The sequence below is a fragment of the Orcinus orca genome, chromosome 6 (assembly GCF_937001465.1).
Source record: "Orcinus orca chromosome 6, mOrcOrc1.1, whole genome shotgun sequence".
NCBI lineage: Eukaryota > Metazoa > Chordata > Mammalia > Artiodactyla > Delphinidae > Orcinus > Orcinus orca.
Window position 1 is genome coordinate 86,515,784 of NC_064564.1, and position 110,906 is coordinate 86,626,689.

Here is a 110,906-nt window from a genome sequence, read left to right on the forward strand (position 1 = left end):
TTTAGTCCTGTGAGACTCAGATCACTGTCTTTGGAAACCTGCATCCTGCCGTCTTCCTTGTCCTCTTTCTCTTCTTCTTTGATTGCAACATGGCCTCACTGTGCCAGCAGCTCTCTGTGCCCTATGGACACAGGCGGCTCAGGCTCCTTCCTCCACTTCCTGAGCTTCTGCTGCTCCTACACAGTTTGAATGTTAGTGTTGCCTCAGTCTGAGTTTCCACGTGCTTTATCTCTTAACGACTCGATGAGGTAGGTATTGCCCGCATTTTACAGTTGTAGAAGCTCAAGTCCAGGAGGTCAAGGCAACCCACTCAAAGTGACACAGGCAATGCAGAACCTCAGCAGAGTTCGGGTTCCCCAGAAGTGGACAAGGACTCGGAGGCAAGTCGTTTGTTTTGGAGATGATTCCAAGAAGCACGAGTGAGGACATAGGGAAAGGGAGCCTGGAAGGAGAAAAGCCACTGAGGGGGCTTTGAGGAGTGGCCCCTGCTATGGGTGAGCAGGCTCCACCTCGCTGGAAAACAGCCTCCCACCTGACCTGACTCTGTCAGCGCAGGTAGAGAATTGCCCGGCATTAGTGCTGCCACACTGCCCCTTGTGCCAGTTTTTGGGACAGGAACCTCCCATGGTGCCAGACACGCCCTCAGGCAGGGGGTCTCAAGGGATGCTGGCTGGAGACCAGCTCCCCAGCTGCAGGTGAATCAGGTGGGCCAAGGGGATATGAGCGCAGCAGCAGCAGCGTCACTGCCGCAGATTTCCCAAACCTAAAGCCAGGCCCCTTTGCACCACTCTGCCACGGCACCCTCTCTCCCCAAAGCAGCACGTCGCGTCGGCATAGCCCCTTCCAGCTTGCGGCATGCTCTGCAGGTACATGATCTAATTCAGCCCTGCCAGGGACAGGTGGCAGTCACCACGTAACCCCTATTTTGTAAATAAAAAACTGAAACTCAGAGAAATGAAGATACCTCCGAAGTCACTCCGTGGGAGAGTGCTGCAGCCGGGGTTCCAGCCCAGCTCTGACTGCCCCTGAAACTCAGCCTGCGGTGAATGCATCCGGGTGCTTTGTACATAGGAAAGCTACCTCTCTCCTCTGCCAGCCTCAGAGTCTCTGCGCCTGCCACCCGCTCCTCCTGGACACTGGGCCGCATGCACGGAGAACAGGACGTAGACCTGGGCACAGGACAGCCTGTGGTCACTGAATCTCCTTCATCTGGGTGACGTCCCAGTGGGCAGGGAAGGCTGGAGGAAGCATGCCTGCTGTGGCAGGACAGCTGGGAGAGGGATGTAAGGACTGGGGCAGGTATTGGGGGCCCACCGCAGCCCAGACAGAGCCTACAAACAGTGGCAGTGCCAGGGAGCCGAAGGAGCGCAGAACTGGGAGGCCTGGGCCGATCCTTCAGTGCTGTGTGGCCCTCTGAGTCCAGTTCTGTCACCTGTCCAGTGGGGACACAAACTCCACTCTCCTGGCCCGCTGCACCCAGTGAGGCCCAGCTTGCTCAGCTGGGCCAGCCTTTGTGCACTGAGGCCACAAGGTTGAAGGGTCAAGGCAAAAGCAAGTTCCCATTCTTTTCTTATTTCCCCCTCAGTATGCTGCCTTTCATTGTTTTCCGTATTATTCCAAAAGGAATATTCATTGTAGACCAAAAAAAAGGACCAAATAAGCAAAACAAAGACTATAAAAATCCTGGCATCACGGCTTCCCTGGTGGCGCAGTGGTTGAGAGTCTGCCTACCGATGCAGGGGACGCGGGTTCGTGCCCCGGTCCGGGAAGATCCCACATGCCACGGAGCGGCTGGGCCCGTGAGCCGTGGCCGCTGAGCCTGCGCGTCCGGAGCCTGTGCTCCACAACGGGAGAGGCCGCAACAGTGAGAGGCCCGCGAACCGCAAAAAAAAAAAAAAATCCTGGCATCCAGAGACAGCCGTTCCCTACACCATTTTCCATGTGTGTGCATTATATTTGCAAAACGGAATCATAATGTGCATTCTGTTTTTAAATTTCAGCTGGGTATACCTCTCCATATCCTTAAATATCTACTTAACACCATCAGTCTTCATACTTTGCTGCCGCTGCCCACCGTGTGGAATGGACTTCACGTGCTGGCAGTGCCCTCACACATCCACAGCTGAGACCAAGTCACAAAACAACACTCACCCTTACGGGGAAGGCTGCTCTCTAATATTTTCCTTTTTTGGTTTGTTTGTGTTTTGTTTTGGTTTTGACCCTAACATAATCCACTAGCTCAGTTCATGGCCCACTAAGGGGTCTTGTCTGCAGTGTCCCACTGCCAGAGGAGCCGGATGCCCTCTGTCGGACAAGGGGTGTGTCCTGGGCAGGGCTCTTAGAAACAAGGTATCCCCCAACATGGACTCTGTGCACATCTCTAGTCGTCGCCTCTGGTTTCTAGAAGTAGATTCCTTGAGTCAAAGGAGAGGGCATCTGGGGACACGGCACAAGTCACCCTCCAGGAGAAGAGTCAATGAGGATTCAGTGCCCATTTCCCTCATCCACACCAAGTGTTCTAGTTTCAGGAGCTTTGGGGGAAATTTTTTTGCTGGTTCAGCAGATGAGGAATGACATCTAATCCGTTTTCTTATTTTTACTCTTCTAATGATGAGAGGGAGGCTACACTTTTCATCATTGAGTCATTTCCAAAATGTGGCCACTTTTCCCAGTCCTGGGGTGAGCCTGCTGAACACGCCTCCCGGGGCATCCCCAGGGGCACAACCCGTGTTCCACATCCAGCCAGGAAGCTCCACTCTCTGTGCAACTACTAAGTGGTTAGTGACTGGCTTGTGACCCACAGGATACAGCAAGAGTGACGGGAGGTCACTTCCAAGATGTAATGACAGACAGTCTGTCCCTCCCCTCTTACCTGCTGTCGCCTGTGTTCCCTCCCCCTCCCTTCCCTCCCTCCTGCTCACTGCCTCTTCCCAGCCCCACACCTCTCTACTGCGCTCTCTCTCTCTCTCTCTCTCTCTCTCTCTCTTTCTCGTTCTCTCTCTGTTATATCTCTGGATCTGGGAAAGCAAGCACCCATGTTATGAGCTGCGCTGAGTAGTCGTCCACCCAAGAGCGAACTGAGGGAGTGCCCAGGCCAACAGACAGAAAGGAACTCAGACTCTCGGTCCGAACAGAATCCTGCAGCCTGTGAATGAACTTGGGAGCAAGTCCTCCCCAAGTTGAGCCCAGATGAAGCCACAGCACCTGCCTGTGAGACACCTTGAAGCAGAGCAACCCAGCTAAGCCGTGAACAGATTCCCAGTCCACACAAATGGTGAGATATTACATATTTGTAGTTTTAAGGTGCTAAATTTTGGAGCAATGTTGTCAGAGAGGAATACACAGCTAACATAGGCTGCGGGCCCCATGACCCAGTCCCTCCCTCCTCCCCTTGCCCTGCTCCCCGCTCCAGCCCCGCAGCCGCCTCCCTACACCCTCTGGCCAAACTCACTTCTGCCTGCCAGTCTCTGCCCCAGTGGTGCCTTCTCCCTCTTGTCATCCGGTCCCAGAAAATGTCACCCCAGGGAGGCCTTTCAGGGTCTCCTACCCAGTGACTCCCTCGTCCTCCCTCATGGCACCCTGCTTCATTTCAGGCAGCGCACTTGCTCTCTCCTTTCACATGTCCCTGGTGTCATGCTTTTGTCCATCTCCCCTCCAGACTATGAGTTCCTTGTGGGCAGAGACCACTCAGTCATCTTCTGCACTGCACCTGGCCTCCCAGGGCACCTGGAACAGGCTGAGTGCTTGGCTGCTCAGTGATTAAAGGGGAGAATTTGGGAGCACCTCCCTTCTTGATTTTTACCAGCTCAGTCTGTGGAGATGAACACTAGTAACAGGAGGTCGAGTTGCCTCTGAGGCCGGGGGACAGCCAGAATGACCTCTGTGTAACTCTTTCTGCTCCAGTTGCTCCCCCGAAGCTTGGTGGACACCATAGACCCAGGAGGCTGCCTGCCCCCTGGCGTCCAGCACTAGAACTGCAGCCCCAGGCCGGGATACGGCAAAACCAAACAGGCACCTTTATTTGTGTGACCTTTCAAGGCAGTTGCTCTCCAGAGTCCCAGATGAGCAAAGAAGCAGGACCTGCAGGCTTCAAGGGCAGTGCCAAGGACCTCGGAAGCCTCCCTTGCCCCCTCTCTCTGTCCACCCCAGGTGTCCTCTTCATGCGTGAGGCATCCTCATCTCGGCCAAGACAGTGATTCTACCCCCTGCTTCCAAATGAGAACCCTGAGGGTCCAACAAGAGCTAGTCCTGTCCCTGGACATTGGACTTGGTTTGTGGTGCCTCTGCCACTATGACAAGGAGATACATGCCAGAGGAGAGACCTGTCTTGTCCAAGGTCACATAGTGATTCAATGGCAAAGCTCATACTTTGGTTAGGATTAGATTCGGCTGCATATATCAAGAAATCCCAAATAGTGGTGGTATAAACAGGGGAGAGAGATTTATATCTTTCTCATATTAAAGAACCCTAGAGGCAGGCAGTCCATACTAATCCTGGGCTGTCCATCATGGAAGATGATAGATCATCTGTCCTGCTCCAGCATCTTAGTATATAATTTCCATCATCAAAATGGTCCAAAATGCCTGCTGGGGCTCCAGCCTGGACCAGCCATCATGGCTGCCTTTCAGATGGCAGGAATGAGAAAAGAATGAGGGCACAGGGGACCCCCTCGGCTCTGTCAGTTCCATCTGACCATCTGACCTCCTCAAAATCTCACACCATACCTCTGGTCACATGGTATTGGCCTGAACTTCGTCTGGTCACTCTTATAGCTGCAGGAGAGATTAGGAACTCTAGTCTTTTAGTTTGGTGAATTGCTGCCTATATTCAAACTGTCTCTGTTTCTAAGCAAAGGGAGAATGAAAACTGCGAAAAATACCAGTGCTCTCTCCCTACATAGAACTCCACGATGAAGAGAAGGAGATGGTGTTATTTTCAGAGGCATAGGGCATTTGTTCACCTACCACAGCCTCTCTTTTCTTGGTGTTTATTCATTCACAGACAGAACAAAAAGTCTTGGCTCCAAACCAGGATATATGAGTGGGACCCTTGCTTTTTGTTCTCAGCAAAATTATCAAAATCACTCTGTTGGCTTTTGTCTGCTTGTCCCTTGTAAGTAGATCTGGGAAAATCCTTTCCTATTTCATAAATGGAGTGGGGTGGGGTGGAGTGGGGATTGCGGGGACTTTTAAGCAAGCAGCGTGTTCCTTAAAAAGATGTATCAAAATTATTTCTCTATAAGTCAAAGAATAGAATGCATTGACCCCACCATTTTTGACCCTCATGGTGAATATAGTAGGAAAAATAATCCACAAAAAATAAAACTGATAGTGGTTAAAACTGCTCATGGTAAACTTTATCATTAACTAAAAATTAGTGGAAGAAAAATATATTTGAAAACATTTTGATACGTATAATTTGACCCTGGAAAACTGACTTGGTAGAAAGAATGATCCCTAAAATTTACAATAACAGAATCTATAGTCAGTAAATTATGATGTTGACCCCAAATAAAGTAATTTACATTTAAAAATTGATCCTGATAAAAATAATTTCAGTGAATTGAGAATAAAAGTGGATAACCTAGAATTGATGTTCTATGTTTTATCTAATATTATCTCATTTACTTTTCTAAATTTATTTTTTATTGAAGCATAGTTGAATTACAGTGTTGTGTTAATTGCTACCCCACAGCAAAGTGACTCAGTTATACATATATATACATTCTTTTTCAGATTCTTTTCCATTATGGTTTATCACAGGATGTTGAGTATAGTTCCATGTGCTATACCGTAGGACCTTGCTGTTTATCCATTCTCTATATACCAGTTTGCATCTGCTAACCCCAAACTCACACTCCATCCCTCTCCCACCTCCTCCCCCTTGGCAACCACCAGTCTATTCTCTATGTCCCTGATTCTATTCCTGTTTCATAGATAGGTTCATTTGTGTCATATTTTAGATTCCACATTCATTTACTTTTTTAATACTTAATAAACTTCATATTTTAGAGCAGTTTTAAGTATATAGATAAAGTGAGGAAATAGCACAGAGTTCCCATATATTCCTTCTCATTGTCCCTCCCCCACAATTTACTCCATTTTTTAACCTTGCAATAATGTGGTTCATTTGTTAACATTTATGGACCAATATTGGTACATTAACAACTAAAGTCCATAGTTTGCATTAGGGTTCACCGTTTTTGTTATACAGTTCTGTGAGTTTTGACAACTTCGTAATGTCATGTATCCACCATTACAGTATGGCCCAGAATAGTTTTACCACCTTAAAATCCCCTGTGCTCCACCTATTCTTTCCTCTCTCCCTCCCCTCAAACCACTGACTACTGATCTTTTCACTCCCTCTATAGTTTTGCTCTTTCCAGAATGTCAGATAGGTGGAATCATACATTATGTGGTCTTTTCAGATTGGCTCCTTTCACTAAGCAATATGTATTTCAAGTTCCTCCACGTTTTTTGGTGGCTGGATAACTCATTCCTTTTTACTTCTGAATAATATTCCGTTGTGTGGATGTACATAGCACTGTTTGTTTATTCAGCCACCTATTGAAGGGCACCTTGATAGCCTCCAGTTTAGGGCAATTATGAATAAAGCTGTTAAATATTTGTGTGCAGGTTTTTGTGTAGACATAAGTTTTCAACTCTTGTTGGGTAGATACCTAGGAACATGGTTGCTGTATCATATTGCTGGTGAGACTAGGTTAAGCTTTGTAAGAAACTGCCAAGCTGTCTCCCAAGGTGACTGTACCATTTTTGCCTTCCCACCAGCGATGTTGTTCCACACCATCACCAGCATGTGATGCTGTCGGTTTTCGCATTCAGCCCTTCTGATAGGTGTTTGGTGGTATTTCGCTGTTGTTTTAATTTGCAGTTCCCTAATGATATATGATGTTGAGCACCTTTTCATATGCTTTCTGCCATGTGCTTATCTTCTTTGACGAGATACCTGTTCAGATCTATTGCCCATTTTTAAATTGTTTGAGTTTTGTTTCTTGAGTTTGTGAGAGTTTGTTTTCTCTGTGAGACCTTGTTTGTCAAGATGCTGTTGAATTTTAGGAGTTCTTTGTGCATTTTGGATATGCTTGCTTGCCATCTTTATATCTTCTTTGCTGAGGTGTCTATTCAGATCTTATAACCATTTTTAAATTGGATAGCTGTTTTCTTATTGTTGAGTTTGAAGAGTTCTTTGTATATTTTGGACAATAATCCGTTATTAGATAGGTGTTTTACAAATATTTTCTCTCAGTCTGTAGTTTGTCTTTTCATTTTCTTAACAGTGCTTTTTGCAGAGCAGAAGTTTTTAATACCAATGAAGTTCAACTTACCAACTTTTTCTTTTGTGGATCAAGTTTTTGGTGTTTTATCTAAAGAGATTTTGACAAACCTAAGGTCACCTAGATGTTTTCCTATGTTATCTTCTAGGAGTTTATAATTTTCCATTTTCCATTTAGGTCTGTGCACCATCTTGAGTTAATTTTTGTGAAAGGTCTACGTCAAGGTTCATTTTCCTTTGTTTGCATGTGGATGTCCAGTTGTTCCAAAATCCTTTGTTAAGTACTGTCATTTCTCCATTAAATTACCTTTGCTACTTTGTTAAGAATCAGTTGACCACACACATATGGTCACCTTATTTTTGATAAAGGAGGCAAGAATATACAATGGAGAAAAGACAGCCTCTTCAATAAGTGGTGCTGGGAAAACTGGACAGCTACATGTAAAAGAATGAAATTAGAACACTCCCTAACACCATACACAAAAATAAACTCAAAATGGATTAAAGACCTAAATGTAAGGCCAGACACTATCAAACTCTTAGAGGAAAACATAGGCAGAACAGTCTATGACATAGATCACAGCAAGATGCTTTTTGACCCAACTCCTAGAAAAATGGAAATAAAAACAAAAATAAACAAATGGGACCTAATGAAACTTAAAAGCTTTTGTACAGCAAAGGAAAACATAAACAAGACAAAAAGACAACCCTCAGAATGGGAGAGAATATTTGCAAATGAAGCAACTGACAAAGGATTAATCTCCAAAATTTACAAGCAGCTCATGCAGCTCAATATCAAAAAGCAAACAACCCAATCCAAAAATGGACAGAAGACCTAAATAGACATTTCTCCAAAGAATATATACAGATTGCCAACAAACACATGAAAGGATGCTCAACATCACTAATCATTAGAGAAATGCAAATCAAAACAGCAATGAGGTATCACATCACACCGGGCAGAATGACCATCATCAAAAAATCTAGAAACAATAAATGCTGGAGAGGGTGTGGAGAAAAGGGAACCCTCTTGCACTGCCGGTGGGAATGTGAATTGGTACAGCCACTATGGAGAACAGTATGGAGGTTCCTTAAAAAACTAAAAATAGAACTACCATACGACCCAGAAATCCCACTACTGGGCATATACCCTGAGAAAACCATAATTCAGAAAGAGACATGTACCACAATGTTCATTGCAGCTCTATTTACAATAGCCAGGACATAGAAGCAACCTAATTGTCCATGACAGATGAATGGATAAAGCTCATGGGGTTTAAAACAATGGCTGCCAACCTCAGTCAGCCTTTCAGCAATCAAAAGCAGCAATGAGGCAGTTAGCACTCAGAATACACAACCCAATATTTGGAAGACAAGGTCCTTATCTCTCATCCTGGCTCCAGCAAGTGCATCAGGAACATGGCTCTAAGGCTGCTTGTCACAAGAATGGAGGTTGGGGGATTGTAGCTATACCATGCAAAATTTGCTGAAGTTCACCCAGATTTACCAGCCTCTTCATGAAGCTCTCCTCTGAATGCTGTAAGTATAGTTGGACTAGACTCCAGAGTTCCAAAATAATTTTTCAGACAGTGGTGGCCAATTCAGCAGTTGTTTAGGTAGAGTGATGGACTCCTGGAGCTTCCTATCCCACTATCTTACATGATGTTACTCTCAATACCTTTTGTGGCTGATAATATTCCACTGTATGCATGTACCATATTTTGTTTATCCATTCATCATAGGGAGGATTCTACTGTTTCTCTTCAGCCAATAGGTGGAACTAGGGCCCATGGGTAGACATTCTAGAGAGGGAGCTTTGAGATCAAAATGGCATTTTGACCTTCACAGCTGCCTGCCCCAAAAAAGAACAGGGCTCACACACAAAGGGAAGTTCCCCACTGATGCAGAGGTGGTCCACGCAGAGGTGTGACATATTGGAACTAGCCAAGAAGGGCTCCCTGTCTAGTTGATTGGCCTGTTGATGCCAACAGTAATCTGGAGAAAAATTAAATCACACTCCTCCATTGTTCTCCACTGTACCATCCAGGACCCACCAGCCCTGGAGGTGAACAGAGAGCCTGTCCAACTTCCCCAGGAAGGAAAGGGTACAGAGAAGGAAATAGGAGGAACTGATTGGAAACTTTTGGAGCTCTATCTGAAAAGAGAAATTCTAGGGATATAGAGTGACAAAGTAAAGCTCAAGGCTCTTTCTGAACAATTGTCAGCCCAGAAATTGGTTTCTGGACTTGGGGCAAGCTATTTGCTCACCTATGTTATGTAGGGTCTGTGGCTCCTCACAGAGGTTTTGATAGGGGAAATGTTTTTTACTCGCTTTTCTTTTTTAGTGTAAGATTATAACACATTTCTCTTTATAGTAAAAGCAAACAGAAAATCAGTTAGGATACAGTGGAATAACAGGAAGAGTAAACTTGACCTAATTAACATACATAAAATAATACACACAAAAACTGAATAATACACACTCTTTTTAAGTACACCTGGAACATTTCAAAAATTTACCATATTATGGACCACAAAGTAAGGTTCTACAAATTTCAAGCAACTAAAATCATACAAAGTATATTCTGGGTCACAGTGCAATTAATTTAGAAACCAGTATCAAATATTCTACTGGAATATCCCTGTTGATTTAGAAATTAAGAAAATATATGCTTAAGTAAATCAGGGCTCAATGAAGAGAATATATTGAAGATTATAAAATAGTTTTAACTGAAGGATAATAAAATTATCAAGTATCAAAATATGTACGTTATAGTTAGAGTCATGCTTAGAGAAAATTTAGAGCTTTAAAAAGTACATATTCAAAAAGAAGAAAAGCTAAAACTCAATGACTTATGCATCTATCTCAAAAAGTTTAAAAACAACAAAAGAAAATCCAAAGAAAGTAGAGGGAAGGAAGAAATAAAGTTAGCATAAATTATATAGAAAATAAATAATAGAGAAGATCAATAAAATTCAGATATTGTTTCTTTTAGGACATTAGTAAAATTTTTAAAACCTCATATTGATACTAATGAGAAAAAAAGAAAAAGGCATGAAAAAATCATTATCAGAAAGAAAAAGGGGACATGGACATAGATTACATAGACCTGGAAAAGTTTACAATAGGGTAATATGGACAACTTTTTGCCAGTTTGAAAATGTTGAAGTAATGGAAATTTCTAACAGTATACTTTTTAAAAAAAATCTTCATTGGAGTATAATTGCTTTACAATGGTGTGTTAGTTTCTGCTTTATAACAAAGTGAATCAGTTATACATATACATATATCCCCATATCTCTTCCCTCTTGTGTCTCCCTCCCTCCCACCCTCCCTATCCCACCCCTCTAGGTGGTCACAAAGCACTGAGCTGATCTCCCTGTGCTATGTGGCTGCTTCCCACTAGCTATCTATTTTACATTTGGTAGTATATATATGTCCATGCCTCTTTCTCGCTTTGTCACAGCTTACCCTTCCCCCTCCCCATATCCTCAATTCCATTCTCTAGTAGGTCTGCGTCTTTATTCCCATCTTGCCCCTAGGTTCTTTATGACCATTTTTTTTTTTTAGATTCCATATATATGTGTTAACATATGGTGTTTGTTTTTCTCTTTCTGACTTACTTCACTCTGTATGACAGACTCTAGGTCCGTCCACCTCACTACAAATAACTCAATTTCGTTCCTTTTTATGGCTGAGTAATATTCCATTGTATACATGTACCACATCTTCTTTATCCATTTGTCTGTCGATGGGCATTTAGGTTGCTTCCATGAACTGCCTATTGTAAATAGTGCTGCAATGAACATTGCAGTGCATGTGTCTTTTTGAATTATGGTTTTCTCTGGGTATATGCCCAGTAGTGGGATTGCTGGATCATATGGTAATTCTATTTTTAGTTCTTTAAGGAACCTCCATACTGTTCTCCATAGTGGCTGTATCAATTTACATTCCCACCAACAGTGCAAGAGGGTTCTCTTTTCTCCACACCCTCTCCAGCGTTTGTTGTTTGTAGATTTTCTTATGATGGCCATTCTAACTGGTGTGAGGTGACACCTCATTGTAGTTTTGATTTGCATTTCTCTAATAATTAGTGATGTTGAGCAGTTTTTCATGTGGCCTTTATTCTTTTTATACATTTTCCTTCATTTGTTTCTTAAGTCCCTTATTTCATTCATCAGGTATACAAAGAGGTGGCATGGCATTGCAGGAAGAGGATGGACTTGACATCTCTTAAATAAATATTTATTGTTAGCCTGCCTATGTGTGCCAAGCACTGGAACATTGCAGTCACCATGATTAGAGCTATATATAAATATATATGCTTTGTAAATAAAGTTCCCATAATTACAGTGATATTAACAAGTGGTTTATAGTTCAACCTTCAAACACATTTTCAGCCACATGTACTGCACAGAGGGAGGGAAATTCTGTGTTAGTGCTGACATACTGTACTGCTCTCAGATTAAGAACCACTTGCTAGAGAAAATCTCCTATAGTGGCTTACCCTGGCCAGCAGCTAGCTAGCTCCTTTCTTAGACAATAGCTAGTCCCCAGGTGTTATAAATTTCTAATTGCAAATATAAAACATCCTGTTTTAAGGAAGTTGCTGCTGAGAACCAGGGATCCAGTTTTAAATGAAAAAGACTAAGTGTGAGGGCATGAGAAGACAATTGGGAGGAAGACCAGCTTCTTTACATGTCGTGGGGAGATGTGACTTAGTGTGAAGTGAACTCCAGGAAGAACCCCCAAAAGAGTGGTTTTATCTTCCTCAACTGGTGGTGAGTGCTGGGGAATATCAGGTAATGTGGTAGTGGTGGGATGCAGAACTCTAAGAAGCACATGTATCCAACCCTATGTCTGCTGGAGTAAATAAGAATGTCTTGTTCAGCTTCTCTTTGGGTGGGATTGGCTGCCGGGGGGTTTCTAGAAGCAGCACCCAACTCTATATGACTCTTTTATAACAAATATTTTGTAATCCCCTCTTCTACTCCCCTGAAATGAAATTCACAGATAAAGTAGCCTAGAAAATTGACTGTATAGTAAAACTGTGAAAAAGTTATTTGTGTTTATATGTAAAGCAGAGTTTTTTCCTCTACATGAGTGACTGGCAAGACAGTCACATGTGAATTAGGACAAAGACAAGGTTAGAGAAACTTCTCCAAAATGGGGGACTGTTCTGTACACAGCAGGACAGTAAGCGTCCAGCTGGCCCACTAAATGCCAGGAGGTGCCCCTGATCATTGTGACAACCAAAAATAACCTTGTGAAAGTCCAAAGTGCCCCTGGGGGCTTCCCTGGTGGCGCAGTGTTTGAGAGTCCACCTGCCGATGCTGGGGACACGGGTTCGTGCCCCGGTCCGGCTGTGCCCAGTGAGCCATGGCCGCTGAGCCTGCGCGTCCGGAGCCTGTTGCTCCACAACGGGAGAGGCCACAACAGTGAGAGGCCCGCGTACCGCAAAAAAACAAAAACAAAGTGCCCCTGGGGGGAGATGTTGATCCCACAGAGAACCACTGATGAATGGAAATTGACCAAACAGCCCCAAGAGAATGCTCTTTTGCTATTTATTGGGTTAACTTTGCCACTTAAGGGAATCTGAGGCTAGAACAAGACCAAAGGGCTCCCAATTTAACAAAAGACCAAGCCCCAAATGATTTACCCAAAGTCAAACAGCACAGGGGCAAAGGTCCTCCCTGAATAGTACACTTTTAATCTGAACCCGCACTTTGTGAGCACTGTCTGCTTCTCTGATTTCAGGGTCAGCTAACCTGTACGGAGCACCTGCTGTATGCTATGTTGTTTCTTCTCCCTGCCTCCTTCCTTCCTCACCCCTAACATCTAGTAGAGTATAATTTTTGTACCAACTGGTTTATTGACTGTTACAGAATCATTAATACTGTAGTTGGTTGCCTTGCTTACAGTATTTGTTACGCCACCTCCGTGCCCTACCCCACAACTGGGCCTTTAACCAGATGATAACTCAATGTCTGCATCCTTGGAATCATCCTTATATCTGGTCCTTGTCCAAGGCTGAGCCGTGTGAATGACCCACAGCTCGAGAAGGGACCGAGATGTTCTCTTAGAGAGCCAAGACCCTCCCCTGTGGGTCTAGGACCTTTCTCTACACAGCATGGCTTTAAGCTTTCACTATCCCCTGTTTTCCAGTGTTCGGTGCCTGTGTGGCCTCAACAGCTTTAGCAATCAGTCCCTTCTGGGGATTAGCCTCTTTTAGCTGACTCATCTTGGAGGCCTTTGTGCGCAGATTAGGGAGTTTTGCTTGATCAGCACATCCTTAGCTTTACCAGGGCCTGGATTTTAGCAGGATTCCCAGAATCTCTGTCGTTTGTTTTTTGTTTTGTTTTATTTTGTTTTTCCTTACTCAGTTAAAACGAATGCAATTGTCTAGAAATTTCTCTCCATTTTGTTCATGAGGCAATAGCTGATGGGAGAGGGAGTGATCATGGTGTCAATGATTCACCAAAAGTAGATCTGTCCAAAGATTCCTTTTGTCATGGATCTATTTTTCCTGACCTTTTATGTAAGCAGAAATCCCCAGGAGGCTGGACTTCATCCACATACATACCTTTGAACATGTTGTCTAGCTTCAAGAAGGAGTTAAAATTGTTATTACTAAAATTATTTGCATTTAAATAACAGGGTAAAAAGACAAATAAAATCTTTTCAAGTTGTTCACAGGGAGATAAGACATAGAATCACTTCCTACATCCTCCTCCACTGCAAACAAGTTTGAGGGATAAATAAGGGGCTCCAGGAGCTTAGCCACAGACCCACTTTCAGGTGGGGACTTCAAGGAAGATTTCCCGGGAAAGGAATTACCTAAGACACTGAATAATACCACAGCCAAGTCCCGGGGGCTCATTTTGTTGTACATAAAGTGATAGAAATGAGAGTTTTGGGTTTGGTCTTCTTTTTGGAGGCATTATAGAGAAGATACAGGCAAAATCAGATGGGAAGTGAGATGAGGGCAACCAGAGGTGTCTAAAATTGCCTCTCTAAATTTTGGAGGGTGGGAGAGCTACCTATGGCAGCTGTGAAGTCAGAGAGGCTCTGAGAGGGAGGATGAGGTGTGTCTCTTTCTTGGGCTCTATTGCAAACACCAAAACACCCATCAGGTGAGATAAAAACAAAGTGAGCCACAGGTATATTCTTGGAACGTTGTTGCTATTTCCCCTTAATTCTAAATGGTGTTTGCTGAACTGAGAGAAGGAGGGGAGGGCGGGACAGAGATTCAACTCAACCAACGGCTCTGGCTCTGTCTGCTTTTTACAGGTGTTTTGGTGTTTGTGTCCAATGTGGTGGCTCTCTCCAAATGAACGGTCTCCCCAAGTGTGGATAAAAATACTTGAAGGGCTTTAGATGAAGGTTTCACACTTGAAATATTTCCTCCTTTCTCAGCCCAGGATAAACTGGCAACAAATCCATCTTCCTTTCTCATCCTTGGGCCTCACAGCTGGGCATGCCCTTTCTATGATAACCTCTCTTGGGAAGTATCTGGATGGGCACAGAATGCTTGCCAGGCTGCTGCCTACTGGCCAGCTGTTCTTGATCCCCCTACTATCCGCCTTGCCTACCCCTGAAAGCCACCTGAGCAGATCATTAAGGACCTCTTGACAGCCCTTGGGGATGGGAAGGGTGCCTGCCTTTCCTGAAAGAGTGACCCAGATGCTCCTGGCCCCCACTCCTGTCTTCCAGGGATGAGCTTGAGCTTTTGCTGAGAGAGAATGCCTTCCACCTGAGTCTTGTCCATTCTGAAAATTCTGCTTTACAGCCTCATGACATATGCCTTCATCTAAGGAAGTTTTTAACAGGGGTTCATAGTAGGACTTCAGTCTACTGAAACCTTCTCTGAAATCATGTGCCAAATTTTGTATCTCTCTGTTGCTTTCACATATTCTGACTCCCTTCCCCACAAAATGGTAAGAACCATTGTGTTTAAAGAGTAGCCAATTTGTGTCATCTCTGATGTCCCTTAATTCCCCTGAAATCCAATTATATCCAGGGCATGGGAATTAATTTTTGAGCTCCCTGGGTCTTGGACCATTCCCAAGGAAAATAAAAACAACTTCGTAGCCTGTCCTTGCTATGTCAGCTACCCAAGGACTTCTGAGAACCTCCTGATATGTGTCAGCCAAAAATCTACCTGCCAGAATGGACACTTCACCCAAGCACATATCTGAAGGGGCAATAAACACATGAAAAGATGCTCAATATCATTAGTTATGGGGAAATGCAAATTAAAATCTCAATGTGATATCTTTACAGATCCACTGGCATGGCTAAAATTAAAAAGTCTGACAATTCCAAGTATTGGACAGGATTTGGAACAACTGGAATTCTCATACATTGCAGGAAGGTAGAAGAAGGGGAGCCCAAAATGATGTAGTCACTTTAGAAAATAATTTGACAGTTTCTTGTAAAGTCAGACATACACTTTATCCTACAGCTAGCAATTCTATTCCTAAGTCTTTATGCAAGAAAAGCACATGACCACACAAAGACCTGCATGTGATTGGTATAGCAGTGTTATTCATAACAGCCCGAAACTGGAAACAACACAAAGGTATATCAAATGTGAATGGATAAACACATTGTGACATATCTATACAGCAATAAAAAGGAACAGACTACTGATATATGTTTACAACCTGGTGATTCTCAAAAGCATTATGCCAAGGGAAAGAAGCCAGACAAAAAAGACTACAAACTGTATGATTCCATTTATATGACATTCTAGAAAAGGCAAAGCTATAGTGACATAGATCAGTGGCTGCCAGGGGCTGGAGGTAGGAGGAGGAAATTAACTGTAAAGGGGCACAAGGAATTTTTTTGAAATGGTGAACTTGTTCAATATCTTGATTGTGGTGATGGTCACATGTCTGAATACACTTGTCAAAATTCATCAAACTGTACATTTAAAATATGTATTAGATGTAAATTATTCACCAATATAGCTGACTTGTTTTTAAAAACTAGCTGCAGAGCATCATTTTTCTTTATATATAGGACAGTCCAAACATGGAACTCTTTTTTGCAAGGATAAAGGATCTCAGACTTGGGGTCAACACAGATCATTTTATGATATATTTTACATATTGGACTCTGGAGTTTATCCTAATTTCCTACTCCAACTGGCACTCTTTCAATTGGGAGCTGCTTTTTACATCTTTCCCATCTTAAATGTGGAGCCAGGGGATGTTATGAGCACTGCAGAGTCCAAATTGTGTCTGGTTGTATTTTAGGTCTATTAAATCCACTGCAGTGTTTGGAGCAGACTGGAGGGGAGAGAAGGAAGAGATCTGAAATAGACTGAAATACAGCACTGGGGATGGAAAGAAGTGCCAGGGAGAGATATTTCAGCAGACTTTGTCAGGGACTAGATAAGGGGTATAAAAGAGAGCAAACAGTGTTCAGAGAAGACTTTGAACAGTTTCCCATTGCTTTTGAGAAAAAGCCCGAACTCCTGAGCATGGGCTATCAGGCCTTCCATAAGCTACTTCCAGTCTCCCTCTTCATTGCCCACTGCCTCTTTTCACTGAATCAGAAGCTCTGCAAGCACAGAATTCTGTTACTTAACAGCAGCTGTTCAGTACATACTGGTTGTATATACATATATACAAATGTCCATTCACCTACTGATGGACACTTGTGTTGTTTTCATATTTTGGCTATTACAAACAAAGCTGCTATGAATATTCTTGTCCAGGTCATTGTGTGGACATATGCTTTCATTTCCCTTAGGTAAACCGTGGCAATAGAATTGCTGGGTCATATGGTAGGTGTAGTACATCCATACAATGGAATACTACTCAGCAATAAAAAGACAAACTATTGGTGCACACAACAACATGGATGAATCTCAACGTGCTTCTGCTGAGTGAAAGAAGTTGCATACCCTCCCACCCCAGCAAAAAGACAGCCAGGATGTATGATTCCATTCATATAAAATTCTAGAAACAGCAAACTAATCTATAGCAACAGAAAGCAAACCAGCAGTTGGGAGGGCAAGGGACAGTGAGGCACATAGGGTGAGGATTATAAAGGTGCATGGGGAGGCTTTTTTGGGGTGATGGATATGTTCATTATTTTTATGGAAGTGATAGTTTCACAACTGTATACATATATCAAAACATCATACTGTACATTTTAAATATGTGCAGTTTATAGTATGTCAATTATACCTTAATAAAGCTGTGAAAAATACTGTTTGAATAAATAGCAGGCCCTCCGTAAATGCATATAGAATGAATGTAGAGAAATGTTCATTGTTGGTTTAAGGGATACAAACCAATATGCCCAATAAATATTGGTAGAATTAATGTACAGAAGAAATATGTGACTAAATAGTAGGTGTTCAATAATTTTATAAGGAATGAGTGAATGAATGAATGTATTTGACAAATGTTTATGTCAGCCTATCATGTGCCTGGGACTATCCTAGGCTCTGGGAATAGATTGGGGAACAAAACAAAGATCCCTGAGTTCACAGCTTTAATTTGAGGAGGACAGTAAACAATGAAAAGATAAGTAAAACACATATAGTGTGCTAGACAGGTGCCAAGGAGAGAGAAAGCTGAGAAGGGGGACAGGGAATGTCAGGGAAGGAGACTGACATTTTTGAGATTGTGGCCACCCTCCTCCCAAGGGTGACGCTTGAGAACAGACCTAAAGGAAATGAGCGGACCAGGTGGGTATCTAGGAGAATAAAAAATGACGGCCCCAGAATTGAAGAAAAGAATAAGCAAGAACTGAATGAAACTTCTGACGAGTGAAACGTAATAGCAAGAGCGCGTAAGCGCTAATGAAGACGGCTGCGGCCCGGACCCTCCCGGCCCGCCGATCCTTGCGTTGTCCACGAGGAGGCGCTCCTGCTCCCGCCCCGCAGTCGCCTTCCGCCAATGCGTGGGCACGCGCAGAAACCGCTAGGCGGCGTCGGTTTCCCTTCCCACGCGCGGACGCCAGCGTGGGCCGACGCAGCCGGGGTGCCCGCGCGTGCGCAGAGCCGAGGCCAGTCTGCCCTTGGGGCGGGGCGGAGCGGGGCGGAGCCAAGCAGGGCGGGGCGGGGGTTTGAGGTGATTCCTGAGGCGCGGCGGCTGTTTCAGCCGTGCGGGGAAACCGAAAGTGGGCGGCGGCCGCGGCTGTAGCGCTGGCGGAGACGGCGGTGGGAGCCGGGCCCAGAGGCGCGGGGACGGGCCGCGGGCCCGCAGAACAAGGTGAGAGCAGGTCCTGCTGGCTGCGGGAACGACAGGTGCCAGGCGAGGGCGGACGAGGTTTCGGGCGGGCGCGGCGCACCTGGGTGACTAAGAGGGACAGTGGCCCAAGCGGAACTCGAACGGACCCGGGGCCTCTTCCCAGCAGCCGCAGAGGATGCCCTGGTCCCCACCCCGGAAAGCGGGCTGGGCGCCAGGGGAGTTGGCGTTCCAGAGCGTTGTGTTTTAAATCTCTGATGGGACTGTCTGGGGTTCACCTGGGAGTCGGACGGACCCCTGCCGCCTGGGAAACTCAGTGCAGTGGGGGCAGTGCAGCAGGGGGAGGGCGGGTGTGTGGACCTGGGGTGGGAGGTGCTGACCAGGAAGTGGATCCCGGTACCGGCGGGCGGACGCCAGCTGCCCGCCCGGAGCAAGGGACATGCGAGCCCCCTGGCTGTTTGAACTCCCACACCGTGAGCTTTTAAGTTCCTCTCTTTACAGACCCGCCCCTGCGGGCCGCTGGAGCAGTGCAGGACACAAATACTATCCGTTTCTCTCAAACCGTGAGCACCTGAGCCCCGGGTGGGTACAGCGCTCCAAGTTAGGAGGGAAATATGAATCCATGAGTGAGTTATCTTAACTTTCACCGTGTTCCCCAATAGTGTCAGGTTCTCAGCCTCAATTTAATGGGAGGGGACTTGGAGCCGGCACAACTATTCTGCTCCGATCCCCTTGAGTGAGTAGGTACAATACATTTCCATACATAACCAAGGGCACCACTCACTCCCAAACAATTACAAAGAACCGGAAAGGGAAATAGCTATATTAGAAAAAGTCTTGGCCCAAAAGGATTATGAAAGCCATTCTACAAAACAAAAACATCACTGACCTGTGTCATCCCTCCATCCCTATCCTCCACCCCCCCATCCCTATCCTCCACCCCGCCCCCCCGCCCCTTTCGTGCAGGTGGAAAAACTGCAGAAAAGTGCCCTGCCTAGTGATATACAACTTAAAGCCAGAGGTGGAACTTAGACCCAAGTCCCGGCCGCTTTGATGTATAGGTGTTGCATACTGCAAATAGCGTGGGCTTTGCAGATTTGGGTTGGAATCTGGGCTTCTCCACTTGCTAATTGTGTGATCTTGAACAAATTACATACTTTCGTTGAGCCTGGTTTTCTCTTTATCAATTGGAAATATTTGACTTACTCTGCAAGGCTTTTGTGAGATAACTACTGTAATTCCTTTGGCTCATAATAATAGTCAAAAGTGTTAACTCTCTTCCTTCCACCAAACTTGCCGTATTTTACATAATTGGGTTTCAGTTTCTTGGATGCAGGGACACATCTTTAAGTGCTCTATGTAATATAAATTGGCACATGGTGGAGATTTTTGCAGTTCCATTCAACTGATATTCATGGAGCATCAGTTACATGCACAGGACCGTGCCGGGGGTAGGGAATTGCTCTGGGGCCAGCTGGTTTAGAACCCACGTCTCCTGTGCCCCAGTCCAGGGCCCTTTGCCAGCCCACAGCCCCCCTCTTTGCTAGTTAAACACAGTGAACTCTGAAGCAGCAGTTGGTGGTTCCTTCGGATTTCAGTCCCTGTAGATTGGAAATGAAATGTAATCTCTGCTAATGCCCTTTTAAGTGAACTGACTGAACATGGCTGAATGAACTATTGTATTTTGTACCAAGAGATTTAAACTCCTTGAAGAACCTCTCAGAAGTTCTCTGTGCAATATAATCTAGTTGGAGACCTAATATGAACGTAAAGGAAAAATACTTTATAATCCAACTCTAAGTGCCTACTCTGTGTTTGATCAAGTGCTATTTCTAAGAACTGAGATTTGATGTAGAGTGAGTACTTTGCCTCTGGGCACTTTCGGGGTCAACACATAAATACAGAAAGGACAGAAGTTCCTTGGTGCCTGGAGTGAAATCTAATTTCATATTTATGTGAATTGGTTTTTCTTTATGCAAAACTGACTTTCTCCTCCCTCTGTTCCCACCCTTATGCTTTTGAAAGCTTCATTCTTTTCAATATTTCCTCATTGGGCCAATTTTTTTAAAATGTTGTCTTTCAAACAAGCTAAAAGTATTGATAATTTGTCATTTTGAGCTGAAAATGTGTGTGAGGATATATGGCAGTTAGAGCTTCTGATCGGCACAAGATACTCAGTGTGACCCCAAAGCAAACTCGATATTTTAGCTATGCAGCTTTGTCAGGAGGAAGCAAACCCATGATTTCCGTTAGGTCTTTGGACCCCCGTTTCAGCACTTGAAGGACTCCAGGGAAAGTTGAGAACCATGGATCTTGCCCATCCTCCTTATCTTCCATATGAAAAAAGCGACCTGAAGTGACTTGCTCAAAGGGTCATAGCTAATGAGAAGAAGACTGGGATTAAGACCCAAACTCCTAACTAAGCCATTTAGGATCTCAGAGCTTTCTCCAGTATGTAGATTTATGGAAAGCCTATATTACTCATACTACATAATTAGTAATGCATGTATAATTTGGAGGTTGAAATTGAAATAATTAAAAAAAGAAAACTGCTCTCTAAAGATACCCTGAGGGAGTATATCACCACCTGAGGGCATTAATTACTATCTTTCTTTTTTTTTTTAAACAGGATTTTAAAAAATTAATAAATTTTATTTTTGGCTGTGTGTGGGCTTTCTCTAGTTGTGGTGAGCGGGAGCTACTCTTCGTTGTGTTACACGGGCTTCTCATTGCAGTGGCTTCCCTTGTTGTGGAGCACGGGCTCTAGGCATGCAGGCTTCAGTAGTTGTGGCACTTGGGCTCAGTAGTGGCTCACAGGCTCTAGACCACAGCTTCAGCAGTTGTGGCGCACGGGCTTAGTTACTCCGCAGCCTGTGAGATCTTCCCGGACCAGGGATCAAACCCGTGTCCCCTGCATTGGCAGGAAGATTCTTAACCACTGCGCCACCAGGGAAGTGCCAACTGTCTTTTTAAAAAGAGTTGGTAAGGGAGTAATTAAGGTGGTAATAAATAGACTATAATTGGAAATAAAAGATAGCATGTTAAACTGTTGCAAGATGAGAAATCACCTTGGAAGAGTCTTAGACAAAAACCTTCCCTCTCTTAGGCTCAGTTTATTGATTTGTAATAAGGGGTTTGGGATAGACTAGATGATGCCTAAAATCTTTTCAGCACAGACATTCTGAATTTTAAGGGCCTGGCTTGTTGCTAAAATAGTGTCTTCATGGAAGAAGGCAGCCATTTACCAGAAGTATGTGCCCTAAGGAAATACCAAAAATTGAGTAGCTGACTAAAGAAGGTAAGAGATTGCTTGGTGATTTCACTTTACCCTAATGATTCTTCAGATTTATTTGTGGGTTTAGTGCCACTCTTCAAGTCAAATTTATGACACACAAAAAAATGCAATGAGGAAAATGAGTCAAATGGTACAGTTGGAAATAGTTGAGAAAAGAGGAACTGAGAGGAGAGAGCATATACGGGAGTGAGACCAGCTTGGCTAAAGGTCTTTGGGCAGCAGGATTGAGGAAACTGCAGCTACAGGAAGCAGATCACATGCAAACGATGGTAATGGTAAAGGCAGGTATCCAGAGGACACCAAAACCTGCTTCTTCAGAATAAGACTCTCCCGGGACCATTTTTAGGTGTATTAGAGAGAAAAGTTGTGAATTTACAAATACAGTTTTGAAAGTGAGAATTATTTTAGGCTATTTACATTGTTTAAACCTTGCTTTCCTAAAGGTTGTCGTTACTTTCCCCTACTCCTTGCCCCACTTCTTGCACATTGTTAGCATTTCGGGATACTCAAGATTAATTGTATAGCAAAATAGAAAAGGAACAGTATAAAAGGAATGAATTTTTGCAGCAGTTGGCAAGTATTTTGGATTTGGGTGCCACACCCTTAAATCAGAATGTGGCAATCCCCATTTCATGCTACTTTAAGGGGTAATCACTAAATATGCCCCAGGGTTGCTCTCCGTATTCCCCAAGTCAGATTTACTTTCAGAAGCCAACTCCGTACATTTGGAGCAGCTGTCTGAAAGGATGCCCCATTTTTGGGAGCCAGAAGACCTGGGTTCTTGTTGTGGGTCTGGCCATAAAAATATGTGAGGCCTGGAATAGTTACCCTGGACCTCAGTTTCCTCATTTAAAAAAAATTTTTTTTACTTTTATTTATTTATTTAATTGTGCGGTACATGGGCCTCTTACTGTTGTGGCCTCTCCCGTTGCGGAGCACAGGCTCCGGATGCACAGGCTCAGCGGCCATGGCTCATGGGCCCAGCCGCTCCGTGGCATGTGGGATCTTCCCAGACTGGGGCATGAACCCGTGTCCCCTGCAGCGGCAGGTGGACTCTCAACCACTGCGCCACCAGGGAAGCCCTTTCCTCATTTTTAGACTAAACAGTTTGGAGGAGATGGTGTGAAGGTGCCTACTAGCATTCCGCGCTTCTCTCTCGGCTCCCTACTCTGAGGTCGGGCCCACTGTCCTGTCCTGTGCTGTTTTACAACGTCCAGGGACGTTGTGGGACATGGCAGTTAAGAGGCTTTTGCCTACTAGTTAAGTGCAAAATCTTGGAGGAGATCTGGTAGCTTTCTTACTAAGCTTGCCAGGTCAAGTATGTTAATGAGGCAAGTAAGAAAACCTGGGAAAACGCTAATATTTCAAATTTGATGCTATACTAAAAATTTCTCCAGTACACCAATGTCTGTATTATTGCACTCTTAGCTGTGTAATGCAGGTATTCATAGGTAGTTTGCCATCTATACCATGTTTCTAGGAAAATGTAACTACCGAATGTCAAGTATTGTGGTAAGCACATATAACTCTATTTTTGACACTTGTCATTCAGAAAGAGAGGCAAGGAAAGGAGGAGAAAAAGAGTGAGAGGAAGGACATGAAAGTCAAGTGCAATCTGTTGTGATCCTTGTGGCCAGTTTCTTCCTCCTTGACTGGGGTCTTTGCTTGCTGACCTTGGAAAGTTTTTGAGATTAAAATACTCTGATTAAATAATTCCCCAGACTCACCTCCACTTTACTCTGCTCAAGCAGAGGATTCTTATTCAGCTCAAGCTTCCTCTTTATTATCTAGGGAAACCCTTAAGAATTTTAACCTGAATTTAAAGAGATGACCAACTTTATTTCTCCAAACCTCACGTAACTTACGGTCACCAGGGCTTACATAACATTCTCAAAATAAAAGTACGAATTTGAATTCTCTTAAACTCTAAATTGTATTTATCACAACGCTTTTAGAGAGTAGAAATAAGTAGGAAAGTTGAAAGATCAAAATGGCAACTTAAGAAATTTGGGAGCCACACATCATCAAAAGATCTACAAACAATAAATGCTGGAGAGAATGTGGAGAAAAGGGAACCCTTCTGCACTGTTGGTGGGAATGTAAATTGATACAGCCACTATGGAGAACAGTATGGAGGTTCCTTAAAAAACTAAAAATAGAATTACCATATGACCCAGCAATCCCACTACTGGGCATATACCCCGAGAAAACTGTAATTCAAAAAGAGTCATGTACCACAAGGTTCATTGCAGCACTATTTACAATAGCCAGGACATGGAAGCAACCTAAGTGTCCATCGACAGACGAATGGATAAAGAAGATGCGGCACATATATACAATAGAATATTAATCAGCCATAAAAAGAAACGAAACTGAGCTATTTGTAATGAGGTGGATAGACCTAGAGTCTGGCATACCGAGTGAAGTAAGTCAGAAAGAGAGAGACAAATACCGTATGCTAACACATATATATGGAATTTAAGAAAAAAAAATGTCATGAAGAGCCTAGGGGTAAGACAGGAATAAAGACACAGACCTACTAGAGAATGGAATTGAGGATATGGGGAGGGGGAAGGGTAAGCTGGGACGAAGTGAGAGAGAGGCAGGGACATATATACACTACCAAACGTAAGATAGATAGCTAGTGGGAAGCAGCTGCATAGCACAGGGAGATCAGCTCCGTGCTGTGTGATTGCCTGGAGGGGTGGGATAAGGAGGGTGGGAGCGAGAGGATATAGGGATATACATATGCATATAGCTGATTCACTTTGTTATACAGCCAAAACTAACACAACACTGTAAAGCAATTATACTCCATTAATAAAGATGTTAAAAAAAAAAAAAGAATTTTGGAAGCCACTTTGGAGGAGTTGCCATTGAGGCACTTCACTAATAGTTGAAATTCCCATGATAAGCTTCCTTTTGTGCTTCTAGTGGATGACATCCAAGATAATAAACTTGATTTTTATAGTTAGAAGAAAGTATTCTTATATGCATACTGTTTCCAAAAGTTCTTGAGTATAATTGCCATCTTCAGAAAACCTCAAAAAATGCCATGATAACCAAGGAATTAACAAAATTTAGAGCATTCTATAGCAATATAGTAGATTAGAAAATAATAAGTTTTTTAAGCTTTAGTTGTAACATTCTTCTTGTTCAGTGCCTGAAGTGATATTGCTAATGTTGGAATTGCAAACTGGGCTGGAAGAAATTGACAAACATGAGAACAAGACGTACATCTAAACAAGATGTACAACCACATTTACCCTTCCAGGTTTTACTGCACTTACCTGTTTCTCACCATCTTTGAGATCCTCAGTCCTATAGTCCGGGGACTGCCCTTCCCTCCAAAAAGTTGTATACAAATAGAGAATTATAGTATTCCTTGAAAACAGCATACTTAAAAAAGGGGAGGGAGAGGGATGCCTAATTCAGAGTGTAGCCATGTGGTCAAGCGTTGCTTCCCAGTCTCCTCAAGTATCAGGTTCTTTTTTCTAATTTTTTTTTTTTTTTTTTTGCTGTATGTGGGCCTCTCACTGTGGTGGCCTCTCCCGTTGCGGAGCACAGGCTCCGGATGCGTAGGCTCAGAAGCCACGGCCCACAGGCCCAGCCGCTCCGCAGCACGTGGGATCCTCCCAGACCGGGGCACGAACCCGCGTCCCCTGCATCGGCAGGCAGACTCTCAATCACTGCGCCACCAGGGAAGCCCCCTTTTTTCTAATTTTTAAAAATACTTTGTGAAACTTCACACATGAGTAGTTGTACTTCTAATACCCGTTGGTTGATAAAATATATAACTACCAAAAGCTGTTGTAAATTCAATATCGTGTTTGTGACTCTCAACAGTATCTGCACACTCTGAAAAACAGGAATACATGTAAGTATGAGACACTTACCAGTGTTCAAGCAGTGCTTGCTTACACATCGGGATGTGTGGACTTTTTGCAGTAATGCTATGGCCCAGACCTGAGCCTGCTCAATGAGAACTCTGGCTCAGAGTGGAAAGGCCCAGAAATAAACTGTGTGGTGAATCTCAGTCACAGCTTGGTGACATAATTGGCTGTCTCAATCAGTTTACAACAGTCATTAAAATTTGCAAATAATTTTTAATAACTTAAATTTAAGATTATTCCTTTAACTGCTCACATGCACTACACTATTATTTTAGTGAGCAGGAGAGAAAAGGAGTGGTGTTAGTTATATGGAGAATTTCTCATTCATTCACTCAATATGTATTGAGCTCTTGTTGTGGGCTGGGCACTAGGGATTCAGCAGTGAACAAAACCCACCGAAATCCCTGCTTTCATGGAGCTTACATGCAAGTCATGGAGACAGACAGTAAAATAAAGAATATTGGATGGCATAAGTGCTACGGAGTAAAATAAGGCAGGGGAAGGGTAAAGGGAGTACTGGGCAGCCGGCATAACAGTTCTGGTTTTGAATAGGGTGACCAGGGAAGGCTGTACTGAGAAGGTGACATTTGAGCAAATACCTGAAGGAGGTGAGGCAATGAGTTGTGTCTACCCTGGGACAGAGGGACTGGCAAGTGCAGAAAGAAAAGCAGTGTGGAGTGGAGTGAGTGAGAGAAAAGGGGAGGAGGAGTTGAGGTCAGAGAAGTGGGCTGGGTGCAGATTGTGTAGGGCCCTTTTGGCCCCTCGGAAGACTTTGGCCTTTAGTCTGAGTAAGACAGGAAGCCCTTGGAGGGTTTTGAGCAGAGGAATGACGTGATGGGATTTATGATTTAAAAGGATCACTCTGGCTGTGATGTGAAGGATAGATTATCTGTGAAGTGGAAGCAGAGAGACCTGCACAGAGGCAGTTGCCTCAATCCAGGCAACAAATGTTGTTGGCGTGGACTAAGGTGATCACCATGCAGGTGGTGAGGAGTGGGGGAACCATGAACTGAGCCTGTCCATCTTCATGTGTCACTTAGTGGTGGGGGGATTCGGCGGTGGAGAACCACTAAGACCAAATCCCTTCATCTTACAGATAAGAAGAAGGCTGGGGAGAAGGGATTTGTCCCAGGAAAAGAAGTGCTCTTTGTGTAGTGGTATTGAACTTGGGGAACACAAGCAGGAAGAGGAGGTGTGTGCACAGCCTTCCGCAATCCCCCATCTCTCCCCCAAATAAAGTCAGAATCAAGGTATCATCTACTAGTTGTCAGTAGCTTTACTCTTGAAAGAAACATTAAACTTCCTTGGTCGTAACTGTGGATTTTAACTATGATAATATGTGCATTTAAGAGAGTGAAACTAGGAGGTTATGTGTGTGGCAGGAGCCTCTCTCAGGTCAGGTTGGGAAGTCTAACTTAGAAAAATTAGTCTAACAGTTGCCAAGAAATGAAGATAGGCAAACATGAGGTTAGGGAGGGTGAGAAAAGTGAAAAATAAGGATGAGCACTTGTGTGCCACACAGATTAGCTGTTTTTTTATTTATTTAACATTATCATCAGTTGCTCACTGTAAATACATACCTTTTATCTGCATGAAGCCTACCTGATAGTCTTGGGGTAGGAGGATAGGATAATCAGGATAGAGGCCATAAGACTACTGTATCTTGGCAGAGTCTAGGTCCCCAAAGAAGAAGACACATTCAAAGAGGGTGGGATTAAGGAAGCAAGCACTGGGCAAAGCCTTACAGCTTTTACTGTATTCTGTGGCAATTAGACAAGCTGTATATGTGGGTGTATGACCTTCTCCCTCCCCAAAATGTGTTAAGTGCTGTGTTTGGGAGATCCCTGATGACAGCTGTTTCAGAACAGAAATAAGGAAGATAGAGGGGAACATTTCAGAGAAAGTGGCCTGAAATTGCTCTCCTTAGGATGAAGGGACCAGGAGTCTTTCATACAGGGCGACCTGTAAAACAAGCCTCTGGTTAGCTTCTAAGATGGGGTTAGAACTGTCTTTTCAAGCCAGTATCATATTGGAGTTCTGTTATATTTTAATCATAGGATTTCCATTATTGAGTAGAATGCATTTATTAGAGATTTTTCCCCCATAAATTAGTGGTTGCTGTCTACCCCCTAAGTAGCTGGGGAAAAGTAGACCACAGTGGGAAGATAACAATGGAACAGATGCTCTTTCCAAAAAGAAGGGAAGGAGGAGGCAGTAGAGAAGGTGATGGGTATGTCCTTCATACTGAAACTGTGGCAGGGGAATTTAAAGTTGTTCTGACTAGGGAGGAGCCAGATATGCTAAATAGTCTAGTTTGATCCTGGTACACTGCTCACACCCAAGAAGGTATATTCCCACATGGGCACTGACCACCTGACTTCATACCTACAAATAATGTGTATATAATTCATAGTCAGGGCCCACTTAGATATGCAGATATACAAAGAGGTAAAGGCCAGTTTTACTCAGAGCAGCTCTAGATGAGTGGGTGGGAGGGATTGGGTTTGAAGGAAAGAAGACAGTAGATAGATAGGTAGGAAAGGTGGAGGTCAAAGAGAGAAAGTTGAGAAGGCTTGGCACTAGGAAGTTAGCAAGTGATCCTTTAGTTTCTCCTCTTGCAAATTAAAACTTGGCCAGCCCGCTCGCGTTGTGGTCTTTCTTACTTGAGGAAATAACTGTATACTAAAAGTTCAATGATCTTTGAATCATGAACCATTGTAAATCAAAGCATTTCTCTTGTAATCAGGAGTTTACTATTTAAGAGCCAAAGTTCATACTTCAGTTTTAACATCTGGCAACCTTGAGATATAGGTCCCGAAGCCAGCCTCTCTTTCCTTCTCACCAGCATACTCAAAATGTAGATGGACATCAGGAGTAATGCAGGTGCTCAGACTCTATAGCTGTTATCTTTCTCTGCCATGAATTTTTAGTCTTTAGAGTGCCTGTCTCCAGTTGTCTTGTTGACTTGGGATCCATACCATACCTTTGAGTAGGCTGAGTCTACTGTTCATTTCACAGGACTGTTTTTTTTCTTCTCTTCAGTTTGCTTTACTGTCTTTCTTGATTGTCTTGTCTCCTGTTGTTAATTCTTCAGGGTTTTGTCTTTTATTTTTTTCAGTACCAGTCAGGGTAATATGATAGAAAGAATGTGGGCTTTGGCATCAAACAGACCAGGACTAAAATCCTGGCTTCCATACATCCTGTGATATGTTGGTTATTTAACATCTCTGAGCTTTGGTTTTCTTATTTACAGAATGAGAATAATACTTTCCTTCCATAGTTATGGAAGTTAATCTTCAGATAGTCCCATTCTCAGAATTTACACGAGAAAGAAAAATATATATCTTTGCAGAGCAGCTTCATTTATTTTTTATTGAAGTATAGTTGATTTAGAATGTTGTACTAATTTCTACTGGACAGCAGAGTGACTCAGTTATACACATATATACATTCTTTTTTTTATATTCTTTTCCATTATGGTTTATCCCAGGAGACTGGATATGGTTCCCCGTGCTATACAGTAGGACCTTGTTGTTTATCCATTCTAAATGTAATAGTTTGCATCTACTAACCACAAACTCCCAGTCCATCCCTCTCTCTCCTTTCCTCCCCCTTGTCAACCACAAGTCTGTTCTCTATGTCTGTGAGTTTTTTTCTGTTTGGTAGCTAGGTTCATTTGAGCCGTATTTTAGATTCCACATGTAAGTGATATCGTATGGTATTTGTGTTTCTCTTTCTGACTGACTTCACCTAGTATGATCATCTCTAGTTGCATCCATGTTGCTGCAAATGGCATTATTTCATTCTTTTTTATGGCTGAGTAGTAGTCCATTTTATGTATGTACCACATCTTCTTTATCCATTCATCTGTCAGTGGACATTTAGGTTGTTTCCATGTCTTGACTATTGTGAATAGTGCTGGTATGAACATAGGGGTGCATGTATCTTTTTGAATTATAGTTTTGTCTTGTTATATGCCCAGGAGTGGGATTTCTGGATCATATGGTAGCTCTATTTTTAGTTTTCTGAGGAACCTCAATACTGTTTTCCATAGTGGAAAGCAGCTTTATTTTTAATACCCCAAAGCTGGAAGCACCCCACATGTCTATCAACATTTGAATGGATAAACAAATTGTGGTATATCCATACAGTGGAGTACTACTTATCAATAAAAGGGGATGAACTACTAGTGAGTATTGTTTATATATTCTAGTTACCAGTCCTTTACCAGGTATGCTATGAAAATATTTTCTCTTAGTCTGTGGCTTGTCTTTTCATTTTCTTAACAGCCTTTAGAAGAGCAGAAGTTTTAAATTTTGATGAGATCCAATTTGTCGGGTTTGTTCATCATGGCTCTAAAAGTTCTTTGCCTATCCCAAGGTCACAAAGATTTATTCCTGTTTTCTCTAGAAGTTTTACAGTATTAACTTTGTCATTTAGGACCTAAATGATTCATTTCAATTTAATTTTTGTGTCTGGTATGAGATTCATTTTTTGTGTATGGATGAATAGTGTTCCAGCACTGTTTGTTGAACTTTCTCCATTGAATTTCCTTGCTATCTTTGTCAAAAATCAGTTGACCATTTATGTGTGGGTCTATTTCTGGACTATATATTCTGTTCCATTGATGTGATTGTCCTTTTGTCAATGCCACACTATTTCGACTAATATACTGTTATGGTAAGTTTTGAAATCAGTCTGATTGCACCAGCTAGGACCTCTAGTGTGGTAATGAATAGGAGTGAAGAGAATGGACATTCTTGCCCTGTTCCCATTCTTAAGCAGAAAGCATTCATTCTTTCACTATTACATGTGATGTTAGCTGAGGGTTTTTCACAGATACTCTTTATCAGGTTAAGGAGGTTCACGTCTATTCTTATTTTCTGAGAGTTATTAAAATAAATGATTTTTAACTTTGTCAAATGTCTTTTCTTCACCTATTGATATCATGTGGTTTTTCAACTTTAGTCTGTTGATATAGTCAGTTACATTGATTGACTTATGAGTGTTGAACCAACCTTGCATTCCTAGAGTAAACCATAGTTAATCATAGTGTGTTATTTCTCTTACATATTGTTGGATTTGATTTACTAATATTTTGTTAGGATTTTTTGCACTTACATTCATGAGGGATATTGGTCTGTACTTTTCTTGTAATGTCCTTGGTTTTGGTATCAGCATAATGTTGGCCTCATAAAGTGAGTTCAGAAGTGTTCCCTTCCTCTCTACTTTCTGGAAGAGTTTGTGTAGAAGTGGTATTAATTCCTTCTGAAGTGTTTGGTAGAATTTGCCAATAAAGTCATCTGGGTTTGAATTTTCCTTGTGTGAAGGTTTCTAACTACAAATTTAATTTCTCTAATATTCTTAAGGATATTAAGGTTATCTGTTTCTTCTTGAGTGAGCTTTAGAAATTGTCTTTCAGTGAATTCGTCCATTTCATCCAAGTTACCAGATTTATTGGCATGAATTGTTCATAATATTCTCTTTTTAATGTCTATAGGATCTGTATTTATGGCCCCTTTTTCAATTGCATTATTAGTAATTTGTGTCTTCTGTTTTTTTCCCCTTGATTAATCTACCTGGAAGTTATCAATTTTATTGATGTTTTCAAGAGCTAGTTTTGGTTTCATGATTTTTTTCCTTTACTTTTTTTCTATTTAATTACTTATCTGTTTCACCATTCCAGTACTGATTTTGCTCTCATCTTTATTAATTCCTTTCTTCTACTTCCTTTTGGTATAATTTGCTCTCTTTTTTTCTTAAGGTAGCAGATTAGATCATTGATTTGGAATGTTTCTTTTTTTCTAATATAAGCATATGATGCTGTAAATTTCCCTCCAAATATTGCTTTAACTTCATCCAGCAATTTTTTATATACTGCGTTTTCATTTATTTAAATGTTTTCTGGTTATTTGGGGGAGCTTTCCTCTTTGACCCTTGGTTATTTAAAAGTATGTTATTACATTTGCAAATACACAGGGATTGTTCACATATTTTTCTGTTACTCATACCCAATTTAGTTTAGTTCTGGTCATAGAATACACTTTGTATAATTTCAATTATTCTAAATTGGTTGAGGATTGGTTTCAGCCTCAGAATATATTCTATCTTGGTCAATGTCCCATGAGCTCTTGAAAAGAATGTATATTTTGCTACTGTTGGGATGGAGTGTTCTGTAAATATCAATTAGACCAGTTTGGTTGATGGTGTTGTTCAGCTCCTCTACATCCTTACTGATTTTTTTGTTTACTGGATCTACCAATTACTGAGAAAAGAGTTTTGAAGTCTCCAGTCATAACTCTATTGTTTTCTCATTCATGTATTTTAAAACTCTAATGTTAGATGCAGTCACATTTAGGATTGTTATATCCTCCTGATTAATTAATTCCTTAATTATTATGTAATGTCCCTCTTTTTAAAAAATTTATTTATATTTTATTTATTTATTTTTGGCTGCTTTGGGTCTTCATTGCTGCGTGCGGGCTTTCTCTAGTTGCTGCGAGTGGGGCTACTATTTGTTGCAGTGCACGTGCTTCTCATTGTGGTGGCTTCTTTTGTTGCAGAGCGCGGGCTCTAGGCATGTGGGCTTCAGTAGTTGTGGCACATGGGCTCAGTAGTTGTGCCTCACGGGTGGGCTCTAGAGCACAGGCTCAGTAGTCGTGGTGCACGGACTTAGTTGCTCCATGGCATGTGGGATCTTCCCAGATCAGGGATCAAACCCATGTCCCCTACAATGGCAGGCGGATTCTTAACCACTGCGCCACCAGGGAAGTCCCTGTAATGTCCCTCTTTATCCTTGGTAATTACTTGTTCTGATATTAATATAGTCATGTATTTACATGCATATCTTTTTCTATATTTTTACTTTTAACCTATGTGTTTGTATTTGAAATAGGTTTCTTGTAGATAGTATATAGGAAAATCTTGCTTTTATATCCACTCTACCAATCTCTAACTTTTTAATCAGGATATATCAATCATTTACACTTAATGTAATTATTCGTATGGTTGACTTTATTTTATTTTATTATTTTTAAAAATTTATTTATTTGGCTGTGCAGCAGGATTGTGGGATCTTAGTTCCCTGACCAGGGAATGAACCTGGGCCCCCTGAACTGGAAGCACAGAGTCCGAACCACTGGACCTCAGGGAATTCCCCAGTATGTAGTCCTTTTTTTTTTTTTTAATTTTTTAATTTAATTTAATTTTTTTACACAGCAAGTTCTTATTAGTCATCAGTTTTATACACATCAGTGTATACATGTTAATCCCAATTGCCCAATTCATCACACCACCACTCCCACCCCACTGCGGCTTTCCCCCCTTGGTATCCATATGTTTGTTCTCTACATCTGTGTCTCAACTTCTGCCTGCAAACCAATTCATCTGTACCATTTTTCTAGGTTCCACATACATGCGTTAATGTACGATATTTGTTTCTCTTTCTGACAAACTTCACTCTGTATGACAGTCTCTAGATCCATCCACGTCTCAACAAATGACCCAATTTCGTTCCTTTTTATGGCTGAGTAATATTCCATTGTATACATGTACCACATCTTCTTTATCCATTAGTCTGTCAATGGGCATTTAGGTTGCTTCCATGACCTGGCTATTGTAAATAGTGTGGCAGTGAACATTGGGGTGCATGTGTCTTTTTGAATAATGGTTTTCTCTGGATATATGCCCAGTAGTGGGATGCTGGATCATATGGTAATTCTATTTTTAATTTTTTAAGGAACCTCCATAATGTTTTCCATAGTGGCTGTATCAATTTACATTCCCACCAACAGTGCAAGAGGGTTCCCTTTTCTCCACACCCTCTCCAGCATTTGTTGTTTGTAGATTTTCTGATGATGCCCATTCTAACTGGTGTGAAGTGATACCTCATTGTAGTTTTGATTTGCATTTCTCTAATAATTAGTGATGTTGAGCAGCTTTTCATGTGCTTCTTGGCCATCTGTATGTCTTCTTTGTAGAAATGTCTGTTTAGGTCTTCTGCCCATTTTTGGATTGGGTTGTTTGTTTTTTTAATATTGAGCTGTATGAGCTGTTTATATATTTTGGAGATTAATCCTTTGTCTGTTGATTCATTTGCAAATACTTTCTCCCATTCTGAGGGTTGTCATCTTGTTTATGGTTTCCTTTGCTGTGCAAAAGCTTTGAGGTTTCATTAGGTCCCATTTGTTTATTTTTGTTTTTATTTCCATTACCCTAGGAGGTGGATCAAAAAAGATCTTGCTGTGGTTTATGTCAAAGAGCATTCTTCCTGTGTTTTCCTCTAAGAGTTTTATAATGTCCGGTCTTGCATTTAGGTCTCTAATCCATTTTGAGTTTATTTTTGTGTATGGTGTTAGGGAGTGTTCTAATTTCATTCTTTTACATGTATCTATCCAGTTTTCCCAGCACCACTTATTGAAGAGATTGTCTTTTCTCCATTGTATATCCTTGCCTCCTTTGTCATAGATTAGTTGACCATAGGTGCGTGGGTTTATCTCTGGGCTTTCTGTCTTGTTCCATTGATCTATGTTTCTGTTTTTGTGCCAGTACCATATTGTCTTGCTTACTGTAGCTTTGTAGTATAGTCTGAAGTCAGGGAGTCTGATTCCTCCAGCTCCGTTTTTTTCCCTCAAAACTGCTTTGGTTATTTGGGGTCTTTTGTGTCTCCATACAAATTTTAAGATTTTTTGTTCTAGTTCTGTAAAAAATGCCATTGGTAATTTGATAGGGATTGCATTGAATCTGTAGATTGCTTTGAGTAGTATAGTCATTTTCACAATACTGATTCTTCGATCCAAGAACATGGTATATCTCTCCATCTGTTGGTATCATCTTTAATTTCTTTCATCAGTGTCTTACAGTTTTCTGCATATAGGTCTTTTGTCTCCCTAGGTAGTTTTATTCCTAGGTATTTTATTATTTTTGTTGCAGTGGTAAATGGGAGTGTTTCCTTAATTTCTCTTTCAGATTTTTCATCATTAGTGTATAGGAATGCAAGAGATTTCTGTGCATTAATTTTGTATCCTGCAACTTTACCAAATTCATTGATTAGCTCTAGTAGTTTTCTGGTGGCATCTTTGGGATTCTCCATGTATAGTATCATGTCATCTGCAAACAGTGACAGTTTTACTTCTTCTCTTCCAATTTGTATTCTTTTATTTCTTTTTCTTCTCTGATTGCCGTGGCTAGGACTTCCAAAACTATGTTGAATAATAGTGGTGAGGGTAGACATCCTTGTCTTCTTCCTAATCTTAGAGGAAATGCTTTCAGTGTTTCACCATTGAGAAGGATGTTTGCTGTGGGTTTGTTGTATATGGCCTTTATTATGTTGAGTTAGTTTCCCTGTATGCCCACTTTCTGGAGAGTTTTTATCATAAATGGGTGTTGAATTTTGTCAAAAGCTTTTTCTGCATCTATTGAGATGATCATATGGTTTTTCTCCTTCAATTTGTTAATATAGTGTATCACATTGATTGATTTGTGTATATTGAAGAATCCTTGCATCCCTGGGATAAATCCCACTTGATCATGGTGTATGATCCTTTTAATGTGTTGTTGGATTCTATTTGCTAGTATTTTGTTGAGGATTTTTGCATCTATATTCATCAGTGATATTGGTCTGTAATTTTTTTTTTTGTAGTATCTTTGTCTGGTTTCGGTATCAGGGTGATGGTGGCTTCATAGAATGAGTTTGGGTGTGTTCCTTCATCTGCAGTGTTTTGGAAGAGTTTGAGAAGGATGGGTGTTAGCTCTTCTCTAAATGTTTGATAGAATTCACCTGTGAAGCCATCTGGTCCTGGACTTTTGTGTGTTGGAAGATTTTTAATCACAGTTTCAATTTCATTACTTGTGATTGGTCTGTTCATATTTTCTATTTCTTCCTGGTCCGGTCTTGGAAGGTTATACCTTTCTAAGAATTTGTCCATTTCTTCCAGGTTGTCCATTTTATTGGCATAGAGTTGCTTATAGTAGTCTCTTAGGATGCTTTGTATTTCTGCGGTGTCTGTTGTAACTTCTTTTTCATTTCTAATTTTATTGATTTGAGTCCTCTCCCTCTTTTTCTTGATGAGTCTGGCTAATGGTTTATCAATTTTGTTTATCTTCTCAAAGAACCAGCTTTTAGTTTTATTGATCTTTGCTATAGTTTTCTTTGTTTCTATTTCATTTATTTCTGCTCTGATCTTTATGATTTCTTTCCTTCTTCTAACTTTGGGTTTTGTTTGTTCTTCTTTCTCTAGTTCCTTTAGGTGTAAGTTTAGATTGTTTATTTGAGGTGTTTCTTGTTTCTTTAGGTAGGCTTGTATAGCTATAAACTTCCCTTTTAGAACTGCTTTGGCTGCATCCCATAGGTTTTGGATCGTCGTGTTTTCATTGTCATTTGTCTCTAGGTATTTTTTGATTTCCTCTTTGATTTCTTCAGTGATCTCTTGGTTATTTAGTAATGTATTATTTAGCCTCCATGTGTTTGTGTTTTTTACGTTTTTTTCTCTGTAATTCATTTCTAATCTCATAGCGTTGTGATCAGAAAAGATGCTTGATGTGATTTCAGTTTTCTTAAATTTACTGAGATTTGATTTGTGACCCAAGATGTGATCTATCCTGGAGAATGTTCCGTGCACACTTGAGAAGAAAGTGTAATCTGCTATTTTTGGATGGAATGTCCTATAAATATCAATTAAATCTATCTGGTCTATTGTGTCATTTAAAGATTCTGTTTCTTTATTTATTTTCATTTTGGAAGATCTGTGCATTGGTGTAAGTGAGGTGTTAAAGTCCCCCACTATTATTGTGTTACCGTCGATTTCCTCTTTTGGAGCTGTTAGCAGTTGCCTTATGTACTGACGTGCTCCTATGTTGGGTGCCTATATATTTATAGTTGTTATATCTTTTTCTTGGATTGATCCCTTGATCATTATGTAGTGTCCTTCCTTGTCTCTTGTAACATTCTTTATTTTAAAGTCTATTTTATCTGATATGAGTATTGCTACTCCAGCTTTCTTTTGATTTCCATTTGCATGCAATATCTTTTTCCATCCCCTCACTTTCAGTCTGTATGTGTCCCTAGGTCTGAAGTGGGTCTCTTGTAGACAGCATATATATGGGTCTTGGTTTTGTATCCATTCAGCAAGCCTGTGTCTTTTGGTTGGAGCATTTAATCCATTCACATTTCAGGTAATTATCGGTATGTATGTTCCTATGACCATTTTCTTAATTGTTTTGGGTTTGTTTATGTAGGTCATTTTCTCCTCTTGTGTTTCCCACTTAGAGAAGTTCCTTTAGCATTTGTTGCAGAGCTGGTTTGGTGGTGCTGAATTCTCTTAGCTTTTGCTTGTCTGTAAAGCTTTTGATTTCTCCATCAAATCTGAATGAGATCCTTGACAGGTAGAGTAATCTTGGTTGTAGTTTCTTCCCTTTCATCACTTTAAGTATATCATGCCACTCCCTTCTGGCTTGTAGAGTTTCTGCTGAGAAATCAGCTGTTAACCTTATGGGAGTTCCCTTGTATGTTATTTGTCATTTTTCCCTTGCTGCTTTCAATAATTTTTCTTTGTCTTTAATTTTTGCCAGTTTGATTACTATGTGTCTCGACCTGTTTCTCCTTGGGTTTATCCTGTATGGGACTCACTGCGCTTCCTGGACTTTGGTAGCTATTTCCTTTCCCATGTTAGGGAAATTTTCAACTATAATCTCTTCAAATATTTTCTCGGGTCCTTTCTCTCTCTCTTCTCCTTCTGGGACCCCTATAATGCGAATTTTGTTGCGTTTAATGTTGTCCCAGAGGTCTCTTAGGCTGTCTTCATTTCTTTTCATTCTTTTCTCTTTATTCTGTTCTACAGCAGTGAATTCCACCATTCTGTCTTCCAGGTCACTTATCCGTTCTTCTGCCTCAGTTATTCTACTATTGATTCCTTCTAGTGTAGTTTTCATTTCAGTTATTGTGTTGTTCATCTCTGTTTGTTTGTTCTTTAATTTTTCTAGATCTTTGTTAAACATTTCTTGCATCTTCTCGATCTTTGCCTGCATTCTTTTTCCGAGGTCCTGGGTCATCTTCACTATCATCATTCTGAGTTCTTTTTCTGGAAGGTTTCCTATCTCCACTTCATTTAGTTGTTTTTCTGGGGTTTTATCTTGTTCCTTCATCTGGTACATAGCCCACTGCCTTTTCATCTTGTCTATCTTTCTGTGAATGTGGTTTTTGTTCCACAGGCTGCAGGATTGTAGTTCTTGCTTCTGCTGGTATGGTTGACTTTAAATCTATCATTTTGCTAGATGTTTTCTGTTTGCCTTTTCTGTTCTTTTTGTTTCTGTTTTCTCTTTTTTCCTACTTTTTTTTTTTTACTTCTACCTAGTTTTTTATTGAATTTCTATTTTGTTTTACCTGTACTACTACTGGCTTATTAGTTATGCCTCTTAAAAATTTTAGTGGCTGTCATAAGTTTTACAACATATCTCTTTATTTCATTCCTCTTTGAAATAATATTATATTACTGTATGTATAGTATAAGAACCTTCCAATAGTATACTTCCAGTTCCTTTCACTCATTCTTTGTGCTGTTGTGGTTGTACATTTTACTTTTACATATATAGTACACCCCACATTTTTGGTGATGTCTAGATCTTGATTGTGGTGATGATTACATAGTATATATGTGCTTTCAAAACTCAATAAACACTACACATAAGTATTTTATTTTATGTAAATTATACCTAAATGAAGATTTTAATATAAACATATTTTAATATAAATATATGTGTATATATACATATATGTGTGTGTATGTCTTTCTGTCTATAGAGTGAGAATATAGACCTAGTATAGGACTTTCCTAGACTATTTACTATTTAATTAATTTACTGTTTAATTAATAGTATTAATTAAATGCCATTGGTGCTAGTGGTGACAATTTGAAAAGTTAATGTTTAGTAGATCCAAGTACATAATGCATACTTAGGTTATTTACCATTTAAACTTTGCCATCTTTTGAGTATTATATTTATAATCAAGAGCACCTGCAAATGAGCCATTTTGTCTCCTTTTTTAAATGGACAAAAGAGGAAATTGCTAAAACTGTATGCTGTTCTTCCTTTATGTTTCTAAACCAGAGAAAGCAAGATTGTCTAGAATTCTGTGAAGTCCGATATAGTATCCACTTGCCCTATTTAATTTAAATTAAAATTTCAGTTCCTTAGTCATGCCACATTTCAAGTGCTCAGTAGCCACATGTGGCTAGTGGCTACCATGTTGGACTGCACAGATATAAAATATTTCTATAATCACAGAAAGTTCATTTTTAAAATATTTATTTATTTATTTATTTGGATGCACTGGGTCTTAGTTGCCGCATGCAGGATCTTCATCGCCACGTGCAGGATCTTCGTTGCATCATGCAGGATCTTTAGTTGCAGCGTGAGAACTCTTAGTTGAGGCGTGTGGAATCTAGTTCCCTGACCAGGGATTGAACCCAGCCTCCTTGCATTGGGAGTGCGGAGTCTTAGCCATTGGATCACCAGGGAAGAAAGTTCTATCGGATAGCACTGTTGAAGGAAAAATTAGCAAGTTGTCCATGGCTTGCCTTTCTCCTTCCTGTAATGAAAGGCTAAATCTACTTTTCGTGGCTGCTTGGATGTCCTTCTCTGAATTTATCTTCATTCTCTTTACCATTAGTCCAAAGAAAATATGAGTGATTAATCTAGAAAAATGCGTGTTACTGATCAATGAAAATCCTTAGCCAAGGTCCCCATGGATTTCTTTGGTACCTAAATTTATTAGTCACTTTTCTTTTTTCTCTCACTTGACCTGTCTGTTATTGCATATGACATTTTTGAATATGCCATTCTTTTTGGCTTTTTCCTCTTTTTGTTTGTATGACACTGTGACTTTGCCTTTTCTACTTCTATCTCTCTGGTCCCTTTTTCTTAGCCTTTTATAGGTTCTTGTTCCTCTGCGCATCTCTTAAATGACAGCCTTCCATAGCAGTCCATCCTTAACCTTATTTTTAACTCCCTGGACACCAGACACCACATATATGCTGAAGGCCAACAAATCTATAAGCAGTTCAGATTTCTAACCTAAGTTCCTAATGAATATAACTACGTGGCTGCCCTAAAAGCATCCCAACCTCCATATGTCCAGAACGATTTCACTCCCTTCCTCTCTTGCGAACCTGCCTCTACCCCACCTAAGTGTGGGCCATTACTATCCACCACGCTTCTAGCTAGAAATCTGGGGCCTCTCTCATAATTCAAACCAGTTAATCAGTTCCTGTTGATTCCACTTCCTAATTACCTCTGATACTGATCTTTTGTTTTTTCCCAAGGCCCTGTTTTCAGATCTTCCATATCTTCAGTTCTTACAACTCATTTATCTTTCTCCTTCTAGTTTATTTTCCCTGCTACTGAGGAGTGATCTTCTTAACATGCAGAGCTGATCATTTTATTCTGCTATTTAAAATCCCTCCAAGGTCTCACATTACTTTTGGCAAAAATGCAAACATCTTAGCATATCCAGTAGTCTCTTCTGGGTCTGCTTCTTCTCACCTCTCCCATCCCCATCTTTCAGTCCTCAGCTTAGAACCTTTGTTCATTCATGTCCAGCCACTTAACTGCCTGGGGTTCTCAGAACCAGCCATGTGCTTCTCTCTCACCTCTGTGCCTTTTGAATTTTCCGTTCCCTCTACTTGGGGCCGATACCTCTCCCCATCCCCCACCCCCACCCACACACACCCTTTGCTTCCTTGCCTGGCCGATTGCATCTTGTCCTTCAGGACTCCATCAGGCCTCCTCCCATTTGGGAAACATTCCCTGATATTGTCCTTCCCCGGGCTAGTCTTTGTGCCTTCCTGACTTCCCTAATGTTCTCATAGTATTCCATGCTTTTCTCTACCATAGCAGTTATTTCCCTGTATTGTAATAGTACAGAAAGTATTCAATAGCAATTTATGAAATACTCAAACAAGTGTAAACTCTGAAAATATATTTGAATTCACAGACTGATGCATCATTATAGTAACCTTCCACTGTGTTCTTATAGGTGAAGATGCTGGAAGCAGATCTGGTTTCAAAAATGCTACGAGCTGTTCTACAGTCTCATAAGAGCGGAATAGCATTACCCCGGCTCCAAGGAGAGTACAGATCCTTAACTGGAGACTGGATCCCCTTCAAGCAATTTGGTTATCCTACGCTAGAAGCCTATCTGAGAAGTGTGCCAGCAGTTGTCAGGATAGAGACTAGTAGATCTGGAGAGGTAAGAAGGTAATTGTGTGTTTCAGAAGAGTCAAACCAATTCTTAATTGCCTGTCTTGCACTTCCAATCTCATAATTAGGGTAGAAGTCAAAGTGAAAAGCACTAGCCAAGATTGGTAGTGATAGAGAGAACAGCATACACAGCACAGCCAAGATTCTCATGTCTTTTGTTTTACCCTCAAATTCTTTCCGTTGTAAAAATAAGGTTTTAACCATATTAAATTAAAAATTTTCAAGTTAAACTTTACCCAGTCTCACTGTCCAAACTAAATGTACTGGAGACCTTAACTGCCTAAATGTCATACCCACTCATTATAGACTTGCTACAGCTGTTTTTGCCTAGGTCACTAATGACTTCCTGATTACGGAATCTAGTAGACACTTTAAAATTCTCATCATTTGACCTGACTCCTATCTATTCCTACTGTCTGGATCCTAGTTCAGCCTCTAATTGATTGATCATCACTTTTGGTTATTACAGAGTCCTCCCTACTGTTATCCCTGTCTTTAGTCCCTAGCCTGTTCCTCACCTTCACACTTTAGTAACAGTGATCATGTTATTCTACAATTTTAAATCCTTTAGTTTCTCTTGAAGAATATTTTATATATAACATGGGCGATTAGGTGGTAGCAAGTGAATTTTTTACTGCATATACTCTATGACCCAAAAGTTTCACTTCTTGGTTTCTGCCTAATGTACAGTATGAAAGATATGGACAAACCACCATCCAAGACAGAAAGGCACCCATCCCCACAATCAGTACCTTTTTCAGGGTACATTTCTATATATGTAAGTATGTAGAACAGGTCTGGAGTATTTCTCACCAAAAATTATAATAGTTGTCCTCTTGGGAGGGGGGTGGGTAGGGAGGCAGTGGATAGAGGAGAAAAGGAGCCCAGGATTGGGAGAGTGGTCAGAGGTTCATGTAATCTGTAATAAATTTTATATAATGAGAAGGTATAAACTAATTAAATATTATATTAATAATAAAACTTTCTTCAGTGACCCTGGTTCTCCCAGACAGATTTAAGCCCTCCTTTCTGTCTGCTTGGCCCCTTGTAATACATCCAGTATTACACATGACATAATGTTTTCTGTTTAGTCTCTTTGCCTCTCTTTCCTTTATAAGTTTCTTGAGGATAAGGGATTTTTTTTTTTTACCCCTAACAGTAGGTGTTTAATAAATATGTGTTGAATGTATAAATGATCAGATATCTGAATGAATTAATTAATAATTTAGTAATGCTTCATATACTTACTATGCTATAATTCACTCAACTCTTTATTCTCCTATTTTGGACATTTTTAATGTTTCCAGGTTTTGACTATTAAAATAACCCCTAATGCACATATTTGGGTATGTAACTTTTTCTTCTTTTGAAATATATTCTTACATTTTCAGGAATGGAAATACTGGGCCAAAGAATAGGAACATGTTTTGGCTTGTGGTGTAAAGCCTCACTGCTTTCCTGTTCTAGATTTCAACTTAGAATCAAAGACTTTAACACTAGATGGTTCTCTAGAGATAGTCTAATCTCAACAGTCTACATTCTTTTTTCAAATCCTTTTTCAAATATCCTATATATCGCACCATTTTTTTTTTAAAGATAAAAAACTGAGCTACTGTATTTTAAGTAGGTGCCAGAGGGTCCAGGCCTCTGCTTACCCTGTCTTGCCCTCACAGTCCTGAGGCACCTCCATGGAATTCTGTGGCTCCATTGAACAGTTTGAAAACCCCAGATCTAAGCTCTTCCCTGTTTTACAGCTGATAATACTAAGATTTTAGAAGTAAACTGGATTGCCCCAAGTCACCCAGCTAATCCATTGCAGTGCAAGACTAGGATTTAGTGGTCTTTGGGAGACCACTAAATACAAATAGCAGTTACAAGTGTGTACTTTGAATTCAGAGAGATAGCCTAGCTGTGTGGCTTGAGAAGTTTGCTTAACTTCCCTGAGCCTCTGTTTTCCCATGTGTAAAATGGGAATAAAATATATCTCACAAATTATATGAGATAATATATGCAAATCACAGGTTTCGTTTGGTTCATTTGTTAATCCTACAGTACCTAGCACATTTTAGATGCTTAATAAATACCTGTTTAAGGAATAAGTGAAAGTTTCAATTTGAGGAGAAATTATTCAGTGTGCCGGACTATGCTTGATTTCTCTTGCAGAAAATATAATTTAGCTCTAACATTATCAAAGAGAGAGAGACATGAATATTTGCATACAGCTTGATTTGGGACATATAAACACACAAAGATGCACTTTGAAAAATCAGCCTTTAGGTACCAGTGAATCTGAGAAATGTTTCTCCTCTTGCCTTGCCTCTCATAATTAGATTACCTGCTATGCCGTGGCCTGCACAGAAACTGCAAGAATTGCTCAGCTTGTGGCTCGTCAGAGGAGTTCTAAAAGGAAAACTGGTCGGCAAGTTAATTGTCAGATGAGAGTAAAGAAAACCATGCCATTTTTTCTAGAAGGTAAGATCTTTTCACATGCTAAAATTTTAAAGCCTGTCTATGAATATACTGTCAGATGGAAATATTGCTTGTATTCATGATAAACACCTTTATTTGTTAATATTCATATGTCAAGGGAGAAGTCCTGAAGATAGTATTTCCATTTGAAATTAAGTGAACATGATAAGCATGACTTATTAAGTAAAGTAATTATACAGTGTGAAATAACTCAGCATAGATTTTAATTAAACTTACTATGGCAAAGTGTGGTTTTACTCTTTATTTTGGGGGAAAGGCTCATCTAGAATGTTGGATGAACCAAGAACCTCTAAGTTAATGTCTTATTTAGGAAATCATGTCTTTTACTATAAATCCTCTATTTTCAGAAAAACGTGAATTATATAGTACATAAAGGTATTATAGGCAACTCAGCCTGTGTTTACTGATCATTTATCTCAAGGAGCTTATAATCATTTCTAAAACTAAATTCTCAAGAAATAGTTCAATGATGGTAGAAAAGAGTTGATGCCCAAATGCCACAAGGAGCATTTTAGACAAAGGAGCAATCATTGTGAGAATGGCAGTGGAGGGCTTCATGGCAAAGGGGAGACTTGAACCCAGACCTCTAACAGTTGGAAGAATTTAAATTGATGGAGAAGAGATGGGAGGACTGAGATAATGGCTGAGTGTGCTGCATTTGTAAGAATGTGAGGTGACTGCCACCACGTTACTTGGTGAGTAGAGGGAAAGTAATGGGCTAGCCTAGCAGATGAAGCCACGTTTTGAAGAACCTCATCTGCTAAATACACACCAATCTACTCATCCCCTGCTGACCGACCCTCTAGTGACCATCTCCTCATATTCCTTATTTTTAAAAAAAATTTATTTTTTTAACATGTTTATTGGAGTATAATTGCTTTATAATGGTGTGTTAGTTTCTGCTGTATAACAAAGTGAATCAGCTATACATATACATATATCCCCTTATCTCCTCCCTCTTGCATCTCCCTCCCATCCTCCCTACCCCACCCCTCTAGGTGGTCACAAAGCACCAAGCTAATCTCCCTGTGCTATGCGGCTACTTCCCACTAGCTATCTGTTTTACATTTGGTAGTGTATATATGTCCATGCCACTCTCTCACTTCGTCCCAGCTTACCCTTCCCCCTCCCCGTGTCCTCAAGTCCATTCTCTATGTCTGTGTCTTTATTCCCGTCCTGCTCCTAGGTTCTTCATGACCATTTTTTTTTAGATTCCATATATATGTGTTAGCATACTGTATTTGTTTTTCTCTTTCTGACTTACTTCACTCTGTATGACAGACTCTAGGTCCATCCACTTCACTGCAAATAACTCAGTTTTGTTTCTTTTTATGAATGAGTAATATTCCATTGTATATATGTGCCACATCTTCTTTATCCATTCATCTGTTAATGGACACTTAGGTTGCTTCCATGTCCTGGCTACTGTAAATAGAGCTGCAATGAACATTGTAGTACATGACTCTTTTTGAATTATGGTTTTCTCAGGGTATATTCCCAGTCGTCGGATTTCTGGGTTGTATGGTAGTTCTATTTTTAGTTTTTTAAGGAACCTCCATACTGTTCTCCATAGTGGCTGTATCAATTTACATTCCCACCAACAGTGCAAGAGGGTTCCCTTTTCTCCACATTCTCTCCAGCATTTCTTGTTTGTAGAGTTTTGATGATGGTCATTCTGACTGGTGTGACACCTCCTCATATTCTTACAAACTGTTCTGAGAATAGAGACCGACAGAAAACATTTGGACAGGGGAGTGACATAATGAAACCATGGTTTTGGGAAGCTAATCGATTCCGTTATGTATGCCTGACTTTGTAGGAAAACCAAAAGCAACCCTCAGACAACCAGGATTTTCTTCAGATTTTTCTATCAGCAAAAAACCTAATCCAACACTGTTAAGAGACAAAGGAAACTCTCTTGGAGTTAAATCTGTTGCTGAAATGCCACCTTACACATTACATACAACTATTGGAAATGAAGTATTCAAAGATGTTCCAGTGCAGAGGCATGTGACCATGTCTACCAACAACAGGTATTTGTGCTTTGTCTGACTAAAAGGAGAAGTTTGGTGAACCTAGGATAATAAATATTAAACATGTGTGTTCAGGGTAAGAAGGAAGTACTTTCTGTTTTGTGTAATACAAGTTCACATGTTAGTAAAGAAATGCATCATTACTAGTTAGTCCACTTTCCTGGCTGCCTAAATGTCATTCTCTGAATATCTCCATTTTGTATTTGTTGTGCGTTATTGGTAATCTCTCTTTGTAAAAATTATTTTAAAAGCTCTCACAAATTGATCTAAGATGCTATTTCAGCATAACTTACTTTTTCTGAAAACCTTTCTTACAATTAATTTTGTAAGTTTTAAATAAAATCTGATTGATTTGTACACTCTGCTGTGTTCCAATAATTATACCCTTAATTATACAGTAGCATTATACATCCATGCATCAGAATACTGGACTGGAAGTAATGACACAACTTTAAAGTTTTAGTTTGAATGCTGCCATTCACTAGCCAGGTGAAATAAGTGAAATTATTTCAACTTTTGGGGCTGTGGTATCTTCATTTGACTAATGAAAATGTTAACTGGGTGATCTCAAAGTTCCTTTCTGGCTGTAAATTTTATGGTTTTATGAGGTAACTCAGGTGAGCAAACTACAACTTATGGACCATTGCCTGTTTTTGTAAATAAAGTTTTATTGGAACACAGCCACATTCCTTTATTTATATATTGTCTGTGGTTGCTTTTACACAACTACAGAGTTGTGCAGAGACAGTATGGCCAGCAAAGCCTAAAATATGTACTGTTAGACCCTTCACAGAAAAAGCTTGCCATCTCCTGATGAATCAGTATCACATTCTTCCATCCTGTTTGTACCTCTGCAAAACAAATTTTGTTGTATCATGTTCATTTAAATCAGTGTTCAAAACTTCCATTTTGTATAAAAGATAGTCCCCTTCCCCTCAAGCACTCCCCCTACACTAGACTATTTAGAAATAATTAATTTTGTTAAGTTAGGTAAAAGGGTACTAGTTTTTTATATTTTGGTATTTTTTATAAAGTAACCCTTAAATATTTTTCATAATGGTATATATTTAATGGTGTTTATGTTTAGTTATTATAATTTTTGATATGGTCTAGAAAATACATAATTAAAATTTGGATCTTGACCCAAAGCACTAGTTATGTCCAGTATGTGACTGAGGTACCATTGTCTTCTCTGGTTGTGGGGCTAAATTTCAAGATTTTGAATTGAATCTATAAAATGACAGCAAAACCAGGCATCCTGGATTGTGGTCCCAGAGGAGCATTCTCCACCCCATAGCCTGGTGTCTCCTCCTTCTCACCTAGTGCCACTGCATGGCCCAGGTAAGTGCCTTCCATCCCTGCAGGTAGCACTAGCAGTGATTGAGTGGGGGCCTTGCCAGCACCAAGCAGCCCACAGAGTAGGCCCAAGGTGGTGCTCTCTGACCTGCTGCCTAGTGTGCTCCCAGCCCTCCTCCCCAGCAGCAGGGGCCCAGGGAAGTGTATTCTGCTGTACCAGATCAGAATAGCACCATGAGGGCCCTGAAAACTAAATTATTATTGGAACCACAGCCTACAAAAGTGGGCCAGGAGGTATATGATAAACCTAAACGGAGTAACTGCCTGCTAAAATAGGACATTCATAACTGATTCACTTTGTTGTAGGGCAGAAACTGACACACCACTGTGAAGCAGTTATACTCCAATAAAGATGTAAAATAAAATAAAATAAAGTAAAATAGGACATTCGTCTTAACATATGTCCAAATGTCCAGGTTACAATAAAAAAAGTCAATCTTTATACTAAGAGGCAGGAAAATGACAACTTGATTGAGAAAAGATAACCAACAGACACGAACATTATGATGAATCAGATGTTGGAATTATCTGACAACGATTTTAAAGCAGCTGTTGTAAAAATGCTTCAGTTTGCAATTGCAAATACTTTTGAAAAAAATAGAAAATTCACCAAAGAAAGAGAACATACAAAAAAGAACCAAATGAAACAACCAAAATAAAAATGCAGTGTATGAGCTCAATAACAGAATGAATATGATAGAGCACAGAATTAGTGAACCTGAAGATAGAACAATAGAAATTACCCAATCTGGACAACAGAGTAAATAGACTTAAACAAAACAAAATAACTAGCTGAACCTGAGGGGCCTATGGGGGGAAAAAACATCTAGCAGAGCCTTAGGGACCTGTGGAGAAAATAAGAAAAGATCTAATATTTGTATTATCAGAGCCTCAAAACAAAGAATGGGACTGAAGGAGTATTTGAAGGCATAATGGCTGAAAACTTCTCAAATTTGCCTAAGGACATAAACCTACAGGTTCAAGAAGCTTAGGAAATCCCAGACAGGATGAATCCAAAGAATCCCACACCAAGGCACATCATAATGAAACTTCTGAAAACTAAAGACAAAGAAAAAATCTTGTAAACAGCCAGAGAGAAATGACACATCACCCATAGGGGAATACCAGTTTTAATGACAGTGGATTTCTCATTCACAGTCATGGAGGAATCATGAAGGAAGGAAATTGCACATTTTTAGTGCTGAAAGGAAAAAACCTATCAACCACAAATTCTGTATCCAGCAAAAGTATAATTCAGGACTGAAAGGGAAATAAAAACATTCTCAGATGAAAGAAAACTAAGAGAATTTGTCATTAGCTGACTTACTCTTAAAGAGTGACTAAAGGAAGTTCTCTCAACAGAAAAGATGTAATATAAAATGGCTTGGAACTTCAGAAAGGAAAGAGCAAAATGGGTAAAAACAAGTGTAAATAAATGGATTATCCTTCTTCTCATGAGTTTCTTAAATCGTATTAGTTTGAAGTAAAAATTATAACACCATCTGATGAGGTGCTAGCATATGTAGAGAAAAACTTAAAGCAATTGTATTTGTAAAGTAGGGAGGGCAAGGAGACCTAGATGAAAGTAAGGTTTTTACACTTGAAGTGGCAAAACATTGAGATGAGTAGAATGTGATGTTATATGTGTATTGAAATGCATAAGCAACCAATAAGAAAACTATGCAAAGTGATATACTAAAAAAACATTATAAGTAAATCAGAATGGAATTTTCAAAAATGTTTAACCCACAAGAGTGCAAGAAAAGATAAATAGAAGAATGAGAAACAGGGAACAAATAGAAAACAAATAATAAAGTGCAGACATAAGCCCTAACAAAACAATTACTTTAAATGTAAAAACACATGAAAATATGTTCAACTTCATTAGCTATTAGGGAAATGTAAATTAAAACTACATTGACAGAAAAAAAAAAAAAAACAAACCCTACATTGACAGGGACTTCCCTGGTGGTCCATTGGCTACGACTCCGTGCTCCCAGTGCAGGGGGCCCGAGTTCAATCCCTGGTCAGAGAACTAGATCCCACATGCTGCAACGAAGTTCCCACAGACAGCAACAAAGATCCTGTGTGCCACAGCTAAGACCCGGTACAGCCAAATAAATAAATAAATATTTTTTTTAAAAACTGCATTGACGTGTCACCACAACACACCTATCAGAATGGCTAAAATAAAAAATAATGATACAATAATAGTAGGGGACGTTAACACCCACTGGCATCAATGGACAGATCATCCAGACAGAAAATCAATAGGTAACAGTGGTCTTAAACAACACAACAGACCAACTGGACTTAATAGCTATCTATAGGACATTAAATCCAAAAACAGCAGAATACACATTCTTTTCAAGTGCACATGGAACATTCTCCAGGACAGATCACATACTAGGCCACAAAACAAGCCTCAACAAATTTAAGAGGAAGAAATTATATCAAGCATTTTTTTTCTGACCACAATGGTATGAAACTAGAAATCAACTATGGAAAGAAAAATGGGAAAAGAAGAAACATGTGGAGACTAAAGAACATGCTGCTAAAAAACCTTGGTCAATGATGAAATCAAAGAGGAAATCAGAGGGCTTCCCTGGTGGCACAGTGGTTAAGAATCTGCCTGCCAATTCAGGGGACATGGGTTCGAGCCCTGGTCTGGTAAGATCCCACATGCTGTGGAGCAGTTAAGCCTGTGCGTCACAACTACTGAGCCTGTGCTCTAGAGCCCACAACCCACAACTGCTGAGCCCACGTGCCACAACAGCTGAAGCCCACACACCTATAGCCTGTGCTCCACAACAAGAGAAGACACCTCAATGAGAAACCCACATCCCACAATGAAGAGTAGCCCCCGCTCGCCACAACCAGAGAAAGCCTGCGCACAGCAATGAAGACCCAATGCAGCCAAAAATAAACAAAATAAATAAATTTAAAAAGTTTTAAAAAAAAGAGGAAATCAGAGAATACCTCAAAAGACAAATGAAAATGGAAATAGAACTTTCCAAAGTTGGGATGCATCAAATGCAGCTCTGAGAGGGAAGTTTATAGCAACACAGTCCTTCTTCAGGAAACAAGAAAAAATCTCAAACAACCTAACCTACTACCTAAAAGAATTAGAAAAAGAACAAAGCCCAAAGTCAGCAGAAAAAATGAAATGATAAAGATCAGAGAAGAAATAAGTAAGAGATCATAAAAACAATAGAAATGATCAATGAGACCAAGAGCTGTTTTTTTACAAAGATTAAAAAATTGATAAACCTTTAGCCAGGCTTACCAAGAAGAAAAGAGAGGGCTTCCCTGGTGGCGCAGTGGTCTGAGAGTCTGCCTGCTGATGCAGGGGACGCGGGTTTGTGCCCCGGTCCGGGAGGATCCCATGTGCCACGGAGTGGCTAGGCCTGTGAGCCATGGCCACTGGGCCTGAGTGTCTGGAGCCTGTGCTCCGCAGCGGGAGAGGCCACAGCAGTGAGAGGCCTGCATACCGCAACAAAAAAAAAAAAAGAAAGAAAAGAAAAAAGAGAGGACTCAAATAAGTGAAAGAGGAGAAGTAACAACTGATACCACAGAAATATTAAAAATAAATCATAAGAGAATACTATGAACAGTTATATGCCAATGAAATGGACAAATTCTAAAAACATACAGCCTGCCAAGACTGAAATAAGAACATACAGACAATTTAAACAGACTGGCCACTAGAAGTGAAATTGAATTTGTAATAGAAAAACTCTAAGTAAACAAAGTTCAGGGCTGGATGGCTTCACAGGGGGATTCTACCAAACATATAAGAAGAACTAATACCTATCCTTCTCAAACTATTCCAAAAAACTGAAGAGGGAACACTCCCACATTCATTCCATGGGGCTACCATTATCTTGATACCAAAACCAGACAGAGATACTATAGAGATAGAAAATTACAGGCCAATATCTTTGATGAATATAGATGCAAAAATCTTCAATAAAATATTATCAAACCAAATCTGACAATATATAAAATGGGTCATACACCATGATCAAGTTTGGATTTATTCCAGGGTCACAGGGATGGTTCAACATTTGTAAATCAATCATTGTGATATACCACATTAACAAAAGGAAGGATCAGAATCACATGATCATCTCAAGAGACACAGAAAAAGCATTTGACAAAATTCCATATCCATTCATGATAAAAATTCTCATCAAAGTGGGTATAGAGGGAATATATCTCAACATAATAAAGGCCATTTATGACAAACCCACAGCCAAAATCATACTCAGTGGTGAAAACCTTCCCACTAAATTCAAGAACAAGGCAAGGATGCCCACTCGTGCCACTTCTATTTAACATAATATTGGAAGTCCTAGCCACCAGCAGTCAGAGAAGAAAAAGAAATAAAAGGTATCCAAATTGGAAGGAAAGAGGTAAAACTGTCATTACTTGCCGATAACATGATACTTTAAATAGAAATCCCTAAAGTCTCCACCCCAAAACTATTAGAGCTAATAAATGAATTTAGTAAGGTTGCAGGATATGAAACTAATATACAGAAATCTGTTGTGTTTCTATACACTAATAATGAAATATCAAAGAGAGAGTAAGAAAGCAGTCACATTTAAAATGATATAAAAAAGAATAAAATACCTAGGAATAAACTTTGCTAAGGAGGTGAAAAACCTATACTCTGAAAACTATAAAACATTGATGAAGGAAATTGAAGATGATACAAAGAAGGAAAGATATCCCATGCTCTTGGATTGGAAGAATTAATACTGTTAAACTGGCCATACTACCCAGAGCAATCTACAGATTTCATACAGTCCCTATCAAAATAGCCAGGACATTTTTCACAGAACTAGAATAATCCTATTCATATAGAACAACAAAAGACCCCGAATTGCTGAAACAACCTTGAGAAAAAAGAACAAACCTGGAGTATAACCCTCCCAGACTTCAGACAATACTACAAAGCTACAGTAATAGAAACAGCATGGTACGGGCACAAAAACAGACACATAGATCAATGGAACAGAATAGAGAGCCCAGAAATAAACCCATGCACCTGTGGTCAATCTATGACAAAGGAGGCAAGAATATACAATGAAGAAAAGATGGTCTCTCTAACAAGTTAGTGCTGGGAAAACTGGACAGCTACATGTAAAACAAGATACTAAAACATTCTCTCACACTATATACAAAAGTAAACTAAAAATGGTTTAAAGAACTAAATGTAAGAACTGAAACCTTAAAAGTCCTAGAAGAACATAGGCAGAATACTCTTTGACATAAATTGTAGCAATATTTGTTTGGATTTGTCTCCTAAGGCAAAAGAAATAAAAGCAAAAATTTTTAAATGGGACCTAATTAAACTTAAAAGCTTTTGCACAGCAACGAAACGAAAAGACAGCCTACACAATGGGAGAAAATATTTGCAAATGATGTGACCAACAAGCGGTTAATATCCAAAGTATATAAACAGCTCATACAGTTCAATATCAAAAAAACAAACACCCCAATCAAAAAAGTGAACAGAAGACCTGAATAGACATTTTTCCGAAGAGGATATGCAGTTGACCCCAGGCACATGAAAAGCTCAACATCACTAAGCATGAGGGAAATGCAAATCAAAGCTACAATGATGTACCATCTCACACCTGTCAGAGTGGCTATCGTCAAAAAGTCAGCACATAACCAGTGTTGGAGAGGACGTGGAGAAAAGGGAACCCTTGTACACTGTTGATGGGAATGTAAATTGGTGTAGCCACTATAGAAAACAGTATGAAGATTCCTTAAAAAACTAAAAATAGAATTACCATATGACCCAGCAACTCCTCTCCTGGGCATATGTCCAGAAGAAAAACAAAAACACTAATTTGAAAAGATACATGCACCCCAGTGTTCATAGCAGCACTATTTACAATAGCCAAGACACAGAAGCAACCCAAGTGCCCATCAACAGATGAATGGATAAAGATGATATGGTATATATATACAATGAAGTATTACTCAGCCATAAAAAAGAATGAAATTCTGCTATTTACAGCAATGTGGATGGACCTAGAGAATATTATGCTTAGTGAAATAAGTCAAAGACAGGTACTATATAATATCACATTTATATGTGGGATCTAAAACATACTACATGTGAATATATCAGCAAAAGAGAAACAGGCTCAAAGTCAAAGATATAGAAAACAAACTTGTGGTTACCCAAAGGGAGAGAGGAGGGGGAGGAACAAATTAGGGGCATGGGATTAACAAACTATTATGTGTAAAATAGATAAGCAACAAGGATTTACTGTATAGCACAGGGAATTATCTTATTAGCCATTATCTTATAATAACTTATAATGGAGTATAATCTGCAAAAATACCGAATCACCATGCTGTACACCTGAAACTAATATAATATTGTAAGTTAAATATACTTCAATTTAAAAAATAGTGATAATACTGAATCTGGCAAGGATACAGAGAAAATGGATCACTCATACATTGCTGTTGGGAATATAAAATTGTACAACCACAATAGAAAATAGTTGGGGAGTTTCCTTTTAAAAAAAAAAAACATGATACCACTATATGACCCAGGAATTCCACTCCTATACATTTATCCCAGAGAAATGAAAACTTAGATTCACACAAAAACCTGTACACAAGTGTCCATAGTAACTTTATTCGTAATAGGCCAAAACTGGCAAAAACCCAGATATCCTTCAGTGGTTGAAAGGTTCAGCAAACTGAATACATCCACACTACAGAATACCTCTCAGCAGTAAAAAGGAATGAACTATTGACACATGCAACAACATCAGTGGATCTCAAGGGAATTATGCTGAGTGAAAGAAACTAATCTCAAAAAGTTACATACTATGTGATTCTGTTTATATAACATTCTTGAAATGACAAAATTATAGAGACAGAGAACAGAGAAGTAGTTGCCAAGTGTCAGGGGTTGGGGAAGGGTGAAGGGTGTGGCAATAAAGGGGTAGAAAGAGGGACCCTTGTAGTGATGGGATAGTTCTGGATATTGATTGTAGTGGTGGTTACATGGACCTATATGTGTAGTAAGATTGCACAGAACTATACACACACACGTGTATGTTTAAAACTGGTGGAATTTGAATAAGTTCTGGATTATACCAATGTCAGTTGCCTGGTTTTGATATTGTACTATGCAAGATGTTACCCTTGGGGGAAACTGGGTGAAGGGTACATGGGACTTCTATGTACATTTTTTGCAAATTCCCATGAATTTATAAATATTTCACAATAAAAGTTTAAAAATTGATAGCAAAATCTTTTTATATGGTTTTAGTTTTGAGAATTAATATAGTATATGCTTTTGTCTTTTGCCTTTCTCCATAAGAATTTTGAATTCCATATAGTTGAATGTCTTGTACATTATTGTACAATGATTTCTAGAACTACATACCTATTTGTCTTCATCTGTCTGACTTTGTATGGATTATATTTCAGACTATTTTAATTATACACTATTAAAGATGTTGTAAAACATCTTCATCAAATCTTTTTTTAAAGAGCATAATACAAATTGAAAGATACATTTAAAGAGAAATCTAAATACCATCTGGTGGCAGAGGTTATGGGCTGCCTTTCTAATTATAAAACCAAAGAAGTTGCTCTTACCAAAATAGAGCCATAGCAAAAGATTTTATTTCGAAACTTATGAAATATTAAGCAGTAATATTAAGTAGTATAAGTTATTATGAGCTTAAACTTTTTAGAGTCACCAAATCTTTAGAGTCACTAATGAAAGCTATAAATTATCTTCCCAGAAAAATTAATTTGTGCACATATACATGCATCTTTGTATACTAATGCAGGGAATACATGGGCCCCAGAAGCCCATTCTCAAAAACTCTGGTTAAGAACTCATGCCTGCTGGTTAACAAACTGGAAGGTTCTAGAAAAATAATATAACTGATATTCTCTAATATTGTAGGTATCAATCTAAGTTTACCATGTGTCTACAGTAAAATAGAAAGAGGGGCCAAAAGTGAGGATGTACGATTGATTTATGGTTTCTCTGGGAAATGTTTATTTCTAAAAAAATACAATTCATGACCGTTGTATTTTGTTAAAATGATGAGATTATTAAAATTTGGTTTTTTAATGTATTTATGCATAAAACATAGATGAGTATGGCACTGAAGACCAGGGTTCCATTAGGCCTAGAATGAGAGAAGAAATTGCTGTATGTATATTGTAGTGAGTAAGATCATGGACTTTGGATATGAATAAAGGACTGTCTGGCATTAGCCAATGGGAACCATGATTGAAAAGGCATCTTTCAAGTATTGAGTTAAAGTAAATGAACGTAGGTTTCTGAGATCTTGTAGGTTTAAAAGTCATGTACTAAATATTTACAGGAAGCATTTTCTAAAATACATTTATTGCTTTCTTCTGATTACAAAAGTACTAATGTGTATGGTATAGACAATTTGCAAAGTAGAAGAAAGTAAAAGGAAGAAAAAAGTCACCTCTAATCCAGACATAAATGTAACCATTAAAAATTAACTTTCTACATTATTTATTTATATAAGTTTTTAAAAATACGTATTGGGTCATGATGTATATTACTATTTTATAACCTGTTTTGAAAGGCAATATATTGTGAACATTTTCCATATCATTAAGTACACATCTCTGTTATCATTTTTAGTGTCAGGCTAGTCCATTGTCCAGTCACTCATTGTTGAATATAAATGATTTTCACTATTGTAAGCAATACTACAATGAACATATTTGTAGAATGATCCTTGCATATATTCACAACTAGTTCCTTAGAATAAATTGGTAGAAATAGACTCTCTGGGTAAGAGGGTATACACACTAAGGCTTTACTAATTTGTGCTCTAAACAGATTATACCAGTTAGATTCTTCTAGAAGCATATGGGAGTGATAGTTTGCTTGTGCACTTGCCAACATTGGGCATCAGTGTTTTATTTGCTACTCTAAAAGGTGAAAAAATGTACATATGTTTTAATTTCTATTTCTTTGATTTTGATTCTTAGGGAAGTTACATTTTTTCATATGTTTATTAGCCCCTTTATAGATCTTTTGTAAATTACAGGTTTTTGTCTTTTGTTGCTTTTTCTTTCTAATTGGTAAAAATGATTTATAAATTAAGGATGTTGAGCCTTTAGTCCTGTAATATGTTGGCAGTTTTACCAATGTTGGCAAGTTTGTTTAATTATGGTATTTTTGGTATACAAAAACTTTAAAATTTTCTATTTACATCTATTAATCTCTACCTTTATGGCTTCTGCCTACAGGTGTTATGCTTAGAAAAGCATTTCTACCCCCATATTATGTAGTATGTCTTCTGTTTTCTTTTAGAATTTTTATGGTTTCAGTTTTTGCATTTAAACCTTTAATTCATCCAGAATTAATTTTGTTGTATAGCATGAGAGTAGGAATCCTGTTAGCCAGATGTCCTAATATCAATTATGACATAATCCTTTCTTTCCCTGCTGGTTTGAAACACTATCTCTATCAATACTAAATTGTTATAAATATATGACTCAGTTTCTGGGCTTTCCATTTGGAATCACTGATTACCTGTCTATTCTTTAGCAGTGCCAAACTACTCAGATTATTATAACTTTATAATAAGTGTTAATAACCTTTACTTTTTACTTGCTCCTCTCTCTGCCTCCTAATTTAGTTGGTTGCTTTTGTCATGTGCTTTTGTTAACACCTACTGCCCCTATTATAGCACTTAGTAGACTTTGTTCTTACATACAGATTCTGTCAGTTCATTAATTATCTGTTGTGTAACAGGTTATCAGGAATTTAGCAGTTTACAGCACATACTTATTATCCTGTAGCTTCTGTGAGTTAGGAATCTCAGAACCACTCAGCTAGATCCTCTGCTTCAAAGTTTCTCATGAGGTTGCAATCAAGGTATCGGCCATGGCTGGGTCAGCTGAGCAGGAATCCCCTTCCAGGCTCACTCGTGTGGTTGTTAGTACAATCCATCCCTTTTGAGTTGTCCCTTAGTTCCGTCTGGCTATTGGCCAAAGACCACCTTCAATTTCTTGCCATATAGCCCTTCCTAACATGGCTATTTGCCTCATCGAAACCAGCAAGAGACAGATTATGCTAGCAAAGTGGAAATTAGAATCTTCTGTAATCTAATTATGTATAATCCCCTCAACCTTGAAGTATCCTATTGATTAGAAGCAAGTTACTCAAAGGGAGGGGATTACACAAGGTTGTGGATACCAGAGGGGAGAATCACTGGGGGCCATCTGCTAGCTGCTTGCTACAGTCACTTTTCTCAACTATACGTGTAGTCCATGAGAATAATGGTACCTTCCTCTTGTTTAATCATTGATCATTACCCTCTGACACAATGCCTGGCATGTAATAGTAGGTCCTTAAATAAATATTTGTGGGATAATAATGTGTCTCTAATAAGTGGCGTATGTTTGAGTTGGGAGTTTTTTTTGTGGGGGGACAGTCTAAGTATTTCTTTTAAGAAACAAAATAATAAGTCTTTTATACTTACTGTTATAAAACTGGTTGGACCTCTATTATCTTATTAAGTTTGTTTTCACATGTCCCTGCAGTTTTCCTTGAACATCTTTCTTTTGCTGTGTTGACAGTTTTCTTTCCTGTGCATTAGGCCTACCAATGTTTGCATGATAGCAGTCTCTGCTGTATCCTTGCCGTACTTTCACTCTTCGCTTACATCCCTCTGCTTTCTGCTAGAGCCCTCACAGCTGACTCAAAGCAGGGGAAGATTCCAGTTTACATTTTTAGGGCTCTGGTGCAAGGGAAAGGATTGCTGTCTCCCTGCCAGTTCTGCAGAAGTAGGAACTGGATATGTTTTTGGCATCTTCTGTCATTACCCAGATGCATTAATACACAAGTGTGATGCTCTTATAATTGCAGAGCATCGTATACTAAGTAAGCTTTTGCTGGTAGCCTACAATCTGATAATTTCTTTTAGAATTAAAATATTTTGAGGAGATGTGCTTCATTTCAAAGAATTGATCTAATTTCTAGAGTATTCCATACTATTGAAAAATTGCGAAATAGATGTACTGTCACTATCACCACTAGTCCCGTACCCACCGCTGGGCAAGATGTACTCTTTGATTCATTCAATCATCCTAATCATTCTTACAGCATTCACTCTCCCTTGCATGTACCAAGCACTGCCCTAGGCACAAGAAACACAAGTAATTAAGACACTTGGGGTCTAGTGAGGGAGACAGACATGAATACAAATTATTTCACTTTGTGGGTGGTGGTGGGGGGTATTTCTTTGTCCGCATATTTAGAAAATTTTTCTACATATATCCAGCACAATTCACATAAAAATTTTTTTGGTGAGGGTATGAGGTGGGAAATCTACATTTCTTTCCTAAGTAGTTAATTGAATTTTAATTTACCTTTTTTTTTATACCTTAGGTTTAGCCCAAAGGCATCCCTTTCGCCACCTTTTCAGATGCATCTCTCAAGAACCTGTATTAAGGAAATGAGTGGTATGTTTTCTAAACATTATTTTCGTAATACATTATGGTTTCTGGAGCCTCAGAGCCCCCCCAGAAATATCTAATGGTGGCTTTTGACATTTGTTCTCACCTTCTCCCACTTGGAATACATCTCTCCTCCCCTCTTTTTTGATTAAGTTATGAATTGAAGTGATCTAAAGAGAAAGTAATACCTCCAAGGATATCATTATTATTCTGACTTGAGGCCTTCCTCACACCAGACCTATTCTGTTTCACTTCCACGTGGTACCTACAGAGATATTTGTGTCCCTTGTCACTCTCTTACACATTAGAGAGTAAGATTTAAAGCACATAAATAGGGGACTTCAACTCATAAAATAGTTCCAGATACTCTACCAGGTAAAATCTGGGCCCCTAAACTATGTGCATTGGCCACTAAGCATCTAAATAGGAATATAAATATATAAAATCCAAAAGGACTGTTAAGAAATCAATAGAAGACATAATAAAGTAGAAGAATCTGAAGATTAGAAGTGCACACACTCATCTTGTCTCCTTCAACCAAAGTGTAAATTCCCTGCTGTTAGACCCACCCAAGGGATACAGTATTTTCAGAAATTTTGCTGCATGAAATTTAAATGTGGTTTTAAATGATTTGCTGCTTTAAGTGTGATTCTTACTGAGTTGAAATCATTTTTTTCCAAAGGAATGTATCTCCAGTATTTCTCATGGAAATTAATTGAACAATTTGATTTTTGTTTATATCAATTACTTTTACATATGCATTTTCTGAAAAATGACTACTCAGTGAAGTCATATACCCTTTAGAGGCTGTAAATCCTTTACATTAGAATAAGCTTTTTCTGCAGAACCAGGAGGACTTGTTTCAGGAGGATTATGATTCACCCAGCAGCTGATTTACACACACTTATACATAACCTCTCCTACCTGCTGGCAGCCTAAATTACTTCCTTGATTTGTTTAACAAAAGGTACAGAAGCTTAGCTGACTTCAGTGGCCCCACAGAGCAGGTGCATTTGCAAAGCCTCCAACTATATGTCAGCTGCTGACACTCTCTCTTTAAGGGAGGGACTGGCCAGTTCCAAGAAACTTATCTTTTCTTTCTTCCTGGTTCTTTTATATATCATTATTTGGGAAGAACTTCATAAATTAACTGTGCCTTTAATAGGAAATGTATGTGGACATCCTGGACCCTTCTGTTGGCTGAGCCAAACTAAGTCTCAGCAAGGGCAGGTCTCGTGCCCTATGGTGGGTAAAGGAGAGTCAGCATCCAGCCATACTCAAGGAACAGCTCTCCCTTTGGCTTCCTGGCATCCTCAAAGGCCAGCATCCCCAAACCAGCCTATGTGTCTCCACCAGCCAGTTTAAAAAATAAAATAAAATAAAAATTGTTGAATCCCAGCAGAAATGCTGTATGATTAAAATATGAACATATTTTGCTTATAGATGGTAATTTTTAAAATATTCTGATCTGTATCCCAGTGAAATTTAGAAAAGGTTTGGAATGAATTTCATAGTTCTTAAAATACCAGAAATATCAGCTATTGGGGACACTTACATTTCTTTATTGCCTTAGGATGTTAACTCAGGCATTCAAAGTTTTAAATAAAAATAAATGTAAGAGAGCTAGCCACAACTTTATAAATATTCGCTTATGAAAAATGAATGATTTGGATTGGAGAAATAAAAACAAATCATTAATAGTTATTTATGAGCACCAAACCTTTTATTTATGTTTATAAACTGAGGCTAGGATGATTATTACAGGTGGATCAATTTTTGAACTTTCATTTATTGCTAAATTATTTTTTCTCACTAATAAAGGGAAAAATTGGGCTTCCCTGGTGGCACAGTGGTTGAGAGTCCGCCTGCCGATGCAGGGGACACGGGTTCGTGCCCCGGTCCGGGAAGATCCCACATGCCGCGGAGTGGCTAGGCCTGTGAGCCATGGCCGCTGAGCCTGCGCGTCTGGAGCCTGTGCTCCGCAACGGGAGAGGCCACAACAGTGAGAGGCCCGCATACCACAAAAAAAAAAAAAAAAAAAAAAAACCTGGACAATTATTTATTTTTTATAAAATGTTCTTTGTTCTTACTATTAAGGCATTATCCTTAGGCTTTGTAAAATATAGCTTTAAATTTATCATTACATATATACCATTATTGTCTAAAATTTAACCTTTCTTAGTTGCAATTAGAAAATGATTGGTTAACTAATAAATTTCATTATTCTTTATGAGTTTAAATTAAACTATGACGAATCCTTGGAAAATAAAGGGGCTAGGTTCCCTCTCTGAGTGGCTGTTGACCTTCCTGGTTATTTCAGGGTTAAAACTTAGAATGAAATTGTCATGGTCCTGCTCTCCTAATCCTGCTCTCTTTGAAAGTCCCTTAACCCCCACAAGCCTGAAGTATAACAAAGCCTGAAGACACAAATACTAGGTAATGGGGATAATCTAAAATGTTAAGCATTCTGGTTAATTCTATCATATTTTTTAATTTAAAGATAATTTAAATCAGGCTGTTGAAAAACCAAATGTCACGCCTCCTGCCTCTTACACTTATAAAATGGATGAGGTTCAAAACCGCATAAAGGAAATACTAAACAAGCATAACAATGGCATTTGGATATCTAAGCTTCCACATTTTTACAAAGAATTATATAAAGAAGAACTTAATCAAGGAATTTTACAACAATTTGAACACTGGCCTCATATTTGCACGGTACGTTTCTTCTTATTCCTCCCTCCTGATGCCTCCTCCCTGCCCCACTTTCAGATTTTGAGTTGTTAGTAATATCACCTTTTATTTGGGGAGCACGAAGCTCTTTACATAATATTGCTTCATTAATCTTTATGACTAAGATTAACACATACTGGTTCTTATTTATAGGACAAATATGTCACAGCTGAGGTCTGTGTGTGTTGTAATTGCTGTTTTTATAGATTTTAAGTTATTTTTAAATGCATTTAATATGTGATAATATATATACCATTTTGTATTGAGCTGTTACCAATAGATATTGATGGCTTTGTAATTTTAATAACTTGAACTTAACTGGTAATAGAACGTTTTTTGTTAGCCTCAAATTTTATATTCTTGTTCCTGAGCATTTTTAAAGACATTCAGCTGAACAAATTTTAGTTATTTTGGCTAATTATTTATAGAATACATCTAAAAAAAATTAATACAGGGTTCAGATTTAAACTATTCACAAATTTCTTTGGAGAAAAATATTGAAAAGTGAGCTGACATCTATTTCCATGCCTCTTCCTATTTGAGAATCTATTATAATAAAACGATGGCTCAGAGTAGTTTATTAGAAATCTTTTAGTTAATCCAGAGATAGAGACAACTAGATTCTTAAAACAAAATAACTAATTTTTAGATGTTTCTTAATGTTTTTATTTACATAGAATATATTCAACAAAATAACTTTTAAATTAGCGGTTACTTGGTGCTTCTAAGCTTATAGAATTGAATATGCATGACAATTATTGCTTGGTAGAGGGCTTTCATTTCTTTAACTTAATATATATTTTGGCCCCCAACCCTGTTGGGCAGAGTGTGGGCCACTCTCTCTTATAAGCACCTGGCCTAAAGACAGCATGTATTTTTATAACCACTTCTTCCTCCAGGGCACTGACACCCACTCCAGTCCCATGGGCTTTCCAGTCAAGAGTCATCCATCCATCCATCTATCTGTCTTATTTGTTCTTACATCATTTACTCTGCACCTGCAGGTACCATGCACTGCTTTAGGGGCTGAGACCACCTTAGGGCAATGTGATGTGCTGATGAATATACATACAGTGTGAAGTGGGAAAACAAGAAGAAATGTCAAACTCTGGAATTATGGCTGTTTCCCTACCTATAAAGTCAAGAATGATCATAAGAATGTTATCCCTGATTTATGTTGAATATGGGGTTTATTCTTGTAGTGGGAATTCCTAAGGTTGCTATTCAATTCATTCCATTTTTACTCCTTTCTGAAAAGCATATTCTCACTGGATGCAGGTTTAGCAGCATTTGAGGACCCCCTTAGGTCTCCATAATCTTGAAGGGGACTTTTGAGGTTTCACCAGGCTGCTTGATTTGAAGGTTCAGGGCCTGGAGCTCCTTTTTGGAATGCATATGGTTCTTTTATTTTTTAAATCCATAGACATTCATGAACTTATGTCTTCAATGAACTTTAAGCCCTTTTATTGTGAATATACACGTAAAACTCACTATTAAGCTTCGATAGAGAAATTATCTTTAGAGTAAAAGAATTTTAAATTAACTTCACAGATTCTTCTTAATGTATTATGTTTCTGGTCACTTTGTTTTACACTGCATGATAATTACTAGTATTTGTGTAGCTTAATTTATGACTTTTGGGGGGAAATTTTCATCCTCGCTTCTCTGCATATCTGCAAAGCCTCAAAATTTCTCTTGCTAGGACTGCAGGAGAGAGAGTACCTATCTCTTTGATGTTAAGACTTTATCTAAAATGGGTGGTTTCCTACTAAATTTCAGGTGCTAAAATGACTGATTTTTAATTTTTTGGTTGCTCATATGCATCTATGTTGCATGATTATTTTCTGTCCAGGCAGTGAGGGTGGAATGTGAAGCAGAAATGTAATATATCTTTATCTCCATGCTGTTTCTCTCAATTTTGAGTAGGACTGTTTAGGTGCAATCACTATCAGTTGTCAGGTATGAGAATTTACTTAGTGAAGCATTGTGTCTAGGATGACAAAAACTGCCAGTTTTAATGACATCTGTTGATATTTTTCAAAACTTTTTTTAATAGCTCTGATTTTTTTTTTTAACAGCCTACTGGTAAACAGTTTCAAACTGTTACACCATGTTTATTTTTAGGCAGTTTTAAACAGTTACACCATGTTTAATTTCCCTTTCTTCTGACTTCTTGCTTTTCATCTTGCTGAAAAGCAGGAACACTGATAGCATGCCCAGGGCTGATTCTACTGCAAACAGGGTCAGACAGGTTAGAACACAGTGCAGAAATTTTAGGGTAAGAAAGACTTAGTAATGTGTATCTCCATGTTGTTGTGTAACTGAAGAAGAAATCTGAGTGCAGTGTACTTCTTTATTTAAAAAAAAAAAAAAGTGCTTTCTCCCCTCAGTCATGTAAAATGTCCCATATAAAAATATTGAAAACTAAAATTATAAATGAAATAAAAATCACCCATCATCCTACCTCCCTGAGATAATCACTTGCAGGATTTCCATTTTAATATAGGATGGGTAGCATCAGCTCAAGGGACCAAGTAAAAGCTCTGAAATTTTACCTTCATGAAGGTTTAATCAGGTATATGCTGTAAGCCACTTTACAAGGTTGTTAGATGGTATTTTGATGCAGGCAGAAGGATGCTTTGAATCTGTTGTTCTTAACCTTTTGGATCTCTCTGACAACAAAATGTGGACTGAGAGTTTTGAAAGCTAAAGAGAATATAAAATCATATTAACAATGGTGACCCAGTTCCATAGTGTTCCTAGGCAACTTTCGAGGGAAATGGAACTTGTGCAGAAGCTGTCTTCAAAAGGCAAAGAGCCCAAGATGGCAGGCTTGACCAGTATCCTTGATGAAGGATACTGGCATCTAAGAATTGCCATTGAGTCCTAGGAGAAGGATAGCAACGTCTCTTGGCTGTTCTAAAGTGGTGGCCTTATTAATAATGTTCTCCTTAATTGTTGTGTTTGGCTAGTATTTATAAAATGCTTCTGTGAGCCACCCACTGACCTGGGTGCTAAGAATAACAGTAAACAAGACAGACCTGGACCTTGCCCTTACGGAACTTACTGTCCAACAGGGAAAATAAACATTGAGCAGATAAGGGCAAGCCTGCAATAGTCATGAAGGAGAAATGCAGGGTGCTAAGGAAACATGTAAACAGGAGGATGAGACGTAGTCTGATGAGTCAAGAAAAGCTTCCCAGAGGAGGTGTCTGTTACACTAAAACCTGAGAGATGAGTTGAAGTAAGTTAGACAAAGGTGGGAATGCTGGGGAAAAGGCACCTCAGACAAAAGAAACAGCTTGTGCCAAAGCCTGAGACAGAAAAACATGGCTTTTTCAGAAAATTGTAAGAAATTCAATAAGAAGACAGTGGCTCAAGAAGAAACTCAAGAGGCAAATGGGCCAATTCACTTTATTAAAGAGTCATAATTTGGTGGAAACTTAGCGGGTCCCTGCCATGAGGTCACACAGAATCCAGAGCCTCTGGCCGACTTCAGTTTCTAGTAAAATTTCAAATCTTGTGACAATTACTGTTGAACATGAGAGATTTTGTTGAAATCCTCCACTCTGAAACATGGGTGGAGAAACGTCTCCATTCCTACCTGAGACAGAATATCTGTCTTTAGTGCCTTACCTGAAGCTGTGTGGAGAGCTGGGTGGCTCGTTTATAGCCAGACAGGACTAGATGCACTCAGCTGAGAAGGCTCTCTGACAGTAGCCTCAAAGACCTATAGCGTAGGAGCATTGGGAGGCAACTTCAGGATAGTGGGAAACATTCTGAGTTCACCTGGAGGCACCTCAGGCCTTAATTACAAAACATAACATTTAGTGAATGAGAACATAAAATGTTGTAAATGAGAAAAAATACCTAATGACACTAATTATTCATGCTTTTATAAAAAGGTTTTACTGTTAGGCTGTATTTTATATGTCATTTTTCTGTCCATTAGAAATCACTGAGCTTTAAGTCATTTAGTCCTCTAATACCTCAGACTTTTAAGAATTCCTAAAGTTCTGGATTGCGTCAATATAGCAATTTCTGTAATATCAAAAGAGGCAACAGCAGTTCTGCCACTTACATATTTTTGTATTTTTGTATGTTCAGGAATTTGTCTTAACTTTAATTGTGGTAATTAATTATATAAGATAAAGTACCTGTCAGCCCATGCAAAATGAATTGCCTCTTTTTTTAAAGCCTAGATATTTCTGGGTTAAAAACAAATTGAATTTCTAAGGAAGCGAACATAAGTGAAACAGCAGTGATATATCCTCAGGCTTAGTGGTGTTGATACAGTCTATGCAGCCATTCCAGCAGAAGCAGCAGTGAGAAGTAAAGCTAGGACTTGAAAGTACAGCCATAATATCTAATTGGAATCCAATTTCCTTTCTAACTTTTCATCAACAAAAAGAAATATGCAATGAACACGTTGGAACAGTTTTTAAATTCAATTTCAGTGACCATCTGAATAGAAGAAAGATAAAAGAGCACTGTGGCGAAATCAGAATAGGGCAGTAGGGGAGTAATGTGACATTGCTGTTCTGGAACTTGAAACAGAAAATTACCCATAAAGCCCAATAGTACAGTAGAAAGAGTTTGGGGTTTGCAGTTAGGCTTTTGCCCTGGCCATTTCTTAGTGGTGTTATTTTCAGCATATAAATCTGGGCTTCAGTATGCTCTAAAATGTGACTGTTTCTTCCCATCTCTTAGGGTTGTTAGAATTAAGTTACACAAACTATAAACAGCTGCCAGTACAGTATAGAAACATAGCAGGTACATAGGGGACTTCCCTGGTGGTCCGGTGGTTAAGACTCCATGCTTTCAATGCCAGGGGCGTGGGTTTGATTCCTGGTTGGGGAACTAAGATCCCACATGCCGCACAGTGTGGCCAAAAAAAGAAAAAGAAAAGAAAAAAAGAAACATAGCAGGTATATAGGAAAAGACAGCTGTTATTTTTCCAGGAACAGCCTAGCTTAAATGCAAGCAAGTTAAAACCCACTGGTAATTTCCCCCCAAAAGTCATAAATCAAGCTACACAAATACTAGTAATTATCATGCAGTGTAAAACCAGAGGCATACCCAGCAAGCTCTACAGAGGAGCCTATCTCAATGAAAACAGAGGAAATGCTAAAGAGGGCAGAACAAAAGTTTAAATTGAAATATAAGAGCAGTGGATAAAGGAACTAAAACTCTTAGATGAAGTGAATTTCTGCCATCCTAGAGGAGCAGATCCTGCTCCCCACAAAGGTAATGAGAAGCATATCTAGTACCTGCTTAGCTTAGAATGCACAGTGAAAGCCGCAGCTGCCAGCCAAGATCATGCCCAAAAGGTCTGCACACAGTTAACCAGGATAATGTCTTCCTGAAGGAGACCTGTGAACAAGGGCCTAACCTTGGGCCACACTAAAGGAAAATGGCTTGAAGTTTATCCAAACGTAAATGGTTGTAGTCAGCATCGGTGCGAAGTCCTTACTAGGAAAGGGATGGGAGTGAAAGAGTATTAGCCTTGAAATACATAATGTCTATAAAACTACTTACCCAAGATGGTGGAGAAAGAGTTTCTCTGGATAGGTGGTTTGTGAACAGACAGGGTACCATCTACAAAAAACCTTTTTTTTTTTTTTTTTTTTTTTTTAGTGTACGCGGGCCTTTCACTGTTGTGGCCTCTCCCGTTGCGGAGCACAGGCTCCGGACGTGCAGGCTCCGGACGCGCAGGCTCAGTGGCCATGGCTCACAGGCCCAGCCGCTCCGTGGCATGTGGGATCTTCCCAGACCAGGGCACGAACCCGTGTTCCCTGCATCGGCAGGTGGACTCTCAACCACTGCGCCACCAGGGAAGCCCTACAAGGAACTTTTTACCTTTACCTTTGATTAAACCTCTGTGGAATATGCCACAAACACCTGTACTTTCTTAAACAGAAGCGACTAAAAATTATAACCCTTTCTGAATAATCTTGGGCGTAGCATGAACTGCCGCAGAGAGGGTGGCAGTTGTAGGTGGTCTGGAACACTGAATTGGGTGTTAGCTCATCTCAGTGTATTATCCTGCATGCAGTATAAGCCTCACCCACTACCCTTAGAGGCTTCAGATCTGAACCTATCAGTTTGTCTTCACTGTGGCCCAGTCAGGCCATTGGGGACCATTTCCTCATCTCTTTCTCAGTTGTCTAACTTTCCCAGCACTTCTCAGCATTAACACAAAAAGACTGCGCTCTGTAGAAGGTCATCAACCAGTCTTTCTTTCTGTGAACTTGCTAATCATAGGGTGCAAGCTTCTGGTCAGTGACTCTTTGATGTTGTAGTTGTTGCTAGGTACCCAGAGGTCTTTACTGCCTGCTGAAATTGAGTTTTTTAATTGGTTTGTTTTTGAGTTCCAAGCCACTGCTAATAGTTGGAGTGCTGGAAGGCAGGTCTCCAGGTAAACGTGATTTTACCATACTGTCTGAGGTTGGTATTGGGTGGTGAACATATAAAATGAAATTTAGAATGTAATTTAAAGCTTCAACACAAAAAACTACTACCCAATGGAAACAAAACTGTGTCTGAATGACACCCATACAACTGCTTTGAAACTTTTTGATTTAATTGGACAATACCAATTCTGTTACAGAATCCCAAAGAAAATTCTAATTCCATAAGAAACAGTAAGTTTACCTCAGCAGCCTATGCTGCAGAGTTAGCAGGTGAGCCTTCATAGACTCAAATGAGTTTGGCTTCAAGAACTTTACAGAACAGGTAAATTAGGAAGAAGTAAAGACCTCTTAGAATTAAGAAGACAATTTCTAGGCATATAGCACGAAGACTTCTATTTGTGTGAACTTACAGGGCTCCTGAAGAAGTTGATATTTTAAGTCCTTGAGTCTCACATCTACCAAACCTAATCTGTCAACTCCAAACTTACAAAAACTCAGAGGGATGTGAGAGAAGTATCTCATTCAAGTTGTGATTCCAAATGAGGCAGAAATCAAGTTAAATATAATGAACTTGTGGGAATAGAAAGTTTAAGGCATGTTAGATACTAGAATCTTCTGATGATCACCAGAGGAGATGGCTTGAACTCCATGGTGTAAGGAGTTAATCCTTTAGGTTACTACCTGTCTCTGCTGTTGGGAGGTGGAGGTAAGGACCCATACATAGTAAATCTATGGAGTTCCAGGTCATGCCAGTTTCCAGTCATTGGACTGGCGATTTTTTGGGTGAATATCCAAAACCAAACACAAAACTGAAGAGCCACAAAACAATGAAACCGTGGAAGAAAATGGCAGGATTATGATCCTGAGTCTTCTCCTATAGAACAGGAGGCCTTTTGACCCCCTTCTCAGGTATGTACCTGAATCAATTAGACTACAGGAACTATTGGGTTGGCCAAAAAGTGCCTTCGGTTTTTAAGTAAAAATAAAAGACACACTTTTCATTTTCACCAAGAACTTTATTGAACAACGTACTCACCCTTTTGTTCCACTACTTTCTGCCATTTTTCAGGCAACTTCATAATTCCATCTTCCCAAGATTTTTTATCTTTTTGAGCAAAGAACAGTTCCAGGTGCCTTTTACAGTCTTCCAGGGAATTGAAATTTTTTCCATTAAGAAAATTTTGTAAAGACCTAAATGGAAATCCGAAGGTGCAATAATATCTGGTGAATATGGCGGATGAATCAGAACTTCCCAGCCAAGCTGTAACAGTTTTTGCCTGGACGTCAAAGAAACATGCGGTCTCACGTTATCCTGATGGAAGATTATGCATTTTCTGTTGACTCATTCTGGACGCTTTTTGTCAAGTGCTGGTTTCAGTTGGTCTAACTGGGAGCAGTACTTGTTGGAATTAATCGTTCGGTTTTCCTGAAGGAGCTCATAACAGAGGACTCCCTTCCAATCCTACCATATACACAACATCACCTTCTTTGGATGAAGACCAGCCTTTGGTTGGTGGTGGCTCATTTTGCTTGCCGCATGATCTCTTCCGTTCCACGTTATTGTACAATATCCACTTTCCATCGCCCGTCACAATTTGTTTTAAAAAACAGAACATTTTCATTACGTTTAAGTAGAGAATCAAATGTGGAAATATGGTCAAGGTTTTTTTCGCTTAACTTATGTGGAACCCAAACATCAAAGCGATTCACATAACCAAGAAGGTGCAAATGATTTTCAATGCTTTATTTGGATATTTGAGTATGTTGGCTATCTCCCGCGTGGTATAACGTTGATTATTCTCAATGAATGTCTCGATTTGATCACTATCAACTTCAACTGGTCTACCCGACCATGGAGCATCGTCCAGCGAGAAATCTCCAGCACAAAACTTCGCAAACCACTTTTTAAAATTTATTTATTTATTTTTGACTGCGTTGGGTCTTCATTGCTGCGCACGAGCTTTCTCTAGTTGCGGCGAGTAGGGGCCACTCTTCATTGCAGTGCGTGGGCTTCTCACTGTGGTGGCTTCTCCTGTTGCACAGGATGGGCTCTAGGCACGTGGGCTTCAGTAGTTGTGGCTCACGGGCTCTAGAGCACAGGCTTAGTAGTTGTGGCGCACAGGCATAGTTGCTCTGCAGCATGTGGGATCTTCCCGGACTAGGGCTCGAACCCATGTCCCCTGCATTGGCAGGCAGATTCTTAACCACTGAGCCACCAGGGAAGCCCCGCAAACCACTTTTGATGTGTTCGATCAGTCACAGCACCTTCTCCATACACTGCACAAACCTTATTTTTGCGTTTCAGTTGCATTTTTACCTTTCTTGAAATAATAAAGCATGATATGTGGAAAATGTTGCTTTTTTCTTTCATCTTCAGTATTAAAATGGCTACACAAAAATTCACCAGTTTTGGTAAGTCTTTTTTTAAATGCACACTGATATGACGACTGTCACAATACAATCTAACAAAATCGTTTCAATTGAAGTTAAAAACAACTAAGTGCTACTAGAACCATCTTTCGGAAAAAAACGAACGAACCTTTTGGCCAACCCAATAGAAGTTGTAAAAGCACCCTCCTGAAAGATCCAACTGGAATGATTAGCAGCTGATTATCACACTAAGGAAATAATAAAAGCCATGTTTCAAGTAGCCATTGACTTACCTTGGTCATTTATGAAGGCCAGAAGACAGCTGTTCTGTTTTGGGGGATGAGACAAGAGAACAGCATGTAAATCTGGTCAGATGTACCAGAGCACAGTGAAGAGTGGACACCATACTCTAACCCACATTCCAGCAATTTCTTGCCTTTGGGAAGATTCTCATAGGCTGGGAATAGATACAGTAATAGGTGTTGTTTCTAAGCCCATTGACCAGAAAATTAAAAAGAAGACACATGTTCTGGAGGACAGATGGTGATCACATTGGAATGCCTGAGAAAAGCAAATTTTCACTTTCATGAAAAATTTAAAACAAAGAGTTTAAGTTGAAAAAAATTACATTTGTCTTAAATTACATATATTTTAAATTCTATACAATATGAGTTTCATGATCTTTTCCTTTGAATTGAGTAACCCTTCAGCTATTCTCCAAAGATTGGCTAATGACGTACGTGGACCAGGCTTATTTTCCATGTCACTAAATTATCCATGAATAGTTGTCTAACATGTTGAAGAACATCTGCATCAACTCCAGTTAGTGTCAGGTTCTGTTCCTAAAGTCAGGCTTATGTTTAATCTTAGTAGATGCTAATTTGAATTTAAAGAGGCCAAATTACTAGAGAACAAAGTGGAATTAGGCACATAACTGGCTTATGAGATCAAGAAGAAGCCAGTAAAAATTGGAAAGTGGCTACAATTCAAGGAACTAGTCATTTGGGGATTGCTGGGGGCTGGGGTAGGGTATCTACTTTAAACAATGAAAATAAAACTGCTGAGGAAACAAACCTGCCTTCTAGTTCAGATGATTATTTGGCCATTGTTTGTACTTTGAATAAACTCAGGCTTATTGGTCAAAAATCTACTTTATAGGCTGACTGGCAAAGCTTGATATAAATGCTACTGGAAAAGCTTGATATAAATGCTCCAGACAAAGCCCTGGAAACTTACTACTTCCAGGTGATCTTTAAGCATTATTCTGGAATAAAGGCCAGAAAAATGGGAATTCTTCTCTTGTCCTGACCAAATTCACATCAAGTGGACCTAATATTCATAACTTCTGTTAAGATAGTAATCCCCGGGCTTCCCTGGTGGCGCAGTGGTTGAGAGTCCGCCTGCCGATGCAGGGGACACGGGTTCGTGCCCCGGTCCGGGAGGATCCCACATGCCGCGGAGCAGCTGGGCCCGTGAGCCATGGCTGCTGAGCCTGCGCGTCTGGAGCCTGTGCTCCGCAGCGGGAGAGGCCACAACAGTGAGAGGCCCGCATACAGCAAAAAAAAAAAAAAAAAAAAGTAATCCCTAGTTAGAAGAACTCAGTGTGCTGGTCATGTTCAGAGGTCATGTTTAGAGGTTTGACAGATTTGACAATTACATTGTTAGGTAATTGGTCCTGATTGCATCTAAAGCACAGGTAGGAATGGAAGCTTTGGGGCCAAGAGTGGGGGAGATTAGTAAACAAACATTGAAGTATCTCCTATTCCCAGTTAATTTATTGGAAAGAAAAGGATCATTAAACTGAAGAACTGTTGTCCTCTTTTGGGTTAGAAGAAGCCATGTGGACAGATAGGACATGTGGCTTGTGAAAGTTATTTTAGATGAATAAGATGGACTATATTCCATTGAAATTAGCCTCTGCCATCCACTTCAGAGAAGGTGTTACAAAGAGTTGAGAAGATGTTGCTAGGTGAAGACTGAAGAAGGGTTTTAAGATGGGCCCAGCAGGCTCAGCTGGCTTTGGATATGGAGGACTGCCATGTCTAAATCTAAAATTGTACTAACCGGGATTTTTTGTTTGTTTTTTTAACATCTTTATTGGAGTATAATTGCTTTACAATTGTGTTAGTTTCTGCTTTATAACAAAGTGAATCAGCTATACATATACATATATCCTCATATCTCCTCCCTCTTGCGTCTCCCTCGCACCTTCTCTATCCCACCCCTCTAGGTGGTCACAAAGCACCGAGCTGATCTCCCTGTGCTGTATGGCTGCTTCCCACTAGCTATCTATTTTACATTCGGTAGTGTATTTATCTCCATACCACTCTCTCACTTCCTCCCAGCTTACCCTTGCCCCTCCCCGTGTCCTCAAGTCCATTCTCTACGTCTGCGTCTTTATTCCCGTCCTGCCCCTAGGTTCTTCAGAACCTTTTTTTTTAGATTCCATATGTATTTGTTAGCATACGATATTTGTTTTTCTCTTTCTGACTTACTTCACTCTGTATGACAGTCTCTACGTCCATCCACCTCACTACAAATAACTCAATTTTGTTTCTTTTTATGGCAGAGTAATATTCCATTGTATATACATGCCACATCTTTTTTATTCATTCATCTGTTGATGGACACTTAGGTTGCTTCCATGTCCTGGCTATTGTAAATAGAGCTGCAATGAACATTGTGGTACATGACCCTTTTTGAATTATGGTTTTCTCAGGGTATATGCCCAGTAGTGGGATTTCTGGGTCGAATGGCAGTTCTATTTTTAGTTTTTTAAGGACCCTCCATAGTGGCTGTATCAATTTACATTCCCACCAACAGTGCAAGAGGGTTCCCTTTTCTCCACACCCTCTCCGGCATTTATTGTTTGTAGATTTTTTGATGATGGCCATTCTGACTGGTGTGAGGTGATACCTCATTGTAGTTTTGATTTGTATTTCTCTAATGATTAGTGATGTTGAGCATCCTTTCATGTGTTTGTTAGCCATCTGTATATCTTCTTTGGAGAAATGTCTATTTAGGTCTTCTGCCCATTGTTGGATTGGGTTGTTTGTTTTTTTGATATTGAGCTGCATGAGCTGCTTATAAATTTTGGAGATTAATCCTTTGTCAGTTGCTTCATTTGCAAATATTTTCTCCCATTCTGAGGGTTGTCTTTTCATCTTGTTTATGTTTTCCTTTGCTGTGCAAAAGCTTTTAAGTTTCATTAGGTCCCATTTGTTTATTTTTGTTTTTATTTCCATTTCTCTAGGAGGTGGGTCAAAAAGGATATTGCTGTGTTTTATGTCATAGAGTGTTCTGCCTATGTTTTCCTCTAAGAGTTTTTTATAGTGTCTGGCCTTACACTTAGGTCTTTAATCCATTTTGAGTTTATTTTTGTGTATGGTGTTAGGGAGTGTTCTAATTTCATTCTTTTACATGTAGCTGTCCAGCTTTCCCAGCACCACTTATTGAAGAGGCTACTAACTGGGATTCTGTATGACAAGTGAAAAACTTACATAGAAATAGAATTCTGTTTTATTTTTCCATTTTCTCAAAAAGTATATTTCTCAAATCTTTTCTGGATACCCAGTCGGTGTCCTTGTATCTTAAGTGTCTTAAAGCACAGTGAAGATAGGCATTTTAAAATTCCAGATTTTAAAATGTGAGTCTTTGGAGAGCTAGGCTAACCATTGAGAGCAAAATGAGGAGTGTCCCAAATGTTTGTGTTTCCAGCCTTAACATTAAGGACACAAATTGTGAATATCATATAAATACCATCCAGAGTGTCACACGGTGTCAGCAGGGTCAACTGTATTTATGTTCTCTCTTCCTAAGCATTATATAGAAAATTAGTAAATGAAGTCAATGTTCTTTACTGACAAGCTACCCACCCAGCAACTTTAATATTCTATTCTTCTTGGGGAAGGGGGTACTTCTTGTAAGCTTGTATTATCACCTTAGTGGTCTGGATAGCCTCCTAAGGTCTTAAATTTCAGCTAAAGAATAGGTGAATAGGATCTGACAGAATAGAAGCATTTCAGAGGGCTATGAGTACTAACTTCAGTCTAATCGGAAATTGAGAAATTCTTTTTGTAAAGGACCAAGTAATAAATATTTTAGGTTTTGCAGGCCAAGAGCTATGTGACTGTCACCCATAGTCTGGCACAACCACCCGACTCTGCCATTGTAGTGCAAAAGCAGCCATACGCACTACATAGAGAATGGCTGGGGGCCAATAAAACATTGTTGATGTACACTGAATTTCATATCATTTTCATGTCACAAAGTAATTCTTTTGATTTTTTTTTCAGCCATTTAAAAATAGAAAAACCATTCTTAGCTCATGGGCTATGGAAAAACAGGTGGCACGCTGCATTGGGCTGCAGCCAGTGGTGTGCTGACCGCTGGTCTAGAAGTGGAAAGGCTTAGAACTTGGAAAAATGGTGCCATACATCAGTTTCTCTTTTCCTCCTTCTCTCATATTGAAGCCGTGCCTCTCTGGAATGTTATGAGAAGAAAATTAGAAATTGGATGGTATACAACTGCTGGGCATTCTTAAGTCTTGTTCATTAGAGGGACAACACTTTTAGCTAACTTTCTACTGTAGTTGTTGGAAAATGTGTGCCTTACCTCTGGACTGACCTTCCTACATAATGGAAAGCTGAGGGTTTTCTCAGGACACTGCAGGAAGAAGAGAGACAGCACCTCAGTTTTGCCTGAATATTTCCTAGCTTTCTTCCCAGTGGTTTATTCCTGACAGTTCTGATACCTTTTCATGGTTTCATTCCTCCTTGTATTCTGTCAGTTTTGTAAGCTGTTGCTTTGTATTTGTTAGAGAAACTAGGTGAGACAAAACTATTTGTCAGAGAAACTAGGTGGTGTACAGGGCAGAAGCTCTCATGATTTCCTAGGGTTATTGGAGGTCAGGTGCTTCACATGGGAAATTCATACTATTTCATTTCCCTGCTTGTTACTGAAATGTGGTGCATGATCATGTTTGCAAGTGAAGGCAGTGTATTAAAGTCTTAGTGACTGAGAAGAGTAAAATGTACAATTTTGTGTTCTCTTCATAAATTTGAAAAGTGTTTCTCTCAAATTTAAAATGCATTAATGTGCTCTCAGGTTGTTTTTAGCCATTAAAATATCTGTCATTTGCTGTATTTAAAAATTTCAGGTGGAAAAACCTTGCAATGGTGGTCAAGATTTACTTGTTTATCCAGCTAAGAGAAAGCAGCTTTTGAGAAGTGAACTGAATGCTGAAAAAGTGCCACCATCCCCACTACCTGCTCCAAAACAAATACCACCACTCAAAGGGTGTCCAACAGTTATGCCAGGAGACTTTAAAGAGAAAGTTGAGGAGCTGCTGGTGAAATACTCAAGTGGTCTTTGGGCCAGCGCACTCCCCAAAGCATTTGAGGACATGTACAAAGTGAAATTACCTGAGGATGCCTTAAAAAATCTTGCCTCGCTTTCCGATGTATGCACCATAGACTACATTTCTGGAAACCCTCAGAAGGCCATTCTCTATGCTAAACTTCCACCACCCACTGACAAAATCCTAAAGGATTTAAAGGATGCAGAGCAAGCACATGGAGATTATGATGTCAAGTCTGTGATTGAACAAGAATATTTGCAGATAGAAAAAAACATTACCAAAAGTACTGATACCTTTATGGAGACTGTAACAATTCCTCCGTTAATCATTCCAACTGAGGCATCGCCATCTGTACTGGTGGTTGAACTGAGCAACACAAATGAAGTGGTTATCAGGCAAGTTTTATTTTCTAATTATTTAGAATCCTAGTGTACTGTTGCTACTTGGCTATTCTTCATATAGATGCTGGTTGAGGAAGAATAATATATTTTTAGTTCTATAGAGTTATATTGAAGTATAATGTTTAAAATAACTATTTTTGCGAGAAAAGATTTCTTACAGTTTTAAAAATTGAAATGATGATATGGTCTGAACATGAAAATAATCTATGTCAAAAGCATAGTGGTAACTATATAAGTCAAAAGCAATACCTAGTCCGTAGAAAGAGCAATCACCCACTAGGTAGGTAATACTGTTTAATCTGGGATTACGTAGTGTTTCCTAAAAGTCAGAATAGCTAAGCGCCGCCTTCTAGTGTAATGCATCAGATTAGCCCTCTGGTTTCTCGAGCCTTTTGATATCATTGCCTGGGAGAAGGAATTATTGCCTAAGTAGCTAATGATAACTGGAATTCCAAAAAACAGTTTGGTTCAGGCACTTGATGTGGACTTTTGGAGGAAATGTAGAATACATAGAAAATGTTGAAAGACTATAATTTGCTGTTTCTGACTTGGGATGAAGAATGGTAACCACTGTAGCTGGATCTCTGGAGGCAGCAGCCCAAGGTGTGGCTGTGGCTGGAGCAGAACAGAATCCAGGCTCCTTCACCCAAAATGTCCCTGTGCGTTGGACTCTTACTCTTCCCAAGGATCATAGCTGAGCTGAGAAGATCCAATGAAAGGCCACAAAAAATAATCAAAGTCCTATACAGCAAACCTACTGAAGCTTTTCTGTTTGAACAAACTAAGTCTGATGATGAAGTGAGAATCAAGTATCTTAGGATGTTCAAACTAGAACATGTAGGAGCTTTGTTGAGGTCCTTTTTATAGAGGGGTGGTAAATGTATAGAGCTTTTATTCTAAGATGTGGTATGGCCTGAAGATAGGAATAGCTTGCTGAGGGTTAGGGTTCCTACTGTGGGTCACTAATAAACTGAGGTAAAGGAAGGATGTTGAGGAGCACATTGCTAACTTTTACCATTTGACATTATAAAGAAAATCTAAATCTGCTTCCTTGGCAGGATCCTTTGGTATCTGTTACCAGTAGTCATTGGTGCCACTTTCAGAGAGCCAAGCACCCAGCACTGGACTGGATGAATCATGTGATTTCTTACGTTCTTCCCACGATCTGGCAAGAATCTGGATCAGTTCCAGGGCTTCAATAGGATGGGGGTTCTATCTACTCCAGGATGATTAGGTCCAGGGTCCTCAGGTTATCTAGATCCCTTTTTCAGTATAAGTTAGAATCCCAGAGCCGGCATTCTACGTGTTCATTAGTGTGGCTGGCAACCAGCAAGCATGATGGGTAATGTCTGCCCTTAGGTTGACCCTAGGTCATTAGTGTCTCCCCACCACCCTGACCCCAGCAGGCTGAGCCCTATTCTACATCCACACCTTTACCCAGGCAGTAGACTCTGGAAACTAGTAGGCTTGTGACTCATAAAAGTTACAGGGAGGTGCCGTGGCAGGACCCTTAGGTCAAGTATGGGAATCTGTTGTCTCCAGTCTAAAAATTAACTTTGTAAAACTTTGTATTTATGGCATATCTAAATTGGCCTGCATATCATTCTTTGTTCACTTGCTCAGGTAATTTGGGGATAATGTATGACCTTATTCTTGCCACTACCCACTCTTATACCAACTGTCATATTACCTCCTTACCCCGCCCAGGCATCGTTCTCTGTTGGTGGCTACAGAGAGCAGAAGCTGCCTGCAGATCTCATGCTGCTTCTCACCACCTCCCTCCTCCCTGGCAGGAGCCCATGCTATGCAGACTACCAGACCACAGGCTACAGCCTAGGCCTCTGCCAGTTGAGCTCCCAGGACTGTAGCAGCGCTACCAGGAGGCCCCATGAGACTCCAGGTCCCAAGGAAATGGGCACTTGAGCAGAGCTGCAGATCTACTAGGAGACTCCAGAGCCAAGAGTGCAGCTGTATTCCAGGCAGTACCCTAACATTTGTAAAGCTCAGTAACCTTAAATGATAGAGTATGACAAAGCTTTTACAGCTGTTTCTGGAGTGAATAATATGCATGTCATATTTTGTTTTAAAATAGCCATTGCCTCCAAAAGAGGCATTATTTCCACATTGTGTAGGGCTTTTAAAAGCTTTTTTTCCTCTAGTAACAAATAGGTTGACTCTGGTTTCTTCTGTCCTGCTGATAGTTACCAAAAATACAGGAAGATACTCCTAAAAGGAATAGTTTCTGAAAGCTGTATAGGACCACTTGGGCCCTGAGTAGAAGCTAGAACAGTTCAAAGAGCAATGTTCTTGTGGCATATCCCCCATCTCGCTGGCCAGGTGATTCTGGTGCTGGTACAGCATAGCCTTCAAACTCAAAAGGCTTCATCCCATGGCTGAGATAGCTCCTGTTAAAGGAGCCAGGTTTGATTTGCCAGGTTTTCCATCCTGGAAGGAGGCCTTTGTTGGAATCGTCTCTGAAGACTAACGGACAAGGAAGCAGCAGCCTATTTATGGCAGAAAGCAAAACAGTATGTTTTGATAACATAAACTAGGACAAGGTGATTGCAGTTGTCAACAGCCGAAAATTGTAGAAGGGGGATAGAAGAGTATCCTGGAAAAAAACATTTCTTAAAAAGCATGCAACTTAAAGAGGCATTTATCTAGAACATGTCATCTCTTTAAGGGTATCAGAACTCAACATTTTGTTGTAATTTGTTCAAATTTGTTCAGTAAGTTGGAGGGATGGGTTGTCACATGGTTCTATCTATTGTTTTCAAGGGTTTGTTTTTCTCTAGGAGGAGTCAGATTTCGTTGGTTTTCAGAGATTGAGACTTGTTCAGACCCAGCCTTAGTTAAGGCAGAACTATCAACTACATTCTCTTCTCAGAAATCTACACACATCTCCAGCAGCCTGAGTCAAAATCTCAGGTTGACTCTTGCTCATCTGGCTTCCACTGGTGTCTTCCTTTCCACTTCCTCCCTTTCCTTCCCTTGAGTCTTCTCTCAACCTGGTCCTCCCTGACTGCTTACTGTTATATCCTCTAGTTCTCTGGATTGTTGTTGAGCATTTGCTCTGTTGTGTGGTGTGTTGGACCTTGGTCTTTTTTTGTGAGCTCCACAGTATTGTATTCTCCTTTTTCAAGGTACAGTTGTTGGGCTTCCCTGGTGGAGCAGTGGTTGAGAGTCCACTTGCCGATGCAGGGGACGCAGGTTCATGCCCCGGTCTGGGAAGATCCCACATGCTGCGGAGCAGCTGGGCCCGTGAGCCATGGCCACTGGGCCTGCGCGTCCGGAGCCTGTGCTCCGCGACGGGAGAGGCCACAGCAGTGAGAGGCCCGCGTACCGCAAAAAAAAAAAAAAAATATATATATATATATATATAATTGTTTACTAACTCCATGTTCTCCTCCCTGTCAGTGTAAGCAAGTCTGAGCCTGGAACCAAAGATGACTGTAGAAAAACAGAGTAATATTAATGAATTCCTGTAGCTTTCCTTCTTCCAGGTTGCTTCATTTGTGTTCTCTTCCTTTAATTTAGGTATGTGGGCAGAGACTATTCTGCTGCTCAGGAATTAATGGAAGATGAGATGAAGGAGTATTACAGTAAGAACTCGAAGGTCACACCAGTCCAGACTGTGCAGATTGGCCAGTTGCTGGCTGTAAATGCTGAGGAGGATGCCTGGTTACGGGCACAGGTCACCTCAACAGAAGGGAACAAAATAAAGGCAAGCATTATGAAGGCAAACATTATTTTTCAGATGAAAATGTTGCGTCTAATATTCTGTCCTCTCTAACTATATTTAGTTTTCCTCAGAAGTTGAAAAAATAGTATCTGTAAAAGATTATCTCTGTCAACTTTTAAGTCAGTGGTAGTTATATTATCTTAGAGTTTTAGTTTAAAAAAAAGAAAAAAAATTCTTCTCCATTGTTGTACCATAACCCATGATGTAAGCAGGAAAAAAATCTCTATTCCTATCCCTCAAGGTTATATAATGAATACTGATCAGAGCTCTGTGGGCTTCTTATCAAGGTCAATACTTTGGAGTGAGGGAAACCATACTGATTAGAGGAGATGGCATTCTTCTTTCACAGCCAGCTGAGGAGAACCCCAGATAAGACTTGGGCCATGCCCCAAGTCTTGCCCTCTTGGTCATCTTGGACATCTTGGAAAGGTCAGAGGGCTCGTTCACCAGTCTCTTCCCTCAGAGGCTCTAATACTTCCAGACTTGACCACATTCGTGGTGATCATCCTCTGCGCCATTGCCTCTTTTTTCCCTCAGCTCAGAGACCCAGAATCAGAACTCACTCACGAAGGCACAGTTTTGTCTAAATTTTGTAAGCAGGGTTAGCACATCTCAGAACCCTTAGCACTGCAGGGGGTGGGAAGTCCAGGTGAACAAGACCCCAGTCAGTGTGGCCCCATCACTGCTTTGTGCTCAGTGAGAAACCTGAGTGGCCTCTAGTCGATAGGAGATAACTGCCCCAGACATTCCTAGCTAAACTTCAGTCTACTTGCTGACCGTTTCCCTGCCCTTAGGAAGTCCAATACAACTTAAGCTATTTGAAGGCACAGGGATTGCTTATGAAGAGAAGAACCATACAAACCCCGGTGACATGTTAACAGTGCATCAGTGTTTATAATAAATGCTACAAATACTCCACAAGGATATCTCCTAGTCTGAGATCTATAAGGCAAAAATAACTTGGGCCTTCCCCTTCCTTCCTTACCTCTACTTTGGGAGTTTAAGCTCTGGAGTCAGTTAGACCTGAGTTTAAGTCCCAACTCTGCCACTTCTAGCTGTGTGGCCTTGGGAAAGTTATTTAACTTCTCTGATTCCTTACCTATAAAATCAGACACTATCATTATGCTAGTATCTGCCTGTTAAACTTTTCATTCATTTTTTTCCACTCTCCTAGGGCAGGAGACAAGACTGACAAGTCCTTGTTCTCAAGAAGCTTATATGCTAGTAAAAGAAGACAGATAATGAACAAGTATACAATAAATAAACAGGACAATTTAACAGCAGTGAAAGAAATAACCAGGGTGCTGTGATAGAAAATAACTTTGAAGGAAGGGATAAGCAGGGAGATGTGATCTGGTTTATTTGCTTCAAAGATTGTTCCAGTGCCCGTGTGGGGCATGGATTGTAGTAGTGTAGAGAACATGGATTGTAGTAGTGTAGAGAAGGAAAGTAAGACTGGCTAGTTGGCTGTTGCAGTAGCCAGCAACTTGTAACCTGAATTAGGGTAGAAACAGTGGAGACACAGGTAATGGGACGTATTCAGGATGGATTTGGAGGTAGAACTGACAGGACACTAATTCATCAGATGTGGAAGAGAAGAAAGGAGAAGATTCAGGATGGCTGCTGGGTTTGGGACTTGAGCAACCTGGTGGATATTGGTGCCATTTATTGAAACTGGGAACTCAGGGAAAAGAACCAATATATAGGAGAATCAAGAATTTTGTAGGACCTGTTAGGTTTGAGAAAAGCTATCAGATTTCACCTGGACAAGCCTGGAGCTCAGGGAGAAGTCAGGACTGGAGATGAAGCAGCAGGGTGGGAGGCATCAGCGTGTAGGTGCTACTTGAAGCCATGGGACTGGGTCAGATCTCCTTGAGGAAGAATCACCCATAGAGCAGAGAAGGGGACCCAGAACTAGGCTCTGAAACACTTCAGCATTTAGATGGTGGGTGTGAGAGGAGCAAAGAAGACTGTCAGAATGGCCAGAGAAGGAGGAAAACCAAGAAGGCAGTGTCACGGAAGCCAGAACAGGAAAGTACCTCATAAAGGAGGAAGCAACCGGCTGTGTCATTGCTTCTGAGAGCTGTGAGCTGGTGTGAGGAATAAATAGAGCAGCTTGGTGTATTTTACGGTGGCAAGCTCTTAAGGCAGCAGTAGTTGTGGCAGTCCTGGCCTCATCTTGTTCCCCATATCCCATGAACCAGACAGAGATGAATTTTACCCTTTATTAGGAGAAACCCCAGCTACTTGGAAAGTCTTGTTTCTCTTGAATTTTACTGTGCCTGACAGCAAGAACAGGTTCCCTCCTTGCTTTCCACAGAGCTTGCTGAGTATGAGAAACAGGAACATGCGGTCACCCCCTCAGGCTGGTGCCAGTTTGGCCTGGCGCAAACCCACATCCCAGGGGTGTTTTCTGGTTATTACTCAGGTGGTGCTGTGAGACCTGCGGCCACTTGAGGGAGCCAGAGATCCAGGAATGAACTGGGGCCTGGTGCCACGATTATGAGCCTGCTTGTGCTGATCTCAGGGCCAAAGGAGACAGGACAGAGGGTGGTGAGAGTCCAGCTGGACAGTCCATGGGCAGATGTTTTATGAGCCACAGATGACATACAAATACATGGTATCGTGATTCAAAAGAAGAAAGAAAAGAAAACAAGCTCCAGACATTACAGAAACCCTTTGAAGATTTTAGAGCAGTATTCTTTAGTCTCTTAGTGCTAGGAGTACATTCGAAATTGCCCAGGAATCATGATTTCACATACTATGTCCTATTCACAGACACGTTGTCTCCATTTTAGACCTAGGAAGAGCAGAATCCAAATTGTGGGTGTTGATAGCTATTAAAGGACACAAAAAGCTGTGTGAATCCTGAGGCCTTTGGGAAGGAAAAGCAGGTGCTAATTAGGGGTTGGAGAAGTGGCTGGCTGTAGTGTGGGGACCCTGCGAGGGATCAAGGCCTCGGCGGGCACTGAGTCAAGATATGGACTCTAAGAGATGATCCTTTCCAACGTGGGATATACAGGCCCCACAGACACGGCTATCAGGTGGTCAGGGAAAGGCGTTAGTCATCTCTCTATTCTTTTCTTCCTTAGATTCTCTGATGGGGAGAATTTTTGTTTTGTATACTTACTGTCAGAATCTTGGTGCTCAGAAGCTGTGGACTTTATTTTACTGCAGAAAGTAAAACTCTGTATTACTTGGTATTTCTTTGCCATGCCTTTGCCCTGCGTTTTTGTGATTTGTTCTGTATTTGTAATAACCATCTGCTTTAATTAGAGAAGCGTACTAAGTTTTCAACACTTTCCCTCTGATTCCTAGTTATCATTCTAAACCACAGCTTAATGTCTCTAGATTTATTTTTCTCCAAAAAGAAAAAGCCGTTGGTTATATAGTCCTTCTCAACTGAAGGTTTTATTAATACACTAAAAATAATATCCAGGCTCTCCATGATCTGTGATGGTGGTGAGGAAGTGCCATGCAAGTCTCTGTAAACACAGAGCTCTGTCCAGCAGACTGGGACCTTCTCCTGAATTGGATGAAGGCCTAACCCAGCTGCACAGCCCCCCAAAAACCCAGAATTACCTACCTTTACAGTGTAGAATTCCATGTTATCCAGCCATGACATCACCGTTGTCATTGACAGAAAGCATCTCGGTCCCTGGAAGCATAACAGCTGAGAGCAAGCCGTCACAAGTGCTGCTCTGGGGATTTAGAATCTGATAAATACCACCAGTGTGATGCCTCGTCTAGAAATAAATAAGGATCCGCCTAAGGGAGCAGATCCTTAGTGGAGTTGTGTAAATCAAGAAAGAATAAGGTGATGTAGGCATTATGCCAGCAAGGAAAGGGTGGGGACAGTCAGGGCTGGCAGACCAGGTGTGCTGCTGAGAAGCTGACAACAGAAGGCATCGGAGTTCAGCACTCTTCCCTCTTCTCCCCTTTGTGGCAAAGGTGTGGCAGAGGAGTGCGGCCTGGAAGTCAGGAGCCCTGGCACCCCTGGTCCCATTCCCAGCATTCCTCTTCTGGGCTAAGTCAGGGGCACCTCCCCTGGCATTTTCCAGGCAGTGGTGCCACTTCACATGCCGATTATGGGGTAAAATGAAGTCAGTTCAATGCATCAAGTGATTTTTTTTTTTTTTAAGAAACGAGGATAAAGAATTTTATTTGAACCTAAACGTTGTTGTTTCTGTTATCATTAGGTATGCTATGTTGACTATGGTTTTAGTGAAAATGTTGAAATGAGCAAAGCATACAAATTGAACCCGAAGTTCTGTTCACTGTCATTCCAAGCTACAAAGTGTAAGCTCGCAGGTAAAAGGAACTTTTTTTAAAGTGCTCTCCACTTTGACAAACGTATGGACCCCAAGCGGGGAAAGTTGGGGCCAGTGTTGGGGGGGATGAACTGGGAGATTGGGATTGACATATATACACTAATATGTATAAAATAGATAACTAATAAGAACCTGCTGTATTTCTCTTTGTAAGATTTGATCATTATAAAAATGTTATAATGTTTTAATATATTTTTGTTACATTATATATAACATATAGCACATTTAAATTTATTATTAAAAAGCCTGTTGGACATCTGAGAGGGTTTGGTTGCTGTTGCCGTAACTGCCCTAGTAACGGCTGTTCGAGGCCCTGTATCGTGGGATACAGGATCAGTGTAAATCATGTTGTTCGACCTGTTGTAAAGTGACTCCCAGCTTCGTTCCCACTGAGATGGACTCCTTGGGTGCTGCTTGTTAGCAAGGAACACTCCCTCGTGCACCCAAGCACGAGTCCAGCTGTGGGTCATGTGCGGTCTCTGGCACTGTCACGTATCACTGTTCTTTTCTTTCCTCCTCAAGGAAGCGTAGAGAAATGCACATGTGTGAGAGTGACGTGTAGGGATGACCTGAAAGTATGGGGGGCACATGTTAATGATGAGGAAAGACATTGGAATATGTATGCCTCATGCAGGAGAGCCAGAGCTATATTCAGAAAACGATCAGAATTGTTTTCATGAAAATTAGACCTGTGAAGAAATGCCTCCTTCCCAGCAGGGATGTCTTTATGTCAGAGGAACTGGGTTTGGCTCTCTCTGTGAGATAAATCTAGAGTAATTTAAAAATACTGTTACAAACCTGTGGGAGTTAGTTTTGAAAAGAACATATCAAGAGCATAGGAGAAGATTTAGGATGCTGAAATGAAAGCTTTGATAAAAGCTATAGAGGTGTGTGTCTGGAGAACAGAATATGAAAAAGAGAAAGGTAGGTCAGAAGGAGTCTGTAAACTTGCTTACGGATTTAAAGGGGAAAAATATAGAAATAGACATTGTAGTACCATTGGGGAAATGATGCCCTAGTTTAATTAGTTTAATGGATTAACTTAGAGTTGTCATATTATGTTATATGAAATTACAATTTTCCAAGAATTTAAAGAATAATTAGACTGCAATAAAATTCACCTAATATCCACATTACATTAAACAGTATTTTGCCTTTCTTTCATAAATCTGAAAGTTCTTTGGTATCCTCAGGGCCATGATGGTTTACTTAAAAAGAAAGAATGAAAGAGAGGGGGAAAGGTTGTCTAAATTTTCAATAAGTGCATGTTCATGCAAGAAATAATTGTGCATATTTAATTAGAAAATGAAAAAACCAAGGGTATATTTTTAGGAAGAGTGTTACAAATACATGAGTGGCAGACATAATTGGCTGACAACTTCTTTATGTGTTAGTCTTTTTGTTTTAAATATGTGTTTGTAAGTAAAGTGAAGGCTGTTTCTCCTAAGGTAGAAATTCAGATTGATCGTCAACTTTTCTTCTTGTTTTAAGATTGCCCGCCTTCGTGTAATCATTCAAAAGGGCATTCATGTTATAATAAATATTTTTAAACCTAAGGGTGGATGGTATAAAGAAGATTGTATAACAAAGCTTCCCTATAAAATTTAAGAATTTTGTAGTAGATTCATAATTGTAATAAGTAGCCAAAACAAACACAATCTCTGCATCTTAAAATGATTCTTCTAATTAAGTAGAAATTTAAATATTCAATATTTTTCAGGGTTGGAAGTTCTAAGTGATGATCCTGATTTAGTGAAGGTGGTTGAATCTTTAACTTGTGGAAAGATCTTTGCAGTGGAAATACTTGACAAAACTGATATTCCACTGGTTGTTCTGTACGATACCTCAGGAGAAGATGACATCAACATCAATGCCACCTGCTTAAAGGCCAAATGTGACAAGTCACTAGAGGTTCACCTTCAGGTACCACTGTGACCACTGTTGTCTATTCACAAGTATCACAGGAAAGAAATTCACCAGAAAAGAATGTTGTACATTTTAGGCTAACACTAGATAGAGACAGATTACGTATGTATTGGAAAAAAAAAAGGAAGGAAGGGAGCTAAAAGGAGGGGAAATGCCAAAATATTAGTAATAAAAATAGTAATTATTAAGAATTGGATTTTTGTTTTATTTTTTTTTATTTTTGTTTTATTTTCCAGTTTCCACAATGAGCATATATTAATTTTATATGAAATTATTTTGCAAAGATAATAAAGGAGGATAATTCAAATGAAGGGAAAATTAGATCAGTGACGATGCTTATTAAATTGCTAGCTTTAACATTTTTTAAATGTGAAGAACATAGATGTCTGTACGAAAGGACACTTTTAAATAAATTATAGAGCAGCCACTCGAAAGAATAGGATGAGATGTTAAAAATGATCATTTTTAAGGCTTCATAGCAACATTGGGAAAATATTTGTTTTAATAAGTAGAACAATAGTAAATTGCCTTTATATTATGATTTGACTAAAAGTGGCTAAAATTAAACCTTTACTGTGATTATAATTTTTAAAAGTTACTAAAAATTCCTGTGGCCCATGGACGTGAATTAGAAAGTAAACTGATAATGGGATTGATTTTGTGAGAGTTTTTTATTTTTATTTCTGTTAATGCTGCAAAAATATGTTTTATATAATAATTCTTTTTCTAAATTAATGGGGAGAAGATAAACCAGAGTTAAAGCAGAGCTAAAAATACTCTTAGCCTTTCAGACAGTAGAAAGTGGTAATAATATAATGTGTGTAAAATGTCTACTCTGTGCCTGACACAAATGATACCAGATATTCCTGTTGGAAAGAGTGGTATGCAAACTAGTTTTTCACACTTACGTTATGAATTTCATTCTATCTGTCCTCCAGCTTGCTTAGAAGATTGAAAAGCGCAGAAATTTTCAATGAGCTATTTAGATAGATACCCTTAGGTAGGTGAGAGCTGCACTCTGTTCTCACATCCTTGGTGTGTCCTTTGTTTCAGGTCGATGCCATGTACACAAATGTCAGAGTGACTAATATTTGCTCCGATGGCACACTCTACTGCCAGGTGCCTTGTAAGGGTTTGAACAAGCTCAACGACCTTCTGCATAAGATCGAGGAATACTTTCATTGTAAGGTATGGCCAAGCAGCATCCACCTCTAAGATGAGTCCTAACATTGCAAACAAGAGGAGTCACTAAATTGTACATGTGTCGTAAGTTTTGTATATTTTAAGGTAGACTCTCTAAAATAGAGGATAAGAGCCCCAGACTTAAGAATTTAAAACAAAAATAAAAATCCCCACTAGTTTCTTTATGGTAAAATGAGGATAATAATAGTGAGTACCCACAGGATTGTTATGAGGACTAGTCACAAGGCTGCTTATTATTAGCACAGGGCCTGGCACATAGAAAGTGTGCAACAACTGGTAGATTTGTCATTCACAAGGTGCAGTTGATGAGCCTACAGTGCAGCTGCCTGTGACTGTCTGCTCGAGCAGCTGGCTCCTCTGCCTGGGCAAAGACAGAACCATGGAATTTAGAAGGAGAATAGAACTTCCGAGGCATCACTGTCCAACCTCTTTATGGTCCCTGAGAGAACCTGCGCCTTGGAAAATGTGGTTCTGCAGTTTACATTTATTAGTAATCTCTTTTCCCTTTAATTCTAGTATTATTTTCTGAATCAGGATCTGTAGGGGTTTTGTTTTAAGGTCCTAAAGGGATTTCCTTACCTCCATTTGGACATTATAGTTGTAATCCACAATATGCTGTGGTTTCCAAGTGACTAAACTCTGATGCCGCTTCATCTCGGACCCCCTCACCTGGAAGTGAACCCTTGCCTCTGACCTACAGAGCACCCCGAGTGCCTCATGACACTTGTATGCAGCATTGTTTTAGCTGTTTGGGTATTTGTTTGCTTTACTAGAGTATAGGCTTCCTGAGGGCAGAGACTGAGCCTCACCAGCTTCTGGTAAGTACCTAATTCATTTAGGTACTGTAGTAACTTATCTAGTGTCTTACATAAAATAGGTATTCCAAAATATTTGCTGAAGTGGATTAAACTTGTATTTAGACTACAGCCTAGAATCGAGACGTTATTAGATCTATAGCTTTACCTCTTTCTGTTACAGATGTCTTAGCTTGTATCTCAAGGTCATTACTGAAGTTTGATTTGCTGATCTATCCTAGAGAAATCTGAGACATCCAGAGGGTGACTGTAGTTACTCATTTGCATGCATGTGCTTATAATCTATAATGGTGAAAAGCACTCTTGACAGTTCTTAGTGCCCTGGAAGCTCAAGTGGAAGGAGACATTGCCTGTGGGGAGAGTAGAAACATTCACACTGAAGGAAAGAGGCAATGGCAGGTCCCCCATTTCAAGCTACAGCAGAGGAGGAGGATGAAAACATTGAAGAAGATTGAACTGGCACTGATATCCATATTTGGGTTGATAACGTTTCTTTTGTTTTGGATTAAAATCTTATCTTTGAATCTTGAATGTTAAAAGATGAAAAGAGGAGGCCTTATGAACTGCTAGCCTAACTGCTTCCCTTTCATACAGGCTGTTCATTTTATCGGATTCATCTCCCCTCTTTGTGTTTAACTGATGGTGCCTGAGCCTGGATGAATTATACTGACCTCCATGCTAACATTTTTAGACATTTTAACAAGGCTGATTTATGAGCCATGTGCAAGGAAGAAGGGTAGATGGCTACCACCAACATATGAGAAACAAGGCAGAAGCCCTACAACCCCTGTACATGTGCTGCGTCCACTGTAGCACACACGTCGCCGAAAGTCTGATCACATACGGGTGAAGCAGCTTGCCTGTGCCACAGCGGTGTTTTTCTCATGGTGTAGCAACGTGCTCTTTGCTGAGAATAATAAGTGTCATGCGTTTCTGTTTTGCAGCACATGACCTCTGAGTACTTCGTTTCATTACCCTTCTGTGGGAAAATCTGCCTCTTCCATTGCAAAGGAAAATGGTTACGAGTAGAGGTAAAATCAGTCACTTGACTTTTTTTAAACTTAAGATGAAATATTTCAGACATATAAATGAGGTTTTTAAAAAATGGAGTAAGCATCCATATACTCATCACCAGTTTAAGAAATAAAACATGATACATAAAACCAATATACAGTTGATGCTCCCTGTCTGCAGCCCTTTCTTTTACTCCCACCCCTGGGGGAGCTACCAGCTGAATTTGGTGTTTCTCCTTCCTATTCACTGCTCTAGAGTTTTACTATATTTGTGTCTATACACACATACTTTTACTATCTGTATATTTCAATATAGAGATATTTAAAATGTAGAAGTGAATAGTATATATAATATTTATAGTAAAAACATGAATAAAGTATAACTAAATGAATGAATGTCTTAAAAATTTACACAAATTGTAAGATGTATTGATTCTTCTATAACATGCTTTTTCATTCATTATGTTTGTGATGTAATCTGTTTTCCCTGCTGTATGCTGTAACAGTGTACGAATATGCCAACATTATCACTCCATTCTTCTGACAATGGATATTTAGATTGTGTCGAATTTTTTGCTATAAACAGCACTACCATGACCCTTCCTGTGCATATCTCCCAGGGTACATATGTAGGAGTGGAATTTCTGGGCATAGGGAATGCCTAATTGCTCTCCAGAGTCACCCCTCCCTCGAGGGGTAGCCCTTTGAGCGTTCTGGCTTCTTGGGGGCATCTCATGTCCTCCCTCACCCCTGCCCAGGATGGCTTGGGTTTCAGTGTTCACATATTCCTCTATTTCCAGGGCCTAATAATTGTTTTATTTTCTTACAAGCTCAGTTATGAATTTGCAAGGAGGTTTGTTATATTTTGTCATAGATTTCTGTATGTTTTTCAAAGGTAGGTTTTGGATTTTTGTGGTTTCTTTCTTTTCTTCGTCTTCTTCTTCTTTTTTTTTTTTTTTTTTTGATATCTATTTTGCCCAGTTAGTAAAATTGCAAATCTGGGCTTGATTTTTTTTTTTTTCCACAGTGGTGCTTAACCTAGGTGCAAAGACCTCTGCTTACAGGGAGCGCCTGGACCCCTCCCCAACAATTGTATGCAAATTATGTGTGTGTGTGTGTATTATGTATTTTGGAGGGAAAGTATTCATAATTTTCTTAAGATTCTCAAAGAAACCAACCCTAAGTAAGAATCATTGCTTTATTGAGTTTTATTACTGCATAGCAGCATTGTGATAACTAATTGTACTGATTTTCCCTTTATTTAAGTAAATCTTGGTCATGGCCACTTTAATGAAAGCATCAGTTTTGAAATAATTATTGTCAATGTGAATGTGTGTCAGAAAGTTGAGATCTGGAGTTATATGACTAAGATTTGGGTGCTTAGCTATAAACTTCAAAACATGATTTGTTAAAAAGAACACGACATATCTGAATTTTAAAGCTCTGTGCTGTTTAGTGTATAATATATAAATGCACAAATACTTAATTTTTTAACCTTTTATTTTGAAGTAATTTCAGACTTTTAGAAAGTTGCAAAAATATTTTAAGGAGTTCCCATATGCCCTTTATCCACCATCTCCAATTGTTAACGTCTTACATAACGATTATCAAAATCAGGAAATTAACATTGGTACAATATTATTAACTAATCTGCAGAACATGCTGACATTTCCCAGATTGTCCTCCATATGTCCTTTTTCTGGTCCAGGATCCCAAGATGTATTTAGTTGTCATGTCTTCTTAGTTTCCTCCAACCTGGCAGTTGCTCAGTCTTTGTTGTTTGTGGCCTCTTGAAGAGTAGCAGTGTTTTGTAGAGTGTTTCTCTTTTTGAGAGAAACTCAACTTGAGTTTCTCCGTGTGTGGAATCAGGCTATGCCTTTTTGGCAAAAATACCTTCTCAGTGTATGCTCAAATACTTTAGATTAATATCTAGTATTATTTGTATTACTATCAAGTTGTGTATTATCTACTTTTGAGGTAGCAAAAGTGTTCATTCTCTTAGTGATGCATAGAAAGTTAAGGAAAGAAAGATGATTAATGAAAAGCAGATCCTGTGTTTAAGTGATGTATTTGCTCTTGACATTGTAACTTGTCTAAACTTGTCTGAACTATAGTGCCTATACATTCTGAACTTATTCTGTAAGTCCAACCAACTTTATTCAGTGCAGTGGCCACTACTCTCCCTGTTTCCCTGTAGAAGTGGTCTGCATTCACTCTGCACCATCTTCCAGTCAGTCCTCAGTCACTGCCACATGACTTCTGCCCACACTCCATCACAGAGCCTGTTCTTGTGAACAGCGTCTTAATTTTGCAGTTGTATTAGTATCTTCCAGGTCTTGCGTACCAGACCTCTTTGCTGCATCGAACAGTGTTGAAACTTGAAATTCTCTTCTCACTGGGCTACCATGTTATCAAATCCTAATTTTCCTCATGATAGTCTAATAATTCCTTCTCTTATTTTTCACCCAAACCTCCTTCCACCCCCACTTCTGAAATGTCAGTGTCCCTAAGTCCTGTCCAGGCTCATCACTCTTCTCGGCCTCTGCATCCTTCTAGGTAATCCTATCTCATAGTTTCAGGTACCATTTTGGCCCTAATGACTCCCAAATTTGTTTTCCAGTCCTTGATGGGCTGCAGATTTGAGCAAAAAGCCAGCCTAATTGTCCATCTCACAAACTCTTTTAAGTTCTACATGTCTGAAACCAAAATTATCTTTCCCCATCCTTACCTTTCTCCCTTATCTCTATTTTAGTGGTACCTCCATTCATGCAGCCATGCAGGCTGTTTCTTAAGAGTTATCTTTGACTCCTGCATCTTCCTCAGCCCCAAGTGCAACTAATCACTGAACACTGCTGATTTTACAACTTTGTTAATTCTTGCCTGGAACACCGCAGTACCACACCAACTGGTTCCTCTGCCTTCACTCCTGTCTTCCTCTAGTCGAGCTCCGTATCACTAAGAGTAGCAACCCAAAATGCAAATAATTATACATCCAACTTATGACGAGACTTACTGTTTCCATGACACTAAATGCTTTTTTAAACATGACTGATCTCATTTCATGTTCACAAAACCCTGTTATCCCTGTTCTTACTGATGAGGAAAGTCATCCAGCTAAAAAGTGGGAGAGCTGAGATTTAAAACCAAATCTATCTGATCCTAAAGCCCTCACCAGCAATTTTAGAAAGCTGACCATCTCATTCTTCTACTTAAGGCTTGACATTGGCTTCTCATCTACAGGGTAAAGTCTTAGTTCTTGAAGGCATGATATCTGCTTCTCTTAGACCTTGCCTTTGCCTGTCTCCCAGCCTCACCTCTTGCCTTGCCCGGCCTCTCATTTTATGCTCTAACGTAACCAAAATGCTTGTAGGCCCCACACGTAAGAAGTATGTGTGTGCCTTTGCCCATCCTCTCCCCTCTATTTGAAATGTCCAGATTTGCCCCTAACTGGACTCCTACCAACTTGGTTTACTCCCATTCATCATTTAAGGTGCAGCTCTGAAAGGACATAAATTTGTGAAATTTATGAAATTTCAGTTTGTGAAAAAGGAAATACAAATGCCCAGTAAATATGATTATTTCTTAAAGTAACAAATTTGTGTAAACAAATTTACACAACTTAAATTATCCAGCCAAAGTGATTTGATAGATAAGTCACAATGTATGTATATGATAGACTTAAATAACATTAAAATGACATAGAAGACAAATTACATGAAATATTTTTATGAGACACTGAGTGGAAAGCAGTCAACTATGAAATAGTATCTACAAATATTTTGTAATTCTTGTAAATCTAATCTTTTGTGAATCATGGGTAAAAGACTAGAAGGATAATTGTACCTATAGTAGATTACAAGTGATTTTTATATATTTAAGTATATAAATTTTCTACAGTGGAGGCATTTTACTAAAATAAGAAGAAAAAAAAGTAAATTTTTAAAGAAAAGTACCAATTCTAGGCATTCCCTCCTCCTGAAAGCTTGCCCTAACACCTGCTTCCTGCTGGGTCAGGTACCCACCCTCTGTGTTCTCACAGTACCCCAAGCGCAACTTCATTATTGCCTTTACTACATTATAGTATGGTTATGTATTTGTGTCGTCTCTCATGGCACTAGGAGCTCTTTGAGAAGGGGAAGTATATCTTTGCAGCCTAGTTATGCCTGGATATAACAAGCATTCAACAGATACCATCCATACCAATATATATGTTCAGTATGTATGTTTGAATAAACAAATACATTTTAAAATATTCCTCCATGGGACTGTTTGTGTTTATCATGTCTTAGATTTAAAAATTTATGCTATTATATTAATCAAGCATTCTCTCGGGTAGTAGAAAAAGGCTTCACTTCTGGCGAATCTGACTTCCAAGACGAAAGTGGCCCAGTTCTCAACAGTCATCATACTGAAGGCACCACCACGCTTAGGTAGCAGTTAGTGCAGTTGTAGGCGTGAGATCTCAGCCCAGATAACCACCTCCATGGGGCTATATTTGGCCACTGTAAATATTTAACAATGGCAAGTGTCACAATGGCATTTTAGGGGCATATTAGGGGAGATTGTGGCATTTAAAGGTGCATCCAGAATCTTACATTGTGTTCTTGCCATTTGGCCACAGGTAGGTAATTGTTGCTTTGATTCAGTGTGTAACTTACCCATTTTTTTTTTAAACATCTTTATTGGAGTATAATTGCTTTACAATGGTGTGTTAGTTTCTGCTTTATAACAAAGTGAATCAGTTATACATATACATATATCCCCATATCTCTTCCCTATTGCATCTCCCTCCCTCCCACCCTCCCTATCCCACCCCCCTAGGTGGTCACAAGCCACTGAGCTGATCTCCCTGTGCTATGCGGCTGCTTCCCACTAGCTATCTATTTTACGTTTGATAGTGTATATATGTCCATGCCACTCTCTCACTTTGTCCCAGCTTACCCTTCCCCCTCCCCGTATCCTCAAGTCCATTCTCTAGTAGGTCTGCATCTTTATTCCCGTCTTGCCCCTAGGTTTTTCTGACCATTTTTTTTCTTTCTTTTTTTTTAGATTCCATATATATGTGTTAGCATACAGTATTTGTTTTTCTCTCTCTGACTTACTTCACTCCGTATGACAGTCTCTAGGTCCATCCACCTCACTACAAATAACTCAGTTTTGTTCCTTTTTATGGCGGAGTAATATTCCATTGTATATATGTGCCACATCTTCTTTATCCATTCATCTGTTGATGGACACTTAGGTTGCTTCCATGTCCTGGCTATTGTAAATAGTGCTGCAATGAACATTGGGGTGCATGTGTCTTTTTGAATTATGGTTTTCTCTGGGTATATGCCCAGTAGTGGGATTGCTGGGTCATATGGTAATTCTACTTTTAGTTCTTTAAGGAACCTCCGTACTGTTCTCCATAGTGGCTGTATCAATTTACATTCCCACCAACAGTGCAAGAGGGTTCCCTTTTCTCCACACCCTCTCCAGCATTTATTGTTTGTAGATTTCTTGATGATGGCCATTCTGACTGGTGTGAGATGATATCTCATTGTAGTTTTGATTTGCATTTCTCTAATGATTAATGATGTTCCCATTTTTGACAAATGGCACAAAGTATCATTGGGCTTTCTGACTAAGCTATAAAATACCAAAATGTGTCATGTTTTAAAAATACATAGTATTGGGACCTCCCTGGTGGCGCAGTGGTTAAGAATTCGCCTGCCAATGCAGGGGACATGAGTTCAAGCCCTGGTCCAGGAAGATCCCACATGCCGCAGAGCGTCTAAGCCTGTGCACCACAACTACTGAGCCTGGGCTGTAGAACCCATGAGCCGCAACTACTGAGCCCGCACTCTAGAGCCCGCAAGCCACAACTACTTAGCCCGCACACCTAGAGCCCGTGCTCCGCAACAAGAGAAGCCACCGCAATGAGATGCCCGCGCACCGCAACAAAGAGTAGCCCCCACTCGCCGCAACTAGAGGAAGCCCGCGTGCAGCAACGAAGACCCAATGTAGCCAAAAATAAATTAATTAATTTTTTAAAAAGACCAAGTTTAACTGTAAAAAACAAAAACACATAATATTTACCTACTACAAGTAAAATTCTGTCTCTGAATTCTCTCTATTATTTCCTCATTGCTAAGACACAGTAGTTTTTTTTTTTTCCTCACATCCTAATATTTTGGAGAACAGACTGTATCTTACGATCAGCAGTATATAATAATGTATCAAATTGTTTTACAATCAATAGTATCCTAGAATTGAAAACATAGTAATTATTACTATATTTATGAATTAACAGCAAGATGTTGAAATCAATTCTACTATAAAAATATCTATTTGGTAAATAAGTACATTTTAAAATAAGAGAAAATTCAATCAGCACTGATAGTTTTTGTTGCTTTTTATGTGCATTTTAGAGCTGTACAAAATGTAATTGCACAGAAGCATTGTGGCCTTTTGGATATGCTAATAAATCAGCCAACACTTGTCTCATTGCAGATTACGAATGTTCACAGCAGCCGGGCTCTTGATGTTCAATTCCTGGACTCTGGCACTGTGACGTCTGTGAAAGTGTCCGAGCTCAGGGAAATTCCCCCTCGGTTTCTCCAAGAAATGATTGCAGTACCACCTCAGGTACTATATGTTACAAGCCTAGGAGATTGGCTGAAAGGGATTTGGATGTGTTCATAATCACATTGTGAGATGCTCTCTCAGTTTTTGATGATGATTGAGTTTAACAAAATTGGAAATGATCCAGATGGTGGCTCACTTAGACAAGAAGACCAGTGAGACTTACAGAATATTGTTTGATAAATGTTTGTTTTCAAGCATGTTGAGTCATCAGGCTATATTGTCCAGTTAGAGGTTCCACTTTAATAATTAGATGCCAGTGCTGGCTTCTACACAGTTTCAGGATATTATATGTAAATATTTACTTCCAGAGTTCTTAATTTAATTAGGTAACCATTCTCTTCGGATATATGTTTATATTTACCCTTCATAGATTTTAGTGAAAAGATTAACTTCAGTCTATCCTTCCTCTCTTGATAAAAATTCAAGATGATAAGAAGTTTGAATTATTTTGAATTAATTAAAATTATTAATAGCTATTTCCTACTTAGGGGAAGTAGAGTTTGTACAGAAATCCATCATGCTTTGAAAATAAAATTGTTCAACATTCTATAATTTCAAGGGGCCCCTTGACCTATATTTACCGGAAGATTTCTTATGTATCAAAACTCAGTGAATAAAAAGTACTTGACCATAATTAGCATGGCTTTTATAATTTCTCTCACTGCAGTCACTGTTGCCTTTCCTAAAATGACTATTACAGAGAAGCTGTTTAACTTGAGTTCAAGCCAATTTTCAGAATCACATTTTTTCTTATTGCTGCTCAGCATAATATTGAAAATTGTTAGACCTTTAAGTGCTTTCACTTGATAACACCTCTGGCCTCTGTACCCCTTGTTAGAACATCCATCTAGGGCCAGCCTTACCTAGAAAAGGTTTCCAGGGCTGGAGGAGATGGGTGATCTGTCCCACTGCTTCTGACTGTCTGAAAATTACACAGGTGTACTTTCTTGGTAAAAGCCACTCTAATTTTTTCTATTAATCTTATCTGGATTTTTTATTTGATAGATGCGAAGTTGGGGGAACCTTTAAAACAAGCTAGAGCAAGCCTCTGGCTAACAGCATCTCCCCAAGAGGTTCAGAGTAGCAAACTGATGGGCTGTTGGCCAAGGCTGACCCATGAATATTGGGTCTGGGCCCTTGGCTCGTATAGTGTTTTAAAATGTGAATTAGTTGTCTGCTTCTAGCTTCTCTTGACCAACTAGAAAACATGACTCTATTGAGCAGTCCCCTTTATGGCACAGTGCTCTGTGGGAGCTTGGGAAGTGACGTTCTCCCCTGCAGGGCTTGTGCTCTCCAGTGCGCAGGCCCCAGCTGGCCCGCCTCACTCCCTCTTTGCCCACCTGGCACCTGCACTAGTAGAGTCTGCTCTCTTTGCTCTAAGTGACCTCCTCCCCACCCAGAAAGGTACCTCATGCAGGGGGCACAGTGGGAGACTTGGAGCCCCCAAGGATGAAGGGAGGGTGTACGACAGGGAGGTTGGGGCTCAGAGAGGAAAGAAGAAATCTAGGAATCCTGGAAGTAAGTTGCATCTCCTGCATAAAATTGCCTCCATCAATTCAAAGGCTCCCATGAGACTGGAGGGAGTCCCTGGGGTTACCTTTTCCTCCCTGATGTAGCCATTCTGCAGAAGCTTGTGCAGTGATGGTGGGAGGTAAAAAGCATCAGGGAAAATGAGGCTTTTAGGTGTCACTGGGTTTTAGTTTTTCTTTCCCTGCTTAATTCTCATTACAACCTCCTTCAAAAGGTAAGTACAAATGCCTGGGGTACTCAGGAAATGCTTCATTCAGCCGGAAGCCTCCACAGAGATTTTTACAACAGGAGTCAGATTTCATCCAAATGACATTTCATTTTTTTTTTAGTTGGGCATAAAGGGAAGACCTAGATATAAGTCCCAATCTTGTCTTCACGACTTTGTGATCTTACACAGGTTAGTATCTCTGAGTCTGTTTCACCGTCTGTAAAATGAGATCACAACACTGGCCTGCCATGCAGAAGTATTGTAGGGTGAGAAGTATGTGAAGTGCCTGGTATAACCCTGGTTCATGATAGGAGTAAAGACAATGGTAGTAATATAAATAGATCAGGAACATAGCAGATGCTCCAGCCCGAGAACTGTGATTGTCATTATTAGCTATTGCTGTTGCTTGCTCTCTACCTTGGCAACATTTGACTTGTAGGAAAATAATATTGACACTACTCATAAGTACCTATTTTAAGATGGCGTGTCCTCTTTTCCGTTGTGTTTTCTTTTCAGGCTATAAAGTGCTGTTTAGCAGATCTTCCACAGTCTATTGGCATGTGGACACCAGATGCTGTGCTTTGGCTAAGAGATTCTGTTTTGAATTGCTCAGACTGTAGCATTAAGGTTAGTTATCTTATTGGTCTTGATAAAAGGGGGCTGTCAGCCAAAAGGACTCACTTTTTTTTTTTCCCACTTGTTTTTGTGAAAGAATTTTATCTTACTGTAAACAGATGCTTTTACCTCCGACACACTTTTATAGTCAGGAGGTTGGTTACATGTGTAGCTATAAGATATCTGATGGTTTAATTTTTATTTAAGAATTTATCCTATATCTCCAGTGTTACTTTTAAACCCTTTATATAATTTTTTGATTATTAATAAGGTAGCAGGTAGTTCTGTGCTCCTATTTTGCTCCATGATAAGGAGTTAAGTCTGCAACAGAGGACCATGTATCTCTTGATAAATGTTTCTAAAGACCATTTAAATAAGTCCGGTATTTCTTTCTTTTATCCCTAAAGTAAAATGGATTATAAACAAATATTTGCTTGTAATCTTGGTTTTTGCCTCTTCCTAAAACTTATTTAAACTGCTTTATTTCTTTCACTAGCGTGTTTCTTTTTCACACTCTTGCATCTTCATATCAAAAACACTGCTCATATTTCCAAGAATAGAAATGTAAGATAATATTTCTCTATTTTAACTGATGTAAATAGTGTTATCATTTTATATAAGTATTTAACAATGTTAGCACTGAAATGTCCTTGAGAAATATCTTCGTGAAGACCTCTCACTTATTCGAGCCCACACTGATTTTCCTATCTTCATTCTCCTCTAGGGTTTGTCATGTGCAATCACACGGTTATATACCATTTTATATTCTTCAATTGCCACATGAGTATTGTTTTCTCAGCTACATTTTCAGCTCCTAAAGCCAGGGTATTGGGTAGTCAATAAAAATCTTTTTAATGGTTGATTTTTGAAACGGTGTTTCTGTACCATAAATATCAAAATGAATTAGCAGTCAGTACTTCATTAGCCCTCCAAAGAATGAATTTAAATAGACTCCTCTTGCTAGGAGAAAAGCTTTTAAAGTAAATTACTTTAGAAGGATTGCCTTGCTGGTGTCTCCTTGTCTTCATGCCTGTGTTCCTGCCTTTCATTTCTAGCCCAATTTGGTAAAAGATAGATGTGGCTAGAAGTGTCTCATTTTTGTTATTCCTGAGATAAACCAGAGGAGCTGATGAGAAGAATTAACAGTCACCCAGCCCTTTGGGACACACAGTCCAGTTATCAACGTGTGGTGCTCCCATACAGACATTCACCCCTCTGACAGAAAAAGGTAGCCAGGTAATCAGAGGTCTCCTGGGCGAAAGGTGCAAGATGGTGACTATAATTTTGGCCTATTCAGTGGAGCTTTCTTCCTCTTTTTCTCCCAAGGTCCCTCTCCTCTCATGTAACTGGGGGAAAGGGAGAGGAGTGAGAGCAGATATTAGGACCAAACAAGGACTTTGGACCAAAGATCCCAAAGGGTATGGTGAAGGTCAAAGCTTTTTCTTTCCCTTCCCTGTCTGAGAGTACACCAGCATTAAGCAGAATTCTTACAGGACATTTTGCCGTTTTTATTATTTTTTATTGTTGAAGTTGGATGATGAGCACATGGGGGTTCATTGGGTTACTCTTTCTTGAGTGTTTTAACATGTCATTAATATAAAAAAATTAATCATGATATATAGAATCACTTCCTCTCAGTGATAATGACCTCTAGCCAGTCATAGATATTCTCAGTTTTTAGAGGTTAGTAAATTTTTCATTTCCACAAGCTTGCCACTGGTTTCTAGACTACTTGGACCTATGAGCTTATTCATTGCTACAGCTGTGCTAGATAATTCATCTGACCTCAAATAAAATGATTTTAGCAAGTTGGGTTCTTTGCAAAATGCTGTTTTATAATATTTAAAGTTAATATTATAACCATCTCAGAATTCAGCGTGAACTTGGATTTCTTTAAGTTGGTTTTGTGTGTTTTCCAAAGGTGACAAAAGTGGATGAAACCAGAGGGATGGCACATATTTATTTATTTACCCCCAAGAACTTCCCCGACCCTCACCGCAGTATCAATCGCCAGATCACAAATGCAGACTTGTGGAAGCATCAGAAGGATGTGTTTCTGAGTGCCATATCCAGCGGAGCTAGCTCCCCCAACAGCAAGAGTGCGAACACCTCCATTGTGGGCAACACTGGAGAGAATTTCAGAAAGAGCCTCTCGGATATCCTCAAAAAGTCGTTGGTAGACCATACTAGCTCTTTCTCCATGGAGGAGCTGCCACCTCCTGTCCACTTGTCCAAGCCAGGGGAACACATGGATGTGTACGTGCCAGTGGCCTGTCACCCGGGCTACTTTGTCGTCCAGCCGTGGCAAGAGATACATAAGCTGGAAGTTCTGATGGAAGAGATGATTCTTTATTACAGTGTGTCTGAGGAGCGCCATGTGGCACTGGAGAAAGACCAAGTGTATGCTGCAAAAGTGGAAAATAAGTAGGTCCTTGGACAGACAGAGCCTTTTATTCTCCTCCTAAGAAAAACGTGTAGAATGATACCAAGAGTCCTTAATCCCTGCAGGGGGACTTGGAACTGCACAAATGGGAATTTTGAATGTGAAATGAGACCAATGAATTGTGCAATTTTCTAATATTTAAAATGATGCCATTTATCTAAAAATCTAATGACCCTAGTGCTGTTAAAAACCTCATTATATCTAAAGTGAATGTTTAAATATTTTTTCTACTTTCCTATGAGAAAAATATTTTTTTATTTAAGAAATAATGTCTTTTATTTAATGACTTTCTAAATTTTAAAAATAAAATGTTTAGGGGCTTCCCTGGTGGCGCGGTGGTTGGGGGTCCGCCTGCCGATGCAGGGGACGCGGGTTCGTGCCCCGGTCCGGGAGGATCCCACATGCCGCGGAGCGGCTGGGCCCGTGAGCCATGGCCGCTGAGCCTGCGCGTCTAGAGCCTGTGCTCCGCAACGGGAGAGGCCACAGCAGTGAGAGGCCCGCGTACCGCAAAAATAAATAAATAAATAAAATAAAATGTTTAGGGCTTCCCTGGTGGCGCAGTAGTTTAGAGTCTGCCTGCCGATGCTGGGGATGTGGATTCGTGCCCCGGTCCGGGAAGATCCCACATGCCGTGGAGCTGCTAGGCCCGTGAGCCATGGCCACTGAGCCTGTGCTCCGCGACGGGAGAGGCCACAACAGTGAGAGGCCCGCGTACCGCAAAAAAAAAAAAAAAAAAAAAGTATAAGAAAACAAAGTCCGTCAACCAACATAAACCCTTGTTAAAAGTTAAACTTTTTCACTTAACATAATTCTGTGAACACTTTTCCATGTGATGAGATTTCTTCATAAACATTTTAATGGCTAAATATTCCATCATATAGAGAAATCATAATTTACTTATCACTTTCTTTTGTAGGTTTTTTTCTCCCAGATTTTTCACTGTTACAAATAATGCTGAACTTAAATCTTTGTTCGGCTCTCTGATTATGTATTTATGAGATAGATTCCTAGAAGAGAAGTCACTTGTTTAAAGATTACAGGATTTTTGATATATGCAGTCAGTTTCTTTCTAGAGAGCTTGTGGCACCCTTTATAAGGTGCAACCGTGCCTATTTCACTGCTCTTTGGCCTTTGGACAGTGAGAATCATAATTCCTTACATTTGTTTTAGCACTTTCAGTCTGTTTTCTCACGTTTGCACATTTGGATCCACACTCTCCTCTCCTGAAGCCCCCAGGATGTGCTGGTTCCAACCCAAGGAAGCCCAAGTTCCTCAAGCTATACACTCACTCCGGGAAGCCCTGGACAATGGCACAAGCTCCCCGCTCCCCCTTCCCTTTGCCAGCTTTCTTAGGGGAAATGTGCCAGCTTATTTGACAATGCTGAACAAAAAGAACAATCTCTCCCCCTACCCTCCCTGTCCCAACACACAAACATACATACACACCCCCCAAAACTCAACTTGAAAGGTCAACTGCTTATTTTTTTTCTATAAAATGCTTTCATTCATTCTTTGTTTGTTTGTTTTGCGGTACGTGGGCCTCTCACTGCTGTGGCCTCTCCCTGCTGTGGCCTCTCCTGTTGCAGAGCACAGGCTCCGGACACGCAGGCTCAGCGGCCAAGGCTCACGGGCCCAGCCGCTCCGCGGCATGTGGGATCTTCCCAAACCGGGGCACGAACCCGTGTCCCCTGCATCGGCAGGCGGACTCTCAACCACTGCGCCACCAGGGAAGCCCCTCATTCATTCTTAAGATAGCAAGTACAGGCATTTATAAAATTTTGTTATTTTTATGGGAGGAAAAAAACTAATTTTCAACACTTAAAAGTGAAAAGTATAATAGCTCTCATTCTAAAAAGCATTCAACTTATATGTCATAAGCTTTTCATCTTTAAAAAATATTTTTACTATGTCATGTTATTTACAATCATAAGCATAAATGGGTTCCAATTTGCCTCATCAGAACTCTTTGTTATTGGATAGTTTAATCTCAGTTAAAGCCAAGCTAATGCTAACCCTTACCTGAGGAGCAGATTAATGATGATTAGTGGTGGGGAGGTGCCACTTGGAGGGAAGGATCATGTGAAGATCTCTGAACACCGGAGATCTGTAGTGTGGGACTTCAGACTCCACCCCTACTCCCCCATGGATTGAACAGTTCTGCCTCAGGACTCTGGGGCGTTAATCAGTTAATTTGTCCCAGATAATCAAGGGATGTCTTATATATGGGAACAGATTATCTGATATTTTTTGAAACTTTATGAACTGAGTCAATGTGAAGTGTTCAGAGCTTCTGTCTTGCTTACAACCCAGGACTATTTACTAAACCTTGTTCCCAGCTCTGGTAAGTTAAGATTTAGGAATTTCAGGTACAGTTTTGATTTACAGTGATTTCCAAATCTATCCCAATTTAAGAATAACCTGGGCAGCCTATTAAAAATGCAGATTCCCCTTCCTCACCCCAGGCCTCCTGAGTCAGAATCTCTGGTAGTAGAACCCCAGAATCTGTGTTTTAAGTAAACTCTCCAGGTGATCCACATGTAGCCTTGCACTGAAATTGGTAATGTCGTCAAAACTGAAGCCTTTATTTAAGCTCTTAGTTTTGAAAGTTGAAAGCTAAATAGAAATGCAACACATAGGTTTCCTGATGGTTCTCTCCTCACAGCTCTGTACCTCTTATTTATAGACTAAAAGCACAGACCATCAATCATTTGCCTTGTACAGTTTAAAGACAGTGATATTGGTGGAAACCAAATGTTTTTATCTCCTTTTACACGTATATGAATTAGCAACCTGCACCATACTGGCATTTCCACATATGGAAATTTCTCTTCAAATTAATCTAAAGTTCTTATTTGCACAGCTTATCTTCATTTTAAGAATACTTATAATAATGGCTGCCATTTGCCAACTGCCTGTTATATGCCAAATTAATGTGTTAGGCACTTCATATGTATTATTTCTGCAAGTAAATTGAAACTAAACATTACACATGAGATAATTGAGGCACAGAGAGGTTAAATAAAGAGCCCAGAGTTAACATGACTGAAAAATGCTCAGTGGGACTCCAGCTCAGGTCTGTTTGGCCCCCAAAGGTCAGGTCTGTTTGGCCCTTAGGTCATGTACTTACTATGATACCTTTCTGTGTCCCTGTTGTCTCTGTGATTCATGGGTAATTGCTTGCTTCACTTTGGGCTTATCTGAAGGTTTCTAGAGTTCCTCCCAGAACCCCCCAATTATATACAGTGTTTGAAGTTGGCCTCTTTGTAGCTTTTTTTTTTAATAAGTTTATTTTATTTATTTTTGGCTGCACTGGGTGTTTGTTGCTGCACATGGTCTTTCTATAATTGCGGTGAGCGGGGGCTACTCTTCGTTGCAGTGAGCAGGCTTCTCACTGCGGTGGCTTCTCATGTTGCAGAGCACGGGCTCTAGGCACACGGGCCTCAGTAGCTGTGGCACAAGGGCTCAATAGTTGTGGCTCGCGGGCTCTGGAGCACAGGCTCAGTAGTTGTGGCGCACGGGCTTAGTTGCTCCGCGGCACGTGGGATCTTCCTGGACCTGGGATCGAACCCGTGTCCCCTGCATTGGCAGGTGGATTCTGAACCACTACACCACCAGGGAAGTCCCGAAACCATTCTTATTAAAGATATAGAGCTCATTACCGAGTCCAGTGGCTTCTGCTAACTCAATCCTAGTTGACCTCCCTGTAACATGGAATGCTTTACACTACTTGTCTCTTGGTTTCTGCAGCATCACTCTTTTCAGGACCTCCTGCTGCCACCTACCTTCTATTCCTCAGTCTCCTTTTACTGGGTAACCTTCTTTTGCCTTAAATTTTTGTGTTTCCCAGGATTCTGTCCTCACTTCACTTTTTTTCAAACATTCTCTGCTGAAGCATTCTCATTCTCTCTCATAGCTTCATAAACTACCTTTATTTTGATGACCTTCCCCCCTACCAACTCTAATCTGTATCTGCTGCTTCAGCCATTCTCCTGAGCTCCAGACCTTTGGTCCAGATGCTACCTGGATAGCCCTAAAGTATCTTGCCTGGAAGTCCCTGAATTAATGCATTCTCCATACCTGGTCCCGCTTGCTTCTCTCTTTCCATCTTCCACACATGGACCTTGTCCCCATAGTATGGCCATTTCCTGTCTCCCCATCAAAGTGAAGGGATCTGCCAGCCTTGTCCTGATTGTGCTCTGTAGCACTGTTTCCTCCTGCTTAGTGGTGGTTTTCCTTTATTAGCTCCGTGAGGCCTGTAAAAGGGTATTGAGTGAACAAATTGCATCAAATGAGCCAGTGACAAAGCAGAGAATAGTAACCTTTGGAAAAGAAGAAGCAGTCTCTTTAAAAACTTCTACAACAGCATAGTTTTATATTTTAGTAAATAACATTTGTATTAATTTTCCTTTTTATCAAAAAATGTTGCCCTTAAAGCAGGTGTTGACTTTGTGCGTTTTTTTCTTCCTTTTTACTCCAATGCACATCTAGGTGGTACAGGGTGCTTTTAAAAGGAATCCTGACCAATGGACTGGTGTCCGTGTATGAGCTGGACTATGGCAAGCACGAATTAGTCAACATAAGAAAAGTGCAGCCCCTGGTGGACATGTTCCGAAAGCTGCCGTTTCAAGCAGTCACAGCTCAACTAGCAGGTAACTTCTGGGGAATTTGGACTCATGACACAATAGTAGTATATATTGTCGTTTTGTCCTGGGTACAGAATCATTGGCCTATTGATAATTTTTAATGATCTCTCAAGGTCATGCCCTTCCACTATATCTATTTCTGTTTTTCCATATTCCTTTCTGTCTCTGGTTTCATGTATGAGTATTTTTCTAAAACTGTAATCTTCATACAGGTACAGTATTGCATTCTGCTTTCACACTATTGCTTTTTGGGTGGTTGTTTGATGGTCCTGATAACAATTTTTAATAGCTGCAAAATATTCTGTTTAATCATTGTTTCCCTATTGTTGAACATTTAGGTTGTTTACACTTTTATTGTAGTATTGAGGAAAAAAACCCACAGCTACATATATTAGCCAAAACAAGCAAATGGAAACAATGAGACAAATAACCAACAGGAGAACATTGCGCGATTAAGATTTCATAATTTATTGCAGGAATTATAATGCATCTACGTAATGGACTTTCACAATTATAAAACATTCCTGGCTCGTAGAATATGACCATTTTCATGGCCAAATCAGTTTCCACTTGCATCGCAACTAACAACACACAAGTGTGTGATTTCACCACACTCACACCAGCCTGTTGACTGTCATAAAATCTGAGGAGCTGAGTTAATAGGTGTAGAGTGGTACTTCTTTATGATACTGTCGGATGAGATTTGTTTTATCTTCTGTGAAGGCAGTGCAGATATCTGTGTGCCCTCTACCAGTAGGTAGCATGGGTGCCTAGCTGAAACTCCACCCAGAGAGCTGTCACCGTGAGCAGAGGGTGCGGAGGCCAAGAGGGCTGAGGGGTGCCGACACCTCCAGTTGTCTGGAGGTCCTGCTCTGCTGGGATAGGGCAAGTTATGACCACATGTGCAACCCTCATTCCTCACCCCCCGCTCACCCCATACACTTAGCAGTGGCAGAACTGACTTGATCTCAGAAATGAGAGAAATTATGTATATAAATTCTTCTTATTGACAGCGTTTATTGAAGATATATATATGTAGATAGATAGGTAGAAAGAGAGAGAGAGAGAGATTGCCTTATTTGAAGTATTTTCCAGTTTCTTTGTGTCTCCTACTAGAACTCAAAGGAAACTCCCATGGTAGACAGATATGAACCAAAAATGGCATCTTACACATGGCATGACTACCACTGATCTGCTTTGAACTCAAACTTCTAAATGGTTTCTTCAGAATTAATGGCTACATTTTTCATTCTCACTTTTTAACATTCAGGTTTTTCTAACAACACATTTTGTTAAACATGACAATCAAACGGCCCAGTGAAGGGATCTCCGTGAGGGAGGATCGCATGGCCCCATCATCCCCACCCCGGCTTCGTGGCCACAGTCACTGGTGTTCCCTGGGCAGGGGACTCTACAGCTGCTTCATTTCACTGAATTCGTGCCAGTGCTGGGAGGCTCAGGCTCTGTTACAGTCACTGAAGCAGCAGCTTATAGACAGTTCTAGGCTTCTCTCATGGGAAATTCTTAGTAATCAAAGAATTTAGCCCACTCACTACACCGAAAAGTCTTTTAAATTATATGTGGAACTCCCAGACCTTCATCACTATGGGGCATAATTTATATATCTAATCTAACATATGTGAACTTAATTTATGTTAGTTAATAATACTTCTTGAAAAATACATATTCTTGTCTCAGTTTTGTTTTAAAACCTAATTCAGAATTCTCTAACTTGAGCTCTCAAGTTTAAAAGTCATGGGGATTTAGAAATGCATGGGACTTAAAATTCATCTGGTCCAACCACTTTATTTTACAAGAAGTAAACTGAGGCCTGAGAAATCAACTGGTTTCCTCACGATCATACCATTTGATAGAGGAAGAGCTGGGAATAGTAACTGAGTCTCCAGACTTTCATTCCAGTGCTTTTACCATGGTGATGTATGTAATTTAAAATACTGTTGGGCTTCCCTGGTGGCGCAGTGGTTGAGAGTTCGCCTGCCGATGCAGGGGACACGGGTTCGTGCCCCGGTCCGGGAAGATCCCACATGCCGCGGAGCGGCTGGGCCCGTGAGCCATGGCCGCTGAGCCTGCGCATCCAGAGCCTGTGCTCCGCAACGGGAGAGGCCACAACAGTGAGAGGCCCCCGTACCACAAATAAAATAAAATACTGTTAAGTGTATTAATTCTTCTTCTTCTTCTTTTCTTTTTTTTACTATATCTGGTTCATCAGGGAAAAAAATCTGTAAATAAGAGAAATGTCATTGATATTGATATTTCATTCTCCATCAGTCTATATCTACATATACTTTACGGAAATGGGCAGTCATTATTATAACTTCATTTTATATCACAGGATTAAATCTCAAATGAAATTTGTGTCTGTAAGTGAAGGTTTACAGAAATAACCCCATTCAGAATAGAAAAACTGTAAGCAAGACTGTTGTAAGATTCTTCAGCATCTGTTTTTCAGTTAGGCAAGTCTAAGCTGGTGTGTTTAACTACTTTGGGACTATTTAAATAGTTTTCCATTATAACTGGTCAAAGAAAGGCTCATTTGACCCCTCATTGATCTGCAAACTCCCTTCCTCTTAGGAGTGAAGTGCAGCCAGTGGTCTGAGGAGGCTTCGATGGTGTTTCGAAATCACGTGGAGAAGAAACCTCTGGTGGCATTGGTGCAGACAGTTATAGAAAACACTAACCCTTGGGACCGGAAAGTAGTGGTCTATTTAGTGGACACGGCACTGCCAGACACAGATATCTGGATTCATGATTTTATGTCAGAGTATCTGGTAGAGCTTTCAAAAATCAATTAATCACTGCTTCTGAGACCCTGACAACTAATTCAGATTTTTTTTAGCAATAACAAAATGTAGTAGGCTTTAAAAAAAAAAAATCTTACCTCTGCTACATGGCTCTGACTGCTGTGCGGGATTGAAAAGAATATGTTTGTGTTTGATGAAAGATATTTAACAAGTTTTGTTTTAACAGAGTTGACTTTTCAAAGAGAATTGCACTTGAATTATTACTATAATATTAGAATAAAATGTTTATCAATACAAAAACTGACTATCTTATCATTTCTTATGATCTTAAGGTGAAGAGTTTCCCTTTCTATTCATGTCGTCTTCCTTGTGGTGCTCGGTTCTTCTCCAGTTAGACTGAGAATTCCGTGACTTAACCCTACCCTGGGGTAGTGATGGGTCCCAAAGCAGGTGCTCACCACACCATGTGAAGTCTCTCCGGAGTCTTTAGCCCGTCAGCATTGCTAGTGGTGCTGCTGGAGGAACAGCCCAGGCAAACCAGCACGTCCTGATCACCCCAGATCACCCCAAATCTTGGGTGGCTTATTGCCCAGAGAGTCTGGACTGAAAACGCAGGCCTTTACAGTCTCCCTGCCCAACCTCCCTGTTTACTACTCCTTGCGCCAGCCACACTGGACCTTCCCAAACCCCTGCATGTTCATCTAGGACTACTGATACTCTAAAGGAAGCCTCACTTCCCTCCAGACCACTCTTATTCTTTTCCCTCAGACTGCAGCTCATTTTCTCCCCACCATTTTTGTTTGTCAGTATCCTCCCTGACCTCCCAGTCTGTCCATGAAGCCTTCCCTGGTGCCCCTCCTACTGCACTGTACTTTGACTGTGCCCCTCGTGCTGCCCAGATCTCACTGAGCTTCATAGCATATAACTAGTTGTCTGTGCCAGTCACCCCAACTAGATTGTGAGCTCCTTGAGGGAGGGAGGGGTCTTAGTCATCTCTCTATCCAGTCATATCCCGGTAAATGTTTGACAGCTGGTTCTTGTGGGTGTGTGGTGGTCATGCGGGGAGTGAGCCTTGATTTGTAGTGTCTGACTATTCCCATGTTGTAAATATTCCTACTGCTGTTGCGTTCCAGCTAACAATGTGACCTCACTGAATGTGGTGTTGGGAAAAGATGCACCCAAGCAGCTCTTGTGAGCGCTAGGATGGTGACCCCTTACTCAGTTTGACTGGGAAGCCTAAATTTTTGATTTTGAACATATACTGAATTTAAGCTAGTAGACCTCTGTGTGAAGATATGCATAAACTATTGGAAATATGGAGAGAAGGGGAGAAGACGAGGCCAGAGATAAAAGTTTTTAGTCATTTGCTTATTTTTATTTGAGAACATCTAGGAAAAGTAAGAACGGAAAGAAAATAAAGACCAGATGTTTCAAGTTTTTCATGTAAAATATTGAAATTGTCTTTCCAGCTTTTTAAAATTTATATTTAGTATTTATAATTAAAGTGATTCAAAATTCAGGAATGTTCATGCCAGTGATTTAAGTAATCATTTATGATAAAGTAAAAATATCCTGACACACAAATGTTTAAGTGAAATAAAGTAGTGTAAATGTTTTTTTATAATGGTTTCTTTCCCTAATAACAACAACAACAAAAATCTTCAAATTGTCCACAGATAAGAAAGAAGTGGTTTGTACTCCACTAACTTTAGGAATGTTTCTATTACTTTTAAAAATAAAGCAATTAGTTGTGGATGTAACTGAAAAGTTAATCTGGTGCTGGGACAGTTTGACAGACAGAGAGACTTGCCCCCCACCTCATACCATATTCAGAAGTCAAGTCCAGGTGGACTGAAAGCCTAAACATGAATGGCCACTGTAGGAAGATAACCCAGGAAAATACCTTTATAATCCAGGAGCAGGAAAGATGTCTTAAACTGGATGCACAAAGTGCTAACAATAAAGGAAAAGATTGATATACAGTTGACCCTTGAACATGGTGGGGGGAGGGCATTTAGGGGCACCAACCCTCCCTTTTGTGGAAAATCCCCATGTAACTTCACAGTCAGCCCTCCTATATGCAGTTCCTCCGTGTCTGTGGTTCCACAACTTCAGATTCAACCATCCAGAGATGGTGCAGTACTGTAGTATTTTCTATTGAAGAAAATCCATCTATAAGTGGACTTGCACTGTTCAAACCTGTGTTGTTTCAGGGTCAACTGTACTAGACAAGATTAAAATGAAGAACACCTGTTCATCAAAGACGTTATTATGAAGGTGAAAAGGCAAAGCACGGATTGGAGGATATATATACACACACACACACACACACACACACACATATATATATATATATATATACAGAGAGAAAATAATAGATTACATATATTCAATAAACAAAAGAGTATCCAGAAGCAAAATGGGCAATACGTTTGGACAAACACTTTACAGAAGAGGAAATCCAACTGGCCAGTCAACATGAAAAGGTGCTCAACCCATTAGGACACAGGGAAATGCAAATTCAAAACTCAATGAGATACTGCTCATATGCCAGAATGGTGAAAATGTTTCCATTTTTGTTAATTCCAAGTGTGTTGAAGATGTGTGCGCTTGTGCAGGAGGATACTGGTAAAGAATGTTCACAGCAGCACTATTTGTAATAGCTAAAACCCAGAAACAACCTACATGTCCATTAATAGTAAAATGTATGTTTCTAAAAACTGTGATATATTCATGCAATGGAAACCTCTACAGCAATGAGAGTAAACAAACTACAGTCACGTGAGCCAACACGGATTAATCTCACAACACAGAGTTTCACAAATGAAAATAAACTATGGAGGAAAGAGTCAAGCAAGGAAGTGATTACCGAAAGAGTCATGAAAGTGGTCAACTTCAGGAGGGAGTTGTGACGACCCGGAAGGGCACAGGTTGGCTTCTGGGCTGCTGGCAGTGTTGTTTCTTAACTTGGTGGTTGCAGCAGGTGTTCTCATGATAAAAATTATTAAACCTGCACAGTTATGTTGTATGCCCTTTTCTTAAATGTTTGATTCCACAACAAAAGGGTTTAAAATTTTAAATCTGAAATATTAAATCATTGCATTATTTTAAAATATATCACACATGCCCCTTGAGAGGAATATTCTCATATACCCATGAGGGTTTTGTAATGTAGGAGTACATTTGCATGGAAACAAGATTTTAAAAAGGTGTTTCTCATTAGTAATCTGTACACCAATATTAAAAAGTTTATATTAATAGGGTCTATCCCACCAGAAACTATCCTATAATAATCCAAAGACACCTTATTTTCTGTCCACACAAATTCCTTTTTATGAGCCATTTTTAAAATTAAAACACTTAAAGTTTCTGTTTGGGTTTAAGTGGTTTGTTCTGGAAAACATATTAGCCTTTTAAGAAAGTGGGGCTTTTGGAAACAAAAG

The 110,906-nt window shown here is 39.9% G+C and overlaps 1 protein-coding gene across 3 annotated transcripts; it reads left to right on the forward strand.

Annotated features, from left to right (window-relative positions):
- Positions 1 to 18,317: 18,317 nt before the first annotated feature.
- Positions 18,318 to 107,763, forward strand: TDRD7 (tudor domain containing 7). 3 transcript variants are annotated; one of them, XM_033431160.2, is made up of 18 exons: positions 18,374 to 18,526; positions 26,787 to 26,882; positions 40,722 to 40,934; positions 43,276 to 43,417; positions 45,255 to 45,468; positions 58,262 to 58,335; positions 60,830 to 61,047; positions 75,004 to 75,599; positions 79,143 to 79,329; positions 83,547 to 83,658; positions 85,399 to 85,601; positions 86,658 to 86,792; positions 88,567 to 88,653; positions 95,128 to 95,262; positions 97,517 to 97,627; positions 99,537 to 100,039; positions 104,547 to 104,707; positions 107,294 to 107,763. In XM_033431160.2, exons 3-18 carry the CDS (start codon positions 40,728 to 40,730, stop codon positions 107,512 to 107,514), a joined length of 3,306 nt encoding a protein of 1,101 aa, XP_033287051.1. In that variant the 5' UTR covers positions 18,374 to 18,526; positions 26,787 to 26,882; positions 40,722 to 40,727; the 3' UTR covers positions 107,515 to 107,763. The 3 variants fall into 3 exon arrangements, with proteins under 3 accessions (XP_012389113.1, XP_033287051.1, XP_033287052.1); XM_012533659.3 differs by lacking the exon at positions 26,787 to 26,882 and having other exon boundaries at positions 18,318 to 18,526; XM_033431161.2 differs by lacking the exons at positions 18,374 to 18,526; positions 26,787 to 26,882 and adding an exon at positions 32,752 to 32,850.
- Positions 107,764 to 110,906: the final 3,143 nt, after the last annotated feature.

Excerpts from the sequence above, each read along its gene's own strand:
- TDRD7 (XM_012533659.3), top strand. The coding sequence starts at position 40,728 with ATGCTGGAAGCAGATCTGGTTTCAAAAATGCTACGAGCTGTTCTACAG. Across the intron at positions 58,336-60,829 it reads CTGTATTAAGGAAATGAGTG|ATAATTTAAATCAGGCTGTT; the intron begins GTATGTTTTCTA and ends TTTAATTTAAAG. Across the intron at positions 95,263-97,516 it reads TGATTGCAGTACCACCTCAG|GCTATAAAGTGCTGTTTAGC; the intron begins GTACTATATGTT and ends TTTTCTTTTCAG.